Consider the following 144,179-nt stretch of genomic DNA (forward strand, 5'->3'; position numbering starts at 1 on the left):
TGCCGGGTTCTCAAAATACTATTTATTGATTTATATAGCTCTGTTTCTAACAATCCAAACAATACAATAACTGCAAATATACAGCGAGTATAATAAGTATTGAACGTTTCACCAATGTTCTACATAAATATGTTTTGAATGGTGCTATTGACATGAAATTCTCACCAGATTTCAGTAAAAACCTCATCCAATCTACACAGGCAAAGAAATGAAACCATAAATGTCCATAAATGAAATCATGTGTAATAATGAAGATGACACAGGGAAAAAGTATTGAACAAGCTTCCTGAAATGTATTTAATACTTCATACAAAAGCCTTTGGTGGTGATGACAGCTTTAAGACGCCTCCCGTATGGAGAAACTAGTCGCATGCATTGCTCAGGAGTGATTTTGGCCAATTCTTCTACACAAGCACTCTTCAAATCCTGAAGGTTCGGTGGGCTCCTTCTATGAATTTTGAACTTTAGTTCCTTCTATAAATTATGCAATTTTTACCAAATGTGGCAATACACCATATGTGGTTGTACACTAGAGCTTGAGCACACGGCAGGGATCGGATGAGTAGAAGCGCCACTTGGGTTTTAGAATGCAGATTCTGTTTGAATAGATTGAGGGTGCCATTAGCCGAGCCCCTGAGGTGTAAGATCAGCAGAAACCCCCACAAGTGACCCCATATTGGAAACTTTACTGCTTAAGGAATTCATCAAGGGGTGTAGTGAGTATTTTGAACCTACAGATGCCTCACAGAATATTATAACATTGGAATGTGGAAATTTCACATTTTAGTTGTTAAAATGTAATTTTTTTTTATTAGCTACAAATGTGTCAGTTACATGAGGGTTAGTAGGTGAAACTGGACCCCAAAATTTATTCTGCAATTTCTCCCGAATATGGTGATGCTCTATATGTTGTCAGAAACTACTGTTTAGCCTCACGTCATGGCTGAGAAGGAAGGAGCGCTATTTGGATTTGAACCACAGATTTTGCTAGAACAATTTTCGGGAAACATTTGCAGAGCCGTTAAGGTGCCAGAACAGCAGAAAACCTCCAAAAGAGACCCCATTGCAGAATTTGGACCTCTCAATGAATTCATCTACGGCTCAAGTGACTATTTTGTAACATCCACGCCATAGTTTTTTGGGGGGAGAATTGCAACTATGCCAGCTCAGTGCCCACACATTGTGCCCAGTTGGTGTTTCTGGGGAAAACCCGTAAAATGTTAAGTGCGCTCTTCCCGCTACAATAATGCCAAAAATGTAGCCTCTTACTGTAGTTTAGGCACAGTGGGGCTCAGAATGAGGGGGTATTTGGGAGCGTATATTTCACTGTATTTTATTTGAGGGGTGGGAGCCATGTTGCTTTTCCAGAGTCTTTCTTCTACCAGTAACATGGGAACCCTCTACATTTCCAGTGACAGATGGCAGATCTGAGTGGGGGCAGGTTTTGTGCAGGAAAAGTTAGGGTTTTTTTGGTAACATTTTGGAGTACAAAATATTTTTTGATCACTTTCAGTATGGTGGGATCACATTCTTGTGTTCTACGCTGAGCATTTATAACACGGTTTCTGAGTAAATCTCACAAAAATGCGATTCAAACGAAATCCCCAGAGGAACCATCCATCATAATGAGGCAGATGGAGACACTTTGGACTCTGTTTGCCGTCTATTCCGGTGGTATCCATCTTTTTTGGCGTGCACAAAACTGTGGTCGCCCACACTTGTGCGCTAAAAAGATGCATAAAATAATGTGACACCACTGTAACAGACACCAGAGTCCAAAGTGCCTCCATCTGCCTCTTTATAGTGAGTGGTTCCATTGGGAGTTTTGTCTGAATCGTGTTTTGTCTGAATCGCGTTTTCTCTGATTTACATAGAAACTCCAATGTAAGCGCTCAACAGAGAGTGCAGGATAAATGTGAATCGAGCCATATTCCAATTTTTGGGATGTAGAATGAACAAATAGACAGTAGTACAAGAACAGTTTTTATTTTTATTTTTGCGCTGCTCATCGTGCGGTATAAATTAATCTACGGGTCAGTGCAATTACAGCGATACCAGATTTATATAGTTTTTTATGTTTTGCTGCTGTCACGCAGTAAAAATGATTGTTTATAAAAAAAATTTTTTTTTTTGTCGCCATATTGTGAGAGCTATAATTTCTTTATCTTTTGACGAACAGAGCTGTATGAGGGCTTATTTTTCACAACGAGTTGAAGATTTTTTTGGTACCATTTTGGTTTACATAACAATTTTTGATTGCTTTTTACTAAGATTTTTCAGACACAAAATGAATAAAAAACAGCAATTCAGCTATTGTTTTTATACTGGACATTCTTTTGCACCGTTCACCATGCGGTAAAAGTGATAAGACTGATTTATTCTTCTGGTCTGTATGACTGTATGATTACAGTGATATCTAATTCATATGACCCCCTGATTCATTTGCTGTTTTGGGGTAACTTTGTTTCTCCTATTTTCCCTTGTCCATCTCTTCTTAAGGGTATTATATAGACCTGTTTACCTATCAAAATATATTTGTTTAATTCACCTTATGGACATCTATGGCATACAGTATATGTTCCATATGCATTTCATGTCCCTTTTGATCAGGGATATTCACTGAGTATACATATTTTTGTACTGTTTGTACCTTTCTCTACGTGACCCCAGGTGTTCATGTCACTTATATTGATTGTCTATCATTATTGCTAGGGGATATTTTTAGCACACTTTTTATTGCTATATTTTTTAATAATTTGTGGAATATTTATCATCCCCCATACATTTTCTGGTACACCAGTGCACTTATTTTGCACATATTCATTGTTAGTGCTTATGGCATTTATGTTCAATATTATTGCTGTTATTATTGTAACAGGTTAACCCTTTTTATTATTCACTTTTTTATGTATCTCTTAGTACACTAGTGCACTTGCTCCGCACTTATTCACCCACAGTGCTTATGGTATTATGTCTAACATCATTGCTGTCATTAGTAATAGGTTATTTCATCCATCCTCTCTCTTGTAGCTTCTAATTCCATCTGAGTTATATACCAGGTTCAAGCGTTTATTAGGATTACTATGTATTATGTATTACCTTTTCCACCTCCTTTACACACGATGTGATATGAGTCCTGTCCAATAGCGATCCGGGCTCCCCCATCTTTTGTACACCTAGCGGTATTTGCTAGCCGCACACTTTACTTACTTCCTTTCCTTGGGCTTGTGTGCATGCGCATTCATGGCACTCAGTGGCTTCCGGCCTTGCGCACTCGGAACAGTGTGCATGCCGCGTATGCGTTCCAAGCGCACAATCCTGAAGTCACCTTTTACATCTATGAGTTACTGAGGAATGCTTCATGTGCCGCCTTCCACCCATGGCAATAATTGGATATAAGGCTAAAAACTTTGATTAATGGCTGTATATATAAGGAACACTGTCCCCTCCCTAGTTAACGCCCCTTGGAAGATGCACTGGCGAAACGGCGTTGTCGGGGGTGCATACACATGTAGATCTGACTACTAACAGTAAGTTCTAAGTGACAACTCCTTTCAAATCAGTACTACCGGGATTCAAAGCCTCCAAGCATTGCACTGTGCACTTTACGACGGGCTAGTCCCTATAATCTGTGTTTTATTTGATTCATGTATACTGTTTTATGCCAATAGACTTCTCCATGGAAAACCTTGATTTATTAGGCTTCTTTTCTCCAGCACAATGCACCTTAGACGTGGGGTTATATATCTGCGTGGTTTAATTAGTGATCACCTGGAGTCATAGCTTATTTTCAAATAGCATTAGGCTCATCTGTATGTGGATTGGTTAACGGTTTCCCTTCCCTGCTATGTTTATATGTTGTTTTATTGATTTTAGCATTATCAAATTAATAGAATAGAGTGTGTTCTTAAACCACTGGTAAAGATTACACCCAGCTACATTCAGGACACAACAGACCTACTGAATAAACTAGCAGCAATAGGTCCTCTACCAGAAGGATCCATCCTGGCCACCATGGATGAGGAATCTTTGTATTCTAACATCCCACATCAGGCCTGCAAAATCTTCATAGAAAATACAGGAATTGTTGCTGATTCTGTGGTCAAACTTACAGAATTCATCCTCACCCACAATTACATTGAATTTGATAACAACATATATCTACAGGAAACTGGTACAGCGATGGGACGTAAAATGGATCCACAGTGCGCAAATCTTTTCATGGCCAAGCTTGAAAGTGACTTTTTGTCCTCATGCCCCATCAGGCCTCTGGCCTACTATCGTTTCATTGACGATATTTTAATCATCTGGACGGGGTCTGAGCAACAGCTGAAGACGTTCCATGAACACTTTAATCGATTTCATCCCACCATCAACCTAACACTCAACTACTCCTGTACTGAAATTAACTTTTTGGACACCATCATCAAGCTACAGAACAATGAAATAGAGACATCCTTGTACAGGAAACCAATCGACCGTCCTACATACCTTAAATTGTTTACAGACAAGCCGTCAGATACAATCGGATATGTTCCAACCCTATGGATAGAGACAAACACCTTCTTGGTCTCAGACCTTTTTGAATCAGGGCTACCATCCAAGAACAATTGAGAACCAGATTACAAGAGCCACCAGAATACCAAGGAATCACCTCCTACATTACAAAACCAAACAAGAAAGCAACCGGGTGCCTCTAGTAGTCATCTACAATTCAAATCTGGAGGCGCTAAGTAGAGCTACACGGAAACTACAACCCTTACTACAAAAAGATGCCCGATTACAATCCATATTTCCAGACCCCCCACTTCTGTGATTCAGGCAGCCCCCAAATCTAAGAAGCATCATTGTCAGAAGCTTTCTGTCATCTCCTCCAGCTACACGTACCTTTCCTTGCAACCAGAAAAAATGTAAAACCTGTCCGTTTATAATGACCACAGACAAGATGATGATACCCAACTCACATCAGGACTATAAGATCCCAGGTACGTTCAGCTGTATCACATCTAACGTAGTGTACTTAATTATATGTACCAAATGTCCAGCTGGGGGTCTTTATGTAGGGGAGACAGGGCAAAAACTTAGGACAAGAATGAATCATCATCGCCACACAATAAAAGAAAAAAGAATAGATCTACCTGTAGCCAAGCATTTTTGTTCCCCTTATCATAGCATAAAAGACATGAAATTACTGGTATTAAAAGGTCATTTCAAATCTCAAAGAGAAAGAAGAATCTCAGAATATAAACTAATGGTGACCTTTAACACTTTCAGAGCAGGAATGAATGTGTCGCATGGATTTATGTCATTTTACATCAACTAAGGATTGTGACCTTCAGACTTGTGAGGCCATCATAACACTAGACCTAGTCACAGGACAATAAAACCTTCACACTCCTTATCTATTAACTGCTAAAATATTTATAGCCAGAACTGTTTATCTCTCCCATAATAACTATGCTTTCCGTCACCTGTCGCATCTATTGCATTATTTCTGTGTCTTATTGTGAATAAATATGTGACTCTTCAGATTTTGTGGTATACCAGCCTGATGAAGAGACCTGAGTAGTCTCAAAAGCTTGCAATTTGTTACTATCTTTTCAGTTAGCCATTAAAAGGAATCAACCACTGAAGACTCTCAAATCAAAGCATTATCAAATAAATTTCTGATGTTTTATTTCTGCGCATATTTCTATTCTGTGTCTATAATTTGATTTTAATATTGCAGCTGTGGGATTATATTTATTGTTGAAGTGGTATGCAGTGACTTACCTGGGACACTTGTGTTAATTGCTATATTCTAACTGAGACAAAACCGTGTATGAATAAAGGATATTTATTACACACAAGTCTACAGTTCATATACTACTAATGACCACACTAACACAGTGCACACTAATAACAATAGCAGACAGTACTAATATACGATTAATTCCCAATTACCTAATTATACTTCCCACCCACTTGAGCTAAAAACATACATACATTAATACTAATATCCCACCCGTCTATCACTACACTATCCCTATGGAGAAAAAGGGGTTACAAGCAGTGATCAGTAGACACTCAGCCAGATATCATCATCATGGTGCCCATCGAGTTTTACCTGAAGTGTCTTTTGTAGAGATGAGCGTTGTTTTACTCGAACTGTTCGCCAATCTCAAATTCGAGCTGTTTTGGGCGGTGTTCGAGCCGTTCGGCGAACACGAACGATTTGAGAAAAATTCGGCTGTTCGAGGTTATGTTCGATAACTGTTCGTGCACCAAAATCATAACTGGATTTTTTCTCAGTAATGATGAAAATTAATGTTAATACGCAGTTTGAGTGTACAGCGGGGGGGGGAGGGGCAGGGGATGGATCTCTGCAGGAATAATGAAGATCTCCATCTTTTTTTCTCTTTCCCGCATTTGCAGTGGGGAGGTGCAATCTGTCAGCCTATCAGCAGCGCACACACGGAGCGAAGTGCTTTTTTCACACAAGCAAGGGCATGTGTCATTGGCAGTGTATGTCACATGTCCTTGCCCTATAAGACCAAGCCATTTTCCCCGTCGCCACCATTTTCTCACTGCTGCAGCTGCGTGTTAGACGGCACCGCTGTTGCTGTGTGCGCTATACCTTGTTAATTTCAAGCCAATTTTCGCACAAATCTGCAGATAGCTTGGGAGTAGGGAATAGTTGTGATTGTGTGGCACCCCAGGGGTCTGGTTTCCACAGTAACGGCAATGTTATGTCTGAGAGCAGGTGGGAGGTCTCTTGGTCAGGAATCCTATGCATGCCACACCTCCTGCCCAGTCCTGGGAGGGGAAGAACTTCCCCTATATAAACCTGGGGCTGAGGCAGGGTTAGAGAGTTGAGAGGGAGAGTTCAGCCAGGAGGGCTGACAGGGAGCTGTGGCTCCGGCTGGGCCCAGCTCCTGGGCCATGCCAGAAGTAGAGAAGAGAAGCAGCATAGGAAAAAACAACAGGAGCTCTGTGGGAGCAGTGTTACAAAGAGTCAGGGGCTGGCAGCTGCAGAGCTCGCCCTGACTGAGAAGATTTCTTACCGGACCCGGAGTCCGAGGCTGTGGGGACTAACTCCTACCCAGCAGCAGAATCCGTCAGGCAGGGGATTTCAGGTCCTCTGGCCAAGAAACCCGAAGGCACGGTCACACGCATGGGACCAGCACCGCCGTCGTGGAGCGGAAGCTACTAGAAGGCCCCGAGTCACCGGCCATACGGGTGAGCACCACACGGTACACTCAGGGACGTGGGCTACTTATACTCGCTTCTAGCAAGGTAGCCAGAAGAGTATCGTTAGTTTGGGAGGCCTACAACTCCGCCTGGCCAGGGGAGATCCCATCTGCTCAAGGACTGACCAGGCCCCAACCGCTAGCCAGTACTCCGGGAGGGTCTATCTTTGTCACCAGTAAAGACCCTGAACTACACCGCATCGTCTCTGAGTGGTTCCTGCTACCCCCATCATCCACGTCGGCTGCCCTGAGGCCATACCCCTCCCGTTGGGTGTTATACCATCCCCGCTGCACCATCCTTCCACCGGCCTCAGCGGTCTGCCCTGCAGCGGCAGCTCCAAAGCTGCATTCAACGGGTGGCGTAGTCATCCAACATCTACTGCTAATAGACTCGCCACTTAGTTTGACTCCCTGGGCACGGACCGGGTCACCGCCACGAGACTACTACCCCCATCTGATCCGGCTCCGGGTAAGCTCCCGCGTGCGCAACGCAGCGCGACACAGGCCCAGGGGCGCGTCAATTGCAGTCCTTTTAAGGACTAGGTTACAGCATTTCCTACGACTTTTATCAGGCTGGTCTGTGCTCTTAAATAGATAGATTGTGGGAGTAAAGACTAATTGTAATTGGAGTCCTTTTCAGGACTAGGTTACATCAGTTCCTATCAGTTTTTGCCAGGCAGGTCTGTGCCAGTGCTGTGCAAGTTTTTTTCACAGCATTTGGCTGAATCTAGCAAAGCTAATCCTTTTTGGCCTATTGCAGAGTGTGTTAGTCAGTGGAGTAGCCTATCTGTGTTGCAAGATATACCACCTGTGTATAGAATACCAATTTTTTTACTGCACCTAGTGAAGTAAAATCTTTTGGGCATAGCATCATTCTATTAGTCCATCTATACTGACCTCCATCAGGTTGCAAATTGAATATAATTTTTTTCTGCATCTACCTCTGAAAAAATATTTGGGCTTCTAGCAGTGTGTGGGACTTGTTCTATTAGTCCATCTATACTGACCTCCATCAGGTTGCAAACTGAATATATTTTTTTTCTGCATCTACCTCTGAAAAAATATTGGGCTTCTAGCTGTGTGTGGGACGTGTTCTATTAATCCATCTATACAGACCTCCATCAGGTTGCAAACTGAATATAATTTTTTTCTGCATCTACCTCTGAAAAAATATTTGGGCTTCTAGCAGTGTGTGGGACTTGTTCTATTAGTCCATCTATACTGACCTCCATCAGGTTGCAAACTGAATATATTTTTTTTCTGCATCTACCTCTGAAAAAATATTGGGCTTCTAGCTGTGTGTGGGACTTGTTCTATTAATGCATCTATACAGACCTCCATCAGGTTGCAAACTGAATATAATTTTTTTCTGCATCTACCTCTGAAAAAATATTTGGGCTTCTAGCTGTGTGTGGGACTTGTTCTATTAGTCCATCTATACTGACCTCCATCAGGTTGCAAATTAAAAATAATTTTTATCTACATCTACCTCTGAAAAAATATTTGGGCTTCTAGCTGTGTGTGGGACTTGTTCTATTAGTCCATCTATACTGACCTCCATCAGGTTGCAAATTAAAAATAATTTTTATCTGCATCCAGCTCTGAAAAAATATTTGGCCTTCTAGCAGTGTGTGGGACTTTCTCTATTAGTCCATCTATACTGACCTCCATCAGGCTGCAAATTAAAAATAATTTTTTGTCTGCATCTAGCTCTGAAAAAATATTTGGCCTTCTAGCAGTGTGTGGGACTTTCTCTATTAGTCCATCTATACTGACCTCCATCAGGTTGCAAACTGAATATATATTTTTTCTGCATCTACCTCTGAAAAAATATTGGGCTTCTAGCTGTGTGTGGGACTTGTTGTATTAATCCATCTATACAGACCTCCATCAGGTTGCAAACTGAATATAATTTTTTTCTGCATCTACCTCTGAAAAAATACTTGGGCTTCTAGCTGTGTGTGGGACTTGTTCTATTAGTACATCTATACTGACCTCCATCAGGTTGCAAACTGAAAATAATTTTTTGTCTGCATCTAGCTCTGAAAAAATATTTGGCCTTCTAGCAGTGTGTGGGACTTTCTCTATTAGTCCATCTATACTTACCTCCATCAGGTTGCAAATTAAAAATAATTTTTATCTGCATCCAGCTCTGAAAAAATATTTGGCCTTCTAGCAGTGTGTGGGACTTTCTCTATTAGTCCATCTATACTGACCTCCATCAGGTTGCAAATTAAAGATAATTTTTTGTCTGCATCTAGCTCTGAAAAAATATTTGGCCTTCTAGCAGTGTGTGGGACTTTCTCTATTAGTCCATCTATACTGACCTCCATCAGGTTGCAAACTGAATATATTTTTTTTCTGCATCTACCTCTGAAAAAATATTGGGCTTCTAGCTGTGTGTGGGACTTGGTCTATTAATCCATCTATACAGACCTCCATCAGGTTGCAAACTGAATATAATTTTTTTCTGCATCTACCTCTGAAAAAATATTTGGGCTTCTAGCTGTGTGTGGGACTTGTTCTATTAGTCCATCTATACTGACCTCCATCAGGTTGCAAATTAAAATTAATTTTTATCTGCATCCAGCTCTGAAAAAAATATTTGGCCTTCTAGCAGTGTGTGGGACTTTCTCTATTAGTCCATCTATACTGACCTCCATCAGGTTGCAAATTAAAAATAATTTTTATCTGCATCTACCTCTGAAAAAATATTTGGGCTTCTAGCTGTGTGTGGGACTTGTTCTATTAGTCCATCTATACTGACCTCCATCAGGTTGCAAACTGAATATAATTTTTTTCTGCATCTAGCTCTGAAAAAATATTTGGCCTTCTAGCAGTGTGTGGGACTTTCTCTACTAGTCCATCTATACTGACCTCCATCAGGTTGCAAATTAAAAATAATTTTTATCTGCATCCAGCTCTGAAAAAATATTTGGCCTTCTAGCAGTGTGTGGGACTTTCTCTATTAGTCCATCTATACTGACCTCCATCAGGTTGCAAATTAAAAATAATTTTTTGTCTTCATCTAGCTCTGAAAAAATATTTGGCCTTCTAGCAGTGTGTGGGACTTTCTCTATTAGTCCATCTATACTGACCTCCATCAGGTTGCAAACTGAATATATTTTTTTTCTGCATCTACCTCTGAAAAAATATTTGGGCTTCTAGCTGTGTGTGGGACTTTCTCTATTAGTCCATCTATACTGACCTCCATCAGGTTGCAAATTGAATATTATTTTTTTCTGCATCTAACCCAGCCAATAGTTTTGGCCTAATACCACAGTTTGGCCACTCAGCTCTGCTCGGTTCCCATCCATTGTTTTTTTGTGCAAACAACTCCAGAGTTGTGAATTAGTTAACCACCAAAATGAGTGGAAAAAGGCCTGCTGCTGGTGGAAAGGGGAATAGGCGTGTTGGGAAGGGGAAAAAAGGTTGTGTCCGTGGGGTAAGTGTTAAAGCAACAGTAACATCTGCAGAAGAAAGACCATCTTCCAGCCAAACTAAAATGTCTACTTCTTTTAGCGGACAATGTGATAAGATCCCTTTCTTACGGCCACGCCAATCGCTACAAATTCCAGATGAGGCACAAAAACAGCAGGTGCTTCAACGGATATCAAGTGCTCCTTTAAGTGGGCTCTCCTCCACATCAACTTCAACATCACAAATACTCCAGTCCTCAAAGGTGTCACCCCAATCGCACTTGCTTCCTCACAGCTCCCAAATCTCCAGCTGCCCGTCTGAGTATGAGGTAGAACAGATGGTTGAGTCTGCAGAGCTGTTTACTCATACTATAGCCTGGGAATCAGAGGTCGACTCCAGCGCTTCTGTGAATCCAGACGAGGAAATGATCTGCACTGATGCCCAGAATCTTTATGAATCGGATCCAGGACCAGACGCAGAAGGTTCTGACCATAATGTAGACCCTCATTCCCAAACTGTAACTCCTGTTGGTGGAGACAATGAGGAAGACGATGATGAGACTCAAATACCTGATTGGAGCGACAACTTTAGTTTTTTGTCAGGGCAGGAACAGGTTGGCTCTGAGGACGACGGGTGTGATAACGCACAGGGTGATGATGATGAGGTTGGAGATCCCACTTACTGTCAACCCACAGTCAACCAAGAGATGAGGTCAGCAGAGGAGGTGGAGGAAGATGCTAGTGATGACGAGGTCAGGTTGCGCCTTCCTGGACAGAGACGTAGTACTGGAAGCACGTCAACAACTGCATCCTCAAACACAACTCTGCCTCTCACCACAAGTCGTGGTGGCTCTTCAGGTCGCATGGGTGCTAAGCCTTGCATAGCCTGGGCATTTTTTCAGATCGATAAAGATGACCCAACTCGTGTTATCTGTAACATTTGTCAGCAAAAGCTAAGTAGAGGCCAAAAAATACATAGTTTGAGTACTTCATGCATGAACCGGCACATGGACATGAAGCATAAGTTGCAGTGGGAAGCTCAGTGTGCTACAATGCGGCCTAGCCGGCCGGGCCAACCACCGTCTGCCATATCTTGTGCATCCGCGGCCTCTTCATCCTCTGTGACTGGGGGGACAGCAGTCACACCTGTTTTGGGGCGCAGACCTGCCACCTCTTTACCCGCAACAGCCAGCGTGATTGGCAGGTCATCATTTTCTTTGGAGGTGGTAACACCAGCTGGTGTTGAGCGCTGTCCGACATCGATAGCACCACCTTTGGATCAAGGTAACCTAACATGTCCGCCTGCATCTTCCTCACAGACCGGCAGTTTGCCGGGGACACCCTTATCAACCCCGTCTAAGCACAATAGCCAGCCCTCGGTCCCTCAGATGTGGACAAGTAAAAGACCATTTCCTCCTAGCCATGAGAAAGCTAAGAGGTTGAATTTCACCATCTGCAAGCTCTTGGCTACAGAAATGCTGCCTTTCCGCCTGGTGGACACAGAGGATTTTCGAGACCTTATGTCTGTCGCAGTGCCCCAGTACCAGATGCCCAGTCGGCACTACTTCTCAAAGAAAGGTGTGCCTGCGCTCCACCAGCATGTCGCACACAACATCACCGCTTCTTTGAGAAACTCTGTGTGTGACAGGGTGCATTTCACCACAGACACTTGGACGAGTAGGCATGGACAGGGGTGTTACATGTCGCTGACTGGGCACTGGGTAACTATGGTGACAGCAGGACAAGGGGCTGCTCTCCAAGTCTTGCCGTCCCCACGAGTTGTGCGTCAATCCTCTTTATGTCAAAGTTCCTCCACTGCTTCTGCCTCCTCAACCTCCTCTCGGTCTTCCACCTGCACCCAAAGCCTGTCTGGTCATGCCACAAGCTTTCTAACTGCGCAGAAGGGATCCTGCACACCTCCTTACTATGCTGGCAGTAGGGCTCAACGTCATCAGGCGGTTTTTACTTTGAAATGTCTGGGAAATGTGAGTCACACAGCTGAGGAGTTGTGGTCAGCTCTGGAGAACCAATTTCATGAATGGTTGTCTCCACTGGACCTGAAACCAGGGAAGGCCGTGTGCGACAATGCTGCAAACCTGGGTGCGGCCCTTCGCCGGGGCAATGTCACACACGTGCCTTGTATGGCTCACGTGTTGAACCTGGTTGTCCAGCAATTTTTAGCCCACTATCCCAGACTAGATGGCCTTCTGCAGAGGGCACGGTCGCTGTGTGCTCACTTCCGCCGTTCGCATCCCGCAGCTCAGCGACTTACATCTCTACAGAAGTCGTTGGGCCTGCCACTTCACCGGCTAAAATGCGATGTGCCTACCCGGTGGAATTCAACTCTGCACATGTTGCAGCGACTGTGGCAGCACCGACAAGCCCTGGTGCAATACGTTCTGACGTATAGCCTGGGCCAACGAGATTCAGAGGTGGGGCAAATCACGCTGGAGGAGTGGTCTCAGATCAGGGACCTATGCACCCTTCTGCACAGTTTTGAAATGGCGACGAAGATGTTTAGTGCTGACGATGCCATTATCAGCATGACTATTACGGTGATTTACATGCTGGAGCACATGTTAAACAGAATTCGGAGTCAGGTGGTGGCACAAGAGGAGGTGGAGGAAGTAGAGGAGGAGGAGTTGTATGCGGAAGCTCTAACATCTGCAAGGTCCAGACGGTCGGCAGCACCAAGGCGGCAGGCATGTGAGGGTGGGGGAGATGGTTTTACCAGGGCGCATGGTAGCAGCCAAACTAGTGAGGAAGGTGCAGGAGCCCAGGAAGAAGTGGAGGACGAACTGATGGAAGACTCATCAGATGAGGGAGACCTTGATCACATTTCTGTTGTGCGAGGTTGGGGGGAGAGGACAGAGGAAGGAAGCATGATTGTTACTTCGCCACCAACACAACAGGGACTTGGTGCTCCTGGATGCGCAACACACATGAGTGCCTTCTTGCTGCACTACCTGCAACATGACCCTCGAATTGTGAGAATTAGAAATAATCCTGACTACTGGGTTGCCACACTGTTAGATCCCCGGTACAAAAGTAAATTTGCAGAAATTATTCCTGCCATAGAAAGGGATGCACGCATGCAGGAGTATCAGCAGAGACTGTTGCAGAATCTTACATGTGCTTTTCCACAAAACACCAGTGGTGCACGTAGTGAATCTCACAGTTCCAACTTGCCAACCGTGGGAGCGTCAAGTGTTCAGCACTCAAACCGTAACAGAACCACAGTATCTGCTGGTAACATCAATTTTGCGGAATCATTTCACCACTTTTTTAGCCCATCCTTTGCAAGGCCACAGGAGACAAGAAGTCTGACACATAGTCAACGCCTAGAGACGATGGTACAGGAGTATCTCCAAGTAAACATTGAAGCCATGACTGTGTCACTGGACCCTTGCTCTTTTTGGGCTTCCAATCTGGATAAATGGCCGGAGCTAGCCACTTACGCCTTGGAGATCTTGTCATGCCCCGCAGCCAGCGTTCTGTCTGAACGTGTGTTCAGCGCTGCTGGTGGTGTGCTGACAGATAAGCGCACGCGGCTCTCCACTGATAATGTAGACAGACTCACGTTCATAAAGATGAACAAATCATGGATCCGAAACGACTTTTCTACCCCTGTGTCATCCTGGGGAGAGTAAAAGCTTGATGATTGGTTAAAATCACCCTACCAACCGTTTTAAGCTTTCAAATTACTAATCATGTTTATCTGTATCTTGACTGGAAAATAATTTGGGCTTTGCAGCAGTGTGCAGCACTGATCCTATTAGCCCATCTATACTAAAGCTTCACCAGATTTAAAATTAATAATCATGTTTATCTGTATCTTGACTGGAAAATAATTTAGGCTTTGTAGCAGTGTGCAGCACTGATCCTATTAGGCCATCTATACTAAGCTCCACCAGATTTAAAATTAATAATAATTTTTAGCTGCATCTAGCCCGGAAAATAATTTTGGGGCTCCGAGATGCGCAAGACACATAAGTGCCTTCTTGCTGCACTACCTGCAGCATGACCCTCATATTGTCAGAATTCAAAGTAATCATGACTACTGGGTTGCCACACTCTTAGATCCCCCAAACTTTTCGATCAACCTTTTCATTTTAATAAAGACCAAAAAAATGGTCATTTTTGAAATTATAAGCATTAGCAGGTTATTAGAAACTGAAATCAAACAGTTTTCAACTCAAAACTTTATTCTAGGTGATGTTACATTTTCACATAGGACTAGAGATGAACGTTGTTCTACTCGAACTGTTCGCCAATCTCAAATTCGAGCTGTTTTGGGCGGTGTTCGAGCCGTTCGGCGAACACGAACAATTTGAGAAAAATTCGGCTGTTCGAGGTTATGTTCGATAACTGTTCGTGCACCAAAATTATAACTGGATTTTTTCTCAGTAATGATGAAAATTAATGTTAATACGCAGTTTGAGTGTACAGCGGGGTGGGGGGAGGGGCAGGGGATGGATCTCTGCAGGAACAATGAAGATCTCCATTTTTTTTTTCTCTTTCCCGCATTTGCAGTGGGGAGGTGCAATCTGTCAGCCTATCAGCAGCGCACACACGGAGCGAAGTGCTTTTTTTCACACAAGCAAGGGCATGTGTCATTGGCAGTGTATGTCACATGTCCTTGCCCTATAAGACCAAGCCATTTTCCCCGTCGCCACCATTTTCTCACTGCTGCAGCTGCGTGTTAGACGGCACCGCTGTTGCTGTGTGCGCTATACCTTGTTAATTTCAAGCCAATTTTCGCACAAATCTACAGATAGCTTGGGAGTAGGGAATAGTTGTGATTGCAGTCCTTTTAAGGACTAGGTTACAGCATTTCCTATGACTTTTATCAGGCAGGTCTGTGCTCTTAAATAGATAGGTTGTGGGAGTAAAGACTAATTGTAATTGGAGTCCTTTTCAGGACTAGGTTACATCAGTTCCTATCAGTTTTTGCCAGGCAGGTCTGTGCCAGTGCTGTGCAAGTTTTTTTCACAGCATTTGGCTGAATCTAGCAAAGCTAATCCTTTTTGGCCTATTGCAGAGTGTGTTAGTCAGTGGAGTAGCCTATCTGTGTTGCAAGATATACCACCTGTGTATAGAATACCAATTTTTTTACTGCACCTAGTGAAGTAAAATCTTTTGGGCATAGCATCATTCTATTAGTCCATCTATACTGACCTCCATCAGGTTGCAAATTGAATATAATTTTTTTCTGCATCTAGCTCTGAAAAAATATTGGGCTTCTAGCTGTGTGTGGGACTTGTTGTATTAGTCCATCTATACTGACCTCCATCAGGTTGCAAACTGAATATATTTTTTTCTGCATCTACCTCTGAAAAAATATTGGGCTTCTAGCTGTGTGTGGGACTTGTTCTATTAATCCATCTATACAGACCTCCATCAGGTTGCAAACTGAATATATTTTTTTCTGCATCGACCTCTGAAAAAATATTGGGCTTCTAGCTGTGTGTGGAACTTGTTGTATTAGTCCATCTATACTGACCTCCATCAGGTTGCAAATTAAAAATAATTTTTATCTGCATCTACAGTACCTCTGAAAAAATATTTGGGCTTCTAGCTGTGTGTGGGACTTGTTCTATTAGTCCATCTATACTGACCTCCATCAGGTTGCAAATTGAATATAATTTTTATCTGCATCTAGCTCTGAAAAAATATTTGGCCTTCTAGCAGTGTGTGGAACTTTCTCTATTAGTCCATCTATACTGACCTCCATCAGGTTGCAAATTAAAAATAATTTTTATCTGCATATACCTCTGAAAAAATATTTGGGCTTCTAGCTGTGTGTGGGACTTGTTCTATTAATCCATCTATACAGACCTCCATCAGGCTGCAAACTGAATATATTTTTTTCTGCATCTACCTCTGAAAAAATATGTGGCCTTCTAGCAGTGTGTGGGACTTTCTCTATTAGTCCATCTATACTGACCTCCATCAGGTTGCAAATTCAAAATAATTTTTTGTCTGCATCTAGCTCTGAAAAAATATTGGGCTTCTAGCTGTGTGTGGGACTTGTTGTATTAGTCCATCTATACTGACCTCCATTAGGTTGCAAACTGAATATATTTTTTTCTGCATCTACCTCTGAAAAAATATTGGGCTTCTAGCTGTGTGTGGGACTTGTTCTATTAATCCATCTATACTGACCTCCATCAGGTTGCAAACTGAATATATTTTTTTCTGCATCTACCTCTGAAAAAACATTGGGCTTCTAGCAGTGTGTGGGACTTTCTCTATTAGTCCATCTATACTGACCTCCATCAGGTTGCAAATTCAAAATAATTTTTTGTCTGCATCTAGCTCTGAAAAAATATTGGGCTTCTAGCTGTGTGTGGGACTTGTTGTATTAGTCCATCTATACTGACCTCCATCAGGTTGCAAATTGAATATAATTTTTATCTGCATCTAGCTCTGAAAAAATATTTGGCCTTCTAGCAGTGTGTGGGACTTTCTCTATTAGTCCATCTATACTGACCTCCATCAGGTTGCAAATTGAATATAATTTTTATCTGCATCTAGCTCTGAAAAAATATTTGGCCTTCTAGCAGTGTGTGGGACTTTCTGTATTAGTCCATCTATAGTGACCTCCATCAGGTTGCAAATTAAAAATAATTTTTATCTGCATCTACCTCTGAAAAAATATTTGGGCTTCTAGCAGTGTGTGGGACTCATTGTATTAGGCCATCTATACCAAGCTCCACCAGCTTTGAAATTAATAATAATTTTTAGCTGCATCTAGCCCTGAAAATAATTTTTCCCAATAGTGGTAGCAATAGAAATATGGGGCGCGCGCCTGGCTAACAAAAATATACGCTTCATAACACAAAACACCAGCCTAGCGCACTGCATTAATAAGATGGCATCATCGTCTCTCCCAGTGCTAGGCCTACTACGCAGGCTAGTATTCCTGTGCCTAAAACACAATGTATGGGTCCGCGCTAGCCACTATGCTGAGGGGTATAAAGCTGCTGCTAACGCTTTATAACAATTCAATTGGCAGATTCTCACAGAGCTCTTCCACAACGCCCACCCATCGGGCAACAGTTGCCCACCCTCCCTATGGGATCTAGTGGCGAATAGTTGATGCCATTAATCAGAGCGTCAGTTGCCCCGTCAACGTGGCAAGCATACGGTAAGGCATGGGAAGAGTGGACACGACTAGTAGCAGGCAGACGGGTTGACCAATGTGAACAAGCCAGATCACAAGTCACCATAGAATTTCTCCACCAGCTAATGATGAGGGGCATATCAGGGGCGTCAGCGCAGCGGTGTCTGACCGGAGTAGCATTTCACTTCCAACTACTGAATTGGGGAGATGTGACAAAGATTCATCATCAGACAACCCATAAAAGGGTGGAAAAGGAGTCAGCCAAGTCAGGAATGTAGACGTCCCGTCCCGTGTCACTAAAACTGATTTCTCACATCTTATCCCTAACACCATTAACATGACACTCACAATTTGAAGCAACACTAATGTCTACTGCATTTGTGATCGCCTTCTTCGGGGCGCTATGTATAAGCGAATTAGTCCCTCAATCCAAAATTACCACCAGTGGACGCTTATTACACCAGGAAGTAGTCATAGCCAATAATGCAATACGTGTACGCATACACCAATCGAAAACGGTTCCAGCGGGCAGGGGTACTTGGGTACTTCTACAACCCACATACGGTACACTGAGTCGGGTAACAATAGTAAAAACATATCTAACCATCAGATCACAAAGTAATTTCTTCGTATCACACATTGATGGAACGCCATTATCAAGATACCTGTTCCAAGCTATATTTAATAAATGCATAACATCGGCAGGGAACCACCCCAAAGATTACGGGACACACTCATTCCGCATAGGTGCGGCCACGGTAGCAGAAAGAGCAGGACTGTCAGAAACGGAAGTTCAGAGGATAGGGAGATGGCGATCCACGTGTTTGGCGAGATACATAAGACCGGACTTGTTATCCTAACGTGGTTTGTTTCTTTTACAGGTGACGCTAAGCCAACAGTGTGAGTGATAGGCCACTCGTATATATATTGGGCACAAAAAAGGGCGAAAGTCCACCCAGGCGGGAGGAAATTAGAGTTTCATAACACATATTTCAACTGGAGAGGTATTAGAGGCCTGCTATGGCCACAGGTACTAATGGAGGTAATCAAGGTAGGGAGAGAGGCAAGAGGTCCGGTCATCTTAGTTATACAGGCCGGGGGAAACAACCTAGGTCATCACAAGAGCACATAACTAATGGCAATAATGAAACTAGACACTGAGCGCTTCAGAGAATTTTTCACAAAATTAGCTATAGTATGGTCAGAGATTGTGCCGATAGCGGTATGGCAAGGTGCGCGAGACATCACGGCCATCGAATGGACAAGGCGGGTAATAAATATTCGGATGGCAAAATTTAGAAGAGACAGAGGCGTTGTAGTGATACGACACCGACAACTGGAAGGAGATAAAGCAGGCCTCATACGGCCCGACGGTGTTCACTTAATAGATATTGGACTGGACATATTCCTGTCAGGACTCCAGGACGGAGTGGAACAAGCGTTAAGAGTGATGGGTGGGGGTCAGAGTCCTGCATACGAGTACGCTGGATCCTCCGTGGCCTGGAAATAGAAAGGACATGTTGGAGAGTTACACTTGTTGGCCAACTTGCCGGAGTGGGGACCCAGGGCATGCTGCAACAAGCTGAATTATTTTAGAAATAAAATGCCTTTCTAATGGAATGAGTATAAAGAGTTAATAAAGCTGTGACCGATCCTCACCCATCCAGTTGTAAGAGTTACATTATTGGGTTGTCCATGAAAGGGGGGCGGTAGGGGGGCTGAGCATCTGGGTTTGGTTGGGGGTCCCCACAGTCTGCCTAGGCTAGATTAATTTAAAAATTCTTATTAGATACACAGGCGGTGCAGCTTGCTTCGCAGCTGGGCTAATACGCCCAAAGTATTGCCTAGGCTAGATGCAGTTAAAAATTCTACGCTAACTAGCAGACACTGAAGATTTGGAGCAGACCTCTGAGTAAACAGCTCTTCAGACTCAACCATCTGTGTTACCCCAAGCCATAGTGTATGTAGTTTCTTACAGTTAAAAGGGGGGGGGTGCGACCCAACCCACCTGGAATTGACGATGCCAACGTCACGTAAGACACAGCAAGGGGACTCCCAAAATTGTGGCACAGACACCACTTAACACTAGAACGCATACCTGTGGCCTTGCAGGCCCGCCCAGTTAATTGTTTTCTATTTTCTGCAAGATTGCTTTAGTTAGAATTTTGAAACTCTAGGTATTCTTCATGTATATAGTTGTTTGTCATTTGAGTTTGAGTTATTCCATGTTATTTGCACACGGGCCTAAAGGGCCCCAGGTATGTGAAAGTGTAGATTTTTATGGTCATGCGTTCTAGGGTTAAGTGGCATCAATTGCCCCACTGTTGCTTAAAACGGTTGGTGAGGTGATTTTACCAAATCCCCAAGCTTTTAGTCTCCCAAGGATGACACAGGGGTAGAAATGTCCTTGCGAATCCATGATTTGATCATCTTTATGAACGTGAGTCTGTCTACATTCTCAGTGGACAGCCGCATGCGCTTATCTGTCAGCACACCACCAGCAGCGCTGAACACACGTTCAGAGAGAACGCTGGCTGCATGGCATGACAAGATCTCCAAGGCGTGAGTGGCGAGCTCCGGCGATTTTTCAAGACTGGAATACCAAAATGAGCAAGGGTCCAGTGACACAGTCATGGCTTCGATGTTCACTTGGAGATTCTCCTGTACCATCCTCTCTAGGCATTGACTATGTGTCAGACTTCTTGTCTCCTGTGGCCTTGCAAAGGATGGTCTAAAAAAGTGGTGAAACGATTCCACAAAATTGCTGTTACCAGCAGATACTGTGTTACTGTTACTGTTTGAGTGATGAAGACTCGACAGTCCCACCGTTGGCAAGTTAGAACTGTGAGATTCACTACGTGCACCACTGGTGTTTTGTGGAAAAGCACATGTAAGATTCTGCAACAGATACTCCTGCATTCGTCAATACCTTTTTATGGCAGGAATTATTTCGGCAAATATACTTTTGTACCGGGGATCTAAGAGTGTGGCAACCCAGTAGTCGGGATTACTTCGAATTCTGACAATCCGGGGGTCATGTTGCAGGTAGTGCAGCAAGAAGGCACTCATGTGTCTTGCGCATCCAGAAGGACCAAGTCCTTGTTGTGTTGGTAGCGAGGTAAGAATCATGCTTCCTTCCTCTGCCCTCTCCCTCCAACCTCGCACAACAGAAATGTGATCAAGGTCTCCCTCATCTGATGAGTCTTCCATGCCCATTGCCAGTTCGTCCTCCACTTCTTCCTCGGCTCCTGCACCTTCCTCAACAGTTTGGCTGCTACCATGCGCCCTGGTTAATCCCTCTCCCCCACCCTCCCATGCCTGCCGCCTTGGTGCTGCCAACCGTCTGGACCTTGGAGATGTTATCCCTTCCGCATACGACTCCTCCTCTACTTCCTCCACCTCCTCTTGTCCCACCACCTGACTCCGAATTCTGTTTAACATGTGCTCCAGCATGTAAATCACCGTAATAGTCATGCTGATAATGGCATCGTCAGCACTAAACATCTTCGTCGCCATTTCAAGACTGTGCAGAAGGGTGCATAGGTCCCTGATCTGAGACCACTCCTCCAGCGTGATTTGCCCCACCTCTGGATCTCGTTGGCCCAGGCTATACGTCAGAACGTATTGCACCAGGGCTTGTCGGTGCTGCCACAGTCGCTGCAACATGTGCAGAGTTGAATTCCACCGTGTCGGCACATCACATTTCAGCCGGTGAACTGGCAGGCCCAACGACTTCTGTAGAGATGTAAGTCGTTGAACTGCGGGATGCGAACGGCGGAAGTGAGCACACAGCGACCGTGCACTCTGCAGAAGGCCATCTAGTCCGGGATAGTGGGCTAAAAATTGCTGGACAACCAGGTTCAACACGTGAGCCATACAAGGCACGTGTGTGACATTGCCCCGGCGAAGTGCCGCACCCAGGTTTGCAGCATTGTCGCACATGGCCTTCCCTGGTTGCAGGTCCAGTGGAGACAACCTTTCATGAAATTGGGTCTCCAGAGCTGACCAAAACTCCTCAGCTGTGTGACTCACATTTCCCAGACATTTCAAAGTAAACACTGATGCGTTGAGCCCTGCTGCCAGCATAGTAAGGAGGTGTGCAGGATTCCTTCTGCGCAGTTAGAAAGCAGGTGGCATTACCAGACAGGCTTTGGGTGCAGGTGGAGGACCGAGAGGAGGTTGAGGAGGCAGAAGCAGTGGAGGAAGTTCGAGATAAAGAGGATTAACACACAACTCGTGGGGACGGTAAGACTTGGACAGCAGCCCCTTGTCCTGCTGTCACCATAGTTACCCAGTGCCCAGTCAGCGACATGTAACGCCCCTGTCCATGCCTTCTCGTCCAAGTGTCTGTGGTGAAGTGCACCCTGTCACACACAGAGTTTCTCAAAGAAGCGGTGATGTTGTGTGCGACATGCTAGTGGAGCGCAGGCACACCTTTCTTTGAGAAGTAGTGCCGACTGGGCATCTGGTACTGGGGCACTGTGACGGACATAAGGTCTTGAAAATCCTCTGTGTCCTCCAGGTGGAAAGGCAGCATTTCTGTAGCCAAGAGCTTGCAGATGGTGAAATTCAACCTCTTAGCTTTCTCATGGCTAGGAGGAAATGGTCTTTTACTTTTCCACATCTGAGGGACCGAGGGCTGGCTGTTGTGCTTAGACGGTGTTGAGTAGGGTGTCCCCGGCAACTGCCGGTCTGTGAGGAAGATGCAGGCGGACATGTTAGGTTGCCTTGATCCAAAGGTGGTGCTCTCGATGTCGGAGAGCGCTCATCACTAGCAGGTGTTTCCACTTCCCAATGAACTGACGACCTGCCAATCACACTGGCTGTTGCGGGTAAAGAGGTGGCAGGTCTGCGTCCAAAAACATGTGTGACTGCTGTCCCCCCAGTCACAGAGGATGAAGAGGCTGCGGATACACAAGATGGGGCAGACGGTGGTTGGCCCAGCCGGCTAGGCCGCATTGTAGCACAGTGAGCTTCCCACTGCAACTTATGCTTCATATTCATGTGACGGTACATGCATGAAGTACTCAAACTATGTATTTTTTGGCCTCTACTTAGCTTTTGCTGACAAATATTACAGATAACACGAGTTGGGTCATCCTTATCGATCTGAATAAATGCCCAGGCTATGCAAGGCTTAGAGCCCATGTGACCTGAAGAGCCACTACGACTTGTGGTCAGAGGCAGAGTTGTGGTTGAGGATGCAGTTGTTGACGTGCTTCCAGTACTCCGTCTCTGTTCAGGAAGGCGCAACCTAACCTCGTCGTCAATAGCATCTGTGATGCCCCGCTGCGCTTGGTATCACAGATCCTACAAGAGTGCATTGATGGAATCCTCCACAAGAGGCCCCCATAAACATTCACACATCTCCACCTTCCACCTCAGACCAGCAGAGGGAGCCCGTTAGGGATATAAATAGGGAAGGTGGAGCTAGGCAGTTCAGTTCCTCTGAAGAGTTCCTGCAGTAGAGAAGCCTAAGAGAGGTCAGTCTGCAGTGGAGTTCAGTCTAGTCTAGAGAACGCAGTTAATAGTTCAGCAGTGGAGCACGAGGCTCCTGCTTGCTAGATTCAGGGAGCCCAGATAGAGCTTAAGGTGTGCCGGTGCCGTAAGATCAGTGAAGTACGGCAAGCTGCCGTTAGTGTGTATAGCCTAGTGAGGGCCCGAGTAGGCCGAAGGCGAGTGGCGAGTTAGTACATAAGGGGCAGAGGAGCTTAACCAGCTCACCCCGAAGCATTTACCGGACACAGGATCCGAGCTTACCGGTACCTCTATGACCCAGTAAGGCATAACCGGAATCCCTGGAGAACTACAAGTCCCAGGATCGCTAAGGTGCTGATATGTAACAGAGCCAGGAGACGCTTAGGCCCCGCATACTGGGAGCGTGAACTCCAAGAGAAGGCCCTACCACAAGGTCAGCCAGCGCAGGACAGAGACAAAGTTAGGCCTAGCTCCAGGCAGGTCAGAAACTTACTACGCAGAGGCAAGAAACAGGAGGCCCTACACCCGCTCATTGGGGAGGATCCTGATATGCACCCTTCACCCTACAGTGCTCCGGGATGTGCCTGAATTTCCACCAGTAAAAGGTACTGAAGTGACTACCGTGTCCGTTCCCGTTCTTGCTCTGACCCAGCTGGGTCTTGCCTGTCCTGCATTCCCCCTGCATACGCTGCCCTGAGACCTAGCTCCACCTGTGGGGAGCTATACCATCGAGCTGCCTTATCACCGGCCTCAGTGGACTGCTGCAGCGCTGGTGCTTGTCACCAGATACCACAGGTGGCGTCATGAACTCTTATAAAATTAACAATTATCCACCCTTTTAAAGAGAGACCCCAGGGTACGGGCCAGGGAGCCGACCACCGCGACATCCCCAAGGCCAGGCAAATGCCCGGGTACCGAGTCATCCCCATCCCCAGGGCTAGTCACATCCTCCTCCACCTCCTCTGCTGACCTTATCGACTGTCTGACTGTGGGTTGACAGTAAGTGGGATCTCCAACCTCGTCATCATCACCCTGTGTGTTATCACACCCGTCGCCCTCAGAGCCAACCTCTTCCTGCCCTGACCGAAAAGTCAAGTTGTCGCTCCAATCAGGTATTTGAGTCTCATCATCGTCTTCATCATTGTCTCCACCAACAGGAGTTACAGTTTGGGAACAAGGGTCTACATTATGCTCAGAACCTTCTTCATCTGGTCCTGGATCCAACTTATAAAGATTCTGGGCATCGGATCAGATCATTTCCTCATCTGGATTAACAGAAGCTCTGGAGCAGACCTCCGTTTCCCAGGCTATAGTATGAGTAAACAGCTGGGCAGACTCAGCCATCTGTGTTACCCCATACTCAGACTGGCAGCTGGAGACTTGGGAGCTGTGAGGAAGCAAGTGCGATTGGGGTGACACCTCTGAGGACTGGAGTATTTGTGATGTTGAAATTGAGGTGATGGAGAGCCCACTTGAAGGAGCACTTGATATCCGTTGAAGCACCTGCTGTTTTTGTGCCTCATCTAGAATTTGTAGCGATGGGCGTGTCCGTAAGAATGGGATCGTATCACATTGTCCACGAAAAGAAGTCGACATCTTGGTTTGGCTGGAAGATGGTCTTTCTTCTGCAGATGTTACTTCCCCCCCCACCGTGGGGGGCCTCGACCCACCGGCGGACAGGCACCAGTATTGGGATAGGGGGGCTGGCCATCAGGGTCCACCGCGGCTCTGGCACAAACCCGGCGACACAGAGGTGGCACAGTCAGGAACGGACTGGCCGTGTCGGCTTCTCACTTTTTGGATTTTAGAAGGGCATGACATGCCTATATCTGTGTCTCCCCCTCCTTTTACTCCTCCACCTCTTTTCTTTTCGCATGACTATATGTACTTGTCACTTTTCCATGTGTTAGTTGTGTCTTCTGAGCAGTTTGTCAGCTTTTGGACACCTTTGAAGGTGTTTTCTATGTGTTTCTATGTGTTTTTGTTTGCCTGCCATTGGTTTTAACGGTGTTCGAAGGTGTTCGACGAACAGTTCGACGAACAGTTCGGCGAACACACGGGTGTTCGACGAACCGAACCGAACTCGAACACTACGGGGGTGGCTCAACACTACATAGGACCCCTTGTTCGAAAGGAGCTTCTGAACTCTCTTGTCCATTGAATTTGTCAGGTTTTGGATGGTTTCTGCTTCAATTGTTTTGCATGAGGACAGAATACCCTCCCAGAGCTGTTGCTTAGATGTGAACTGCCTCCCGCCATCATAGACACTCCTTTTGATGATGCTCCAGAGGTTCTGAATGGGGTAGAGGTCAGGGGAGCATGGGGGTCACACCATAAGTTTGTCCCCTTTTATGCCCATATCAGCCAGAGATGCAGATGTTTTATGTGCAGCATGAGATGGTGCATTATCATGCAAAAAAATGATCTTGCTGTGAAATACATGGTTCTTCTTCTTGAACCATGGCAGGAAGTGCTGTTTGAGAAAATCCACATACATTATGGAGTTCATCTTTAGCGCCTTCAGGGATCCTAAAGGGGCCGACAATCTCTCTCCCCATGATTCCAGCCCAAAACATTACTCCACCTCCTCCTTGTTGGCGCTGTAGCCGTGTTTGCGTGGGGTGTCCATCAACCAGCCATCCTCCACTCCATCCATCTGGACCATCGAGTGCTGCACGGCACTCATCCGTGAACAAAACAGTTTTGAAATCAGTCTTCATGTAATGTTTGGCCCACTGGAGCCGTTTCTGCTTGTGTGAAGTGGATAGAGGAGGTCGACAGGATGGCATATGCACAGCTGCAAACCTCTGAAGGACCCTGCATCTTGTTGTTCGGGGGACGTTGGAGGCACCAGCAGCTTCTAAAACTTGTCTGCTGCTATGACAAGGCTTTTTTGCCGCTGCTCTTTTAACCTGACGTAATTGCCTGTAGGAAAGAGTCCTCAATTTGCCCTTATCAGCACGCACGCGTGTGTACTGTGAATCAGCTACATACTTCTTGATTGCCAAGACACTTCATCCTGATCATCGCACAATGTTGATTGTAGTCATGCCTTGACCTAAACACTCCACAATTTGTTGCTTCTCAGCAGCCGACACATCCTTTTTCTTTCCCATTTTGGCAGAAAATGTAGGCTGCTTAATAATGTGAGACAGCCTTCTTAAGTAGTCTTGCCTTTCATTGGACACACCTGCCAAACTAATTAGCACAGGTGTCTGCAATTGCTTACAGTGATATAAAGAGCCCTGACACACATCACCATCAATGAGTTTAACTGACAAACAAACAAATTCTTCCCTTATCACTCCTAAACACTTTTTCCATAATAATTTGGAACACAGTGTACATGTGCTTTTCCACAAAACACCAGTGGTTCACGTAGTGAATCTTACAGTTCTAACTTGCCAACCATGGTGGGGATGGAGTTGTTCAATAAAGGGCCCAAAATTAAGATAACGTAGATGGGAGAGGTCTCTATGAATAGGAATTCCTAAGTATTTGATACCCTGTGAGGGCCAGGCAAAGGGAAAGTTGGACTGGATGGAATCCTATATGGATTTGGGGAGGGAGACATCGAGGGCCTCAGACTTCGCTGCATTGATTTTAAACTTTGACCATGTAACAAAGTGATCTATTTCAGACATAACAGCATGGATGGATATATGTGATTGAGTGATATATACTAGTACATCATCAGTAAATAGAGAGCACTTGTACTCGGTGCCTCCCACCTCAATCCACCTAATATTGGGGTTATGGCGAATTGATGAGAGCAGGTGCTCCGTCACTAGGATGTATAAGAGAGGGGACAGAGGACATCCCTGCCTTGTCCCATTGGTGATTGTGAAAGGTGATGAAAATGTTCTGATGCACCCCCTGGGCCTTGGGACACCCGGAGCCGGACCCTTTTTGGTGGATGCTGGTGGTTGTAGTCTTCGTGGCGGCGACCCGGTTCCGTGGCTCAGGGTGGTCAAACCAGTGGCGGAACTATTTATGTGGTTTTGATGTTTAAATGTCCGACTACGCCACCCGTGGATTGCGGTCAGAGTGAACCGCCGCTGCAGGGCAGACCGCTGAGGCTGGTGTTGTGGGTGCAGCAGAGCGTAGCATACCTCCCCACGGGAGGAGTATAGCCTCAGGGCAGTGTATGCGGAGGATGGGGGTGATGGTGCAGGGCAGCAGCAGTAATGACATGGAGTCAGTGATGCAGTCCAGGGCCTTTACTCACAGTTCTTATTATCCAGACCACGTCTGCAGGCAACGGCTGCCCACGTCGTACTGTGCTCACCAGATGAGGGGTTCAGACAACTCCCAGATAACTTTGGAGCGCTTCACAGGACCCCCTTTGTGTGTCCTTTGTCTGGCCTTTCTTACCAACCCTTCTGTCCGGCTGCCTCGCCTCGGGCCTCCTCTTGGTAAACTTGGCGCCAGTTTCCCTGACCCTATGTGCTGCCCTCCTAGCGGGTGTAGCAAGGGGCTGCGCCACATAAAATGTCACAGCCTCCGTATTCTAGCTGAGGGTCGTTTCCTGCCTCCACTAGTTTCGGGGACCGGTCTCCCCCTTTGGCCTGACCCCTCCATGCAGGTGGATTCGGGCGTGCGGTGGCGACTCGCCCGTCCGCACCCCTGGGATCCCTTCGTTCCTCGTTCCTGGAGCCTTCTCCGCTCCTCTTCCTTCCTTCTCCCTCTTCCAGGCCTGGGCCTCTGTTACTAGGCCCGCCTCCGGAGCAGAGCTCATGCAGAGCCCCTGCTCCCTGCCACTTCTGCTCAGACTTCTCTGCACTGAACTAAGATGGTGCCCACCTTTTATACTCCCTTCTCAATGCACCCAGGAACTGCTTCCTCCCTGCTCCTGCACTACAGGGTTCCCCTTCCTCAGTGTTCCCTCCCCCCACTCCAGCCAGGGACAGGGACTGTCGTGCCCATCTCAGGGGCATATTGGTCGCCCTGCCCCACGGCAATGTGGTGTAATGCATGCAGGTGTCGGGTCCTGATCCACACTCCATCCTTACCTGAGAGTGAGATATCACACATCTGGGTGAGGTGCAATACCTCTGTAGCAACCGAGCCCTCAGGGTGCTACAGTTCCTTTTATCTTCAGCCTAGGTGACGTATTGCGATACAGGGCCGTGATTTTGGCTACAAAAGGGTCCCCTAGACCCCTACCCCAAGCTTTTTAAGAGAATCATATATGGCGTGCCAGGAGACTCTATGGAATGCTTTCTCAGCATCCAACGAGAGTATCTAATTACAAATTTTTAACTGCATCTAGCCCAGGAAATACTTTGTGCCTAGTAGCAGTGTCTGCTAGTCAGCGGATTATCCCGGCTGTTAAGCAAGCTACACCACCTGTAGTTTGGACACTTAATTTTTTCAAAGGAAATGCTTCAGGACCACGGGATACTCAGTGAAGAGCATCAGGAGGCACCCCAAGGCATAGGGGCTGGGACTGGCAGTAGGATGCCTTGCGGTGGACAGCCGAGCTCGATCTTATAAAAGCTTTTTAACTGCAGCAGCTTTAGTGGACGCTACTGGAGCTGGAATTACGCGGCTGCTGGCATGAGACTTGCCCTCCAATAGATCCTTGTAAATGGATTTAAAGTGTATTCATTCAAATTAGAGAGACAAATTAAATTAAAAAGCTTAAAGCTGCCTCCACCACAGGGGGGCTCGCTCGACCCACCAGCGGACAGGCACCAGTATTGGGAGAGGGGGGCTGGCCGTCAGGGTTCACCGCGGCTCTGGCACAAACCTGGCGACACGGAGGTGGCACGGGCAGGAGCGGACTGAACGTGTCGGCTTCTCACTTTTTGGATTTTAGAAGGGCATGACATGCCTATATCTGTGTCTCCCCCTCCTTTTACTCCTCCACCTCTTTTCTTTTCTCATGGCTATATGTACTTGTCACTTTTCCATGTGTTAGTTGTGTCTTCTGAGCAGTTTGTCAGCTTTTGGACACCTTTGAAGGTGTTTTCTATGTGTTTCTATGTGTTTTTGTTTGCCTGCCATTGGTTTTAATGGTGTTCGAAGGTGTTCGACGAACAGTTCGACGAACAGTTCGGCGAACACACGGGTGTTCGACGAACCGAACCGAACTCGAACACTACGGGGGTGGCTCAACACTAGTCTTTTGCGATGTCTTTGTGTTCGTTTTTTTGCGGCGGTTTCACTGCGAAATCAGTTTATATATAAAATAGTAGCGGCTTCCAAGCAGAAGCTTCTAGAAGAAAAGACCAATCGCTTCTTTTAGCCGCTTCAAAGCTTTTGAAACCTGAAGAAGTTAAAAGAAGTGACAACAGAATGATCATATGCACAGCAAGTCCTTTTAACTTTTCAGTACATATGTTCATTCTTTTTGACGTTTGTACAGCTTTTTTTTTTTTAGAATAGACATTTATCATCAATCCACCTGCTCTGAGCACAATGTTATGGAGTTCCCAGTATGCAAACCATGCAAATAAGGTGAATGACACAGAATCAATATAATTGGTATAACATTTTTTAATGTAATCATATATATATATATATATATATATATATATATATATATATAAATAAGGTCATGTGACCTAAACGTTGGCCCATTGCACACAGACGTTTGCTGATGATTGTTGTAATAAACTTCTAACTTTCGGCTTATATTGGAGAGCCTGGTTTCCTCTCTATCTACTTTCCAGAGCATCTTCAAAATCCCCTCACAGAAAAGAGAGAAGGGGGTTCATCCGAAAATCGTCATGTGCAGGAGCAGTTTCTTCTTCAGCGTCTCAATAATATCACAGAAAGAAGACCGCTATTTCATTGATCCTCATCTGAGAACTCAGTACTGGTACGATGTTTCCCAAAGCTGATGGTAAACTAAAGAAAAGACAGAACAGAAGTAAAGGTGAATTATTTTTTTTTAGCATCTGAAATGAATGCAGATGTAATCTATATGTTCTCTCTTACCTGGGCTGACGTACAAGATGGACTCTTCTAGTGTCACTGCCAAACTCTTAACTTCTTCCTTGAACATTTAAGATGTTCCACTGAATTTTAGAAGGAAGCAGTGTTTGCGACACAGGGGGCACCGAAGGTTGGAGTTGAGCCAGGTAGAGATGCAACCCTGATGGAAACAATGATTGCATGGTAGCACTGTGACTTCCTCTCCGGTCTCATAATCCGTCATGCAGATGACACACGACTCCTCCTGAGATGTTACAGCTCTTGTTGGGAGGTTCCTAATTTGCTGAGCTCGCCAAGTCTGCTGCCTTTCCTGCAGATTATATTGTGCAGGTGGTGATGGTGGCCGCATCTGTGGCGGAGGCGTCATCACTCCCATTCCCTGCTGCTGAAAGATGATGTTGAACAGACGGTTTGCCTGCAGTAATTGTACAGGAGATCCACTTGCAGCTGGAGACTCCCTGAGTCTGCGGCTGGGCAGAACGGGAAATGGCCGTCTGAATTCAAACTCAGTGGCGGTGTCTGAGGATCCACTGTCATCCCTTCTGCTCTCTGATGTTTCTCTGGAGGGCTCTGCAGGGACGGGTCTAAGCGGAGAGCGGCTTCTTTCCCTGCTCTCTTGTCCTCTTTGCCGGAGAGGAGTTCTGGCTTCTCTGCCTCTCGCAGTGACAGCAGTGACGTCTGTTCTGTGTCCACCAGTAGTAATTGGTCTTCTCTGATCCCTTTGAGAAGATCTCAATTGATGGACAATCATAGCTTGACCTATAAAGAAATAAAATGTACTATAAATATGCAAATGTTTATAAAAATACACTTTCGAGCCAAACGGAGTGAACCTGCTGTTGCTTTGGGGTTTAGGGAGAGGAGAAAAAATTGATTAATGTTTGGGCTAAATAAACCTGCTCAGTGGATCCCCTCTCTACAGACATCACAGAGCAGGGGTGGAACCAGACTGCGACTAACACAGCCCCCAAGGACTATGAATGGGAAGGTGGAGGATGCACTGAGTGTACTGAAACCGCTTACCCCAGGGAAATATCCTCCCTGAAAAGATCCTATAAGGTGGGAATATTCTCTCACTTACCCTGATTTTCAGGTCGGTTCATCCAAGTCTCGTTGTCAGCAATAAGCTGATGCAGCTCCCTGGAAGTCATGGTTCAGTTTCCCAGGGCTGAGATGGTAGAGTGATAGAAAATGAGAACTAAGTTCTCTGATGGCACGGATGTTATGGTGCCAAAATATCAATAAGAAGCTGTAGAAGTAAAGCACTAGATGTATGAAACAAACTAGCTCGCACTTCCAAAACCAAGGTAGAGTCTCAGCGAAAACTTCAACTCTGAAAATGGCGCTGATGTCACCGAGTGCATAGATTGTATAACCTCACAGCATTCTATGTCACTGTGACATCACATGTGAGACCAACAACGCGCTGTCATGATGGTCGACTGTCCAATCTGTTATATACATATTATAAAATGTTATATTATTATATATTATAATACACATTGTAAAAAAATATTATATTATATTATTATTAACCATCTAACACTCTTAAGGTGTGTATATGTGTCTAAAGCATAGGAGATATATATATACATCTTATGAATATCAGATGCCTTGGAATAATAATCTCATACTTACCTTTCAGACCCCCAATACTGCTGCTGTCAGTTTCCCCCGCTAACCTCCTGGCTTCTCCTTCCCGCAGGGGCCATTGGGTGACCACTGCAGCTAATCAGTTAATACATATTTCCCATTCATATGTTTCATGTTGATGTAAAATAAACACTTTTAGAAAAGAAAACAGATAAATAAGATTTTCAAAATACGGCATGTACTAAGGTGGATACTCATGGTATGATATGCAGAGAGAGGAATACTGGGAGGACACAGAACATGTTAGTCCACCTGCTTAACCCTCAGGATAATTCTTATCAGGTCATAGAGGGGTGTACATAGAAATCCACAGACCCCATAGCAAAGATCTGAAATGGGACCTCTTATTGGCCCCTGGCTGCCATTAAGTAACCCAGTGGTGGTCACAGAGATCCCCTGTCTAACTGCTTAGATACCATAGTTGCTGGTCACTATGGAAGCTAAGGGGTTAAACTGATGTAATCAGAGCTAGCTTGAATTGCAGCAATTACAAATGGCTGTCTGCTGTGTAAAACAGCCGGCACCCACTGGATATGGAGTGGGCTGAGCATGTGAGTTTGCCCCTTATACACCATCATAACTTATGCTGTATATATACGATATAAACAGGGGATGGGGCTATTCGGCACTAGGCTCCTCCTGTTCATGGGCTCCATAGCGGTCATGTGGCCTGCCAAAATTGGCTGTATGCTACTGAGGTCATACATATAATATGTAAAAAAAAAATCATACAAGGTAAAAAATTGAAATTCATATCAGAAATAGTCCAGTTCTTTAGTGCCCATTCACATTAAAGGAAAATCATCTGAATTGATTGAATTTTGTGGGACAGGTCCATAATCCTCCCATGGAAAGCACATGCATGCTCGACTGAATCAGGCATACATGAGTATAGGAGCAGTGAGGGAGAGAAGAGAGGAAGGGAGAAGACGGTGATTTTTGAGTATTTTAATCTGCCTCCATCACATAGATATTTAGGATGGATTAGGGAATCGTTAGCTTGGAGCGCTTCTTTCTCCAATAAGTTTTATTGATTTTTATAAACAAAGAAAAATATACAAACAATGAACAGAGAACGCAAAAGTGTAGACAAATTATAGATGAAAGTTACCATAAAAGTGAGTGATGAAAACATCCAGCATGTGAAAAAGTGGAAATAATAGGAGTGGTACAGATGCGGAGACGGTTGGGACTGCTTGCCTCCCATGTAGACAGATTTTGATAAGGCATATGGGGCTCTATTACCCTAATCAAGATCTCAAGTAGGGGAATGACACCTTTGCTCTCACCCAGGTTCACCTGTCATGCCAGGTGTTGGTGCAAAACAGAGGGAAAAGGGAAAGGGAGCCCAGACACTAGGCAAAGGGGGAAGTGGAGACCTCATGGTCTGGTCTAGCGTCACCCTGTCTCAACTACCGTCCCTATAATGCCTCTTCAGCAATCGCCGCACGCGTGCCTTGCCCTACTTTCCCTGGCGTATGGCTATGGCTAGGGATGGAAGGAGATGAGCATTAGTCAACCTCCACTAAATACTATAGACAACAAGGGAAGACAAAACAGGGGGAAATTACTTAGCTTTAGATGACTCCAAATATGCACACGGCCTCAAACTCCAGAGAGGACTAAGAACTGCTCCTGCTTAGCCTCACAAGTAGAAATGAATATAGCCAGCGACTTCCTCTCAGACACACCAGGTATATATACACCCAGGCCAGAGAGATAATTAGCAAGAGAGAGGTAGCCGCTCGGTTCTAAAGACAGCCTCTTATTTAAGAAGCTGTCTGCAATGCCAAACGTAGAGATCTCCTGCAACCCACTGCAGGGCGACTGTCTGTCACCTCTGACACAGCCGTGACATCACCAGAGGGAAACAGTTGATAACATAATTGAGAGAATAGAGGAACAGGAGGTAGGATTGATGTATTCAGACTGAAGAGTCCACCTGGCGAAACCAAATTTAGCAAAAACATTTTCAAACTGCATCCATCTGTGAGATTAATTTGATAAGGATTGGATTACTGCTATGCAAGAGCTAGGTGTGAGAACCTGTCCAGTTCAGATTTATGTGAATGATAAGAATGGTAGAAATGTTTCTTAAAGGGAACTTTCACCCCCTGTGACATTTGAGACCTCTAATATGGGCATACAGGTTATAGAAAAATAAATCTATACATACCTGTATGGCCCATAGTAGAGTTCTGAATGCAGAGAAATGTAGTTTTATAAAATCTGTTTTCACATGCTTGGCGTCCCCCGGAAGGCAAGAAATCCCCGCCTATATCTTTAGTTAGCCCAGAAATCCCCGCCTATCTGCTTATTTAGCATGTTTCCCCATCCCCTGCGCATCACAGGGCCCTGTGACGTGCACTGGTGTAACTCATTTCCCGCGCATGCGCAATGCGACGCTCTCATCAGGAGCATTTTGTTTCTCCCGGCCCCGTTTGTCTCTGCCCTATTCCATAGTGTTCTAAATATGGACACACAGACCAAATACTAATGTCACACTGATGCAAAATGCTGATGACACTGGAACTATTATTGTCCACTTAAACGTTTAAACATGGACTTGTGAATGAAAAATATCAGATAATATAGCTGAGAGTTTCTCATTAATCATATACCAAGAGATCTGTCCTTTTCACTTCCTAGAAATCAGGTACTGGTTTTCTCCAGGCTAAGGCATCTGTGTTGGTTAGTGATGAGCGAGCATACTCGCAAGTACTTGGTACTCGCCTGAGCATCTCAGTACTCGAGATGCTCGAAGCTCGCCGAGTACTTCCGGGATGCTCGGGCGGATGCTGGGGTCCCCTCTCTGCATGTTTGGCGCTCTTTAGAGCGCCATTCAACATGCAGGAATTGTCTGCCCCACACTGCAATGCTGCAGCCATGTTAGTTGTGGCATTACACTGATTGGCTGGCCGCATAGCCTCATCAGGTCTATACCAGACCTAGCGCCGCCGTGCTGATCAGTCTACTCTGCAATCAGACAGTGTAGGGAGAGGTGCTGCTGAGCTAGGGAGAGATTTGGTTGTTTATTAGTTAGTGTAGGTATTCCACAAGATTCTCTACACATATTCATCTGAACTAACAGTCCTTCTGAGGACTAATCCAGCTGCAGAGATACCAGTGCTAGACAGGCAGGCAGGGTATATAGCAGACTGCAGTGCATATAGCAAGAGGATCCATTTCAGTTCTGTCTGCTGGTGCTTTTACAGATATTATATTTGTAGAAATAGCCCCACGTATCAGGGGCCAGGAATATTTTTTTTTATCTTTATCTGATTGTTTGCTTAAGGCTGTGTGCCCACGATGCGTTTTTTATGTGTTTCCGCAGGGCAAAAATGCTGCAGAAATGCTTAAAAAACGCATGGTAGAAGGCCTGCCATGTTCCCTAATGATAATCTGCATGTGCTTTGCACATGCTGCGGAAATTTCTGCTGCGGGTTATCATTGCGGAAAAAAACGCAGCACTACCAATTATTTTGCGGAAGCGCTGCGTTTTCGCTGCCATTGACTGGCATTGGAACCCTTGGATTCCGCATCACTGGATCTGTACATGCGGAATCCAAGCGTTTCAAAGTGCGGATGGTACCCGGGTCTGGATGAGAGGAGACTCTCATCCGGACCCGGGTACCATAGAAACTGTAAAAAAAAGAATAAAATCAAAAATAAATATGATACTTACCTTCTTATGGCCCCTGGTGTGCTTGTCTTCGCTTGCCGGCAGATCGCGGTGGACGGAAGGACCTGCACTGACGTCATTTAGTCTTGTGACGGCAGGTCCTTCAGTCTACCGCGAGCTGCCGGCAAGCCAGGACGGAGCGAATAAAGACTGCGCTGGCCATCAGAAGGTAAGTATATATATATTTTTTTCTTTTTTACCATTCTTTAAGGTCACACTATATAAATCCATGACGTTTGCTTGGATTTATATAGTGTGACCAAGTTGTCAAGCACTTTCCAAGTGATGCTAAAATCGCTTGGAAAGCGCTTGTCAACCCACATGCTGAAATGCATGTGAAGAACGCTTCACATCCGCTTGTCCCTGGCAGGAAAAACGCATGTACAATCCGCATGCGTTTTTTCTGCCAGGGAGATGCAGAAATGCTCAGGAAAAAATCCGGAGCATTTCTGCATCATAGGCACATAGCCTAAAAACCAATCCAGAGAACACCGTTTTTCTGCGCCATTTGCTTGTTGGCACTGCAGAATACAGCCAGGTCCTTTCCATATTACAGCGCTAAAAATCCAGCTATTGAAAACTGTGGTTTGTCTGTCACATGGATCACATATAATTGCCCTCAACAAAGCAGTTACTGGGAAAGCCCACCTAACCACGGACACGTGGACAAGTGCTTGTGGGCAGGGATGATACAGCTCTCTGACGGCACACTGGGTTAACATAGTGGAAGCCGGGACCCAGTCGGACCTTGGGACGGAACACATCCTGCCGATGCCGAGGATTGCGGGCCCTAGATCAATCAGGGTTGCCCCCACAGTCTACAGCTCCTGCACCTCATCTTCCTCAGCCTCCTCCTCCTCTTCAGCCTCCATCTCCGAAATGACCACATCAGTCACAAGCTGGAAGCACTGCAGCACTGCCTCAGCCAAGCGGCAACAGGCTGTGCTGAAGCTAATATGCTAAGGTGACAAACGTGGAATGAACTGGCTCTCTACACCTTGGAGGTCCTGGCCTGCCCTGCCGCTAGCGTTTTGTCAGGGCTGGATTGGGCCAGACTTCTCAACACCACTGAATGATAGCAGTGTAACATAAACTCAAATCCAGTTTCTTTTTTGTGAGGTGTATTCCTATGCACCTTTTCACACCCAGACATGGGTATATGCATCCTGATTTTGGCTATTTGCTCTTGTCCTCCTCCTTCTCCTCATCCTCATCCTCCACCACCATATCACCTGGGTGACGTGGTCTGTGATGCAACACCCACATATTTTTTTAAAGGGTGTTTATGATGCCTGTAAAAAAATTTTTTTTATACAGTATGTTCATGTATACCCCCAGGGGTAAATGTTTGTCAGCCCATACACTTAGTGCATGGGCGTTACATGTATAGGAGACCCGCTCCTTTCTAATGGTAAACATTTTTTTATGAGGTCCTCCTCCACGTCTTTTCCAAGGTGCATTGGAATGCCTCCCAATTTTTGGCAACCCTTGCATTCATTGCATAGGTCAACACTATGGGAGACCCACTTCCTAATAATGGGAACATTTTTTCATGAGGCCCTCTACGTCATTTCCAAGGGGCATTGGAGTGCCTCCAAATTTTTGGCAGCCCTTGCATTCACTGCATAGGCCAACACTATGGGAGTCCCACTTACTAATAATGGGAACATTGTTTTCAGGAAGCCATCTGACCTCCACCTCTCTTGTACGGGGCATTGGAGTGCCTCCAAATTGTTGGCATCCCTTGCATTCACTTCATAGGCAAACACAATAGGAGACCCACTTCTTAATAATGGGAACATTTTTTTTCAGGAGGCCCTCCTCTACGTCTCTTCCAAGGGGCATTGGAGTAGGTCCAAATTTTTGGCAGCCCTTGCATTTACTGCATACGCAATAACAGTATAGGAGACCCACTCTTTAGTAATGGGAACAACAAAGCATAGCCAGCCGCTGGCCCTTTAAGAATAGTAAAGGCCGCCTGATGGCCCTATAAAAATAGGCTTTGTGACTTTCAGAGTCCCTCCTTTATAAATGAAGCAGGATGTGTCTGATCATTTCTCACACACCACATGGCCAGATAAGGTTGTAAAATGTTAAAATGACATTGCCTGGTGAAAGCATTTGTCACGGTTGAAAGCAATGCAAAAGTGCAAAAATGCATCAAAAACGCTACGTGTGAACATAGCCCAAGGTGTGGAGGAGTATTTTTGTTTTTGGTTATGTATTTTGCCTTATATACAAGTCATTACCCTGGAAAGGATGTTCCTTTACATATTTCCCAGGAAAATCCATTTTGGTTTCATTTTTGTATGTTTTATTGTGAGTCCGTAAAAGTGGCGTAATACCTCTGACAACATTGTTCACAGCAGTGACCTGGGAGTCAGAAATGCTTCCAGGGGTCTTCCCCATGCTGTTCCCATGTCATTTGAGCACTGTTCCCATCGATTTGGGCAATTTTTAAGCCCTGTGCAGACCGCCGGGGGGGAGCCACCTGAATAATGATTGAGATTCTCGTAGACTTACAGTACATTGGTCTCGTTGCTCGGGTCGAGCACCCGAGTATTCCACTGTGCTCGACCCGAGCAACGAGCACCCGAGCATTTTAGTGCTCGCCCATCACTAGTGTTGATGTGTTGATGGGCATGGGGGACATGGGAGACATAACTGGACAGCTGTCTAAGGTGTATAGGCACAAGGCAGTTTAGGAGTTAAGGATAAAGATGTTACAAGATATTACATGAAATGTTACATTTTTTGCTGATCACTAATGGTTCACATAAACCTAAAATCTTCAGTCTTAACTTTTTCTTAAGACATTATTGTAAAGTCTATGAGAAGATATGATGGGTTCAAAGAACTTCTGGAATTTTAACAAATGCAGAAGACAATTTTTGAGATGGGGATGGATAAATAAATAACATATCACCAATTATAAGAAGAGATCCTACTTTTTGGGGGTCGTGTTTTACTATAATCAATTGTCTATTCCATCTGGAATGGAAGTTGTGCCTTGATTTTGTCAGAGATAATCTGGGGAGGCAAAACCATGGGGGGTCACACAAACCTCCACTTTTGGTACCCTGACTGCTGTTAGGTGCTGTGATGAAATCCTTGGAGCCATTGTCAGACAATACACCGGTGCAGTGGCCCTGGGTTTCTCCTGGTACAAGACAATATCCATCCTCATGTGATCAGACTGTGGAGTCAGTTTCTGGATGAGGAAGACATTTATGCCTTTGACTGGCCCTCATGTTTCCCAGAGCTGAATCCTTTTGAGATCCGGTGGTTTGTTCTGTATCAGGCATCCAACAAAGTCAAGTAACATTACAAACTATGCAGGAGCTCACCGATGCCCTGATAACCCAGTATACCGCCCGTTGTCTCATCAGGAGCATGCCCAGACATTGTCAGGAGTGCTACAGACACGTGGGGTCATACTTTTATTTTTCACGTCACTGTAAATACTTCTATTCCATCCTTTGTTATTACTCTGTACGTCAAAAGATATCATAAGCAGAGAATGGGAAGATAAACAGCAAAACAAATAATTATTAAAACAAATCCAATGGAAATATTTATTTTTTATTTATTTAATTTTTAGTTCTTCAAACTCGAATTGTCTTCTTTCTTTTCTCACTTTATACAGAGAAGTTTTGCTACAAGAAGCAGACGTTCCACGGGTAAGTCCTTACTGATACAACGCTGTTACAATGCCTTATACCAATGTTCCCAGCCGGCAGCTCTCTGCTGGCGTCAGAACTGCAACTCCTAGAATGGCATAAATAGCCATAGATTGGGCAAAACTGCCCGACACATCCACTGGTAAAACTCCAGAATAGTAATTTACAGGACTGACCGGAATGAAACAATGATACTGATAGATGATGATGAATGGGTGAAGCTGCAGAAGAGACGATGTAGGACGGGGCGTTGCTTTGCCCGCTGTCAAGTTCTTCAAAAGTTGAACCATTTCGTCTCCAGATATGTTACTCCAGTTCCTGTAGTCCTTGACTGGGGTAACACTTCTGAAGGGGCACACGTACACGCACACCACTCATCAGATATGCCAAGTTCATTAAGTGTTGTGCGCCTCTTAATGAAAAGCATTCATGAATAAGATTTGCCGATTTATTTAAGACTGGGGCCTGAAAAAGCACTCACAAAATGATTAAAATCATTTTCCTAGTCATTTCTATTGATAGAATATTTATGCGCCAAAAGTGGCATAATTCTTGATGAATTTGCCCGTCAGGCTTCCACAAGCACAGTAGTGCCTTAGTTTTGCAACTTTTGGTGGATCCAGCCAGGAGTGGAGTAAAAATGCTAAAATTCGCAACATTTTTGTGCTACTTTGAATTGCGACCAAAATTTTGCAGCGTTTCAAAGTGTTGAACACTAGAAAACTGTTGAAAACAACTTGATGAGTCGGGCCCTATATCTCCAGCAGTGGCAGTAAATAAATGGAGCAATGAATGGAGTAATGAAGCTTGTGCAAGACTATATCCCTCCATTCAAATGGAAGAGAAAAAAACACAGAGGCGCTCTATGTGTGAACCAGCTTGGAGGTCCAGAAATCCAGCGTTCTGGAATTGCTCACCTGGGATACTTGTGCTAACCATGTGTGAAGCCCAGCTGTGCTTGGTATCACAAATCCTAGAAGGGTGTATTGATGGATTCCTTCTCAAGAGGCCCCCATAACCATTCACACATCTCCACCTTCCACCTCAGACCACGAGAGGGAGCCCGCTAGCGATATAAAAGGGAAGGTGGAGCTAGGCAGCAGTTAGTTGGAGTCAGAGTCTAGTTCAATCTGGTTTAGCCGTGACTCCAGTACAGCCTGAGAGGAGTTACCTCAGAGGACAAAAGCCTGTTCCAGCTCCTGCAATTGCTAGCCTGCAGTGGAGCTTATCCAGATCAAGACTCCATGTAGCTCAGAGAGGTGAGCTTCAGGTGTGCCAGCGCCATAAGATCGGTGAAGCGCGGCAAGCTGCCATTAGTGTGAGTAGCCTAGAGAGGGCCCGAGTAGGCCGAAAGAGAGTAGAGAGTTAGTTCATAGGGGGCAGAGGAGCTTAACTAGCTCACCCCGAAGAAGCAGTTACCGGACACCGGGTCCGAAGCTTACCGGGATCTCCATGACCCAGAAAGATAAACCGGAATCCCTGGAGAACTACAAGTCCCATGCTGATTCGTACCAGAGCCAGGAGACCCATAGGCCCCGTAGGTCGGGAGCGTGCACTCCAAGAGAAGGCCCTACCACAAGGACAGCCAGCGCAGGACAGAGACAAAGTTAGGCCTTGCTCCAGGCAGGTCAGAAACTTACTACGCAGAGTCAAGAAGCAGGAGGCCCAAAACCCGCTCATTGGGGAGGATCCGGACATACACCCTTCACCCTACAGTGCTCCGGGGAGTGCCTGAATTTCCATCAGTAAAAGGTACTGAAGTGACTATTGTGTCCGTCCCTGTTCTTGCTCCGACTCGGCTGAGTCTCCTTGTCCTGCATACCCCGTCCGTACCCTGCTCTGAGGCCTAGCTCCACCTGTGGGGAGCCATACCATCCAGCTGCCTTATCACTGGCCTCAGTGGACTGCGCAGCGCTGGTGAATATTATCAGAAACCATAGGTGGCGTCACGAACTTTTATAAACTTGATATCTATCAACGCCTTTTTAAAGAGAGACCCCAGAATACGGGCCCGGAAGCCGACCACCGCGACCTCCTTAAGGCTAAAGGCCCGGGTAACCGAGTCATCCCCCATGCCCTGGGCTAGTCACATGCACAACACTGCATGAAATGTGAACTGAAAACACTCAAAGCTGCGGCACCGCCCTCCTGTCCCAATTGCCAGAGAAGGAAGCAAAGGATAATCCAGGAAGGAGGAAGAAATGCAGTTTCTCCAGGCGCTGCCACAAAGGATGACGAGCCAGATGGTAAGTAAGATTTTTCTATTGTTTTGTAATGGTAACAAGACTACACATTTCTGGGATGATTCAATTCAAATGGGACACTCTAGAGCCCCATGTTTTAAACTGTGGAGGTCCCAGTGTGGGATACCCAGTGGTCAGCAAGTATTTACTTTTTCGGTGAAAGGTGATAACTTGCAACCTTTGTAGCATATCTTTAAATGATTATTCTCATTTCTTCTTCAGAAGCGCGCTGCTCCCCTGTCTTCCTACTTTCTGCTCGGCAGGGCAAAGTGCGCTCCAGACTGACTGACATTTTGGAGAAGCATCATAGATGCGCAATTGGCCCAAACTTAGTTCCCATGCCGCTATATGAAGCATCGGAGGATCACAGAAGTACTCAAGCTGGTTGGATTCACTCATCTGGCCAACTTCAGAGCAGCACTTGTAAGCTCTACAGCAAAGAGCTTGTAACTGTTGCGCTTCTCGCCTTGGAGAATGACCACCGAAATTAAATGGAAAAGACAGAAAATCATCTTTCCAGGTAATGCACTAATGTATGTTTTTCTTTATATTAAGCCATGTTTCCACATATTCAATATAATAAAATCTCATTCTCCCTCTATGAATGTTCATGTGCAGGAAAAAAACTGAGTAAAACTCTCTTCTTTATTAATTCTGGCATCTTTTTGACTTGCTACATATGAAAATAGTAGAAGATAAATATATAAGACTAATGCAGAAGACGACAGTCCAATGGGAACAGATATTGTGCCTTTATAGAAACAAATGTGGGGCCTTTGCAGTTGTCACCAAATTGATGCAATGTATCCTTATTAATAAAACAAAGATGTCTCTGCCGGGTTCTCAAAATACTATTTATTGATTTATATAGCTCTGTTTCTAACAATCCAAGCAATACAATAACTGCAAATATACAGCGAGTGAAATAAGTATTGAATGTTTCACCAATGTTCTACATAAATATGTTTTGAATGGTGCTATTGACATGAAATTCTCGCCAGATTTCAGTAAAAACCCATCCAATCCACACAGGCAAAGAAATGAAACCATAAATGTCCATAAATGAAATCATGTGTAATAATGAAGATGACACAGGGAAAAAGTATTGAACAAGCTTCCTGAAATGTATTTAATACTTCATACAAAAGCCTTTGGTGGTGATGACAGCTTTAAGACGCCTCCCGTATGGAGAAACTAGTCGCATGCATTGCTCAGGAGTGATTTTGGCCAATTCTTCTACACAAGCACTCTTCAAATCCTGAAGGTTCGGTGGGCTCCTTCTATGAATTTTGAACTTTAGTTCCTTCTATAAATTATGCAATTTTTACCAAATGTGGCAATACACCATATGTGGTTGTACACTAGAGTTTGAGCACACGGCAGGGATCAGTTGAGTAGAAGCGCCACTTGGGTTTTAGAATGCAGATTCTGTTTGAATAGATTGAGGGTGCCATTAGCCGAGCCCCTGAGGTGTCAGATCAGCAGAAACCCCCACAAGTGACCCCATATTGGAAACTTTACTGCTTAAGGAATTCATCAAGGGGTGTAGTGAGTATTTTGAACCTACAGATGCCTCACAGAATATTATAACATTGGAATGTGGAAATTTCACATTTTAGTTGTTAAAATGTAATTTTTTTTTATTAGCTACAAATGTGTCAGTTACATGAGGGTTAGTAGGTGAAACTGGACCCCAAAATTTATTCTGCAATTTCTCCCGAATATGGTGATGCTCTATATGTTGTCAGAAACTACTGTTTAGCCTCACGTCATGGCTGAGAAGGAAGGAGCGCTATTTGGATTTGAACCACAGATTTTGCTAGAACAATTTTCGGGCAACATTTGCAGAGCCGTTAAGGTGCCAGAACAGCAGAAAACCTCCAAAAGAGACCCCATTGCAGAATTTGGACCTCTCAATGAATTCATCTACGGCTCAAGTGACTATTTTGTAACATCCACGCCATAGTTTTTTGGGGGGAGAATTGCAACTATGCCAGCTCAGTGCCCACACATTGTGCCCAGTTGGTGTTTCTGGGGAAAACCCGTAAAATGTTAAGTGCGCTCTTCCCGCTACAATAATGCCAAAAATGTAGCCTCCTACTGTAGTTTAGGCACAGTGGGGCTCAGAATGAGGGGGTATTTGGGAGCGTATATTTCACTGTATTTTATTTGAGGGGTGGGAGCCATGTTGCTTTTCCAGAGTCTTTCTTCTACCAGTAACATGGGAACCCTCTACATTTCCAGTGACAGATGGCAGATCTGAGTGGGGGCAGGTTTTGTGCAGGAAAAGTTAGGGTTTTTTTGGTAACATTTTGGAGTACAAAATATTTTTTGATCACTTTCAGTATGGTGGGATCACATTCTTGTGTTCTACGCTGAGCATTTATAACACGGTTTCTGAGTAAATCTCACAAAAATGCGATTCAAACGAAATCCCCAGAGGAACCATCCATCATAATGAGGCAGATGGAGACACTTTGGACTCTGTTTGCCGTCTATTCCGGTGGTATCCATCTTTTTTGGCGTGCACAAAACTGTGGTCGCCCACACTTGTGCGCTAAAAAGATGCATAAAATAATGTGACACCACTGTAACAGACACCAGAGTCCAAAGTGCCTCCATCTGCCTCTTTATAGTGAGTGGTTCCATTGGGAGTTTTGTCTGAATCGTGTTTTGTCTGAATCGCGTTTTCTCTGATTTACATAGAAACTCCAATGTAAGCGCTCAACAGAGAGTGCAGGATAAATGTGAATCGAGCCATATTCCAATTTTTGGGATGTAGAATGAACAAATAGACAGTAGTACAAGAACAGTTTTTATTTTTATTTTTGCGCTGCTCATCGTGCGGTATAAATTAATCTACGGGTCAGTGCAATTACAGCGATACCAGATTTATATAGTTTTTTATGTTTTGCTGCTGTCACGCAGTAAAAATGATTGTTTATAAAAAAAATTTTTTTTTTTGTCGCCATATTGTGAGAGCTATAAATTCTTTATCTTTTGACGAACAGAGCTGTATGAGGGCTTATTTTTCACAACGAGTTGAAGATTTTTTTGGTACCATTTTGGTTTACATAACAATTTTTGATTGCTTTTTACTAAGATTTTTCAGACACAGAATGAATAAAAAACATCAATTCAGCTATTGTTTTTATACTGGACATTCTTTTGCACCGTTCACCATGCGGTAAAAGTGATAACACTGATTTATTCTTCTGGCCTGTATGACTGTATGATTACAGTGATATCAGATTCATATGACCCCCTGATTCATTTGCTGTTTTGGGGTAACTTTGTTTCTCCTATTATCCTTTGTCCATCTCTTCTTAAGGGTATTATATAGACCTGTTTACCTATCAAAATATATTTGTTTAATTCACCTTATGGACATCTATGGCATACAGTATATGTTCCATATGCATTTCATGTCCCTTTTGATCAGGGATATTCACTGAGTATACATATTTTTGTACTGTTTGTACCTTTCTCTACGTGACCCCAGGTGTTCATGTCACTTATATTGATTGTCTATCATTATTGCTGGGGGATATTTTAGCACACTTTTTATTGCTATATTTTTTAATAATTTGTGGAATATTTATTATCCCCCACACATTTTTTGGTACACCAGTGCACTTATTTTGCACGTATTCTTTGTTAGTGCTTATGGCATTTATGTTCAATATTATTGCTGTTATTATTGTAACAGGTTAACCCTTTTTATTTTTCACTTTTTTATGTATCTCTTAGTACACTAGTGCACTTGCTCCGCACTTATTCACCCACAGTGCTTATGGTATTATGTCTAACATCATTGCTGTCATTAGTAATAGGTTATTTCATCCATCCTCTCTCTTGTAGCTTCTAATTCCATCTGACTTATATACCAGGTTCAAGCGTTTATTAGGATTACTATGTATTATGTATTACGTTTTCCACCTCCTTTACACACGATGTGATATGAGTCCTGTCCAATAGCGATCCGGGCTCGCCCATTTTTTGTACACCTAGCGGTATTTGCTAGCCGCACACTTTACTTACTTCCTTTCCTTGGGCTTGTGCGCATGCGCATTCATGGCACTCAGTGTCTTCCGGCCTTGCGCACTCAGAACAGTGTGCATGCCACGTGTGCGTTCCAAGCGCACAATCCTGAAGTCACCTTTTACATCTATGAGTTACTGAGGAATGCTTCATGTGCCGCCTTCCACCCATGGCAATAATTGGATATAAGGCTAAAAACTTTGATTAATGGCTGTATATATAAGGAACACTGTCCCCTCCCTAGTTAACGCCCCTTGGAAGATGCACTGGCGAAACGGCGTTTTCGGGGGTGCATACACATGTAGATCTGACTACTAACAGTAAGTTCTAAGTGACAACTCCTTTCAAATCAGTACTACCGGGATTCAAAGCCTCCAAGCATTGCACTGTGCACTTTACGACGGGCTAGTCCCTATAATCTGTGTTTTATTTGATTCATGTTTACTGTTTTATGCCAATAGACTTCTCCATGGAAAACCTTGATTTATTAGGTTTCTTTTCTCCAGCACAATGCACCTTAGACGTGGGGTTATATATCTGCATGGTTTAATTAGTGATCACCTGGAGCCATAGCTTATTTTCAAATAGCATTAGGCTCATCTGTATGTGGATTGGTTAACGGTTTCCCTTCCCTGCTATGTTTATATGTTGTTTTATTGATTTTAGCATTATCAAATTAATAGAATAGAGTGTGTTCTTAAACCACTGGTAAAGATTACACCCAGCTACATTCAGGACACAACAGACCTACTGAATAAACTAGCAGCAATAGGTCCTCTACCAGAAGGAGCCATCCTGGCCACCATGGATGAGGAATCTTTGTATTCTAACATCCCACATCAGGCCTGCAAAATCTTCATAGAAAATACAGGAATTGTTGCTGATTCTGTGGTCAAACTTACAGAATTCATCCTCACCCACAATTACATTGAATTTGATAACAACATATATCTACAGGAAACTGGTACAGCGATGGGAAGTAAAATGGATCCACAGTACGCAAATCTTTTCATGGCCAAGCTTGAAAGTGACTTTTTGTCCTCATGCCCCATCAGGCCTCTGGCCTACTATCGTTTCATTGACGATATTTTAATCATCTGGACGGGGTCTGAGCAACAGCTGAAGACGTTCCATGAACACTTTAATCGATTTCATCCCACCATCAACCTAACACTCAACTACTCCTGTACTGAAATTAACTTTTTGGACACCATCATCAAGCTACAGAACAATGAAATAGAGACATCTTTGTACAGGAAACCAATTGACCGTCCTACATACCTTAAATTGTTTACAGACAAGCCGTCAGATACAATCGGATATGTTCCAACCCTATGGATAGAGACAAACACCTTCTTGGTCTCAGACCTTTTTTAATCAGGGCTACCATCCAAGAACAATTGAGAACCAGATTACAAGAGCCACCAGAATACCAAGGAATCACCTCCTACATTACAAAACCAAACAAGAAAGCAACCGGGTGCCTCTAGTAGTCATCAACAATTCAAATCTGGAGGCGCTAAGTAGAGCTACACGGAAACTACAACCCTTACTACAAAAAGATGCCCGATTACAATCCATATTTCCAGACCCCCCACTTCTGTGATTCAGGCAGCCCCCAAATCTAAGAAGCATCATTGTCAGAAGCTTTCTGTCATCTCCTCCAGCTACAGGTACCTTTCCTTGCAACCAGAAAAAATGTAAAACCTATCCGTTTATAATGACCACAGACAAGATGATGATACCCAACTCACATCAGGACTATAAGATCCCAGGTACGTTCAGCTGTATCACATCTAACGTAGTGTACTTAATTATATGTACCAAATGTCCAGCTGGGGGTCTTTATGTAGGGAAGACAGGGCAAAAACTTAGGACAAGAATGAATCCTCATCGCCACACAATAAAAGAAAAAAGAATAGATCTACCTGTAGCCAAGCATTTTTGTTCCCCTTATCATAGCATAAAAGACATGAAATTACTGGTATTAAAAGGTCATTTCAAATCTCAAAGAGAAAGAAGAATCTCAGAATATAAACTAATGGTGACCTTTAACACTTTCAGAGCAGGAATGAATGTGTCGCATGGATTTATGTCATTTTACATCAACTAAGGATTGTGACCCTCAGACTTGTGAGGCCATCATAACACTAGACCTAGTCACAGGACAATAAAACCTTCACACTCCTTATCTATTAACTGCTAAAATATTTATAGCCAGAACTGTTTATCTCTCCCATAATAACTATGCTTTCCGTCACCTGTCGCATCTATTGCATTATTTCTGTGTCTTATTGTGAATAAATATGTGACTCTTCAGATTTTGTGGTATACTAGCCTGATGAAGAGACCTGAGTAGTCTCAAAAGCTTGCAATTTGTTACTATCTTTTCAGTTAGCCATTAAAAGGAATCAACCACTGAAGACTCTCAAATCAAAGCATTATCAAATAAATTTCTGATGTTTTATTTCTGCGCATATTTCTATTCTGTGTCTATAATTTGATTTTAATATTGCAGCTGTGGGATTATATTTATTGTTGAAGTGGTATGCAGTGACTTACCTGGGACACTTGTGTTAATTGCTATATTCTAACTGAGACAAAACCGTGTATGAATAAAGGATATTTATTACACACAAGTCTACAGTTAATATACTACTAATCACCACACTGACACAGTGCACACTAATAACAATAGCAGACAGTACTAATATACGATTAATTCCCAATTACCTAATTATACTTCCCACCCACTTGAGCTAAAAACATACATAGATTAATACTTATATCCCACCCGTCTATCACTACACTATCCCTATGGAGAAAAAGGGGTTACAAGCAGTGATCAGTAGACACTCAGCCAGATATCATCATCATGGTGTCCATCGAGTTTTACCTGAAGTGTCTTTTGTAGAGATGAGCGTTGTTTTACTCGAACTGTTCGCCAATCTCAAATTCGAGCTGTTTTGGGCGGTGTTCGAGCCGTTCGGCAAACACGAACGATTTGAGAAAAATTCGGCTGTTCGAGGTTATGTTCGATAACTGTTCGTGCACCAAAATCATAACTGGATTTTTTCTCAGTAATGATGAAAATTAATGTTAATACGCAGTTTGAGTGTACAGCGGGGTGGGGGGAGGGGCAGGGGATGGATCTCTGCAGGAATAATGAAGATCTCCATCTTTTTTTCTCTTTCCCGCATTTACAGTGGGGAGGTGCAATCTGTCAGCCTATCAGCAGCGCACACACGGAGCAAAGTGCTTTTTTCACACAAGCAAGGGCATGTGTCATTGGCAGTGTATGTCACATGTCCTTGCCCTATAAGACCAAGCCATTTTCCCCGTCGCCACCATTTTCTCACTGCTGCAGCTGCGTGTTAGACGGCACCGCTGTTGCTGTGTGCGCTATACCTTGTTAATTTCAAGCCAATTTTCGCACAAATCTACAGATAGCTTGGGAGTAGGGAATAGTTGTGATTGCAGTCCTTTTAAGGACTAGGTTACAGCATTTCCTACGACTTTTATCAGGCTGGTCTGTGCTCTTAAATAGATAGATTGTGGGAGTAAAGACTAATTGTAATTGCAGTCCTTTTCAGGACTAGGTTACATCAGTTCCTATCAGTTTTTGCCAGGCAGGTCTGTGCCAGTGCTGTGCAAGTTTTTTTCACAGCATTTGGCTGAATCTAGCAAAGCTAATCCTTTTTGGCCTATTGCAGAGTGTGTTAGTCAGTGGAGTAGCCTATCTGTGTTGCAAGATATACCACCTGTGTATAGAATACCAATTTTTTTACTGCACCTAGTGAAGTAAAATCTTTTGGACATAGCATCATTCTATTAGTCCATCTATACTGACCTCCATCAGGTTGCAAATTGAATATAATTTTTTTCTGCATCTAGCTCTGAAAAAATATTGGGCTTCTAGCTGTGTGTGGGACTTGTTGTATTAGTCCATCTATACTGACCTCCATCAGGTTGCAAACTGAATATATTTTTTTCTGCATCTACCTCTGAAAAAATATTGGGCTTCTAGCTGTGTGTGGGACTTGTTCTATTAATCCATCTATACAGACCTCCATCAGGTTGCAAACTGAATATATTTTTTTCTGCATCTACCTCTGAAAAAATATTGGGCTTCTAGCTGTGTGTGGGACTTGTTGTATTAGTCCATCTATACTGACCTCCATCAGGTTGCAAATTAAAAATAATTTTTATCTGCATCTACAGTACCTCTGAAAAAATATTTGGGCTTCTAGCTGTGTGTGGGACTTGTTCTATTAGTCCATCTATACTGACCTCCATCAGGTTGCAAATTGAATATAATTTTTATCTGCATCTAGCTCTGAAAAAATATTTGGCCTTCTAGCAGTGTGTGGAACTTTCTCTATTAGTCCATCTATACTGACCTCCATCAGGTTGCAAATTAAAAATAATTTTTATCTGCATATACCTCTGAAAAAATATTTGGGCTTCTAGCTGTGTGTGGGACTTGTTCTATTAATTCATCTATACAGACCTCCATCAGGTTGCAAACTGAATATATTTTTTTCTGCATCTACCTCTGAAAAAATATGTAGCCTTCTAGCAGTGTGTGGGACTTTCTCTATTAGTCCATCTATACTGACCTCCATCAGGTTGCAAATTCAAAATAATTTTTTGTCTGCATCTAGCTCTGAAAAAATATTGGGCTTCTAGCTGTGTGTGGGACTTGTTGTATTAGTCCATCTATACTGACCTCCATCAAGTTGCAAACTGAATATATTTTTTTCTGCATCTACCTCTGAAAAAATATTGGGCTTCTAGCTGTGTGTGGGACTTGTTCTATTAATCCATCTAAACTGACCTCCATCAGGTTGCAAACTGAATATATTTTTTTCTTCATCTACCTCTGAAAAAATATTGGGCTTCTAGCAGTGTGTGGGACTTTCTCTATTAGTCCATCTATACTGACCTCCATCAGGTTGCAAATTCAAAATAATTTTTTGTCTGCATCTAGCTCTGAAAAAATATTGGGCTTCTAGCTGTGTGTGGGACTTGTTGTATTAGTCCATCTATACTGACCTCCATCAGGTTTCAAATTAAAAATAATTTTTATCTGCATCTACAGTACCTCTGAAAAAATATTGGGCTTCTAGCTGTGTGTGGGACTTGTTGTATTAGTCCATCTATACTGACCTCCATCAGGTTGCAAATTGAATATAATTTTTATCTGCATCTAGCTCTGAAAAAATATTTGGCCTTCTAGCAGTGTGTGGGACTTTCTCTATTAGTCCATCTATACTGACCTCCATCAGGTTGCAAATTAAAAATAATTTTTATCTGCATCTACCTCTGAAAAAATATTTGGGCTTCTAGCAGTGTGTGGGACTCATTGTATTAGGCCATCTATACCAAGCTCCACCAGCTTTGAAATTAATAATAATTTTTAGCTGCATCTAGCCCTGAAAATAATTTTTCCCAATAGTGGTAGCAATAGAAATATGGGGCGCGCGCCTGGCTAACAAAAATATACGCTTCAAAACACAAAACACCAGCCTAGCGCACTGCATTAATAAGATGGCATCATCGTCTCTCCCAGTGCTAGGCCTACTACGCAGGCTAGTATTCCTGTGCCTAAAACACAATGTATGGGTCCGCGCTAGCCACTATGCTGAGGGGTATAAAGCTGTTGCTAACGCTTTATAACAATTCAATTGGCAGATTTTCACAGAGCTCTTCCACAACGCCCACCCATCGGGCAACAGTTGCCCACCCTCCCTATGGGATCTAGTGGCGAATAGTTGATGCCATTAATCAGAGCGTCAGTTGCCCCGTCAACGTGGCAAGCATACGGTAAGGCATGGGAAGAGTGGACACGACTAGTAGCAGGCAGACGGGTTGACCAATGTGAACAAGCCAGATCACAAGTCACCATAGAATTTCTCCACCAGCTAATGATGAGGGGCATATCAGGGGCGTCAGCGCAGCGGTGTCTGACCGGAGTAGCATTTCACTTCCAACTACTGAATTGGGGAGATGTGACAAAGATTCATCATCAGACAACCCATAAAAGGGTGGAAAAGGGGTCAGCCAAGTCAGGAATGTAGACGTCCCGTCCCGTGTCACTAAAACTGATTTCTCACATCTTATCCCTAACACCATTAACATGACACTCACAATTTGAAGCAACACTAATGTCTACTGCATTTGTGATCGCCTTCTTCGGGGCGCTATGTATAAGCGAATTAGTCCCTCAATCCAAAATTACCACCAGTGGACGCTTATTACACCAGGAAGTAGTCATAGCCAATAATGCAATACGTGTACGCATACACCAATCGAAAACGGTTCCAGCGGGCAGGGGTACTTGGGTACTTCTACAACCCACAAACGGTACACTGAGTCGGGTAACAATAGTAAAAACATATCTAACCATCAGATCACAAAGTAATTTCTTCGTATCACACATTGATGGAACGCCATTATCAAGATACCTGTTCCAAGCTATATTTAATAAATGCATAACATCGGCAGGGAACCACCCCAAAGATTACGGGACACACTCATTCCGCATAGGTGCGGCCACGGAAGCAGCAAGAGCAGGAATGTCAGAAACGGAAGTTCAGAGGATAGGGAGATGGCGATCCATGTGTTTGGCGAGATACATAAGACCGGACTTGTTATCCTAACGTGGTTTGTTTCTTTTACAGGTGACGCTAAGCCAACAGTGTGAGTGATAGGCCACTCGTATATATATTGGGCACAAAAAAGGGCGAAAGTCCGCCCAGGCGGGAGGAAATTAGAGTTTCATAACACATATTTCAACTGGAGAGGTATTAGAGGCCTGCTATGGCCACAGGTACTAATGGAGGTAATCAAGGTAGGGAGAGAGGCAAGAGGTCCGGTCATCTTAGTTATACAGGCCGGGGGAAACAACCTAGGTCATCACAAGAGCGCATAACTAATGGCAATAATGAAACTAGACACTGAGCGCTTCAGAGAATTTTTCACAAAATTAGCTATAGTATGGTCAGAGATTGTGCCGATAGCGGTATGGCAAGGTGCGCGAGACATCACGGCCATCGAATGGACAAGGCGGGTAATAAATATTCGGATGGCAAAATTTAGAAGAGACAGAGGCGGTGTAGTGATACGACACCGACAACTGGAAGGAGATAAAGCAGGCCTCATACAGCCCGACGGTGTTTACTTAATAGATATTGGACTGGACATATTCCTGTCAGGACTCCAGGACGGAGTGGAACAAGCGTTAAGAGTGATGGGTGGGGGTCAGAGTCCTGCATACGAGTACGCTGGATCCTCCGTGGCCTGGATATAGAAAGGACATGTTGGAGAGTTACACTTGTTGGCCAACTTGCCGGAGTGGGGACCCAGGGCATGCTGCAACAAGCTGAATTATTTTAGAAATAAAATGCCTTTCTAATGGAATGAGCATAAAGAGTTAATAAAGCTGTGACCGATCCTCACCCATCCAGTTGTAAGAGTTACATTATTGGGTTGTCCATGAAAGGGGGGCGGTAGGGGGGCTGAGCATCTGGGTTTGGTTGGGGGTCCCCACAGTCTGCCTAGGCTAGATTAATTTAAAAATTCTTATTAGATACACAGGCGGTGCAGCTTGCTTCGCAGCTGGGCTACTACGCCCAAAGTATTGCCTAGGCTAGATGCAGTTAAAAATTCTACGCTGACTAGCAGACACTGAAGATTTGGAGCAGACCTCTGAGTAAACAGCTCTTCAGACTCAACCATCTGTGTTACCCCAAGCCATAGTGTATGTAGTTTCTTACCGTTAAAAGGGGGGGGGTGCGACCCAACCCACCTGGAATTTACGATGCCAACGTCACGTAAGACACAGCAAGGGGACTCCCAAAATTGTGGCACAGACACCACTTAACCCTAGAACGCATACCTGTGGCCTTGCAGGCCCGCCCAGTTAATTGTTTTCTATTTTCTGCAAGATTGCTTTAGTTAGAATTTTGAAACTCTAGGTATTCTTCATGTATATAGTTGTTTGTCATTTGAGTTTGAGTTATTCCATATTATTTGCACACGGGCCTAAAGGGCCCCAGGTATGTGAAAGTGTAGATTTTTATGGTCATGCGTTCTAGGGTTAAGTGGCATCAATTGCCCCACTGTTGCTTAAAACGGTTGGTGAGGTGATTTTACCAAATCCCCAAGCTTTTAGTCTCCCAAGGATGACACAGGGGTAGAAATGTCCTTGCGAATCCATGATTTGATCATCTTTATGAACGTGAGTCTGTCTACATTCTCAGTGGACAGCCGCGTGCGCTTATCTGTCAGCACACCACCAGCAGCGCTGAACACACGTTCAGAGAGAACGCTGGCTGCATGGCATGACAAGATCTCCAAGGCGTGAGTGCCGAGCTCCGGCGATTTTTCAAGATTGGAATACCAAAATGAGCAAGGGTCCAGTGACACAGTCATGGCTTCGATGTTCACTTGGAGATTCTCCTGTACCATCCTCTCTAGGCATTGACTATGTGTCAGACTTCTTGTCTCCTGTGGCCTTGCAAAGGATGGTCTAAAAAAGTGGTGAAACGATTCCACAAAATTGCTGTTACCAGCAGATACTGTGTTACTGTTACTGTTTGAGTGATGAAGACTCGACAGTCCCACCGTTGGCAAGTTAGAACTGTGAGATTCACTACGTGCACCACTGGTGTTTTGTGGAAAAGCACATGTAAGATTCTGCAACAGATACTCCTGCATTCGTCAATACCTTTTTATGGCAGGAATTATTTCGGCAAATATACTTTTGTACCGGGGATCTAAGAGTGTGGCAACCCAGTAGTCGGGATTACTTCGAATTCTGACAATCCGGGGGTCATGTTGCAGGTAGTGCAGCAAGAAGGCACTCATGTGTCTTGCGCATCCAGAAGGACCAAGTCCTTGTTGTGTTGGTAGCGAGGTAAGAATCATGCTTCCTTCCTCTGCCCTCTCCCTCCAACCTCGCACAACAGAAATGTGATCAAGGTCTCCCTCATCTGATGAGTCTTCCATGCCCATTGCCAGTTCGTCCTCCACTTCTTCCTCGGCTCCTGCACCTTCCTCAACAGTTTGGCTGCTACCATGCGCCCTGGTTAATCCTTCTCCCCCACCCTCCCATGCCTGCCGCCTTGGTGCTGCCAACCGTCTGGACCTTGGAGATGTTATCCCTTCCGCATACGACTCCTCCTCTACTTCCTCCACCTCCTCTTGTCCCACCACCTGACTCCGAATTCTGTTTAACATGTGCTCCAGCATGTAAATCACCGTAATAGTCATGCTGATAATGGCATCGTCAGCACTAAACGTCTTCGTCGCCATTTCAAGACTGTGCAGAAGGGTGCATAGGTCCCTGATCTGAGACCACTCCTCCAGCGTGATTTGCCCCACCTCTGGATCTCGTTGGCCCAGGCTATACGTCAGAACGTATTGCACCAGGGCTTGTCGGTGCTGCCACAGTCGCTGCAACATGTGCAGAGTTGAATTCCACCGTGTCGGCACATCACATTTCAGCCGGTGAACTGGCAGGCCCAACGACTTCTGTAGAGATGTAAGTCGTTGAACTGCGGGATGCGAACGGCGGAAGTGAGCACACAGCGACCGTGCACTCTGCAGAAGGCCATCTAGTCCGGGATAGTGGGCTAAAAATTGCTGGACAACCAGGTTCAACACGTGAGCCATACAAGGCACGTGTGTGACATTGCCCCGGCGAAGTGCCGCACCCAGGTTTGCAGCATTGTCGCACATGGCCTTCCCTGGTTGCAGGTCCAGTGGAGACAACCTTTCATGAAACTGGGTCTCCAGAGCTGACCAAAACTCCTCAGCTGTGTGACTCACATTTCCCAGACATTTCAAAGTAAACACTGATGCATTGAGCCCTGCTGCCAGCATAGTAAGGAGGTGTGCAGGATTCCTTCTGCGCAGTTAGAAAGCAGGTGGCATTACCAGACAGGCTTTGGGTGCAGGTGGAGGACCGAGAGGAGGTTGAGGAGGCAGAAGCAGTGGAGGAAGTTCGAGATAAAGAGGATTAACACACAACTCGTGGGGACGGTAAGACTTGGACAGCAGCCCCTTGTCCTGCTGTCACCATAGTTACCCAGTGCCCAGTCAGCGACATGTAACGCCCCTGTCCATGCCTTCTCGTCCAAGTGTCTGTGGTGAAGTGCACCCTGTCACACACAGAGTTTCTCAAAGAAGCGGTGATGTTGTGTGCGACATGCTAGTGGAGCGCAGGCACACCTTTCTTTGAGAAGTAGTGCCGACTGGGCATCTGGTACTGGGGCACTGTGACGGACATAAGGTCTTGAAAATCCTCTGTGTCCTCCAGGTGGAAAGGCAGCATTTCTGTAGCCAAGAGCTTGCAGATGGTGAAATTCAACCTCTTAGCTTTCTCATGGCTAGGAGGAAATGGTCTTTTACTTTTCCACATCTGAGGGACCGAGGGCTGGCTGTTGTGCTTAGACGGTGTTGAGTAGGGTGTCCCCGGCAACTGCCGGTCTGTGAGGAAGTTGCAGGCGGACATGTTAGGTTGCCTTGATCCAAAGGTGGTGCTCTCGATGTCGGAGAGCGCTCATCACTAGCAGGTGTTTCCACTTCCCAATGAACTGACGACCTGCCAATCACACTGGCTGTTGCGGGTAAAGAGGTGGCAGGTCTGCATCCAAAAACATGTGTGACTGCTGTCCCCCCAGTCACAGAGGATGAAGAGGCTGCGGATGCACAAGATGGGGCAGACGGTGGTTGGCCCAGCCGGCTAGGCCGCATTGTAGCACAGTGAGCTTCCCACTGCAACTTATGCTTCATATTCATGTGACGGTACATGCATGAAGTACTCAAACTATGTATTTTTTGGCCTCTACTTAGCTTTTGCTGACAAATATTACAGATAACACGAGTTGGGTCATCCTTATCGATCTGAATAAATGCCCAGGCTATGCAAGGCTTAGAGCCCATGTGACCTGAAGAGCCACTACGACTTGTGGTCAGAGGCAGAGTTGTGGTTGAGGATGCAGTTGTTGACGTGCTTCCAGTACTCCGTCTCTGTTCAGGAAGGCGCAACCTAACCTCGTCATCAATAGCATCTGTGATGCCCCGCTGCGCTTGGTATCACAGATCCTACAAGAGTGCATTGATGGAATCCTCCACAAGAGGCCCCCATAAACATTCACACATCTCCACCTTCCACCTCAGACCAGCAGAGGGAGCCCGTTAGGGATATAAATATGGAAGGTGGAGCTAGGCAGTTCAGTTCCTCTGAAGAGTTCCTGCAGTAGAGAAGCCTAAGAGAGGTCAGTCTGCAGTGGAGCTCAGTCTAGTCTAGAGAACGCAGTTAATAGTTCAGCAGTGGAGCACGAGGCTCCTGCTTGCTAGATTCAGGGAGCCCAGATAGAGCTTAAGGTGTGCCGGTGCCGTAAGATCAGTGAAGCACGGCAAGCTGCCGTTAGTGTGTATAGCCTAGTGAGGGCCCGAGTAGGCCGAAGGCGAGTGGCGAGTTAGTACATAAGGGGCAGAGGAGCTTAACCAGCTCACCCCGAAGCATTTACCGGACACAGGATCCGAGCTTACCGGTACCTCTATGACCCAGTAAGGCATAACCGGAATCCCTGGAGAACTACAAGTCCCAGGATCGCTAAGGTGCTGATATGTAACAGAGCCAGGAGACGCTTAGGCCCCGCATACTGGGAGCGTGAACTCCAAGAGAAGGCCCTACCACAAGGTCAGCCAGCGCAGGACAGAGACAAAGTTAGGCCTAGCTCCAGGCATGTCAGAAACTTACTACGCAGAGGCAAGAAACAGGAGGCCCTACACCCGCTCATTGGGGAGGATCCTGATATGCACCCTTCACCCTACAGTGCTCCGGGATGTGCCTGAATTTCCACCAGTAAAAGGTACTGAAGTGACTACCGTGTCCGTTCCCGTTCTTGCTCTGACCCAGCTGGGTCTCGCCTGTCCTGCATTCCCCCTGCATACGCTGCCCTGAGACCTAGCTCCACCTGTGGGGAGCTATACCATCGAGCTGCCTTATCACCGGCCTCAGTGGACTGCTGCAGCGCTGGTGCTTGTCACCAGATACCACAGGTGGCGTCATGAATGCTTATAAAATTAACAATTATCCACCCTTTTAAAGAGAGACCCCAGGGTACGGGCCAGGGAGCCGACCATCGCGACATCCCCAAGGCCAGGCAAATGCCCGGGTACCGAGTCATCCCCATCCCCAGGGCTAGTCACATCCTCCTCCACCTCCTCTGCTGACCTTATCGACTGTCTGACTGTGGGTTGACAGTAAGTGGGATCTCCAACCTCGTCATCATCACCCTGTGTGTTATCACACCCGTCGCCCTCAGAGCCAACCTCTTCCTGCCCTGACCGAAAAGTCAAGTTGTCGCTCCAATCAGGTATTTGAGTCTCATCATCGTCTTCATCATTGTCTCCACCAACAGGAGTTACAGTTTGGGAACAAGGGTCTACATTATGCTCAGAACCTTCTTCATCTGGTCCTGGATCCAACTTATAAAGATTCTGGGCATCGGATCAGATCATTTCCTCATCTGGATTAACAGAAGCTCTGGAGCAGACCTCCGTTTCCCAGGCTATAGTATGAGTAAAGAGCTGGGCAGACTCAGCCATCTGTGTTACCCCATACTCAGACTGGCAGCTGGAGACTTGGGAGCTGTGAGGAAGCAAGTGCGATTGGGGTGACACCTCTAAGGACTGGAGTATTTGTGATGTTGAAATTGAGGTGATGGAGAGCCCACTTGAAGGAGCACTTGATATCCGTTGAAGCACCTGCTGTTTTTGTGCCTCATCTAGAATTTGTAGCGATGGGCGTGTCTGTAAGAATGGGATCGTATCACATTGTCCACGAAAAGAAGTCGACATCTTAGTTTGGCTGGAAGATGGTCTTTCTTCTGCAGATGTTACTCCCCCCACGACCCACCGGCGGACAGGCACCTGTATTGGGATAGGGGGGCTGGCCGTCAGGGTCCACCGCGGCTCTGGCACAAACCCGGCGACACAGAGGTGGCACAGGCAGGAACGGACTGGCCGTGTCGGCTTCTCACTTTTTGGATTTTAGAAGGGCATGACATGCCTATATCTGTGTCTCCCCCTCCTTTTACTCCTCCACCTCTTTTCTTTTCGCATGACTATATGTACTTGTCACTTTTCCATGTGTTAGTTGTGTCTTCTGAGCAGTTTGTCAGCTTTTGGACACCTTTGAAGGTGTTTTCTATGTGTTTCTATGTGTTTTTGTTTGCCTGCCATTGGTTTTAACGGTGTTCGAAGGTGTTCGACGAACAGTTCGACGAACAGTTCGGCGAACACACGGGTGTTCGACGAACCGAACCGAACTCGAACACTACGGGGGTGGCTCAACACTACATAGGACCCCTTGTTCGAAAGGAGCTTCTGAACTCTCTAGTCCATTGAATTTGTCAGGTTTTGGATGGTTTCTGCTTCAATTGTTTTGCATGAGGACAGAATACCCTCCCAGAGCTGTTGCTTAGATGTGAACTGCCTCCCGCCATCATAGACATGCCTTTTGATGATGCTCCAGAGGTTCTGAATGGGGTAGAGGTCAGGGGAGCATGGGGGTCACACCATAAGTTTGTCCCCTTTTATGCCCATATCAGCCAGAGATGCAGATGTTTTATGTGCAGCATGAGATGGTGCATTATCATGCAAAAAAATGATCTTGCTGTGAAATACATGGTTCTTCTTCTTGAACCATGGCAGGAAGTGCTGTTTGAGAAAATCCACATACATTATGGAGTTCATCTTTAGCGCCTTCAGGGATCCTAAAGGGGCCGACAATCTCTCTCCCCATGATTCCAGCCCAAAACATTACTCCACCTCCTCCTTGTTGGCGCTGTAGCCGTGTTTGCGTGGGGTGTCCATCAACCAGCCATCCTCCACTCCATCCATCTGGACCATCGAGTGCTGCACGGCACTCATCCGTGAACAAAACAGTTTTGAAATCAGTCTTCATGTAATGTTTGGCCCACTGGAGCCGTTTCTGCTTGTGTGAAGTGGATAGAGGAGGTCGACAGGATGGCATATGCACAGCTGCAAACCTCTGAAGGACCCTGCATCTTGTTGTTCGGGGGGCGTTGGAGGCACCAGCAGCTTCTAAAACTTGTCTGCTGCTATGACAAGGCTTTTTTGCCGCTGCTCTTTTAACCTGACGTAATTGCCTGTAGGAAAGAGTCCTCAATTTGCCCTTATCAGCACGCACGCGTGTGTACTGTGAATCAGCTACATACTTCTTGATTGCCAAGACACTTCATCCTGATCATCGCACAATGTTGATTGTAGTCATGCCTTGACCTAAACACTCCACAATTTGTTGCTTCTCAGCAGCCGACACATCCTTTTTCTTTCCCATTTTGGCAGAAAATGTAGGCTGCTTAATAATGTGAGACAGCCTTCTTAAGTAGTCTTGCCTTTCATTGGACACACCTGCCAAACTAATTAGCACAGGTGTCTGCAATTGCTTACAGTGATATAAAGAGCCCTGACACACATCACCATCAATGAGTTTAACTGACAAACAAACAAATTCTTCCCTTATCACTCCTAAACACTTTTTGCATAATAATTTGGAACACAGTGTACATGTGCTTTTCCACAAAACACCAGTGGTTCACGTAGTGAATCTTACAGTTCTAACTTGCCAACCGTGGTCTGTATGGAGTTGTTCAATAAAGGGCCCAAAATTAAGATAACATAGATGGGAGAGGTCTCTATGAATAGGAATTCCTAAGTATTTGATACCCTGTGAGGGCCAGGCAAAGGGAAAGTTGGACTGGATGGAATCCTATATGGATTTGGGGAGGGAGACATCGAGGGCCTCAGACTTCGCTGCATTGATTTTAAAATTTGACCATGTAACAAAGTGATCTATTTCAGCCATAACAGCATGGATGGATATATGTGATTGAGTGATATATACTAGTACATCATCAGCAAATAGAGAGCACTTGTACTCGGTGCCTCCCACCTCAATCCACCTAATATTGGGGTTATGGCGAATTGATGAGAGCAGGTGCTCCGTCACTAGGATGTATAAGAGAGGGGACAGAGGACATCCCTGCCTTGTCCCATTGGTGATTGTGAAAGGTGATGAAAATGTTCTGATGCACCCCCTGGGCCTTGGGACACCCGGAGCCGGACCCTTTTTGGTGGATGCTGGTGGTTGTAGTCTTCGTGGCGGTGACCCGGTTCCGTGGCTCAGGGTGGTCAAACCAGTGGCGGAACTATTTATGTGGTTTTGATGTTTAAATGTCCGACTACGCCAGAGTGAACCGCCGCTGCAGGGCAGACCGCTGAGGCTGGTGTTGTGGGTGCAGCAGAGCGTAGCATAACTCCCCACGGGAGGAGTATAGCCTCAGGGCAGTGTATGCGGAGGATGGGGGTGATGGTGCAGGGCAGCAGCAGTAATGACACGGAGTCAGTGATGCAGTCCAGGGCCTTTACTCACAGTTCTTATTATCCAGACCACGTCTGCAGGTAACGGCTGCCCACGTCGTACTGTGCTCACCAGGTGAGGGGCTCAGACAACTCCCAGATAACTTTGGAGCGCTTCACAGGACCCCCTTTGTGTGTCCTTTGTCTGGCCTTTCTTACCAACCCTTCTGTCCGGCTGCCTCGGGCCTCCTCTTGGTAAACTTGGCGCCAGTTTCCCTGACCCTATGTGCTGCCCTCCTAGCGGGTGTAGCGAGGGGCTGCGCCACATAAAATGTCACAGCCTCCGGATTCTAGCTGAGGGTCGTTTCCTGCCTCCACTAGTTTCGGGGACCGGTCTCCCCCTTTGGCCTGACCCCTCCATGCAGGTGGATTCGGGCGTGCGGTGGCGACTCGCCCGTCCGCACCCCTGGGATCCCTTCGCTCCTCGTTCCTGGAGCCTTCTCCGCTCCTCTTCCTTCCTTCTCCCTCTTCCAGGCCTGGGCCTCTGTTACTAGGCCCGCCTCCGGAGCAGAGCTCATGCAGAGCCCCTGCTCCCTGCCACTTCTGCTCAGACTTCTCTGCACTGAACTAACATGGTGCCCACCTTTTATACTCCCTTCTCAATGCACCCAGGAACTGCTTCCTCCCTGCTCCTGCACTACAGGGTTCCCCTTCCTCAGTGTTCCCTCCCCCCACTCCAGCCAGGGACAGGGACTGTCGTGCCCATCTCAGGGGCATATTGGTCGCCCTGCCCCACGGCAATGTGGTGTAATGCATGCAGGTGTCGGGTCCTGATCCACACTCCATCCTTACCTGAGAGTGAGATATCACACCTCTGGGTGAGGTGCAATACCTCTGTAGCAACCGAGCCCTCAGGGTGCTACAGTTCCATTTATCTTCAGCCTAGGTGACGTATTGCGATACAGGGCCGTGATTTTGGCTATAAAAGGGTCCCCTAGACCCCTACCCCAAGCTTTTTAAGAGAATCATATATGGCGTGCCAGGAGACTCTATGGAATGCTTTCTCAGCATCCAACGAGAGTATCTAATTACAAATTTTTAACTGCATCTAGCCCAGGAAATACTTTGTGCCTAGTAGCAGTGTCTGCTAGTCAGCGGATTATCCCGGCTGTTAAGCAAGCTACACCACCTGTAGTTTGGACACTTAATTTTTTCAAAGGAAATGCTTCGGGACCACGGGATACTCAGTGAAGAGCATCAGGAGGCACCCCAAGGCATAGGGGCTGGGACTGGCAGTAGGATGCCTTGTGGTGGACAGCCGAGCTCGATCTTATAAAAGCTTTTTAACTGCAGCAGCTTTAGTGGACGCTACTGGAGCTGGAATTACGCGGCTGCTGGCATGAGACTTGCCCTCCAATAGATCCTTGTAAATGGATTTAAAGTGTATTCATTCAAATTAGAGAGACAATTTAAATTAAAAAGCTTAGAGCTGCCTCCACCACAGGGGGGCTCGCTCGACCCACCAGCGGACAGGCACCAGTATTGGGAGAGGGGGGCTGGCCGTCAGGGTTCACCGCGGCTCTGGCACAAACCCGGCGACACGGAGGTGGCACGGGCAGGAGCGGACTGAACGTGTCGGCTTCTCACTTTTTGGATTTTAGAAGGGCATGACATGCCTATATCTGTGTCTCCCCCTCCTTTTACTCCTCCACCTCTTTTCTTTTCTCATGACTATATGTACTTGTCACTTTTCCATGTGTTAGTTGTGTCTTCTGAGCAGCTTGTCAGCTTTTGGACACCTTTGAAGGTGTTTTCTATGTGTTTCTATGTGTTTTTGTTTGCCTGCCATTGGTTTTAACGGTGTTCGAAGGTGTTCGACGAACAGTTCGACGAACAGTTCGGCGAACACACGGGTGTTCGACGAACCGAACCGAACTCGAACACTACGGGGGTGGCTCAACACTAGTCTTTTGCGATGTCTTTGTGTTCGTTTTTTTGCGGCGGTTTCACTGCGAAATCAGTTTATATATAAAATAGTAGCGGCTTCCAAGCAGAAGCTTCTAGAAGAAAAGACCAATCGCTTCTTTTAGCCGCTTCAAAGCTTTTGAAACCTGAAGAAGTTAAAAGAAGTGACAACAGACGGATCATATGCACAGCAAGTCCTTTTAACTTTTCAGTACATATGTTCATTCTTTTTGACGTTTGTACAGCTTTTTTTTTTTTAGAATAGACATTTATCATCAATCCACCTGCTCTGAGCACAATGTTATGGAGTTCCCAGTATGCAAACCATGCAAATAAGGTGAATGACACAGAATCAATATAATTGGTATAACATTTTTTAATGTAATCATATATATATATATATATATATATATATATATATATATAAGGTCATGTGACCTAAACGTTGGCCCATTGCACACAGACGTTTGCTGATGATTGTTGTAATAAACTTCTAACTTTCGGCTTATATTGGAGAGCCTGGTTTCCTCTCTATCTCTACTTTCCAGAGCGTCCTCAAAATCCCCTCACAGAAAAGAGAGAAGGGGGTTCATCCGAAAATCGTCATGTGCAGGAGCAGTTTCTTCTTCAGCGTCTCAATAATATCACAGAAAGAAGACCGCTATTTCATTGATCATCATCTGAGAACTCAGTACTGGTCCGATGTTTCCCAAAGCTGATGGTAAACTAAAGAAAAGACAGAACAGAAGTAAAGGTGAATTATTTTTTTTAGCATTTGAAATGAATGCAGATGTAATCTATATGTTCTCTCTTACCTGGGCTGACGTACAAGATGGACTCTTCTAGTGTCACTGCCAAACTCTTAACTTCTTCCTTGAACATTTAAGATGTTCCACTGAATTTTAGAAGGAAGCAGTGTTTGCGACACAGGGGGCACCGAAGGTTGGAGTTGAGCCAGGTAGAGATGCAACCCTGATGGAAACAATGATTGCATGGTAGCACTGTGACTTCCTCTCCGGTCTCATAATCCGTCATGCAGATGACACACGACTCCTCCTGAGATGTTACAGCTCTTGTTGGGAGGTTCCTAATTTGCTGAGCTCGCCAAGTCTGCTGCCTTTCCTGCAGATTATATTGTGCAGGTGGTGATGGTGGCCGCATCTGTGGCGGAGGCGTCATCACTCCCATTCCCTGCTGCTGAAAGATGATGTTGAACAGACGGTTTGCCTGCAGTAATTGTACAGGAGATCCACTTGCAGCTGGAGACTCCCTGAGTCTGCGGCTGGGCAGAACGGGAAATGGCCGTCTGAATTCAAACTCAGTGACGGTGTCTGAGGATCCACTGTCATCCCTTCTGCTCTCTGATGTTTCTCTGGAGGGCTCTGCAGGGACTGGTCTAAGCGGAGAGCGGCTTCTTTCCCTGCTCTCTTGTCCTCTTTGCCTTAGAGGAGTTCTGGCTTCTCTGCCTCTCGCAGTGACAGCAGTGGCGTCTGTTCTGTGTCCACCAGTAGTAATTGGTCTTCTCTGATCCCTTTGAGAAGATCTCAATTGATGGACAATCATAGCTTGACCTATAAAGAAATACAATTTACTATAAATATGCAAATGTTTATAAAAATACACTTTCGAGCCAAACGGAGTGAACCTGCTGTTGCTTTGGGGTTTAGGGAGAGGAGAAAAAATTTATTAATGTTTGGGCTAAATAAACCTGCTCAGTGGATCCCCTCTCTACAGACATCACAGAGCAGGGGTGGAACCAGACTGCGACTAACACAGCCCCCAAGGACTATGAATGGGAAGGTGGAGGATGCACTGAGTGTACTGAAACCGCTTACCCCAGGGAAATCTCCTCCCAGAAAAGATCCTATAAGGTGGGAATATTCTCTCACTTACCCTGATTTTCAGGTCGGTTCATCCAAGTCTCGTTGTCAGCAATAAGCTGATGCAGCTCCCTGGAAGTCATGGTTCAGTTTCCCGGGGCTGAGATGGTAGAGTGATAGAAAATGAGAACTAAGTTCTCTGATGGCACGGATGTTATGGTGCCAAAATATCAATAAGAAGCTGTAGAAGTAAAGCACTAGATGTATGAAACAAACTAGCTCGCACTTCCAAAACCAAGGTAGAGTCTCAGCGAAAACTTCAACTCTGAAAATGGCGCTGATGTCACCGAGTGCATAGATTGTATAACCTCACAGCATTCTATGTCACTGTGACATCACATGTGAGACCAACAACGCGCTGTCATGATGGCTGACTGTCCAATCTGTTATATACATATTATAAAATGTTATATTATTATATATTATAATACACGTTGTGAAAAAATATTATATTATATTATTATTAACCATCTAACACTCTTAAGGTGTGTATATGTGTCTAAAGCATAGGATATATATATATACATCTTATGTATATCAGATGCCTTGGAATAATAATCCTATACTCACCTTTCAGACCCCCAGTACTGCTGCTGTCAGTGTCCCCGCCGACCTCCTGACTTCTCCTTCCCGCAGGGGCCATTGGGTGACCACTGCAGCTAATCAGTTAATACATATTTCCCATTCATATGTTTAATGTGATGTAAAATGAACACTTTTAGAAAAGAAAACAGATAAATAAGATTTTCAAAATACGATATGTACTAAGGTGGATACTCATGGTATGATATGCAGAGAGAGGAATACTGGGAGGACACAGAACATGTTAGTCCACCTGCTTAACCCTCAGGATAATTCTTATCAGGTCATATAGGGGTGTACATAGAAATCCACAGACCCCATAGCAAAGATCCGAAATGGGACCTCTTAATGGCCCCTGGCTGCCATTAAGTAACCCAGTGGTGGTCACAGAGACCCCCTGTCTAACTGCTTAGATACCATAGTTGCTGGTCACTATGGAATCTAAGGGGTTAAACTGATGTAATCAGAGCTAACTTGAATTGCAGCAATTACAAGTGGCTGTCTGCTGTGTAAAACAGCCGGCACCCACTGGATATGGAGTGGGCTGAGCATGTGAGTTTGCCCCTTATAAACCATCATAACTTATGCTGTATATATACGATATAAGCAGGGGATGGGGCTATTCGGCACTAGGCTCCTCCTGTTCATGGGCTCCATAGCGGTCATGTGGCCTGCCAAAATTGGCTGTATGCTACTGAGGTCATACATATAATATGGAAAAAAAAAATCATACAAGGTAAAAAATTGAAATTCATATCAGAAATAGTCCAGTTCTTTAGTGCCCATTCACATTAAAGGAAAATCATCTGAATTGATTGAATTTTGTAGGACAGGTCCATAATCCTCCCATGAAAAGCACATGCATGCTCGGCTGAATCGGGTATACATGAGTATAGGAGCAGTGAGGGAGAGAAGAGAGGAAGGGAGAAGACGGTGATTGGTGAGTATCTTAATCTGCCTACATCACATAGATATTTAGGATGGATTAGGGAAACGTTAGCTTGGAGCGCTTCTTTCTCCAATAAGTTTTATTGATTTTTATAAACAAAGAAAACTATACAAACAATGAACAGAGAACGCAAAAGTGTAGACAAATTATAGATGAAAGTTACCATAAAAGTAAGTGATGAAAATGTTCAGCATGTGAAAAAGTGGAAATAATAGGAGGGGTAGAGATGCGGAGAAGGTTGGGACTGCTTGTTTCTCATGTAGACAGATTTTGATAAGGCATATGGGGCTCTATTACCCTAATTGAGATCTCAAGTAGGGGAATGACACCTTTGCTCTCACCCAGGTTCACCTGTCATGCCAGGTGTTGGTGCAAAACAGAGGGAAAAGGGAAAGGGAGCCCAGACACTAGGGAAAGGGGGAAGTGGAGACCTCATAGTCTGGTCTAGCGTCACCCTGTCTCAACTACCATCCCTATAATGCCTCTTCAGCAATCGCCGCACGCGTGCCTTGCCCTACTTTCCCTGGCGTATGGCTATGGCTAGGGATGGAAGGAGATGAGCATTAGTTAACCTCCACTAAACACTATAGACAACAAGGGAAGACAAAACAGGGGGAAATTGCTTAGCTTTAGATGACTCCAAATATGCACATGGCCTCAAACTCCAGAGAGGACAAATAACTGCTCCTGCTAAGCCTCACAAGTAGAAATGAATATAGCCAGCGACTCCCTCTCAGACACACCAGGTATATATACACCCAGGCCAGAGAGATAATTAGCAAGAGAGAGGTAGCCACTCGGTTCTAAAGACAGCCTCTTATTTAAGAAGCTGTCTGCAATGCCAAATGTAGAGATCTCCTGTAACCCACTGCAGGGCGACTCTCTGTCACCTCTGACACACCCGTGACATCACCAGAGGGAAACAGTTGATAACATAATTGGGAGAATAGGGGAACAGGAGGTAGGATTGATGTATTCAGACTGAAGAGTCCACCTGGCGAAACCAAATTTAGCAAAAACATTTTCAAACTGCATCCATCTGTGAGATTAATTTGATAAGGATTGGATTACTGCTACGCAAGAGCTAGGTGTGAGAACCTGTCCAGTTCAGATTTATGTGAATGATAAAAATGGTAGAAATGTTTCTTAAAGGGAACTGTCACCCCCCTGCGAGATTTGAGATCTCTAATATGGGCATACAGGTTATAGAAAAATAAATCTATACATACCTGTATGGCCCATAGTAGAGTTCTGAATGCAGAGAAATGTAGTTTTATAAAATCTGTTTTCACATGCTTGGCGTCCCCCGGAAGGCAAGAAATCCCCACCTATATCTTTAGTTAGCCCAGAAATCCCCGCCTATCTGCTTATTTAGCATGTTCCCCCATCCCCTGCGCGTCACAGGGCCCTGTGACGTGCACTGGTGTAACTCATTTCCCGCGCATGCGCAATGCGACGCTCACATCAGGAGCATTTTGTTTCTCCCGGCCCCGTTTGTCTCTGCACTATTCCATAGTGTTCTAAATATGGACACACAGACCAAATACTGATGTCACACTGATCCAAAATGCTGATGACACTGGAACCATTATTGTCCACTTAAACGTTTAAACATGGACTTGTGAATGAAAAATATCAGATAATATAGCTGAGAGTTTCTCATTAATCATATACCAAGAAATCTGTCCTTTTCACTTCCTAGAAATCAGGTACTGGTTTTCTCCAGGCTAAGGCATCTGTGTTGGTTAGTGATGAGCGAGCATACTCGCAAGTACTCGGTACTCGCCTGAGCATCTCAGTACTCGAGATGCTCGAAGCTCGCCGAGTACTTCCGGGATGCTCGGGCGGATGCTGGGGTCCCCTCCCTGCATGTTTGCCGCTGTTTAGAGCGCCATTCAACATGCAGGAATTGTCTGCCACACACTGCAATGCTGCAGCCATGTTAGTTGTGGCATTACAGTGATTGGCTGGCCGCACAGCCTCATCAGGTCTATACCAGACCTAGCGCCGCCGTGCTCATCAGTCTACTCTGCAATCAGACAGTGTAGGGAGAGGTGCTGCTGAGCTAGGGAGAGATTTGGTTGTTTATTAGTTAGTGTAGGTATTCCACAAGATTCTCTACACATATTCATCTCAACTAACAGTCCTTCTGAGGACTAATCCAGCTGGAGAGATACCAGTGCTAGGCAGGCAGGCAGGGTATATAGCAGACTGCAGTGCATATAGCAAGAGGGTCCATTTCAGTTCTGTCTGCTGGTGCTTTTACAGATATTATATTTGTAGAAATAGCCCCACGTATCAGGGGCCAGGAATATTTTTTTTTATTTTTATCTGATTGTTTGCTTAAGGCTGTGTGCCCACGATGCGTTTTTTAAGTGTTTCCGCAGGGCAAAAATGCTGCAGAAATGCTTAAAAAACGCATGGTAGAAGGCCTGCCATGTTGCCTAATGATAATCTGCATGTGCTTTGCACATGCGGCGGAAATTTCCGCTGCGGATTATCATGGCGGAAAAAAACGCAGCACTACCAATTATTTTGCGGAAGCTCTGCATTTTCGCTGCCATTGACTTGCATTGGAACACTTGGATTCCGCATCACTGGATCTGTACATGCGGAATCCAAGCGTTTCAATGTGCGGATGGTACCCGGGTCTGGATGAGAGGAGACTCTCCTCCGGACCCGGGTACCATAGAAACTGTAAAAAAAAGAATAAAATAAAAAATAAATATGATACTTACCTTCTGATGGCCCCCGGTGTGCTTGTCTTCGCTTGCCGGCAGATCGCGGTGGACGGAAGGACCTGCGCTGACGTCATTTAGTCATGTGACGGCAGGTCCTTCAGTGTACCGCGAGCTGCCGGCAAGCCAGGACGGAACGAATAAAGACTGCGCGGGCCATCAGAAGGTAAGCATATATTTATTTTTTAATTTTTTACCATTCTTTAAGGTCACACTATATAAATCCATGACGTTTGCCTGGATTTATATAGTGTGACCAAGTTGTCAAGCACTTTCCAAGTGATGCTAAAATCGCTTGGAAAGCGCTTGTCTACCCACATGCGGAAATGCATGTGAAGAACGCTTCACATCCGGTTGTCCCTGGCAGGAAAAACGCATGCACAATCCGCATGCTTTTTTTCTGCCAGGGAGCTGCAGAAATGCTCAGGAAAAAATCCAGAGCATTTCTGCATCATGGGCACATAGCCTAAAAACCATGCCAGAGAACACAGTTTTTCTTCGCCATTTGCTTGTTGGCACTGCATAATACAGCCAGGTCCTTTCCATATTACAGCGCTAAAAATCCATCTATTGAAAACTGTGGTTTGCCCGTCACACGGATCACATATAATTGCCCTCAACAATGCAGTTACTGGGAAAGTCCACGTAACCACGGACACGTGGACAAGTGCTTGTGGGCAGGGACGATACATCTCTCTGACGGCACACTGGGTTAACATTGTGGAAGTTGGAACCCAGTCGGACCTTGGGACGGAACACATCCTGCCGATTCTGAGGATTGCGGGCCCTAGGTCAATCGGGGTTGCCCCCACAGTCTACAGCTCCTGCACCTCATCTTCCTCAGCCTCCTCCTCCTCTTCAGCCTCCATCTCCGAAATAACCACATCAGTCACAAGCTGGAAGCACTGCAGCACTGCCTCAGCCAAGCGGCAACAGGCTGTGCTGAAGCTAATATGCTTAGGTGACAAACCGCACAATGCTGAAGAGTTGTGGACAGCTCTGAAAGAACAGGCAGATCTGTGGCTGACACCGCTGAACCTACAGCCAGGCATGATCGTGTGTAACAATGGCAGGAACCTGGTGGCGGCTCTGAGGCGAGGCGAGCTCACACATATACCATGCCTCGCCCATGTGCTTAACCTCGTGGTTCAGCGGTTTCTCAAAACCTACCCGGAGTTGCCTCATCTGCTTGTCAAAGTACCCCGCCTGTGTGCCCATTTTAGAAAGTGAGCTACAGCTTCCGCCGCCCTAGCCATGCTTCAGCATCATTTGCTGGTGTGTGATGTCCCCACGCATTGGAATTTTACACTGCAGATGTTGGGAAGGATTTGTGAGCAGAAGGGGGCAGTTGTTGACTACCACCATCAACAAGGCCATCGGTATTCAGTTCAGACTCCACACATAAGAAATCAGGAGTGGACATGGATGTCAGACATATGTACCATCCTCCAAAACTTTGAGGACACCTCCAAGATGGTGAGTGGTGATGATGCCATAATAAGCGTCACAATCCCGCTTCTCTGTCTTCTGAAACGCTCACTGCTAACAATCAAAGAGGATGCATTGCAGGAGGAGCACGATGAGATGGAGCAAGAAACCATACAGAGTGATTCCTCACAGCCCAGCCTCATTTCATCCCAACGTGGATTGGGTGACAATGAGGAAGAGGAGGAGGAGGAGGAAGAACAGGAGCTAGTTTCATGCACTATAGACGGTGCTACCTGCACAAATGTCATACCATATGTTCAGCATGGATGGCCTGAGAACAGGGAGGAGGAGGAGGAGAGAATGGTCAGTTGTCCTCTTGGTGAGGACACGGAAGTCTTGCCTGTTAGCAGCCTGGCTCGCATGGCTGAGTTTATGTTACGCTGCCTTTCCCGTGACCCTTGCGTTCTCAAAATTTTGGGAGACAGTCATTACTGGTTGATGACACTTCTAGACCCACACTACAAGGAGAACTTTCTATCTCTTATTCCTGAGGCGGACAGGTCTACAAAGATGGGGCAGTACCAAAAAGCCCTTGTTACGGAACTATTAAAAAAATTCCCATCTGAAAACGCTGGTGGCAGAGGTCACAGTTCGTTGGACAACCAAGGAGTACAGGCAAGAGGGACACAAATCCAATCCAGCAGAGGCAGGGGAACACTGTCAAAGTTCTGGGAGAGTTTTCTTAGCCCCTCCCATCGCACAGGCCCTGAGGCACGGGGTACTCTCACAAGGAGTGCAAAGTTTGGGAAGATGCTGAGGGAGTACCTTGCCGACCATACCAACATCCTCCGTGATTCCTCTGTGCCTTATAATTATTGGGTATCCAAGCTAGAGACGTGGAATGAACTGTCTCTCTACACCTTGGAGGTCCTGGCCTGCCCTGCCGCTAGCGTTTTGCCAGGGCTGGATTGGGCCAGACTTGTCAACACCACTGAATGATAGCAGTGTAACATAAACTCAAATCCAGTTTCTTTTTTGTGAAGTGTATTCCCATGCACCTTTTCACACCCACACATGGGTATATGTTTCCTGATTTTGGCTATTTGCTCTTGTCCTCCTCCTTCTCCTCATCCTCATCCTCCACCACCATATCACCAGGGTGACATGGTCTGTGATGCAACACCCACATATTTTTTTTAAAGGGTGTTTATGATGCCAGTAAAAAAAAAATTTTATACAGTATGTTCATGTATACCCCCAGGGGTAAATGTTTGTCAGCCCATCCACTTAGTGCATGGGCGTTACAAGTATAGGAGACCCGCTCCTTTCTAATGGTAAACATTTTTTTATGAGGTCCTCCTCCACGTCTTTTCCAAGGTGCATTGGAATGCCTCCCAATTTTTGGCAACACTATAGGAGACCCACTTCCCAATAATGGGAACATTTTTTTCATGAGGTCCTTTGTCTCTTCCAAGGTGCTTTGGAGTGACTCCCAATTTTTGGCAGGCCTTGCATTCACTACATAGGCCAACACTATGGGAGACCCACTTCCCAATAATGGGAACATTTTTTCATGAGGTCCTTTGTCTCTTCCAAGGGGCTTTGGAGTGCCTCCCAATTTTTGGCAGGCCTTGCATTCACTACATAGGCCAACTCTATGGGAGACCCACTTCCCAATAATGGGAACATTTTTTCATGAGTGACCTGGGAGTCAGAAATGCTTCCAGGGGTCTTCCCCATGCTGTTCCCATGTCATTTGAGCTCTGTTCCCATTGATTTGGGCAATTTTTAAGCCCTGTGCAGACCGCCGGGGGGAGCCGCCTGAAAAATGATCGAGTTTCCCATAGACTTACATTGGGCTCGTTGCTCGGGTCGAGCACCTGAGTATTCCACTGTGCTCGACCCGAGCAACGAGCACCCGAGCATTTTAGTGCCCGCCCAACACTAGTGTTGATGTGTTGATGGGCATGGGGGACATGGGAGACATAAATGGACTACTATCTAAGGTGTATAGGCACAAGGCAGTTTAGGAGTTAAGGTTAAAGATGTTACAAGATATTACATGAAATGTTACATTTTTTGCTGATCACTAATGGTTCACATGAACCTAAAATCTTCAGTCTTAACTTTTTCTTAAGGCATTATTGTAAAGTCTATGAGAAGATATGATGGGTTCAAAGAACTTCTGGAATTTTAACAAATGCAGAAGACAATTTTTGAGATGGGGATGAATAAATAAATAACACATCACCAATTATAAGAAGAGATCCTACTTTTTGGGGGTCGTGTTTTACTATAATCAATTGTCTATTGCATCTGGAATGGAAGTTGTGCCTTGATTTTGTCAGAGATAATCTGGGGAGGCAAACCATGGGGGGTCACACAAACCTCCACTTTTGGTACCCTGACTGCTGTTAGGTGCTGTGATTAAATCCTTGGAGCCATTGTCAGACAATACACCGGTGCAGTGGCCCTGGGTTTCTCCTGGTACAGGACAATATCCATCCTCATGTGATCAGACTGTGGAGACAGTTTCTGGATGAGGAAGACATTTATGCCTTTGACTGGCCCTCATGTTTCCCAGAGCTGAATCCTTTTGAGAACCGGTGGTTTGTTCTGTATCAGGCATCCAACAAAGTCAAGTAACATTACAAACTATGCAGGAGCTCACCAATGCCCTGATAACCCAGAATACCGCCCGTTGTCTCATCAGGAGCATGCCCAGACATTGTCAGGAGTGCTACAGACACGTGGGGTCATACTTTTATTTTTCACGTCACTGTAAATACTTCTATACCATCCTTTGTTATTACTCTGTACGTCAAAAGATATCATAAGCAGAGAATGGGAAGATAAACAGCAAAACAAATAATTATTAAAACAAATCCAATGGAAATATTTATTTTTTATTTATTTAATTTTTAGTTCTTCAAACTCGAATTGTCTTCTTTCTTTTCTCACTTTATACAGAGAAGTTTTGCTACAAGAAGCAGACGTTCCACGGGTAAGTCCTTACTGATACAACGCTGTTACAATGCCTTATACCAATGTTCCCAGCCGGCAGCTCTCTGCTGGCGTCAGAACTGCAACTCCTAGAATGGCATAAATAGCCATAGATTGGGCAAAACTGGCCGACACATCCACTGGTAAAACTCCAGAATAGTAATTTACAGGACTGACCGGAATGAAACAAGGATACTGATAGATGATGATGAATGGGTGAAGCTGCAGAAGAGATGATGTAGGACGGGGCGTTGCTCTGCCCGCTGTCAAGTTCTTCAAAAGTTGAACCATTTCGCCTCCAGATATGTTACTCCAGTTCCTGTAGTCCTTGACTGGAGTAACACTTCTGAAGGGGCACACGTACACGCACACCACTCATCAGATATGCCAAGTTCATTAAGTGTTGTGCGCCTCTTAATGAAAAGCATTCATGAATAAGATTTGCCGATTTCTTTAAGACTGGGGCCTGAAAAAGCACTCACAAAATGATTAAAATCATTTTCCTAGTCATTTCTATGGATAGAATATTTATGCACCTAAAGTGGCATAATTCTTGATGAATTTGCCCGTCAGGCTTCCACAAGCACAGTAGTGCCTTAGTTTTGCAACTTTTGGTGGATCCAGCCAGGAGTGGAGTAAAAATGCTAAAATTCGCAACATTTTTGTGCTACTTTGAATTTTGCAGCGTTTCAAAGTGTTGAACACTAGAAAACTGTTGAAAACAACTTGATGAGTCGGGCCCTATATCTCCAGCAGTGGCAGTAAATAAATGGAGCAATGAATGGAGTAATGAAGCTTGTGCAAGACTATATCCCTCCATTCAAATGGAAGAGAAAAAAACACAGAGGCGCTCTATGTGTGAACCAGCTTGAAGGTCCAGAAATCCAGCGTTCTGGAATTGCTCACCTGGGATACTTGTGCTGACCATGCACAACACTGCATGAAATGTGAACTGAAAACACTCAAAGCTGCAGCACCGACCTCCTGTCCCAATTGCCAGAGAAGGAAGCAAAGGATAATCCAGGAAGGAGGAAGAAATGCAGTTTCTCCAGGCGCTGCCACAAAGGATGACGAGCCAGATGGTAAGTAAGATTTTTCTATTGTTTTGTAATGGTAACAAGACTACACATTTCTGGGATGATTCAATTCAAATGGGACACTCTAGAGCCCCATGTTTTAAACTGTGGAGGTCCCAGTGTGGGATACCCAGTGGTCAGCAAGTATTTACTTTTTGGGTCGAAAGGTGATAACTTGCAACCTTTGTAGCATATTTTTAAATGATTATTCTCATTTCTTCTTCAGAAGCGCGCTGCTCCCCTGTCTTCCTACTTTCTGCTCGGCAGGGCAAAGTGCGCTCCGGACTGACTGACATTTTGGAGAAGCATCATAGATGCGCAATTGGCCCAAACTTAGTTCCCATGCCGCTATATGAAGCATCGGAGGATCACAGAAGTACTCAAGCTGGTTGGATTCACTCATCTGGCCAACTTCAGAGCAGCACTTGTAAGCTCTACAGCAAAGAGCTTGCAACTGTTGCGCTTCTCGCCTTGGAGAATGACCACCGAAATGAAATGGAAAAGACAGAAAATCATCTTACCAGGTAATGCACTAATGTATGTTTTTCTTTATATTGAGCCATGTTTCCACATATTCAATATAATAAAATCTCATTCTCCCTCTATGAATGTTCATGTGCAGGAAAAAAACTGAGTAAAACTCTCTTCTTTATTAATTCCGGCATCTTTTTGACTTGCTACATATGAAAATAGTAGAAGGTAAATATATAAGTGACGCGCCCCTGGGCCTGCTATGTCGCGCAGCGTCTCGCGCACGGGGGCTTACCCGGAACCGGATCAGATGAGGGTTGTAGTCTCCGAGTGGCGGGGACCCGGTCCGTGCCCAGGGAGTCAAACTCCGTGTGTGGCAGTCTTGATAGGTGTTATTTGAGTGTCGACTACGCCACCCGTTGATTTGCAGCTATGGAGCTGCCGCTGCAGGGCAGACCGCTGAGGCCAGTGTAGAATTGTGCAGCGTGATAGTATAACCCCCAACGGGAGGGGTATGGCCTCAGGGCAGCCGACGTGGAAGATGGGGGTAGCAGGAACCACTCAGAGACGGTGCGGTGTAATTCAGGGTCTTTACTGGTAACAACGATAGACCCTCCCGGAGTACTTGCTAGCGAACGGGGCCTGGTCAGTCCTTGAGCAGATGGGATCTCCCCTGGCCAGGCGGAGTTGTAGGCCTCCCAAACTGACTGTACTCTTCTGGCTACCTTGCTAGAAGCGGATATAAGTAGCCCACGTCCCTGAGTGTGCCGTGTGGTGCTCACCCGTATGGCCGGTGACTCGGGGCCTTCTAATGGCTTCCGCTCCACGATGGCGGTGCTGGTCCCACGCGTGTGACCTTGCCTTCGGGTTTCTGGGCCTGAGGACCTGAAATCCCCTGCCGGTCGGCTTCTGCTGCTGGGTAACAGTTAGTCCCCACAGCCTCGAACGCTGGGTCCGGTAAGAAAGCTTCTCAGTCAGGGCGAGCTCTGCAGCTGCTAGCCCCTGACTCGTAGTAGTATTGCTCCCACTGAGCTTCTGCTGTTTCTTCCTATGACTGTTTCTCGTCTCTACTCTCCTTGACTCCTAACCCTGCCTCAGCCCCGGGTTTATATAGGGGAAGTTCTTCCCCTCCCAAGACTGGGCAGGAGGTGTGGCATGCACAGGATCCCTGACCAAAGGACCTCCCACCTGCTCTCAGACATAACATTACATTACTGTGGAAACCAGACCCCTGGGGTGCCACATTCCCCCCTAGTGAAATTTAGTACTCCGGGACTAAACATATTTTTTTGTAAAACATAACAAGTAAAAACAGAAACAGTACAATAAAGAAAACACATAAAGATGGTTACGGCGTGTCCGCAACCGGGTGCAGTCTTTGAAGGAAACAAAGGTGTCCATTTCACCAAAACAGGGAGACGTAACCAGGTAGGGGTCTGTCCTGCCCCGAGTCCTTAACAGTCTTTTAGTCCATCCTGGGTTACGCTCCACTAACTGTACAAAGGATTCCGGGTAAATCCACCAAGGACTCCTATAAATTACTAGAAACACATAATTATTTACAGGATATGGCCGCTCTCAGTCCGCCAGTGGGGATAAGGATTGGCTGCTCACAGTCCTCAGCCTGGTAAGGGATAGGGACACACGGGGAACAATTCACTAATCCCAACGGGGACCATATTTTAATTAGCAGCAGTCCTTGTACCCTAACGGGTAACTATGTACAGCTCTTTATTCACGCTACTTCCCTTCAGTAGCTATGTCCTCTTTGTGCTCCCTCCTGAGGGTAGTCCTCAGACCCGTCCAGGTCCTCTTGGCTTTCCTCGTATTGGTAGTACTGCAGCTCCTCCTCGGTTAGCTGGGTTAGTATCTCTGCGACAGTCCTCCTCCCAGGTGGCCAGGACTTTACCTCCCTTTGGGCTGCCCCGGTTAATTGGGCCACCAGGATGCTCACGTTTTGCTCCTCTGTGAGGGGGTACACCTGGAAGAGGCTATCCAGCTTTTCTCTAAAGTCATGCAGGGTATGTGACTCCCCTGAGTACTGGGGTAGCCAGGCTGCCCCCGGGATATAGGGCATGGTGAAAGGCATGACCGCAACAGCGGTGGCGCTGGCGGGGGTTGAAGCGGTGAAGCTCTCCTCCGTATCCGACATCCTTCTCCCCCCTAGTGGACCGTGGCCTACCTTGCGATGATCCTCTTCCGTAGGCCGCGGCTCCGCAGTGGATCGTCAGGGTTGAGGACCTTCCGTCGCGCTCCTGTGACGTCGGCGTCTGCTGGGCTCCTTCCAGGACCTTACGCAACGTCCGGACGTGAGGCGGGGCTTCAGTTCTCGCGCGCTTTCGGAGTCCACGCCCCTCTTCTTCCCGCAATGCGTCTTCAAGATGGCGTCCAACGGCGGGAAAACTCCACGGATGGCGGGAAGAAGGCAGAAGATGGTGCCGGATGGCGGGAAAACTTCGCGGATGGCGGGAAGAAGACAGAAGATGGCGCCGGATGGCGGGAATCTTCACCACTGGTAAGTTTGAACAGTCTTTTTCAGGCAGGCAGTACCCGGTGGTTGCGGGCACGAAATCCTGCCGACTACGCCAAAAGTTGACGCACCCCTGGGCCTGTGTCACGCAGCGTTGCGCACGCGGGAGCTTACCCGGAGCCGGATCTGTTGAGGGTTGTAGTCTCGTGGCGGTGACCCGGTCCGTGCCCAGGGAGTCAGACTAAGTGGCACTGTATCAGCGGTAGATGTAGGACGACTACGCCACCCGTTGAATGCAGCTATGGAGCTGCCGCTGCAGGGCAGACCGCTGAGGCCGGTGGTATGATAGTGCAGCGTGATAGTATAACCCCCAACGGGAGGGGTATGGCCTCAGGGCAGCCGACGTGGAAGATGGGGGTAGCAGGAACCACTCAGAGACGGTGCGGTGTAATTCAGGGTCTTTACTGGTAACGATAGACCCTCCCGGAGTACTTGCTAGCGAACGGGGCCTGGTCAGTCCTTGAGCAGATGGGATCTCCCCTGGCCAGGCGGAGTTGTAGGCCTCCCAAACTGACTGTACTCTTCTGGCTACCTTGCTAGAAGCGGATATAAGTAGCCCACGTCCCTGAGTGTGCCGTGTGGTGCTCACCCGTATGGCCGGTGACTCGGGGCCTTCTAATGGCTTCCGCTCCACGATGGCGGTGCTGGTCCCACGCGTGTGACCTTGCCTTTGGGTTTCTGGGCCTGAGGACCTGAAATCCCCTGCCGGTCGGCTTCTGCTGCTGGGTAAGAGTTAGTCCCCACAGCCTCGAATGCCGGGTCCGGTAAGAAAGCTTCTCAGTCAGGGCGAGCTCTGCAGCTGCCAGCCCCTGACTCGTAGTAGTATTGCTCCCACTGAGCTTCTGCTGTTTCTTCCTATGACTGTTTCTCGTCTCTACTCTCCTTGACTCCTAACCCTGCCTCAGCCCCGGGTTTATATAGGGGAAGTTCTTCCCCTCCCAAGACTGGGCAGGAGGTGTGGCATGCACAGGATCCCTGACCAAAGGACCTCCCACCTGCTCTCAGACATAACATTACATTACTGTGGAAACCAGACCCCTGGGGTGCCACATAAGACTAATGCAGAAGACGACAGTCCAATGGGAACAGATATTGTGCCTTTATAGAAACAAATGTGGGGCCTTTGCAGTTGTCACCAAATTGATGCAATGTATCCTTATTAATAAAACAAAGATGTCTCTGCCGGGTTCTCAAAATACTATTTATTGACTTATATAGCTCTGTTTCTAACAATCCAAGCAATACAATAACTGCAAATATACAGCAAGTGAAATAAGTATTGAACGTTTCACCAATGCTCTACATAAATATGTTTTGAATGGTGCTATTGACATGAAATTCTCACCAGATTTCAGTAAAAACCCATCCAATCCACACAGGCAAAGAAATGAAACCATAAATGTCCATAAATGAAATCATGTGTAATAATGAAGATGACACAGGGAAAAAGTATTGAACAAGCTTCCTGAAATGTATTTAATACTTTATACAAAAGCCTTTGGTGGTGATGACAGCTTTAAGACGCCTCCCGTATGGAGAAACTAGTCGCATACATTGCTCAGGAGTGATTTTGGCCAATTCTTCTACACAAACACTCTTCAAATCCTGAAGGTTCGGTGGGCTCCTTCTATGAATTTTAAACTTTAGCTCCTTCTATAAATTATGCAATTTTTACCAAATGTGGCAATACACCATATGTGGTTGTACACTAGAGTTTGAGCACACGGCAGGGATCGGATGAGTAGAAGCGCAACTTGGGTTTTAGAATGCAGATTCTGTTTGAATAGATTGAGGGTGCCATTAGCCGAGCCCCTGAGGTGTCAGATCAGCAGAAACCCCCACAAGTGACCCCATATTGGAAACTTTACTGCTTAAGGAATTCATCAAGGGGTGTAGTGAGTATTTTGAACCTACAGATGCCTCACAGAATATTATAACATTGGAATGTCGAAATTTCACATTTTAGTTGTTAAAATTTAATTTTTTTTTATTAGCTACAAATGTGTCAGTTCCATGAGGGTTAGTAGGTGAAATTGGACCCCAAAATTTATTCTGCAATTTCTTCCGAATATGGTGATGCTCTATATGTTGTCAGAAACTACTGTTTAGCCTCACGTCATGGCTGAGAAGGAAGGAGCGCTATTTGGATTTGAACCACAGATTTTGCTACAATAATTTTCGGGCAACATTTGCAGAGCCGTTAAGGTGCCAGAACAGCAGAAAACCTCCACAAGTGACCCCATTGCAGAATTTGGACCTCTCAATGAATTCATCTACGGCTCAAGTGACTATTTTGTAACATCCACGCCATAGTTTTTTGGGGGGAGAATTGCAAATATGCCAGCTCAGTGCCCACACATTGTGCCCAGTTTGTGTTTCTGGGGAAAACCCGTAAAATGTTAAGTGCACTCTTCCCGCTACAATAATGCCAAAAATGTAGGCACAGTGGGGCTCAGAAGGAGGCGGTATTTTGGAGCGTATATTTCACTGTATTTTATTTGAGGGGTGGGAGCCATGTTGCTTTTCCAGAGTCTTTGTTCTACTAGTAACATGGGAACCCTCTACATTTGCAGTGACAGATGGCAGATCTGAGTGGGGGCTGGTTTTGTGTGGGAAAAGTTAGGGTTTTTTTGGTAACATTTTGGAGTACAAAATATTTTTTGATCACTTTCAGTATGGTGGGCTCACATTCTTGTGTTCTACACTGAGCATTTATAACAGGGTTTCAGAGTAAATCTCACAAAAATGCAATTCAAACGAAATCCCCAGAGGAACCATCCATCATAATGAGGCAGATGGAGACACTTTGGACTCTGTTTGCCGTGTATTCCGGTGGTATCCATCTTTTTTGGCGTGCACAAAACTGTGGTCGCCCACACTTGTGCGCTAAAAAGATGCATAAAATAATGTGACACCACTGTAACAGACACCAGAGTCCAAAGTGCCTCCATCTGCCTCTTTATAGTGAGTGGTTCCATTGGGAGTTTTGTCTGAATCGTGTCTTGTCTGAATTGCGTTTTCTCTGATTTACATAGAAATTCCAATGTAAGAGCTCAACAGAGAGCGCAGGATAAATGTGAATCGAGCCATATTCCAATTTTTGGGATGTAGAATGAACAAATAGACAGTAGTACAAGAACAGTTTTTATTTTTATTTTTGCGCCGCTCATCGTGCGGTATAAATTAATCTACGGGTCAGTGCAATTACAGCGATACCAGATTTATATAGTTTTTTATGTTTTGCTGCTGTCATGCAGTAAAAATGATTGTTTATAAAAAAATAGTTGTTTTTTTGTCGCCATATTGTGAGAGCTATAATTTCTTTATCTTTTGACGAACAGAGCTGTATGAGGGCTTATTTTTCACAACGAGTTGAAGATTTTTTTGGTACCATTTTGGTTTACATAACAATTTTTGATTGCTTTTTACTAAGATTTTTCAGACACAGAATGAATAAAAAACAGCAATTCAGCTATTGTTTTTATACTGGACATTCTTTTGCACGGTTCACCATGCGGTAAAAGTGATAAGACTGATTTATTCTTCTGGTCTGTATGACTGTATGATTACAGTGATATCAGATTCATATGACCCCCTGATTCATTTGCTGTTTTGGGGTAACTTTGTTTCTCCTATTATCCTTTGTCCATCTCTTCTTAAGGGTATTATATAGACCTGTTTACCTATCAAAATATATTTGTTTAATTCACCTTATGGACATCTATGGCATGCAGTATATGTTCCATATGCATTTCATGTCCCTTTTGATCAGGGATATTCACTCAGTATACATATTTTTGTACTGTTTGTACCTTTCTCTACGTGACCCCAGGTGTTCATGTCACTTATATTGATTGTCTATCATTATTGCTTGGGGATATTTTAGCACACTTTTTATTATTATATTTTTTAATAATTTGTGGAATATTTATTATCCCCCACACATTTTTTGGTACACCAGTGCACTTATTTTGCACGTATTCATTGTTAGTGCTTATGACATTTATGTTCAATATTATTGCTATTATTATTGTAACAGGTTAACCCTTTTTATTATTCACTTTTTTATGTATCTCTTAGTACACTAGTGCACTTGCTCCGCACTTATTCACCCACAGTGCTTATGGTATTATGTCTAACATCATTGCTGTCATTAGTAATAGGTTATTTCATCCATCCTCTCTCTTGTAGCTTCTAATTCCATCTGACTTATATACCAGGTTCAGGCATTTATTAGGATTACTATGTATTATGTATTACCTTTTCCACCTGCTTTACACACGATGTGATATGAGTCCTGTCCAATAGCGATCCGGGCTCCCCCGTCTTTTGTACACCTAGCGGTATTTTCTTGCCGCACACTTTACTTACTTCCTTTCCTTGGGCTTGTGTGCATGCGCATTCATGGCACTCAGTGTCTTCCGGCCTTGCGCACTCGGAACAGTGTGCGTGCCACGTATGCGTTCCAAGCGCACAATCCTGAAGTCACCATTTACATCTATGAGTTACTGAGGAACGCTTCATGTGCCGCCTTCCACCCATGGCAATAATTGGATATAAGGCTAAAAACTTTGATTAATGGCTGTATATATAAGGAACACTGTCCCCTCCCTAGTTAACGCCCCTTGGAAGAAGCACTGGCGAAACGGCGTTGTCGGGGGTGCATCCACATGTAGATCTGCCTACTAACAGTAAGTTCTAAGTGACAACTCCTTTCAAATCAGTACTACCGGGATTCAAAGCCTCCAAGCATTGCACTGTGCACTTTACGACGGGCTAGTCCCTATAATCTGTGTTTTATTTGATTCATGTTTACTGTTTTATGCCAATAGACTTCTCCATGGAAAACCTTGATTTATTAGGTTTCTTTTCTCCAGCACAATGCACCTTAGACGTGGGGTTATATATCTGCATGGTTTAATTAGTGATCACATGGAGTCATAACTTATTTTCAAATAGCATTAGGCTCATCTGTATGTGGATTGGTTAACAGTTTCCCTTCCCTGCTATGTTTATATGTTGTTTTATTGATTTTAGCATTATCAAATTAATAGAATAGAGTGTGTTCTTAAACCACTGGTAAAGATTACACCCAGCTACATTCAGGACACAACAGACCTACTGAATAAACTAGCAGCAATAGGTCCTCTACCAGAAGGATCCATCCTGGCCACCATGGATGAGGAATCTTTGTATTCTAACATCCCACATCAGGCCTGCAAAATCTTCATAGAAAATACAGGAATTGTTGCTGATTCTGTGGTCAAACTTACAGAATTCATCCTCACCCACAATTACATTGAATTTGATAACAACATATATCTACAGGAAACTGGTACAACGATGGGAAGTAAAATGGATCCACAGTACGCAAATCTTTTCATGGCCAAGTTTGAAAGTGACTTTTTGTCCTCATGCCCCATCAGGCCTCTGGCCTACTATCGTTTCATTGACGATATTTTAATCATCTGGACGGGGTCTGAGCAACAGCTGAAGACTTTCCATGAACACTTTAATCGATTTCATCCCACCATCAACCTAACACTCAACTGCTCCTGTACTGAAATTAACTTTTTGGACACCATCATCAAGCTACAGAACAATGAAATAGAGACATCCTTGTACAGGAAACCAATCGACCGTCCTACATACCTTAAATTGTTTACAGACAAGCCGTCAGATACAATCGGATATGTTCCAACCCTATGGATAGAGACAAACACCTTCTTGGTCTCAGACCTTTTTGAATCAGGGCTACCATCCAAGAACAATTGAGAACCAGATTACAAGAGCCACCAGAATACCAAGGAATCACCTCCTACATTACAAAACCAAACAAGAAAGCAACCGGGTGCCTCTAGTAGTCATCAACAATTCAAATCTGGAGGCGCTAAGGAGAGCTACACGGAAACTACAACCCTTACTACAAAAAGATGCCCGATTACAATCCATATTTCCAGACCCCCCACTTCTGTGATTCAGGCAGCCCCCAAATCTAAGAAGCATCATTGTCAGAAGCTTTCTGTCATCTCCTCCAGCTACAGGTACCTTTCCTTGCAAACAGAAAAAATGTAAAACCTGTCCGTTTATAATGACCACAGACAAGATGATGATACCCAACTCACATCAGGACTATAAGATCCCAGGTACGTTCAGCTGTATCACATCTAACGTAGTGTACTTAATTATATGTACCAAATGTCCAGCTGGGGGTCTTTATGTAGGGAAGACAGGGCAAAAACTTAGGACAAGAATGAATCATCATCGCCACACAATAAAAGAAAAAAGAATAGATCTACCTGTAGCCAAGCATTTTTGTTCCCCTTATCATAGCATAAAAGACATGAAATTACTAGTATTAAAAGGTCATTTCAAATCTCAAAGAGAAAGAAAAATCTCAGAATATAAGCTAATGGTGACCTTTAACACTTTCAGAGCAGGAATGAATGTGTCGCATGGATTTATGTCATTTTACATCAACTAAGGAATGTGCCCCTCAGACTTGTGAGGCCATCATAACACTGGACCTAGTCACAGGACAATAAAACCTTCACACTCCTTATCTATTAACTGCTAAAATATTTATAGCCAGAACTGTTTATCTCTCCCATAATAACTCTGCTTTCCGTCACCTGTCGCATCTATTGCATTATTTCTGTGTCTTATTGTGAATAAATATGTGACTCTTCAGATTTTGTGGTATACTAGCCTGATGAAGAGACCTGAGTAGTCTCAAAAGCTTGCAATTTGTTACTATCTTTTCAGTTAGCCATTAAAAGGAATCAACCACTGAAGACTCTCAAATCAAAGCATTATCAAATACATTTCTGATGTTTTATTTCTGCGCATATTTCTATTCTGTGTCTATAATTTGATTTTAATATTGCAGCTGTGGGATTATATTTATTGTTGAAGTGGTATGCAGTGACTTACCTGGGACACTTGTGTTAATTGCTATATTCTAACTGAGACAAAACCGTGTATGAATAAAGGATATTTATTACACACAAGTCTACAGTTCATATACTACTAATCACCACACTAACACAGTGCACACTAATAACAATAGCACAAAGTACTAATATACGATTAATTCCCAATTACCTAATTATACTTCCCACCCACTTGAGCTAAAAACATACATAGATTAATACTTATATCCCACCCGTCTATCACTACACTATCCCTATGGAGAAAAAGGGGTTACAAGCAGTGATCAGTAGACCCTCAGCCAGGGTGTCCATCGAGTTTTACCTGAAGTGTCTTTTGCGATGTCTTTGTGTTTGTTTTTTTGCGGCGGTTTCACTGCAAAATCAGTTTATATATAAAATAGTGGCGACTTCCAAGCAGAAGCTTCTAGAAGAAAAGACCAATCGCTTCTTTTAGCCGCTTCACAGCTTTTGAAGCCTGAAGAAGTTAAAAGAAGTGACAACAGACGGATCATATGCACAGCAAGTCCTTTTGACATTTCAGTACATATGTTCATTCTTTTTGACGTTTGTACAGCTTTTTTTTTTTTAGAATAGACATTTATCATCAATCCACCTGCTCTGAGCACAATGTTATGGAGTTCCCAGTATGCAAACCATGCAAATAAGGTGAAAGACACGGAATCAGTATAATTGGTATAACATTTTTTAATGTAATCATATATATATATATATATAACATTGGCCCATTGCACACAGACGTTTGCTGATGATTGTTGTAATAAACTTCTAACTTTCGGCTTATATTGGAGAGCCTGGTTTCCTCTCTATCTACTTTCCAGAGCATCTTCAAAATCTCCTCACAGAAAAGAGAGAAGGGGGTTCATCCGAAAATCGTCATGTGCAGGAGCAGTTTCTTCTTCAGCGTCTCAATAATATCACAGAAAGAAGACCGCTATTTCATTGATCATCATCTGAGAACTCAGTACTGGTACGATGTTTCCCAAAGCTGATGGTAAACTAAAGAAAAGACAGAACAGAAGTAAAGGTGAATTATTTTTTTTACCAATTGTAATGAATGCAGATGTAATCTATATGTTCTCTCTTACCTGGGCTGACGTACAAGATGGACTCTTCTAGTGTCACTGCCAAACTCTTAACTTCTTCCATGAAGATTTAAGATGTTCCACTGAATTTTAGAAGGAAGCAGTGTTTGCGACACAGGGGGCACCGAAGGTTGGAGTTGAGCCAGGTAGAGATGCAACCCTGATGGAAACAATGATTGCATGGTAGCACTGTGACTTCCTCTCCGGTCTCATAATCCGTCATGCAGATGACACACGACTCCTCCTGAGATGTTACAGCTCTTGTTGGGAGGTTCCTAATTTGCTGAGCTCGCCAAGTCTGCTGCCTTTCCTGCAGATTATATTGTGCAGGTGGTGATGGTGGCCGCATCTGTGGCGGAGGCGTCATCACTCCCATTCCCTGCTGCTGAAAGATGATGTTGAACAGACGGTTTGCCTGCAGTAATTGTACAGGAGATCCACTTGCAGCTGGAGACTCCCTGAGTCTGCGGCTGGGCAGAACGGGAAATGGCCGTCTGAATTCAAACTCAGTGGCGGTGTCTGAGGATCCACTGTCATCCCTTCTGCTCTCTGATGTTTCTCTGGAGGGCTCTGCAGGGACTGGTCTAAGCAGAGAGCGGCTTCTTTCCCTGCTCTCTTGTCCTCTTTGCCGGAGAGGAGTTCTGGCTTCTCTGCGTCTCGCAGTGACAGCAGTGGCGTCTGTTCTGTGTCCACCAGTAGTAATTGGTCTTCTCTGATCCCTTTGAGAAGATCTCAATTGATGGACAATCATAGCCTGACCTATAAAGAAGCAAAATGTACTATAAATATGCAAAAGTTTATAAAAAACACTTTTGAACCAAAGAGAAATAACCTGCTGTTGCTTTGGGGTTTAGGGAGAGGAGAAAAAATTGATTAATGTTTGGGCTAAATAAACCTGCTCAGTGGATCCCCTCTCTACAGACATCACAGAGCAGGGGTGGAACCAGACTGTGACTAACACAGCCCCCAAGGACTATGAATGGGAAGGTGGAGGATGCACTGAGTGTACAGAAACCGCTTACCCCAGGGAAATCTCCTCCCAGAAAAGATCCTATAAGGTGGGAATAATCTCTCACTTACACTGATTTTCTGGTCGGCTCATCCAAGTCTCGTTGTCAGCAATAAGCTGATGCAGCTCCCTGGAAGTCATGGTTCAGTTTCCCGGGGCTAAGATGGTAGAGTGATAGAAAATGAGAACTAAGTTCTCTGATGGCACGGATGTTATGGTGCCAAAATATCAATAAGAAGCTGTAGAAGTAAAGCACTAGATGTATGAAACAAACTAGCTCGCACTTCCAAAACCAAGGTAGAGTCTCAGCGAAAACTTCAACTCTGAAAATGGCGCTGATGTCACCGAGTGCAGAGATTGTATAACCTCACAGCATTCTATGTCACTGTGACATCACATGTGAGACCAACAACGCGCTGTCATGATGGCTGACTGTCCAATCTGTTATATACATATTATAAAATGTTATATTATTATATATTATAATAGACATTGTGAAAAAAATATTATATTATATTATTATTAACCATCTAACACTCTTAAGGTGTGTATATGTGTCTAAAGCATAGGAGATATATATATACATCTTATGAATATCAGATGCCTTGGAATAATAATCTCATACTTACCTTTCAGACCCCCAGTACTGCTGCAGTCAGTGTCCCCGCCGACCTCTTGGCTTCTCCTTCCCGCAGGGGCCATTGTGTGACCACTGCAGCTAATCAGTTAATAGAAATTTTCCATACTTATGTTTCATGTTGATGTAAAATAAACACTTTTAGAAAAGAAAACAGATAAATAAGTTTTTCAAAATACGGCATGTACTAAGGTGGATACTCATGGTATGATATGCAGAGAGAGGAATACTGGGAGGGCACAGAACATGTTAGTCCACCTGCTTAACCCTCAGGATAATTCTTATCAGGTCATAGAGGGGTGTACATAGAAATCCACAGACCCCATAGCAAAGATCCGAAATGGGACCTCTTATTGGCCCCTGGCGGCCATTAAGCAACCCAGTGGTGGTCACAGAGACCCCCTGTCTAGCTGCTTAGTTACCATAATTGCTGGTCACTATGGAAGCTAAGGGGTTAAACAGCTGCAATCAGAGCTAGCTTGAATTGCAGCAATTACGAGTGGCTGTCTGCTGTGTAAAACAGCCCGCACCCACTGGGTATGGAGTGGGCTGAGCATGTGAGTTTGCCCCTTATAAGCCATCATAACTTATAATTAGTGTTGAGCCACCCCCGTAGTGTTCGGGTTCACTTCAGTTCGTCGAACACCGTTAAAACCAATGGCAGGCAAACAAAAACACATAGAAACACATAGAAAACACCTTCAAAGGTGTCCAAAAGCTGACAAACTGCTCAGAAGACGCTCTCTTTAAAAAAGCCGGCTGGCAATTCAGCAGCGGCATACACCGGTACCCGACAATTTAGACAAGAAGGAATAGAGCCTCACACATAGATTAGATAGATAGAAACATGTCAATCACATATATATGAAGTACAGTGACAGTGTTGCTTACTGTACTTGTCATTTAGTGTAAAGGATTTATTTAAAAAAATAATAGTGTTTTCATGCACCGTCTCTTTAAAAAAGCCGGCCGGCAATTCAGCATCTGTACCCGACAATTTAGAACAGAAAGATAGAGCATCACACATAGATTAGATAGATAGAAACATGTCAGTCACATATATAAGAAGTACAGTGACAGTGTTGATTACTGTACTTGTCATTTAGTGTTAAAATAAAGGATTTATTTAAAAAAAAATTGGCGTGGGGGTCCCCATAATTTTAGGCTCTAGCGGAGGTTAAGCAGACGGCTGGGGCAGATGTTTGAAGCCTGGGAAGGGAGTAATACCCATGGAGCTTCCCAGGCCACTAATATCAGCCCCCAGCTGAATACCTAGCCTTTACTAGCTATTTAAATGGGGGACCCCCCCAAAAAAAATGATGTGGGGTCCCCCCTATTTTAATAGCTAGCAAAGGCTAGGCAGACAGCTGGGGGCTGATATTAATAGCCCAGGAAGGGTGCCATGAATATTGGCCCCCTCCCAGGCTAGAAACACCAGCCGTCAGCCGCCCCAGAAATGGCGCATCCATAGGATGCGCCAACTCTGGCACTTAGCCTCGCTCTTCCACGCTGCCCTGGTGCGGTGGCAGGGGGTAATAGGGCTGGGGTTGATGTCAGCTTATAATGCCAGCTGACATCAAGCCTAGGTTAGTAATGGAGAGGCGTCTATAAGACACCTCCATTACTAACCCCATAGTCAAAGTTAAAAAAAAAACCACAAACACCCAGAATAAAGTCCTTTAATTGAAATAAACACACAATTCTTTATTGTTCTAAATTAAACTCTACTTACCATCACGCCCATTCCAGCTGAAGCCAACGATCTCCTGCAATAAAAGAAAAATAATAAAGCAACCTCATCCTTACCTTTCCATGGTTCCCACGACAGCTTCAGCTCTGCTACATCGAGATGACAGGCTGGAGTGCAGCAGAACGCTGCCATCCAGCCTGTCATCCCGCAGACACTGAGAAGTGCAGGAATGCTTCCGCTCCTCAGTGTCTCTCTGTGACGGCATCCAGATGAGCCGAGGTCATGTCCAATGAACTCAGCTCACCTCATGCACGTCACTGACAGCGTGGGAAAATTCTCCGCGCCAAGACCACGACCAATCACCGATTTGGGCGCCACATTTAAATATCGGCCGCGACCAATCAGCACAGCGTTGTTTAAATGTGGATCCAAGATCGGTGATTGGTCGCGGCCGATATTTAAATTTGGCGCACAAATCTGTGATTGGTCGCGGGCAGCGTCCGCGACCAATCAGCACAGTAGTGTTTAACTTTGGTGGCAAGATCAGTGATTGGTCGCGGTCAAGACGGCGACCAATCACCGATTTGTGCAGCACATTTAAATAGCGGCCGCGACCAATTGGATGTCAGCGCCGCTCCCCGGTCCTCCCTTAACACTCTAGCCGCATGGATGTCAGCGGCGCTGCCTGTGCAGATTCTTCCGCTGCGAAAACCCGGGACATGAGCGGGCGCTCGCAGCAGAAGTATCCCGACCCGCAGCGCCGCTCCCCGGTCCTCCCTTCACACCCTAGCCGCTGATGTCCCCACAGTATCCGCATGGTGTTACAAAGGTCCGGACATTTGTGTTAAAAATCGCTGATTGGTCGCTGGCGCTGCCCGCGACCAATCACCGATTTGGGCGCCAAATTTAAATATCAGCCGCGACCCATCACCGATTTGGGCGCCAAATTTAAATATCCTCCGCGACCAATCACCCATCTTGGCTCCACATTTAAACACCGCTGTACTGATTGGTCGCGGACGCTATTTAAATGTGGCGCCAAAATCGTGATTGGTCGCGCCCAGCGTCGGCGACCAATCAGCACAGCGGTGTTTAAATGTGGAGCCAAGATTGGTGATTGGTTGCGGCCGATATTTAAATTTGGCGCCCAAATCGGTAATTGGTCGCGGGCAGCGCCAGCGACCAATCAGCGATTTTTAAATCAAATGTCCGGATCTTTGTAACACCATGCGGATACTGTGGGGACATCAGCGGCTGGGGTGTCAAGGGAGGACCGGGGAGCGGCGCTGCGGGTCGGGATACTTCTGCTGCGAGCAGTCGCTCATCTCCCGGCTTCTCGCAACGGAAGTATCCGACCAGGCAGCGGCGCTCCCCGGTCCTCACCAATACGATTAGCTGATTGGTCGCGCTCTCCGCACGCGACCAATCAGTGATCTTGGCGCTAAAGTTAAAAACCGCTCTGCTGATTGGTCGCGGACGCTGCCCGCGACCAATCACCGATTTGGGCGCCACATTTAAATAGCGGCCGCGACCAATCAGCGAGCTTGGCGCCAAATTTAAACAACGCTCTGCTGATTGGTCGCGGATGCCAGACGCGTCCAATCAGTGAGATTGGCGCCAAATTTAAACAACGCTCTGCTGATTGGTCGCGGATTCCAACCGCGACCAATCAGCGAGATTGGCGCCGGCATCCGCGACTAATCAGCATTATTGGCGCCAAATTTAAACCCTGCTCGGCTGATTGATCGCGGTCGCCGTCCGCGACCAATCAATAGTATTGGCGCCAAATTTAAACCCTGCTCGGCTGATTGGTCACAGTTGCCGGCCGCGACCAATCAGCAGTATTGGCGCCAAATTTAAACCCCGCTCTGCTGATTGGTCACAGTTGACTTCCGCGACCAATCAGCGATTTTGACGCCAAATTTAAACACCGCTCTGCTGATTGGTCGCGGCCGGCGATTGCGACCAATCAGCATTATTGGCGCCAAATTTAAACCCCGCTCTGCTGATTGGTCGCGACCGCCGGCCGCGACTAATCAACATTGTTGCCGCCAAATTTAAACACCGCTCTGCTGAATGGTCGAGGTCGTGACCAATCACCATTATTGGCGCCAAATTTAAACACCGCTTTGCTGATTGGTCGCGACCACAACCTATCAGCATTATTGGCGCAAAATTTAAACCCCGCTCTGCTGATTAGTCGCGACCACCGGCCGTGACCAATCAGTGATATAGTCGCCAAATTTCAACACCGCTTTGCTGATTGGTCGCGGTTGCTGGCCACGACCAGTCAGCGATTTTGGCGCCAAATTTAAACACTGATTTAAATAATTAAAAAAAAAAATACATGGGGCTTCGCCCTATTTTTGTGTCCAGCCAGGTACAACTAGGCAGCTGGGGGCTGGAATCTGCAGCGCAGGGAGGCCCAAGCTTTCTGGGTCCCCCCAGCTGCAAATTGCAGTCTGCAGCCACCCCGGAAAATGGCGCGTTCATAGAAGCGCCATCTTCTGGCGCTGTACCCAACTCATCCAGGGCCCTGGTGCGGTGGCTCACTGGGTAATAAAGGGGTTAGGGCCAGCTTGGCATTATCAGCTGGCCCTAAGCCCGAAATTCATGGGGTCACGCCAATATTAGACATGACCACTATGAATTTCTAGTAAAGTATTTAAAAAAAACACAACAATCAGAAAAAAGTCCTTTAATTGAAATAAACACACAATTCTTTATTGTTCTAAATTAAACCATACTTACCGTCACGCCCATTCCAGCTGAAGCCAACGATCTCCTGCAATAAAAGTAAAATAATAAAGCAACCTCATCCTTACCTTTCCATGGTTCCCAGACAGCTTCAGCTCTGCTACATCGAGATGACAGGCTGGACCGCAGCAGAACGCTGCCATCCAGCCTGTCATCCCGCAGACACTGAGAAGCACAGGCATGCTTGCGCTCCTCAGTGTCTCGCTGTGACGGCATCCAGATGAGCCGAGGTCATGTCCAATGAACTCAGCTCACCTCATGTACGTCACTGACAGCGTGGAAGAATTCTCCTGCACTCACCGCTTCAGCGTGAGAATTCTCCCACGCTGTCAGTGACGTACATGAGGTCAGCTGAGTTCAATGGACATGAATGAGCTCACCTCATGCACGTCACTGACAGCGTGGGAAAATTCTCCTGCACTCAGCGCTTCAGCGTGAGAATTTTCCCACGCTGTCAGTGACGTGCATGAGGTGAGCTCATTCATGTCCAATGAACTCGGCTCACCTCATGCACTTCACTGACAGCGTGGGAAAATTCTCACGCTGAAGCGCTGAGTGCAGGAGAATTCTCCCACACTGTCAGTGACGTGCATGAGGTGAGCCGAGTTCATTGTCGGCTCATCTTTATGCCGTCACAGCGAGACACTGAGGAGCACAAGCATGCCTGCGCTTCTCAGTGTATGCGGGATGACAGGCTGGGTGGCAGCGTTCTGCTGCGGTCCAGCCTGTCATCTCGATGTAGCGGAGCTGAAGCTGTCCTGGGAACCATGGAAAGGTAAGGATGAGGTTGCTTTATTATTTTACTTTTATTGCAGGAGATCGTTGGCTTCAGCTGGAATGGGCGTGGTGGTAAGTATGGTTTAATTTAGAACAATAAAGGATTGTGTCTTTATTTCAATTAAAGGACTTTATTCTGGGTGTTTGTGTTTTCTTTTAACTTTGACTATGGGGTTAGTAATGGGGGTGTCTTATAGACGCCTCTCCATTACTAACCTGGGCTTGATGTCAGCTGGCATTATAAGCTGACATCAACCCCAGCCCTATTACCCCACTGCCACCGCTACAGGGCAGTGGGAAGAGCGAGGCTAAGTGCCAGAATTGGCGCATCCTATGGATGCGCCATTTCTGGGGCGGCTGACGGCTGGTGTTTCTAGCCTGGGAGGGGGCCAATATTCATGGCACCCTTCCTGGGCTATTAATATCAGCCCCCATCTGTCTGCCTAGCCTTTGCTAGCTATTAAAATAGGGGGGACCCCACGTCATTTTTTTTGGGGGGTCCCCCATTTTAATAGCTAGTAAAGGCTAGGTATTCCGCTGGGGGCTGATATTAGTAGCCTGGGAAGCTCCATGGGTGTTACCACCTTCCCAGGCTTCAAACATCTGCCCCAGCCGTCTGCTTAACCTCCGCTAGAGACTAAAATTACGGGGAACCCCACGCCAATTTTTTTTTAAATAAATCCTTTATTTTAACACTAAATGACAAGTACAGTAATCAACACTGTCACTGTACTTCATATATATGTGACTGACATGTTTCTATCTATCTAATCTATGTGTGAAGCTCTATTCTGTCTGTTATAAATTGTCGGGTACAGATGCTGAATTGCCGGCCGGCTTTTTTAAAGAGACAGTGCATGAAAACACTATTATTTTTTTTTGATAAATCCTTTACACTAAATGACAAGTACAGTAAGCAACACTGTCACTGTACTTCATATATATGTGGCTGACATGTTTCTATCTATCTAATCTATGTGTGAAGCTCTATTCTTTCGGTTCTAAATTGTCGGGTACCGGTGTATGCCGCTGATGAATTGCCGGCTTTTCATGTTTCACTGTTGGCACTGTTCCCATCGATTTGGGCAATCACTGTAATGCCACAACCACCATGGCTGTGGCATTACAGTGAGTGGCAGACAATCCCTGCATGATTGGTGCTCTAAATAGCGCCAGACATGCAGGACAAGCTTTTGGTGCACGAACAGTTATCGAACATAACCTCGAACAGCCGAATTTTTTGCAAATCGTTCGGGTTCGTCGAACAACTCGAACACCGCCCAAAACAGCTCGAATTTGAGATTGGCGAACAGTTCTAGTCGAACACCGCTCATCTCTACTTATAATGTACATATACGGTATAAGCATTCGGCACTAGGCTCCTCCTGTTCATGGGCCCCATAGCGGTCATGTGGTCCAGCTCTTTAGTGCCCATTCACATTAAAGGAAAATCATCTGAATTGACTGAATTTTGTGGGACAGGCCCATTATCCTCCCATGGAAAGCACATGCATGCTCGGCTGAATCAGGCATACATGAGTATAGGAGCAGTGAGGGAGAGAAGAGAGGAAGGGAGAAGACGGTGATTGGTGAGTATTTTAATCTGCCTCCATCACATAGATATTTAGGATGGATTAGGGAAACGTTATCTTGGGGCGCTTCTTTCTCCAATAAGTTTTTATTGATTTTTATAAACAAAGAAAAATATTCAAACAATGAACAGAAAATGTATAGACAAATTATAGATGAAAGTTACCATAAAAGTGAGTGATGAAAACATCCAGCATGTGAAAAAGTGGAAATAATAGGAGGGGTAGAGATGCGGAGAAGATAGGGATAGGACATTACAGCATAATAATAGGGACCACTAGGGGGGGGGACCACAGGGACCAGTCCTGATGAACCATGACTCTTGAATGGATATTGGTAGTGAGAACACTTTCATGGTGAAAATGGGAATTCAGTATCTTATAGAAGGTTTACAAAACTTTTTCAGACGTATCCTCAATAAAGAGGTAATGGTGGAAGGGTGAAAGAGGGGAAGGAAGAGATAGGTGCATGAGAGGGAGTCAGATCATATACAAGAGGTAGGATTTGTTAAAGTAGAGGTGGTGTGGAAAATGAAGTGTGGTTGCCATAGTGTGCCCAATGTGACGATGTCTCAAATTTGCAATAAGTTTATTGTCAAATCTCATCGGACATTTATTCACATTAGTGTACACCCCTATAAGACTATACATTAATAAGGAAAAGAGGAGAGGAGGGGAATAAAGTTTGTGAATAAAATGTAACTTTTATTGTTTTGTATAAAATATGATTATATATTAAAGTATCATACACCCAGATAAGGGTATATTTTTGATCACTGCTGTATAAATGTTATGGTATACCGTATTTTTCGGACCATAAGACTCACTTTTTTCCCCCCAAATTTGGGAGGAAAATGGGGGGTGCGTCTTATGGTCCGAACACAACTTACCGGTGGTGGTGGAGCGGGATCGCAGGGCAGCGGCGGTAGAAGAGGTGAGGCGGGCCGGTATTTGGCTGGGGGCTGGGCCTGGCCGGGTACCGGGGCTGGTGTATTTCTGTGAGCGAAGTTTGCAGAGCAGAGTGAGCGGCTTCCGGTGGCCGCGGCCATGTTCCTGAAGCTGTGCTCTACAGTAAAATGGCCACACCCCAGGTACCAGGCCACCAGCACCCCAGGTACTAGGCACCAGTCCACCAGCACCCCAGGTACCAGGCCACCAGCACCCTGGCCCCCAGCACCAGGCACCAGCACCAGGCCCCCAGCAACCCAGATACCAGGGCACCAGGCCCCCAGGTACCAGGGAACCAAGCCCCCAGCGCCAGGCCCCCAGCCACCAGGTACCAGCATGCCTCCACTTCCGCTGGCTTCCTGAACGACCCTGCCTTCTGTGACTCCAGCTCCACCGCCCCCCCAGGTAAGATACCTATTCAGACTATAAGATGGACCCCATCTTATAAAAAAAAAAATTTTTTTCCTATTTTCCACCCTAAAATTTGGGGTGCGTCTTATGGCCCGGTGCGTCTTATAGTCCGAAAAATACGGTAAATAAAACAGCTGTGACCCAATAAACTCACGGTTGTTGTGACAAGATGTAAATAAATAAATCAATGTAAATTGTCATTTGTACATTGGCAAAATTGGCAATCTTGTATTGATCACAAGCGGAAAGGTCACCATATAATTTTTAAGGTTTATTGCCATTTAGTTTATAAAATGAAATGTCAGCAAAAGATTATAGAAAAGCGATGACGGCATGAAGAGATATTTCTATATCTGTGGAGTAGATACAGTTATATGAAAAAGTTTGGGCACCCCTATTAATCTTAAGCTTAATGTTTTATAAAAATTGGTGTTTTTGCAACAGCTATTTCAGTTTGATATATGTAATAACTGTTGGACACAGTAATGTTTCTGCCTTGAAATGAGGTTTATTGTACTAACAGAAAATGTGCAATCTGCATTCAAACAAAATTTGACAGGTGCATAAGTATGGGCTCCTCACCAGAAAAGTGACATTAATATTTAGTAGATCCTCCTTTTGCAAAAATAACAGCCTCTAGTCGCTTCCTGTAGCTTTTAATGAGTTCCTGGATCCTGGATGAAGATATTTTTGACCATTCCTCTTTACAAAACAATTCAGGTTCAGTAAAGTTTGATGGTCGCCGAGCATGGACAGCCCTCTTCAAATGATCCCACAGATGTTCAATGATATTCAGGTCTGGGGACTGGGATGGCCATTCCAGAACATTGTAATTATTCCTCTGCATGAATGCATGAGTAGATTTGGAGCAGTGTTTTGGATCATTGTCTTGCTGAAAGATCCATCCCCTGCGTATCTTCAACTTTATCACTGATTCTTGAACATTATTGTCAAGAATCTGCTGATACTGAGTGGAATCCATGCGTCCCTCAACTTTAACAAGATTCCCGGTGCCGGCATTGGCCACACAGCCCCAAAGCATGATGGAACCTCCACCAAATTTTACTGTGGGTAGCAAGTGTTTTTCTTGGAATGCTGTGTTTTTTTGCCGCCATGCATAACGCCTTTTTGTATGACCAAACAACTCAATCTTGGTTTCATCAGTCCACAGGACCTTCTTCCAAAAAGAAATTGGCTTCTCCAAATGTGCTTTTGCATACCTCAGCCGACTCTGTTTGTGGCGTGCTTGCAGAAACAGCTTCTTTCGCATCACTCTCCCATACAGCTTCTCCTTGTGCAAAGTATAGTTGACCGATGCACAGTGACACCATCTGCAGCAAGTTGATGCTGCAGCTCTCTGGAGGTGGTCTGACGATTGTCCTTGACTGATCTCACCATTCTTCTTCTCTGCCTTTCTGATGCTTTTCTTGGCCTGCCACTTCTGGCCTTAACAAGAACTGTCCCTGTGTTCTTCTATTTCCTTACTATGTTCCTCACAGTGGAAACTGACAGGTTAAATCTCTGAGACAGCTTTTTGTATCCTTCCCCTGAACAACTATGTTGAATAATCTTTGTTTTCAGATCATTTGACAGTTGTTTTGAGGAGCCCATGATGCCACTCTTCAGAGGAGATTCAAACAGGAGAACAACTTGCAAGTGGCCACTTTAAGTAGCTTTTCTCATGATTGCATACACCTGGCTATGAAGTTCAAAACTCAATGAGGTTACAAAACCCAAAAAAGTGCTTTAGTAAGTCAGTAAAAAGTAGGTAGGAGTATTTAAAACAAGAAAATGATAAGGGTGCCCATACTTATGCACCTGTCAAATTTTGTTTGAATCCAGATTGCACATTTTCTGTTAGTACAATAAACCTCATTTCAAGGCAGAAACATTACTGTGTCCAACAGTTATTACATATATCAAACTGAAATAGCTGTTGCAAAAACACCAATTTTAAGAAAACATTAAGCTTAAGATTAATAGGGGTGCCCAAACTTTTTCATATAACTATAATTAAGTCATCAGCTAACATGTTTTAAAGTTACCAACGCTAAGACCAGAAATGTCTGAATTGGGACGAACGGACTCTGCCAGGTGCTCCATAATTAACGCAAAAATTATTGGGGTTGACCTGGCTGGTTCCATTCGAGCTTTTCAAGTTGGATGATAAGGAACTGGAAGAAAGAACCATGGCGTTGGGGTTGGAATATAGGGACGTTATAAACGATTTGATAAAGCCAGTTAAACCAAATTTGATGAGTACTTTGTCTAAGTAGCCCAGTAAACCGTATCAAAGGCCTTTTCGGCATTAGGGATAGGAATACTGCCTTTATCATGGGGGTCTGCTGCATCCTGTTAGTGCATTGGTATTCTGACCTGGTGTTGGTAAGGCTGTTTCTTTTTCTGTGATAGAACATGATGTAACCATTTAGTGAACAATTTAGAAAAAAATATTCAGATCCCAGTTTAGAAAGGCTATTGGCCTAAAGTTCCCAGGGGTGACTAGAGGGTTACCTGGTTTCTCTGATGCTGCTAGTAGAGGTAGCTTTTCCTCTGCAGCATCGAAAGAGTGCACGGAGGCTGGAGCTGGTGTAATCCAGTAATATGGCCAGCTTCAGAGCAGCGCTCACAAGCTCTATAGCAGATCTTGCCTAGGTGGCTAGTACTTTGGGCAATGAGCTGTAAACTATAGAATTAAAAATCCCAATAATAAAGTTGCATGTTTGAATAAGTACTTTACAATTTTATGAGGGAGTCCCGTTAAATAGAGAAGTGGGTTGCTTCTTGGTATGACCGGACAATACTCATTAGTTAAAAGATGGCTCAACCCGCAAATTATATCTATTATATTGGGGGACTCCTGGCTTTAACGTAACAGGCTAAGTCAGGGGATAAAAGGATCAGATGGTTGGAATATAATTGCCCAATACTTTAGTTCTGTGGGAAGATAACCCGCTGCCACATGATTCTGCAGGGACTTACTCTACTCAAGTCATGAAGAGCACAGGAACTCACGGCCTAGCCAAATGTTCCTGCTTTTGGGGGTGTCAGGATCAGTGTGTTAAGCCAACAGTTATCTAAGGTGCATGGAAGGAGTCAGTAATATCGGGGATTGTTAAGCTTTAAGTATAGATAGAATTCCTCCTTAATGACCGCTGTATAATAATTTAACTGTTGCCTCTTTATGGTAGCGCATTTGAAAAATATGTGCTGCAAAATGATAGCACACAAGCTGCTATTAACAGTGCTGGGCATAAAGCCCAATAGAATTGGTCTCCGATCAGTTAACCCCGTAGATGACTATGTGTGGGCTAATAGTTTGCCTGTCAGTGTAAAGTATTCTGAAGCATTATAGAAGCGATCAAATGATCACCTCCCGTTTGCACGACATTAAGCTACAAGCTAGACGACCAGCTTTGGATGGTCCATTGAACTCACTACGCCGCTCTTAAAGGCTTCTTGATGCAGAGCAAAACTGCACTAGAGGCTGGAATGGAGACCTATTCTCTTCAACAATGAGTCTCGCTTTTGTCGTAGACACAATGATAGCTGTAGATTTGTCTGGAAACCATGTGGGTGATGGCATGAAGATGTCCTACTGTCACGAGTGTGTCAGGGTTGACTAACAGTCTTGCGGTGTCCAACGGTAGAAGGTTACTGCGTTTGGCTTTACTAACGTCTCCATGATCTTTTTACTATACCTTTCTCTTTAGGACCCAGCAGTGACCCTCACCTTGCTTGGGGATTATACCTTTCCCTTTAGGACCCTTCTTTATCCTCACCTTTCTGCTGTTAGTCAGCATTTCCTTTTTGTTTCCTCAAATACACTCAGATTCTCAGAGTGTTGCTGGTGATAGCATGTTATACCTATTCAGGCTTTGGATTCTAGTGGTCGACTAGAATTACCTTGGAGTTTCTTCATGGATTGTTGCCATGCTTTCTCCTGTGTCATCTTGGAGCTAAGTGTATTCCCGTGTTAGTATCCCCTGTGTGTTCTTTAGTCTTTAGTGGGGCCGACTTAGTGCTCATCCCTCCCGCTCCCTTCCTAGGGCCTAGCCTTAGGGTCTGCTAGGGCTAGGTATCCTGCTCGGCGAACCTATTTAGGGTCGATAGGGCAGTTAGGGTTTGTCATTAGTTCTGTTTAGGGGTCTCCACTCTCCCCTTCCCTAGATTTAGGGCTTCTTTCCCTTTCCCGTCATTATACGCTGGGTTCTCCCCATTCCCAGCGTGACACCTATTACTGGGAATATGGTGTGCGGTGGGATAATGTATGATAGGTGGACCATTCTAGACTTCACTCCAGATGCACTAACATTTCATCATTATATCGATTTGGTGGTGGAACCAGTGATACGACCATTTCTCCAAAGTGTGCAAGTGGCCGATTTTCAACACAACAATGCAAGGCCATATATTGCTCAAGCTATTGGAAGCAGCCTGCCTGGCCTCAACATGCTATAATGGCCTGCAGCATTTCCAGACTTGTTTCCCTTCGAACACATCTGGGATATAATTGTCAGCAGTTGCAATAAGAGCTGTCAGTAGTCGATCCTACAATTTCCATAATTCCATAACTTTTCCTTCTTGATGTTGCATTTTCAGTTTTGAGAAGTGCAACAGTGAGTATTTATAAGTGCGTATGTAGTATATAGTGTAGACAATAGTGTGTATTTATAAGTGTGTATGTAGTATATAGTGTAGACAATAGTGTGTATTTATAAGTGTGTATGTAGAATATAGTGTAGACAACAGTGTGTATTTATAAGTGTGTATGTAGTATATAGTGTAGACAATAGTGTGTATTTATAAGTGTGTATGTAGAATATAGTGTAGACAATAGTGTGTATTTATAAGTGTGTATGTAGTATATAGTGTAGACAATAGTGTGTATTTATAAGTGTGTATGTAGTATATAGTGTAGATAATAGTGTGTATTTATAAGTGTGTATGTAGAATATAGTGTAGACAGTAGTGTGGATTTATAAGTGTGTATGTAGTATATAGTGTAGACAATAGTGAGTATTTGTAAGTGTGTATGTAGTATATAGTGTAAACAATAGTGTGTATATATAAGTGTTTATGTAGTATATAGTGTAGACAATAGTGTGTATTTATAAGTGTGTATGTAGTATATAGTGTAGATAATAGTGTGTATTTATAAGTGTGTATGTAGTATATATTGTACACAATAGTGTGTACATGTAAGTGTGTATGTAGTATATAGTGTATACAATAGTGTGTGTATATAAGTGTGTATGTAGTATATAGTGTAGACAATAGTGTGTGTATATAAGTGTGTATGTAGTATATAGTGTACACAATAGTGTGTGTATATAAGTGTGTATGTAGTATATAGTGTACACAATAGTGAGTATATATGTGCGTATGTGGTATATAGTGTACACAATAGTGTGTAAATATAAGTGTGTATGCAGTATATTGTGTAGACAATAGTGTGTGTATATAAGTGTGCATGTAATATATATTGTTCATAATAGTGTGTACAGTCATAAAAAGTAAACATAAGTCCATCAAGATCAATATAACCTAAGACGTTGATCCAGCGGAAGACGAAAACCCCAAGAGGCAGATGCTAATTGCCCCATATTATGGAGAAAATTCCTTCCTGACTCAACATACAGCAACCAGTCGTGTCGAAAGGTTTTGAGAATGACACAAATTTAGCTTTTCACAAAGTGCTGTTTCAGTGAGTTTTTTTTTTATTTTTTAGTCAGATGTTTCAATTATCAGCATTTCATAAGTTTTTATTTTTTATTGACAAAAACATCAAGTTTATGCGAAAACTCAATAGTTAGTGTTGTCCCTTATTTTTCAAAACTTCTGTCCTTCACCCTGGCAGCTGGATAAAAGCTTGTGGGCCAAATCCTGACTGATGGCCCATTCTTGTCTAATCAGTGCTCAGAGTTTATCACATTTTCTGTGTTTTTGTTTGTCCTCCCGCTTTTTGAGTATTCACCACAGGTTCTCAATGAGATTGAGATCTGGAGTGTTTCCTAGCCATGGACCCAAAATTGTACTGTTTTGTTCACCAAACCTCTTAGTTATCACTTTGGCCTTGTGACATGGTCTCCATCATGCTGGAAAAATCGTTGTTCACCAAATTGCTCTTGGGTTATTGGGAGAAATTGCTCTTGGAGGATGTTTAGATCCCATTCTTTATTTATAGCAGTGCTCTCAGGCAAAATTGTGAGTAAGCCCACTCCCTTAGGTGAAAGGCAATTCCACACATGAATGGTCTCAGGATGTTTTTCAATTGGCATAACACAGAACGTATGGTAACATTCAACCCCTTTTCTTCACCAAACAATCATTCTTCTGGATGTCCCAAACAGTCTGAAGGGGACTTCATCAAAGAAAATAACTTTACTCCAGTCTTATGTAGTGCAATTCCTGTACTTCCTGCAGAATGTCAGTCATACTGGATGCTTTATTTTTTACACCGTGGATTCTTTGCTGCCCTTATTGACACCAGGCCTACCTCTAAAATGCTTCACCTCACTGTACGTATAGAAGCACTGACAGCTGACTGCTACCTTTCCTGAGCAAGCTCTGCACTAGTGTTAAACCAATCTCATAGCTGAATCCTCTTTAGGAAGGAGTCCTGGCACTTGCTGGAAAATTTTCAATGCCGTGAAGCCTTTCTCTCAGCTGAGGAACCTCTGTCTTTGAAGTTTTTGACGAATGTTCTTGATAAGTGATTGATTTTCAGTTTTGAGAAGTGTAACAGTGAGTATTTATAAGTGTGTATGTAGTATATAGTGTAGACAATAGTGTGAATTTATAAGTGTGTATGTAGTATAAAGTGTAGACAATAGTGTGTACATATAAATGTGTATGTAGTATATAATTTTACGATAAGCATGTCCTTGCCTGTAAAGCCGTTCTAATACAAAGGAATGATGACTGCACCTATTTCCTTGGAGGTAACCATGGTTTACAGAAAAAGACAATGATTTCAAGCACCAGCACCATGTGTTGCGGCTGTCTAACAGCCATGAGACATGCAGCCGCGGAGACGCAAACATATTTGACGAGCACGCCGAGAATACTTGGTCAGTTCTCGAGACGTTCGCGCATCTCTAGTCGCTATAGTTGTGTTTGTCTGTTGAGAATTATATCTATTGATAACTTAGTTTTAAGCATTTCTTCTTTGATTGTCTTTCATGCATTATTATATACCATGTATGGAATTATGGAGGACTTACTACTAGATGTATTGGAGTATTGTGGGATCTCTTCACAAACCACTTAGTGCAACTAAGTCCCAGGACTTACTAATAACTCGCTGTCAGGGTATGTGCACATGGCAACTTTTAGACATCGGCATATCTGCATAGTTTAAGCTGTAGGAAAATACTTGAGGAAAACTCTGGTGATGTTTTCCCTGAAACGTCTTTTGTGACATCACAAAATACATTAAAAACATATACAGAAGTGTTCAAAATAATAGCAGTCCAATATGACTAACCAGATTAATCACTGTTTTTTATATAAATTATATTACCACATGTCAAACAATTTACCAGTTGGTGCAGTAGATTCTAAGAAAACCACTAGACTCCGCATTCATAATCTGTATGTTTTTGAGTCTGTGCATTTGAATAATTAATTGAAAGGGGGGTTTGTTCAAAATAATAGCAGTGTGGAGTTCAATTAGTGAAGTCAATCATTCTGTGAAGAAACAGGTGTGAATCAGATGGCCCTTATTTAAGGGTGAAGCCAGCACATGTTGTACATGCATTTCTCCTTGAAAGCCTGAGAAATATGGGTCGTTCGAGACATTGTTCAGAAGAACAGTGTGCTTTGATTAAAAAGTTGATTGGAAAGGGTAAAACTTATAAAGAAGTGCAGACAATGATCAGCTGTTCAGCTAAAATGCTTTAAAATGGAACACAAAACCAGAGAGACGTGGAAGAAAACGGAAGACTACTATTCAAATGGATTAAAGAATAGCCAGAATGGCAAAGGTTCAGCCAATGATCAGCTCCAGGATGATCAAAAACAGTCTCAAGTTACCTGAGAATACTGTGACAGTTAGAAGATGCCTGTGTGAAGCTAATCTCTTAGCAAGAAGTCCCCGCAAAGTCCCACTGTTAAAAAGCGGGTACAATTTGCCAAAGAACACATCAACTGGCCTAAAGAGAAACACTTTGTGGACTGCTGAATGTAAAATTGTTCTTTTGGGGTCCAAGGGCCGCAGACAGTTCGTTAGACGACCCCCAAACTCGGCATTCAAGCCACAGTACACTCTGAAGACATTGAAACATGGTGGTGCAAGCATCATGATATGGGCACGTTTCTCTTTCTATGGTGTCAGACCTACAGTACAGACCAAAAGTTTGGATGCACCTTATCATTTAAATATTTTTCTGCATTTTCATAACTATGAAAATTGTACATTCACACTGAAGGCATCAAAACTATGAATTAACACATGTGGAATTATATACTTTACAAAAAAGTATGAAACAACTGATAATATGACTTATATTATAGGTTCTTCAAGGTAGCCACTTTTTGCTTTGATGACTGCTTTGCACACTCTTGGCATTCTCTTGATGAGCTTCAAGAGGTAGTCACCGGAAATGGTCTTGCAACAATCTTGAAGAAGTTCCCAGAGATTCTTAGCACTTGTTGGCCCTTTTGCCTTCACTCTGCGGTCCAGCTCACCCCAAACCATCTCGATTGGTGTAACGGGTCTGGGAGGTGGAACCTCTGAGCAACTATACAAGGGGGCAGTCCTTGTAAGGAAGCGGGTGGCTCCCAGGGAAGGCGGGCAGGTAGTCATGGCTAGTGACGGGGACAGTCTCTGGGTAGAGGGGCAGGAGGTCACGGCAAGTGACGGGGACAGTCTCTGGGTAGAAGGGCAGGAGGTCACGGCAAGTGATGGGAACAGTCTCTTGACAGGCGGGTGGTCACGGCAAGTGACGGCAGAGCCTCCAGGTAGGCTAGCAGGCAGGTAGCAGATGGACGCTCCCAGGTGAGCGGGCAAGAGTCTCTGGACAGGCAGGTGGTCACGGCTCCGTGACGGCAGAGCCTCCAGGTAGGCTAGCAGGCAGGTAGCAGGTGAGCGCTCCCAGGTGAGCGGGCAAGAGTCTCTGGACAGGCAGGTGGTCACAGCACGTGACGGCGGAGCCTCCAGGTAGGCTAACAGGCAGGTAGCAGGTGAGCGCTCCCAGGTGAGCGGGCAAGAGTCTCTGGATAGGCAGGTGGTCACAGCACGTGACGGCGGAGCCTCCAGGTAGGCTAGCAGACAGGTAGTAGGTGAGCGCTCCCAGGTGAGCGGGCAGACTGATCCATAGACAGACTGGCAGGGCTGGTAGGCAGACTGTCGGACCGCAGATAGATAAGTAACAGGCAGGAATCTGGCAGGTGACTGGCAGGTGACTGGCAGGTAACTGGCAGGTAACTGGTAACGGGACCTGAGGGCTGAAGCAGAGTTGAAAGGCTTTGCAACAACATTGCTCGGGCACCTCCATTTTGGAGGAGGTGCCTTACATATGGTGAGGTCCTCCGGCCATTGGCCGGGGACTCCTTAGGACGGCGCGCGCGGTCCCTTTAAGAGAGGGGGAGCGCGCGCGTGCGCGCCCTAAGCACAGAGGACGGGAAGCAGCGCGCGCTGCCAGCAGAGCGGGAGGAAGCCGCCGGGCACGGAGCGGAGAGGTGAGGGGAACGGCGTCCCTGCCTAGCAGGAGGCAGGGACGCCGACGCTACAATTGGGTTCAGGTCTGGTGACTGTGGAGGTCAGGTCATCTGGCGTAGCACCCCATCACTCTCCTTCTTGGTCAAATAGCCCTTACACAGCCTGGAGGTGTGTTTGGGGTCATTTTCCTGTTGAAAAATAAATGATTTTCCAACTACACGCAAACCGTAGCATGTCGCTGCAAGATGCTGTGGTAGCCATGCTAGTTCAGTATGCCTTCAATTTTGAATAAATCCCCAACAGTGTTACCAGAAAAGCACCCCCACACCATCACACCTCCTCCTCCATGTTTCACCGTGGGAACCAGGCATGTAGAGTTCATCCGTTCACCTTTTCTGCGTCGCACAAAGACACGGTGGTTGGAACCAAAGATCTCAAATTTGGACTCATCAGACCAAAGCACAGATTTCCACTGGTCTAATGTCTATTCCTTGTGTTCTTTAGCCCAAACAAATCTCTTCTGCTTGTTGCCTGTCCTTAGCAGTGGTTTCCTAGCAGCTATTTTACCATAAAGGCCTGCTGCACAAATTCTCCTCTTAACAGTTGTTGAAGAGATGTGTCTGCTGCTAGAACTCTGTGTGGCATTGACCTGGTCTCTAATCTGAGCTGCTGTTAACCTGCGATTTCTGAGGCTGGTGACTCGGATAAACTTATCCTCAGAAGCAGAGGTGACTCTTGGTCTTCCTTTCCTGGGGCGGTCCTCATGTGAGCCAGTTTCTTTGTAGCGCTTGATGGTTTTTGCAACTGCACTTGGGGACACTTTCAAAGTTTGCCCAATTTTTTGGACTGACTGACCTTCATTTCTTAAAGTAATGATGGCCACTCGTTTTTCTTTACTTAGCTGCTTTTTTCTTGCCATAATACAAATTCTAACAGTCTATTCAGTAGGACTATCAGCTGTGCATCCACCAGACTTCTGCACAACACAACTGATGGTCCCAACCCCATTTACAAGGCAAGAAATCCCACTTATTAAACCTGACAGGGCACTCCTGTTTTACCGCATAACAGGGATCATGGACCAGTTGGCATATATTAAAATTATTGATGAGCGAGCATGCTCGCTACTGCTCGGTACTCACCCGAGCATCTCACTGCTCGAGATGTCGGAGCTCGCCCAGTATTTCCGGGATTGCACGGCAGGAGCTCGGGTCCCCTCCCTGCATGTTTGGCGCTCTTTAGAGAGCCAATGAACATGCAGGGATTGTCTGCCACACACTGTAATGCTGGTCCTGTTGGTTGTGGCATTACAGTGATTGGCTGGCCGCACAGCGTCATCAAGTCTATATCAGACCTGCTCGTCACAGTCTACTCCAGAATCAGGCAGTGTAGGGAAAGGTGCTGCTGAGCTAGGGAGAGATTTGCTTGTTTCTTAGTTAGTGTAGGTATACCACCATATATTATACACATATCCATCTCAACTAACAGTCCTTCTGAGGACTAATCCAGCTGCATAGATATCAGTGCTAGGCAGGCAGGCAGTGTATGTGGCAGACTGCAGTGCATATAGCAAGAGAGTCCATTCCAGTTCTGTCTGCTGCTGGTGCTTTTACAGATATTTCTAGAAAAAGTCCCAGGTATCAGGGGCCAGGAATATTTTTTTTTTTTTATCTTAATCCTCATTATTTGTTTAAAAAGCAATCCAGAGAACACCGTTTTTCTGCTCCATTTGCCTGTTGGCACTGCAGAATACAGCCAGATCCTTTCCAAATTACAGAGCTAAAAATCCATCTATTTAAAACTGTGGTTTGTCCGTCACATGGATCATATATAAGTGCGCTCAAAATTCTGCCATTTCTGGCCTCCATTTAAATTTTGTTGCAGTGTGTTAGTGAAGTTATTGACACCAGTTCGCTGTTAAAAATAGTTACCTACAGGCCAGCTATTTAAAACTGTGGTTTGTCTGTCACACGGATCACATATAAGTGCGCTCAAAATTCTGCCATTTCTGGCCTCCATTTAAATTTTGTTGCAGTGTGTTAGCGAAGTTATTGACACCAGTTCATTGTTAAAAATAGTTACCTACAGGCCAGCTATTTAAAACTATGGTTTTCCGTCACACGTATCACATATCACTGCGGTTCAATTCCAGCCATTTGTAGTGAACGTGGAAAATATTGTCCTCCATTTAAAATGGGCAAGGCGCATGGCAAGGGACGGGGAAGTGGACGTGATGATGATGATGGTGCATGCAGAGGACGAGGCCGTGAGCTAGCTGAAATTGTGCCACAACAAACACCCACATCTTCTCGCTCGACATTCCTGTCCCAATTAATAGGGGACCGCAGAACACCACTATTGAACACAGAGCAGTGTGAAAAGGTTATTGATTGGATAGCAGATAATGCTTCCAGTCACTTAGCCACCACCATCACCCTGTCTTCCACACGGTCAAGTCTCAGTAGCCGTGAGTCTGGACTGCATATTCCTTACCCTGATCCTCTTCCTCCCACCATGCCGAATGCCTGGAGACAACTGATCCCACACTTGGACACTCCAAACAGCTGTTCACTTTTCCATTTATAGATTTGGGCCTCTCGCCTGGTCCACTTGAAGTGGGGCAAAAGGAGATCGCATGTAGCGATGCCCAAATATTTGAGCAGCCAAGGTCACACGAAAGCGGGGGTGGGAAGAAAGAGGAGGACCAGGGTGCGGAAGTGGAAGATGAGTTGGTGGATGATATAGTAACTGACCCAACGTGGCCGGGGGACATACAGAGTGAGGACAGCAGCACACAGGGGGAGGGAGGCACAACAGGGGGAGGGAGGCACACAGCAGGGGAAGGGAGCACACAGGGGGAGGGAGGCACAACAGGCAGGAAGAAGCAGTGTGGTGGCCGCAGACAGAAGGGGGGCAACCATTCTCCGTAACACCAACACGACGGAAGTTGCCAGTACAACTGTTAGGTCTTCCCGAGTCTGGTTGTTTTTTAAAGACTCTGCCGATAACCCCAAAAAGGCCATTTGCACCACCTGCCAGGCCAGCATCAACAGGGGGAGCAAAACTACCAGCCTGACCACCACCATCATGATCAGGCAAACTGCAGCAAAGCACCCGACTTTGTGGGCTGAGCCCCAGGGTCCAGGAACTGTGTCTGTGGGTGGCACCACTGCTTCTTCCACTGTTGTGCATGCAAGCCAATCCCCTGTCCAATGCGCATGCGAAGATGCCTCCTGCCCTGCACCTGTCGTTGCACTCTCAACTAGCACCATCAGCAAGCATGTCCACGTCCTTGTCCCAGCGCAGTGTTCAGTTATCCCTAACCCAGTCCTTGGAACGCAAGCGCAAATACAAAGACACAGTCATTGCCACACAGGCCAAACTACTAAATTCTCACATTTCGCGACTGCTTACGCTCGAAATGTTGCCTTTTTGGCTCGTGGAGACGGAAACATTACGCAACCTGATGGCGGCGGCCGTCCCTCGGTACTCGGTCCCCAGCCGCCACTATTTCTCCCGGTGTGCAGTCACCGCATTACACTAGCACGTGTCCCACAACATTAGCCGTGGCCTCAACAATGCAGTTACTGGGAAAGTCCACCTAAACACGGACACGTGAACAAGTGCTTGTGGACAGGGATGGTACATCTCGCTGACGACACACCTGGGTTAACATAGTGGAAGCCGGGAACCAGTCGGACTTTGGAACGGAACACATCCTCCTTTCGCCAAGGATTGTGAGCCCTAGGTCAATGAGGGTTGCCCCCACAGTCTACCGTTCCTGCACCTCATCCTCCTCCTCTTCAGCCTCCATCTCCGAAATGACCACATCAGTCACAAGCTGGGAGCACTGCAGCACTGCCTCAGCCAAGCGGCAACAGGCTGTGCTGAAGCTAATATCCTTAGGTGACAAACCGCACAATGCTGAAGAGTTATGGACAGCTCTGAAATAGCAAGCAGATCTGTGGCTGACACCGCTGAACCTACAGCCATGCATGGTCATGTGTGACAATGGCTGGAACCTGGTGGCGGCTCTGAGGTGAGGCGAGCTCACAAATGTACTATGCCTGGCCCATGTCCTTAACCTCGTGGTTCAGCTGTTTCTCAAAACCTACTCGGAGCTGCCGGATCTGCTTGTCAAAGTACGCCGCCTGTGTACCCATGTTAGAAAGTCACCTACAGCTTCCTCCGCCCTTGCTGTGTTTCAGCAGAGTTTGCAGCTTCCGGCTCACCGAATGGTGTGTGATGTCCCAACGCATTGGAACTCTACATTGCAGATGTTGGGAAGGATCTGTGAGCAGACGAGGAAAGTTGTTGACTACCAGCATAAACAAAGCCATCGGTATTCAGTTCAGACTCCACACATAAGACCTCAGGAGTGGACATGGATGTCAGACATGTGTACCATCCTCCAAAACTTTGAGGACTCCACCAAGATGGTGAGCGACGATGACGCCATAATTAGCATCATCATCCCGCTTCTCTGTCTTCTGAAACGCTCTGCTCACAATCAAAGAGGATGCATTGCAGGCGCAGCATGATGAGATGGAGCAAGGAACCATACAGGGTGATTACACACAGCTCAGCCTCATCTCATCCCAACGTGGATTGGGTGACAATGAGGAAGAGGAGGAGGAAGAACAGGAGCTAGTGTCATGCGCTATAGACGGTACTACACTGTGTTCCAAATTATTATGCAAATAATATTTCCTCAGATTTTCCCAAATTACCTATATGAATTGCAGTCATTCTAATTTTCCAGTCAAATAACTATTAGAGTACAATTGAAAGGTTTTTGTACAAACTGCCTATGATAACAGTATATTTAAAAAAAAATAAAAAAACTCAAACTGCACTCAAAATGCATGTTCCAAATTATTATGCACAGCAGAGTTTTCAACCTTTTCATTTTAATAAAGAACAAAAAAATGGTCATTTTTGAAATTATAAGCATTAGCAGGTTATCACAAACTGAAATCAAACAGTTTTCAACTCAAAACTTTATTCTAGGTGATGTTACATTTGCACATAGGACCCCTTGTTCGAAAGGAGCTTCTGAACTCTCTCGTCCATTGAATTTGTCAGGTTTTGGATGGTTTCTGCTTCAATTGTTTTGCATGAGGACAGAATACCCTCCCAGAGCTGTTGCTTAGATGTGAACTGCCTCCCGCCATCATAGACACTCCTTTTGATGATGCTCCAGAGGTCCTCAATGGGGTTGAGGTCAGGGGAGCATGGGTGCCACACCATAAGTTTGTCCCCTTTTATGCCCATAGCAGCCAGAGATGCAGATGTGTTATGTGCAGCATGAGACGGGGCATTATCATGCATGAAAATGATCTTGCTGCAGAATGCACGGTTCTTCTTCTTGAACCATGGAAGGAAGTGCTGTTTGAGAAACTCAACATACATTATGGAGCTCATCTTTACCCCTTCAGGGATCCTAAAAGGGCCGACAATCTCTCTCCCCATGATTCCAGCCCAAAACATTACTCCACCTCCTCCTTGTTAGCGCCGTAGCCGTGTTTGCATGGGGTGTCCATCAACCAGCCATCCTCCACTCCATCCATCTGGACCATCGAGATCATTTTATGCAAAATTTTGGGCGATAGTCATTACTGGTTGGTGACACTTCTAGACCCACGCTACAAGGAGAACTTTCTATCTCTTATTCCCGAAGCAAACAGGTCTACTAAAACGGGGCAGTACCAGAAGGCCCTTGTTGAGGAATTATTAAAAAAATTTCCATCTAAAAACGCTGGTGGCAGAGGTCACAGTTCATTGGACAACCAAGGAGTACAGGTGAGAGAGACATAACTCCAATCCAGCAGAGGCAGGGGAACATTGTCAAAGTTCTGGGAGAGTTTTCTCAGACCCTCCCATCTTACAGGCCCTGAGGCGCGGGTTACTCTCACAAGGAGCGCAAAGTTTGGGAAGATGCTGAGGGAGTACCTTGCCGACCGTACCAACGTCCTCTATGATTCCTCTGTGCCTTATAATTATTGGGTATCCAAGCTGGACGCGTGACATGAACGGGCTGTCTACGCCTTGGAGGTCCTGGCCTGCCCTGCTGCTAGCGTTTTGTCAGAGCGGGCTTTTAGTGCCGCTAGTGGAATTATAACTGATAAGCGCATCCGCCTGTCAACTGAAAATGCTGACAGGCTGACTCTTATAAAAATGAACAAGGGCTGGATTGGGCCAGACTTCTCAACACCACCGAATGATAGCAGCATAACATAAACTCAAATCCAGTGGTTTTTTTTGGAAGGTCTATTCCCATGCACCTCTTCACACCCACACATGGGTATACGCTTACTGATTTTGTCTATTTGCTCTCCTTCTCCTCATCCTCCATCACCATATCATTCACCACCATATCTACCATATTACCTCCTCTACATGTCTTGCAAAGGGCATTGGAGTTCCTCCAAATTTTTGGCAGCTTTTGCATTCACTGCATAGGCAAACACTATGGAAGAGCCACTTCCTAATAATGGGAACATTTTTTCATGAGGCCCTCTACGTCTCTTCCAAGGGGCATTGGAGTGCCTCCAAATTTTTGGCAGCCGTTGTCCTTACTGCATACCCTATAACTGTATAGCACAACCGCTCCTTTGTAATGGGAACATGTCCTTACTGTGGCCCTGCTCTATGTGTCTTTAAATTGGTAGTGGGGATTTTCCTAAGTTTTGTCAGGCCTTCCAGTCACAGCATCGGCATTACCACTATAGGAGACACGCTCCTTTATAATGGGAACATTTTTTTTACTGAGACCCTCCTCTATGTCTCTTCAAAGGGGTATTGGGTTACGTGCGTCCAAATGTTTGTCAGCCCTTGCGGTCACTGCATATGCAATAATAGTATAAGAGACCCACTCGTTAATAATGGGAAAAACAAAGCATAGCCGGCTGATGGCTCTCTAACAAAAGCGAGGACCGACTGCTGGCCCTTTAAGAATAGTAAGGACCGCCTGTTGCCCCTATAAAAATAGGCTTTGTGACTTTCAGAGTCCCTCCATCATAAATGAAACAGGATGTGTCTGATGATGTGTCACATACCACATGGCCAGTTAAGGTTGGAAAATGTTAAAATGACATTTCCCAGTGAATGCATTTGTCTTGGTTGAAAGCAAAAGTGCAAAAACGCATCAAAAACGCTATGTGTGAACATAGCCCAAGGTGTGGAGGAGCATTTTTGTTTTTGGTTATTTATTTTGCCTATATACAAGTCTTTACCCTGCAAAGGATGTTCTTTAACATTTTTCCCAGTAAAATCAATTTTGGTTTTGTTTTTGTATGTTTTATTGTGAGTCCATAAAAGTGGCGTAATACTCTGACAACATTGTTCACAGCAGTGACCTGGGAGTCAGAAATGCTTCCAGGGGTCTTCTCCATGCTGTTCCCATGTCATTTGAGCACTGTTCCCATCGATTTCTACAATTTCTAGTCCCTCTGCAGACCGCCGGGGGGGCCGCTGGAAAAATGCTCGAGTTTCCCATAGACTTACATTGGGCTCGTTGCTCGGGTCGAGCACACGAGCATTCCAATTTGCTCGATCCGAGCAATGAGCACCCGAGAATTTTAGTGCTCGCCCATCACTAATTAAAATGTTTGAAGAGATCATGTTGCCTTACGCTGAAGAGGATATGGTCTCGAAATGGATGTTTCAACAAGACAACGACCCTAAACACACCAGTAAACGAGCAAAATCTTGGTTCCAGTCCAACAAAATTGAGGTTATGGAGTGGCCAGCCCAATCCCCGGATCTTAATCTGATAGAACACTTGTGGGGAGACATCAAAAATGCAGTTTCTGAGGCAAAGCCAACAAATGCCGAAAAATTGTGGGATGTAGTCAAAGTATCCTGGGCTGCTATAACAGTTGACAGGTGCCGGAAGTTGGTTGATTCTAAGTAACATAGATGTGAAGCAGTTCTAAAAAACTGTGGGTATACAACTAAATATTAGGTTAGTGATTCACAGGAATGTTAAATCCTCAAAAAAAAAGAGTACATATTGTACGTATTGTGCGTTTGTAAAGACAAATGTAGACACTGCTATTTTTAGAACAGCCCAATGTTCATTTTTTGTTATTAAAAAGTACTGTAAATGAGTAAAGTACTGTATTTTTTGGACTATAAGACGCACTGGACCATAAGATGCACCTAGGTTTTAGAGGAGGAAAATAGAAAAAAAATGTAAGCAAAAAATGTGGTCATGATGCACTGTTATGTGGGAGGGGGTCTGCTGCTGATACTGGTACTGGGTTAATGTCCCCCACTTCTGTTAATATCCTCGATCATGGTATGACCCCTCCTTCCTGGTATACTTGGCCCTCATCCCCATCCTGGTATACATGGCCCTCATCCCCATCCTGGTATGCGTGGCCCTCATCCCCATCCTGGTATGCCTGGCACCCCAAGCCCGCATCCTGGTATGCATGGCACCCCTTGATCCCCCATCCTGGCATGCATGACACCCGTTGATCCCCCATCCTGGCATTCATGGCATTCCCTAATCCCCCATCCTGGTATGCATGGCACCTCTTGATCCCCCACCCTGGTATGAATGGCACCACTTGATCTCCCATCCTGGCATGCATGGCACCCCTTGATCCCCCATCCTGGTATGCATGGTACCCCTTGCTCCTGGTATGCGTGGCACCCCTTGATCCTGGTATGCATGGCACCCCTTGATCCTGGTATACTTGGCATCCCTTGATCCTGGTATGCATGGCACCCCTTGATCCTGGTATGCATGGTACCCATTTATCCCCCATCAAGGTATACATGGCACCCCTTGATCCTGATATGCATGGCACCCCTATTCCTGGTTGTTGGTATATGCAACAGTTGTGGACTTCTTTGTTTGTGTTGAGGAGGACTTTATGCTGATTTGACAGTAGATGGCGATGTTGTTTCCTTGTTTACTGCATTGTAAAAAAGAAAAATGTCTCTCTTGTATTTTCTGTTTTGCAATTACTTCCTGATGCAGTATTGAGTGACTGTGCGTTTTTTCCTTTACCTCATGTTCTGAGAAGTAAAAGCTTGTTATCCCACGTAATCTGCTCTGTGAAGTTTCTACCGCAACTGTGGGGATCCAGAAGCTATGCAACAGGTTATGGGCTCAGGTACCGAGGACCCCAGACACCCAGGACACCGTAACTCTCAGCAAGACCCTGGTGAATGCAGAAGAATTCTTCAGTACAATTCTCTTCAAACAAGTAAGACAAGTTAAAGATGACAAGTAGCACAGAGCTAAAACTCACAGTAGCTAAGCTGAATAATGAGAATTATCAGTTATGGAAGTTCAAAGTAGAAATGTTATTGTCTAAAGATGATTTATGGGAAGGAATCACTACAGATAGACCTGATGAGGATAATCAGACATGGGATAAGAAAAATAGACAAGCAAGAGCTACCATCAGCCTGTTAGTGGATGATGCTCAATTAATCCACATAAGGGATGAAGATACAGCAAAGGGAATGTGGGAAGCACTAAGAAAGCTACATGAAAGACCCAGCTTAAATCACAAGTTATTTCTGCTAAGAAAGCTTTACAGTATGAGACTAAGTGCAGACAATGACATGCAGAAGCATATATTCTCTATTATGGAAGTGATATCACAGCTGAGATCAATTGGTGAAGATATTAAGGAAAGCCATGTAGCAGCAATATTATTGTGCAGTTTACTGGATTCATATACTGCTTTGATAAATGCACTAGAGACAAGACCTGAAACAGACATTACATTAGAGTTTGTGAAGACCAGACTCATAGATGCATATCAAAGAAGGAAAGAACAAACAAATGATTCTTCTACTGAAAAAGATAATGGAAATGCTCTTAAAGCTACAGAATCTAAAATACCCTATAATAAAGAGACAAGAGAATGTTTCAGATGTAAGAAAAAAGGACATTTAAAGAAAGACTGTACTATATGGAAAGCAGAACAACAGAAATTACACCATAAAGAGAATACACAGAAGGTGAAAAACACAATTTCTGATTCATGTGAAAATAATTGGAATGGCATATTTAAAGTGACTGATAAAAAATCATCGTTGGGTTGGTTTATTGACTCAGGAGCAACAAGTCACATGACAAGTAATAAAAAATTCTTTACTAAACTTAATTTAAATAAGAAGGAAGCCATTTATCTTGCAGATGGAAGCAAAATAACTGCAGAAGGTGTTGAACAAGGAATGCTAAACTGTTCTAACAAGTTTGGGCATGATTCAAAAATACTTGTACAGGATGTGTTACATGTTCCAGGATAAGAAGGAGGATTGTTATCTGTAAAACGTTTAACAGCTAAAGGACTTACTGTAAAATTCAAAGATGATGAGTGTACAATCCTAGCATGAAACAAGGTAATAACCAATGTGTAGGCAGATGAACAATTATATCATCTAGACACATTAACCCTCCGTCACATACAATATCGGTTCTAACGAGTTCACATACAATGTGACTGTCAGGCGCAGGCTAGAAAAATACCTATAATATCTAATGTTTGCAATTTCAGTGCTCTAAAAGTGATCAGTGACCTTCATAGGGATGTAATAAAAGAGACTACACATAATCAGGTACAAAAAAAAACCATTTACTTAACATAAAACTAATAACACCGAAATACAAACATTTCAAAACTCCCGCCAAATAGTCCCCAGTTCGACTCTGTCAAAAAACTCTACAAAGAAAATTTATGGAAACAAACTTAATTTTAAGGTACATTAAGTACTATTAAACACATATTCAATCAGAATTAGATCATAGAATCATAGAATCATAGAATGGTAGAGTTGGAAGGGACCTCCTGGGTCATCTGGTCCAACCCCCTGCTCAAAGCAGGATTCACTAGATCATCTCAGACAGATGTCTGTCCAGCCTCTGTTTGAAGACGTCCATTGAAGGGGAACTCACCACCTCTCGTGGCAGCCTGTTCCACTCATTAATCACCCTAACTGTCAAAAAGTTTTTTCTAATATCTAATCTGTGTCTCCTCCCATTTAGTTTCATCCCATTGCTTCTAGTCTTTCCTTGTGCAAATGAGAATAAAGATGATCCTTCTACAATGTGACAGCCCTTGACATATTTGTAGACAGCTATTAAGTCTCCTCTCAGTCTTCTTTTTTGCAAGCTAAACATTCCCAAATCCTGCAACCGTTCCTCATAGGACATGGTTTGCAGACCAGTCACCATTCTGGTCGCTCTTCTCTGAACTTGCTCCAGTTTGTCTATGTCTTTTTTAAAATGTGGTGCCCAAAACTGTACACAGTATTCCAGATGAGGTCTGACCAAAGAGGAGTAAAGACCGATAATGACTTCACGTGATCTAGACTGTATGCTTCTGTTAATACATCCCAGAATTGTATTTGCCTTTTTTGCTGCTGCATCACACTGTTGACTCATGTTCAGTCTATGATCTATTAGTATACCTAAGTCTTTTTCACATGTACTGTTGCTTAGCTCTATTCCTCCCATTCTGTATATGCTTTTTTCATTTTTATTGCCCAGATGTAGTACTTTGCATTTTTCCCTGTTAAAAACCATTCTGTTGGTTGCTGCCCACTGCTCCAGTTTATTTAGGTCTTTTTGAATCCTCTCTCTCTCTTCTCTAGTATTAGCTATCCCTCCTAGCTTTGTGTCATCAGCAAATTTAATCAGTTTACCCTCAATTCCTTCATCTAAATCATTGATAAAGATGTTGAACAATACAGGTCCCAGGACGGAGCCCTGTGGTACCCCACTTGAGACATTCATCCAGCTGGATGTGAAGCCATTTACAACCACCCTTTGAGTCCGATCACTAAGCCAGTTATGAATCCACCTAACAGTTGCCTGGTCCATTGCATACTTGGTCATTTTTTCAATAAGGATGATGTGAGATACTTTGTCAAATGCTTTGCTGAAGTCAAGATATACTATATCTACAGCATTTCCCTGATCCACCCAGTCAGTGATTCTGTCATAGAAGGAAATTAAGTTAGTCTGACATGACTTGTTAGTTACAAACCCATGCTGACTCTGGTTAATCACTTCATTCTTATCCATGTACTTACATACATGTTGTTTAATAATTTGTTCAAAGATCTTTCCTGGTATAGAAGTCAGACTCACCGGCCTATAGTTCCCTGGGTCCACCTTCTTCCCCTTTTTGAAGATAGGAACAACATTTGCTCTTCTCCAGTCTTCTGGGACTTCTCCTGTTCTCCAAGAATTTTCAAAGATTATGGAGAGTGGTTCTAAAATTTCTTCTACAATCTCCTTCAGTACTCTGGGGTGTAATTCATCTGGACCTGGAGACTTGAACTCATTTATGTTAGCTAAATATTCCCTCACAATCTTTCTGTTTACTGATAACTTGGATTCCTCTATTCCTTTAAAAGGACAGTGAAGATCAGTTGATGTTACATTTTCTTTCTGAGAGGAAACAGATGCAAAATAGGAATTAAAAAGTTCGGCCTTCTCAACATCCTCTCTTACCATTTCTCCATTTTCATCCTGTAAAAATCCTATAGCATCTTTGACTTTTCTTTTACTTTTGACATACCCCCAAAATCCTTTTTTTATTGCTTTTGACATCTCTTGCAAGCCTTAATTCATTGTCAGCTTTAGCTAACCTGATACGTGCCCTGCAGGATCTGCAGACTGCATTATAATCTTCTTTAGATATGCCTCCATCTTTCCATTTAATAAACATTTCTTTCTTTCTTTTTAGCATGTGTTTAAGTTCTGTGTTCATCCATCCTGGTTTCCTTAAATGCTTCCCATTCTTCCTACTTTTCGGGATTGTTAACGATTGTGCTTTGAGAATCTCATTTTTAAAAATTTCCCATCCTTCCTGGACATTTTTGTCCTTAAGGACATCCAGCCATTGGATCCCTCCTATTCCTGAAGTTTCCCCAGAAAAATTACACTTGCAGAGCAAAGAGCAAGAATTACACATCATTTTTGCATGTGTCAGGCAGATTGCATTATGACATTTGTGACATTCATAATTAGAAAGCCTTCTGATTCCGCTTTCTGTGGTGCAGGTGGTGCATCTCCTTCTTTTGGGAGGTGGTGCAGGTGGTGAATTTTCACTATCATCTTCTGGGCGGAATCTTTTGAGCTGAACTTGAAGGCGAGAGGGGATACCGATTGTTTTCATACTTCTCCTGCGTAGCTCTCCAAGCACTAGTTCATGGGCCAATTTTTTCAGATAGAATCGTCTACGGAGTGGTTCAAGCTTGTTTTCAAGGTAAATGACTTGTGAATTTATACCACCCAAATTCAACATAGCAAAAAATATGACCATTGGCCAGCGTTTGGTGTTTCTGCTGATGTTGAAAGTTGAGCACATCTGATCAGCTGTATCAACACCCCCTTTGGTTGCATTATAAAATGTAATTATCTCCGGGTTTTTTTGTGGCTCAGTCCCAGGATCGATGGCATCATCATCATGAAGTGTTGATAGAAGAAGTACAATTTTTTTTGCTTGTGGTACATAGGAAACCAAAACCTTTCCATTATGGAATGCAAACATACTGCTCTACTGTTGTCTCCCTTTCACACTTACAAACTGTGTAGGCAATTCTTTTTTATTTTTTCTTACAGTTCCGACATATGAAAGCTTCTGCATTTTCAGATAATCAATCAGATCACAATTTGAAAACCAATTGTCAGCTGTTATATTGCGACCCGATCCAAATAAGGGCTCAGCCAGTCTTTTTACAACATCACTGGGTTTGTTGCTGACACAGTAAGGACCTTCTGGTTGTTTTCCTGCATAAACTTCCAGGTTGTAAGTGTAGGTCTTACTGGCATCAACAAGGGCATACATTTTTATTCCATATTTGTTAGGCTTTGATGGAATATATTGACGAAAGGCACATTTACCACGAAAACCAGGGAGCATTTCGTCACTAGTGAGATTCTCCCCAGGGCAATTGCTTTTTTTACAATTTTCAACAAATTTTTGGAATATATCACGAATTGGAGCAAGTCGGTCATGTGTTTTACGTTCGGTTCGGGTAGTTCTGTCGTCAAACCGAAGGCAACGAATTAGAAGCTTGAATCTGTTTATGGACATAACAAGGCCAAATTTTTCAACTCCATCCCCATCTTTACTCCAAAGTTCCTCCAAACATTGTCTATTTGCCCTATAAGCTCCTGCAAGGTATAATAATCCAAAAAAAGCACGCAGTTCTATTTCATCTGTGGCCTTGATGGTTCTGTTGCAGATGAACTTGTCCTTTATAATGTCTATATATTGGTTGGTATATGTGACAATAGAGTCCAGAATGTCATCTGTGAATAAACTATTCCAGCATTCAACTGCAGTTTTTGCATTACTTGCAGTTCCTATAACTGCAGGAAGGTGAGTAATAATGTTTTGAGGTTCCCTACGTTTTTTCTGGAGTGGCTTCTTGTTCCATTGTTTTTTTTTATCTTTTCCCATATAATAAGATTCTACATCTTCATCCTCATCACTGTCACCATCTTGCTCTGTTTCAGAATCCACTTCACATGCTTCCACCTCATCATGAGAATCAATCTCACTTTCCTCTCCTAAATCCTCATTCAGTGTGGGGTCTGCATCATCTAACAGCATGTTTGTTACTTCCTCAACATCAAGGTTTTTTGATAAATTGTACATTTTCCTCTCCATTTCAGCAGATAATCTGAAGCAAGAGAAGGAATATGTGTTAGGGAACTGCTATATATGCCTGAGCAGCACACTTTCTTTTTTAATCTGCCTTATTTCTATGAAATATCCTCACACTTTGTGCTATACATTCATGAAACAAACTAAATAAACAATTGTGATGAATAAAAACATAAAATACCAACCTTATTGAGTGTGACGTGTTCACATACAATGAGCCTGAGAGATTAGCGCAGTTATATCTGTCCTCCTGAAGCTCTGCAATCCAACTGTGGTATGAGGTTTCACAGAGCTGCTAGAGACAGGAGACTACCTGGAGGGAGGGGATTTCCTCACAATCTGGTGAGGAAGGAGAAATGAAAGTAAAAGAGATGTGCCTGTCAGGCCTATTGTATGTGACGGAGGGTTAAAGGAATAGATGCAGTTGTGTACACATGACCACAAGAATTGTATTCACATGTGGCATAGACGTCTAGGGCACAGATATCCTGAAAGTATAATGGAGCTACAAAGGAAAGAATTGACAAAGGATTTATTGATATCTGTCTGCTCAATTACCGTAAGATGTGAATGTTATATAAAATCAAAAGCCACAAGGATATCTATTTCTAAAGAAAGTGAAACGAAAAGTACAAGACCACTTGATTTGGTGCATACTAACATATGTGGACCCATGAAAGTGACTACATCAGGAGGCAATAGATATATGGTGACTTTTATAGATGACTACTCAAGATACACAGTCACATACTTGAGCAAGAACAAAAGCGAAGTTTTCAATAAACTAGTAGACTACGTGACAAAGTCGAATAACGAATTTCAGAGGAAGCCAGTTGTCATTAGAAGTGATAATGGAGGTGAATTCACAGGACACCAAATAGAAAACTACTTAAGAAAAAATGGAGTAGCAGAAAGGAAAAACAGAACTCTGACTGAAATGATAAGGTGTATGCTGACAGATTCCAAATTATCAGAGAAATATTGTGGTGAAGCAGCAATGACAGCTACATTTCTACAGAACCAACTTTTCTAGAAAACTGAAAAAAAACCATATGAACTGTGGCAAGGTATGAAGCCAAGAGTAAATCATTTAAGAGTTTTTGGTTGTAAAGTTTTTGTATTCATTCCAACAGAAAAACGTTCCAAACTTCAAAATAGGTCCATGGAAGGAATATTTGTTAGATATAGTGAAAATTGCAAAGGCTATAGAATCCTAGATCCCAAAACAGACAGAGTTATGGTGAGTAACAGTGTGACATTCATTGAGGATTTAAATGAAGACACTATGATTTCACTGGAAACAAAAAATGAGAAAAACAGCATTGATATAGCTGAAGGAATATCTGATGAAAAAGAAGCTGAAATTAATAAAAAACAGAATACTGAAAGTGAAGAGAAACAACTACAAACAGACACAGAACAGAGATGTTCAATAAGAGAAAACAAAGGAAAACCACCATTACGCCTTTTATATAAGGCAAGTACAAGTAAAATTTATGAGCCTACCCCTTGGGAAGACATATCTCGACTTCCTGAAGAAGAAGCCAATAAATGGATAGAGGTAACAGAAATAGAAATAAAATCCATGCATGACTCAAAAACATGGACACTAACAGAATTACCAGAAGGAAGAAAAGCTATAGGATGTAAATGGGTTTTTAAAGTAAAGTACCAAACAGATGGCACAGCTGAACGATATCGAGCAAGACTCGTAGCTAAAGGTTATTCTCAAAAATATTGAGAAGACTATGATGGAACATTTGCTCCAGTTGTCAAACATACTACAATAAGAACTTTGTTTGCAGTTGCAGGAATGAAACAAGTGGAACTGAAACATCTGGATGTAAAGACAGCATTTTTGAATGGAAGTTTAACAGAAGATATTTACATGAAACAACCTCCAGGATTGAAAGATGAAAGTAACCCAAACATGGATTGCAAATCACAGAAAAGTGTATACGGTTTAAAACAAGCTGCTGAGGCGTGGAATGATAAAATCATGGAGGAGCTCACAAATGAAAAATTTAAAAGAAGCAAAGCTGATCCTTGCCTGTACACAAAAAGACTAATGGAGAGATGGATCTATGTACTCATATATGTTGATGACATTTTAGTTTGTTTTGAAAAATAAAGGGATAAAGAGGACATACTAAAAATCCTGAATCAACATTTCGAGATCAAAGACTTGGGAAATGTGAAACAGTACTTAGGAATACAGATAGAAAGAGAAGAAGATGGAAGTTTCCTACTTAATCACAATCACATGATTCAAGACATAACCGAAACATTTGGATTGAAGGATGCGAAAACAGAAAAGTTTCCAATGGAAACTAATTATCTTAAAGAGATGAGTAGTGAGAAAAATGTGTTACCAAATAATGAAGAGTACAGAATGGCGATAGGAAAATTACTGTATCTAGCGACTGTTACAAACCAGACATTGCAGCAGCAGTAGGAATTCTGAGTAGAAAAGTGTCCAAGCCAAATAAAGCGTATTGGAATGCTGTAAAGAGAGTAATACGTTATTTGAAAGGAACCAGCAACGTTAAACTGAAACTGCCTACAAGTGATAAATGCATTTTAACTGGATACGTTGATGCAGATTGGGCTGCAGATCCAACTGACAGAAAATGTACCAGTGGCTATCTTTTCTTTCTCTCAGGTGGACCAATTAGTTGGACTAGTAAAAAACAATCAATAGTAACGCTGTCAACAACAGAAGCAGAATATGTTGCAGCTGAACATGCGAGTCAAGAAGTTCTATGGTTAAGACAATTGATAACAGACATAGGACAAGCACAGTTGGAACCAACAAAAATAAATGAGGACAATCAGGGATGTCTTGTTCTTGCTCAGATGGATAGAGTTAACCCAAAAACCAAGCACATTGATGTGAAGTATCATTTCTTGAGGGACCATCAGGAACAAGGAATCCTGAAATTAGAATATTGTCCAACTGAAGATATGACAGCAGACATTTTCACAAAGGCATTGAATGCTGAAAAACATCAGAGACTAATGAAGAAATTGGGTTTGACTGAATAAGTCCTTACTGTTGAGTAGAGATGAGCGGTGTTCGACTTTGGCCTATTGCAGAGTGTGTTAGTCAGTGGAGTAGCCTATCTGTGTTGCAAGCTACACCACCTGTGTATAAAATACCAATTTTTTTACTGCACCTAGTGAAGTAAAACCTTTTGGGCATAGCATCATTCTATTAGTCCATCTATACTGACCTCCATAAGGTTGCAAATTGAATATAATTTTTTTCTGCATCTAGCTCTGAAAAAATATTTGGGCTTCTAGCAGTGTGTGGGACTTGTTCTATTAGTCCATCTATACTGACCTCCATCAGGTTGCAAATTCAATATAATTTTTTTCTGCATCTAGCTCTGAAAAAATATTTGGGCTTCTAGCAGTGTGTGGGACTTGGTCTATTAGTCCATCTATACTGACCTCCATCAGGTTGCAAATTGAATATAATTTTTTTCTGCATCTAGCGCTGAAAAAATATTTGGGCTTCTAGCAGTGTGTGGGACTTGGTCTATTAGTCCATCTATACTGACCTCCATCAGGTTGCAAATTGAATATAATTTTTTTCTGCATCTAGCGCTGAAAAAATATTTGGGCTTCTAGCAGTGTGTGGGACTTGGTCTATTAGTCCATCTATACTGACCTCCATCAGGTTGCAAATTGAATATATTTTTTTTCTGCATCTACCTCTGAAAAAATATTTGGCCTTCTAGCTGTGTGTGGGACTTGGTCTATTAGTCCATCTATACTGACCTCCATCAGGTTGCAAATTAAAAATATTTTTTATCTGCATCTAGCTCTGAAAAAATATTTGGGCTTCTAGCAGTGTGTGGGACTTGGTCTATTAGTCCATCTATACTGACCTCCATCAGGTTGCAAATTGAATATAATTTTTTTCTGCATCTAACCCAGCCAATAGTTTTGGCCTAATACCACAGTTTGGCCACTCAGCTCTGCTTGGTACCCATCCATTGTTTTTTTGTGCAAACACTCCAGAGTTGTGAATTAGTTAACCACCAAAATGAGTGGAAAAAGGCCTGCTGCTGGTGGAAAGGGGAATAGGCGTGTTGGGAAGGTGAAAAAAGGTTGTGTCCGTGGGGTAGATGTTAAAGCAACAGTAACATCTGCAGAAGAAAGACCATCTTCCAGCCAAACTAAAATGTCTACTTCTTTTAGCGGACAATGTGATAAGATCCCTTTCTTACGGCCACGCCAATCGCTACAAATTCCAGATGAGGCACAAAAACAGCGGGTGCTTCAACGGATATCAAGTGCTCCTTTAAGTGGGCTCTCCTCCACATCAACTTCAACATCACAAATACTCCAGTCCTCAGAGGTGTCACCCCAATCGCACTTGCTTCCTCACAGCTCCCAAATCTCCAGCTGCCCGACTGAGTATGAGGTAGAACAGATGGTTGAGTCTGCAGAGCTGTTTACTCATACTATAGCCTGGGAATCAGAGGTCGACTCCAGCGCTTCTGTGAATCCAGACGAGGAAATGATCTGCACTGATACCCAGAATCTTTATGAGTCGGATCCAGGACCAGACGCTGAAGGTTCTGACCATAATGTAGACCCTCATTCCCAAACTGTAACTCCTGTTGGTGGAGACAATGAGGAAGACGATGATGAGACTCAAATACCTGATTGGAGCGACAACTTTAGTTTTTTGTCAGGGCAGGAACAGGTTGGCTCTGAGGACGACGGATGTGATAACGCACAGGGTGATGATGATGAGGTTGGAGATCCCACTTACTGTCAACCCACAGTCAGCCAAGAGATGAGGTCAGCAGAGGAGGTGGAGGAGAATGCTAGTGACGATGAGGTATGGTTGCGCCTTCCTGGACAGAGACGTAGTACTGGAAGCACGTCAACAACTGCATCCTCAAACACAACTCTGCCTCTCACCACAAGTCGTGGTGGCTCTTCAGGTCGCATGGGTGCTAAGCCTTGCATAGCCTGGGCATTTTTTCAGATCGATAAAGATGACCCAACTCGTGTTATCTGTAACATTTGTCAGCAAAAGCTAAGTAGAGGCCAAAAAATACATAGTTTGAGTACTTCATGCATGAACCGGCAAATGGACATGAAGCATAAGTTGCAGTGGGAAGCTCACTGTGCTACAATGCGGCCTAGCCGGCCGGGCCAACCACTGTCTGCCACATCTTGTGCATCCGTGGCCTCTTCATCCTCTGTGACTGGGGGGACAGCAGTCACACCTGTTTTGGGACGCAGACCTGCCACCTCTTTACCCGCAACAGCCAGCGTGATTGGCAGGTCATCATTTTCTTTGGAGGTGGTAACACCAGCTGGTGTTGAGCACTGTCCGACATCGATAGCACCACCTTTGGATCAAGGCAACCTAACTTATCCACCTGCATCTTCCTCACAGACCGGCAGTTTGCCGGGGACACCCTTATCAACGCCGTCTAAGCACAACAGCCAGCCCTCGGTCCCTCAGATGTGGACAAGTAAAAGACCATTTACTCCTAGCCATGAGAAAGCTAAGAGGTTGAATTTCACCATCTGCAAGCTCTTGGCTACAGAAATGCTGCCTTTCCGCCTGGTGGACACAGAGGATTTTCGAGACCTTTGTCCGTCGCAGTACCCCAGTACCAGATGCCCAGTCGGCACTACTTCTCAAAGAAAGGTGTGCCTGCGCTCCACCAGCATGTCGCACACAACATCACCGCTTCTTTGAGAAACTCTGTGTGTGACAGGGTGCATTTCACCACAGACACTTGGACGATTAGGCATGGACAGGGGCGTTACATGTCGCTGACTGGGCACTGGGTAACTATGGTGACAGCAGGACAAGGGGCTGCTGTCCAAGTCTTGCCGTCCCCAAGAGTTGTGCGTTAATCCTCTTTATATCAAAGTTCCTCCACTGCTTCTGCCTCCTCAACCTCCTCTCGGTCCTCCACCTGCACCCAAAGCCTGTCTGGTCATGCCACAAGCTTTCTAACTGCGCAGAAGGGACCCTGCACACCTCCTTACTATGCTGGCAGTAGGGCTCAACGTCATCAGGCGGTTTTTACTTTGAAATGTCTGGGAAATGTGAGTCACACAGCTGAGGAGTTGTGGTCAGCTCTGGAGAACCAATTTCATGAATGGTTGTCTCCACTGGACCTGAAACCAGGGAAGGTCATGTGCGACAATGCTGCAAACCTGGGTGCGGCCCTTCGCTGGGGAAATGTCACACACGTGCCTTGTATGGCTCACATGTTGAATTTGGTTGTCCAGCAATTTTTAGCCCACTATCCCGGACTAGATGGCCTTCTGCAGAGGGCACGGTCGCTGTGTGCTCACTTCTGCCGTTCGCATCCCGCAGCTCAGCGACTTACATCTCTACAGAAGTCGTTTGGCCTGCCACTTCACCGGCTAAAATGCGATGTGCCTACCCAGTGGAATTCAACTCTGCACATGTTGCAGCGACTGTGGCAGCACCGACAAGCCCTGATGCAATACGTTCTGACGTATAGCCTGGGCCAACGAGATCCAGAGGTGGGGCAAATCATGCTGGAGGAGTGGTCTCAGATCAGGGACCTATGCACCCTTCTGCACAGTTTTGAAATGGCGACGAAGATGTTTAGTGCTGACGATGCCATTATCAGCATGACTATTCCGGTGATTTACATGCTGGAGCACATGTTAAACAGAATTCGGAGTCAGGTGGTGGCACAAGAGGAGGTGGAGGAAGTAGAGGAGGAGGAGTTGTATGCGGAAAGGCTAACATCTGCAAGGTCCAAACGGTTGGCAGCACCAAGGCGGCAGGCATGTGAGGGTGGGGGAGATGGTTTTACCAGGGCGCATGGTAGCAGCCAAACTAGTGAGGAAGGTGCAGGAGCCCAGGAAGAAGTGGAGGACGAACTGATGGAAGACTCATCAGATGAGGGAGACCTTGATCACATTTCTGTTGTGCGAGGTTGGGGGGAGAGGACAGAGGAAGGAAGCATGATTGTTACCTCGCCACCAACACAACAGGGACTTGGTGCTCCTTGATGCGCAAGACACATGAGTGCCTTCTTGCTGCACTACCTGCAACATGACCCTCGAATTATGAGAATTAGAAATAATCCTGACTACTGGGTTGCCACACTGTTAGATCCCCCACACTCTTCGATCAACCTTTTCATTTTAATAAAGACCAAAAAAATGGTCATTTTTGAAATTATAAGAATTAGCAGGCTATTAGAAACTGAAATCAAACAGTTTTCAACTCAAAACTTTATTCTAGGTGATATTACATTTGCACATAGGACCCCTTGTTCGAAAGGAGCTTCTGAACTCTCTCGTCCATTGAATTTGTCAGGTTTTGGATGGTTTCTGCTTCAATTGTTTTGCATGAGGACAGAATACCCTCCCAGAGCTGTTGCTTAGATGTGAACTGCCTCCCGCCATCATAGGCACTCCTTTTGATGATGCTCCAGAGGTTCTGAATGGGGTAGAGGTCAGGGGAGCATGGGGGTCACACCATAAGTTTGTCCCCTTTTATGCCCATATCAGCCAGAGATGCAGATGTGTTATGTGCAGCATGAGACGGTGCATTATCATGCATGAAAATGATCTTGCTGTGGAATACACGGTTCTTCTTCTTGAACCATGGCAGGAAGTGCTGTTTGAGAAACTCCACATACATTATGGAGTTCATCTTTACCCCTTCAGGGATCCTAAAGGGGCCAACAATCTCTCTCCCCATGATTCCAGACCAAAACATTACTCCACCTCCTCCTTGTTGGTGCTGTAGCCGTGTTTGCGTGGGGTGTCCATCAACCAGCCATCGTCCACTCCATCCATCTGGACCATCGAGCATTGCACGGCACTCATCCGTGAACAAAACAGTTTTGAAATCAGTCTTCATGTATTGTTTGGCCCACTGGAGCCGTTTCTGCTTGTGTGCAGTGGATAGAGGAGGTCGACAGGATGGCGTACGCACAGCTGCAAACCTCTGAAGGACCCTGCATCTTGTTGTTCGGGGGACGTTGGAGGCACCAGCAGCTTCAAAAACTTGTCTGCTGCTATGACAAGGCTTTTTTGCCGCTGCTCTTTTAACCTGACGTAATTGCCTGTAGGAAAGAGTCCTCAATTTGCCCTTATCATCACACACACGTGTGTACTGTGAATCAGCTACATACTTCTTGATTGCCAAGACACTTCATCCTGATCATCGCACAATGTTGATTGTAGTCATGCCTTGACCTAAACACTCCACAATTTGTTGCTTCTCAGCAGCCGACACATCCTTTTTCTTTCCCATTTTGGCAGAAAATCTAGGCTGCTTAATAATGTGGGACAGCCTTCTTAAGTAGTCTTGCCTTTCATTGGACACACCTGCCAAACTAATTAGCACAGGTGTCTGCAATTGCTTACAGTGATATAAAGAGCCCTGACACACATCACCATCAATGAGTTTAACTGACAAACAAACAAATTCTTCCCTTATCACTCCTAAACACTTTTTGCATAATAATTTGGAACACAGTGTACATGTGCTTTTCCACAAAACACCAGTGGTTCACGTAGTGAATCTTACAGTTCTAACTTGCCAACCGTGGTCTGTATGGAGTTGTTCAATAAAGGGCCCAAAATTAAGATAACATAGACGGGAGAGGTCTCTATGAATAGGAATTCCTAAGTATTTGATACCCTGTGAGGGCCAGGCAAAGGGAAAGTTGGACTGGATGGAATCCTGTATGGATTTGGGGAGGGAGACATCGAGGGCCTCAGACTTCGCTGCATTGATTTTAAAATTTGACCAGGTAACAAAGTGATCTATTTCAGCCATAACAGCAGGGATGGATATATGAGATTGAGTGATATATACTAGGACATCATCAGCAAATAGAGAGCACTTGTACTCGGTGCCTCCCACCTCAATCCACCTAATATTGGGGTTATGGCGAATTGATGAGAGCAGGTTCTCCGTCATTAGGATGTATAAGAGAGGGGACAGAGGACATCCCTGCCTTGTCCCATTGGTGATTATGAAAGGTGATGAAAATGTTCTGACGCGCCCCCTGGGCCTTGGGACACCCGGAGCCGGACCCTTTTTGGTGGATGCTGATGGTTGTAGTCTCCGTGGCGGCGACACGGTTCCGTGGCTCAGGGCGGTCAAACCAGTGGCGGAACTATTTATGTGGTTTTGATGTTTAAACGTCCGACTACGCCACCCGTGGATTGCGGTCAGAATGAACCGCCGCTGCAGGGCAGACCGCTGAGGCTGGTGTTGTGGGTGCAGCAGAGCGTAGCATAACTCCCCACGGTAGAAGTATAGCCTCAGGGCAGTGTATGCGGAGGATGGGGGTGATGGTGCAGGGCAGCAGCAGTAACGACACGGAGACAGTGATGCAGTCCAGGGCCTTTTCTCACAGTTCTTATTATCCAGACCACTTCTGCAGGTAACAGCTGCCCACGTCGTACTGTGCTCACCAGGTGAGGGGCTCAGACAACTCCCAGATAACTTTGGAGCGCTTCACAGGACCCCCTTTGTGTGTCCTTTGTCTGGCCTTCCTTACCAACCCTTCTGTCCGGCTGCCTCGGGCCTCCTCTTGGTAAACTTGGCGCCAGTTTCCCTGACCCTATGTGGTGCCTTCCTAGCAGGTGTAGCGAGGGGCTGCGCCACATAAAATGTCACAGCCTCCGGTTTCCAGCTGAGGGTCGTTTCCCGCCTCCACTAGTTTCGGGGACCGGTCTCCCCCTTTGGCCTGACCCCTCCACGCAAGTGGATTCGGGCGTGCGGTGGTGACTCGCCCGTCCGCACCCCTGGGATCCCTTCGTTCCTCATTCCTGGAGCCTTCTCCGCTCCTTTTCCTTCCTTCTCCCTCTTCCAGGCCTGGGCCTCTGTTACTAGGCCTGCCTCCGGAGCAGAGCTCATGCAGAGCCCCTGCTCCCTGTCACTTCTGCTCAGACTTCTCTGCACTGAACTAAGATGGTGCCCACCTTTTATACTTTCTTCTCAATGCACCCAGGAACTGCTTCCTCCCTGCTCCTGCACTACAGGGTTCCCCTTCCTCAGTGTTCCCTCCCCCCACTCCAGGCAGGGACAGGGACTGTCGTGTCCATCTCAGGGGCATATTGGTCGCCCTGCCCCACGGCAATGTGGTGTAATGCATGCAGGTGTCGGGTCCTGATCCACACTCCATCCTTACCTGAGAGTGAGATATCACACCTCTGGGTGAGGTGCAATACCTCTGTAGCAACCGAGCCCTCAGGGTGCTACAGTTCCATTTATCTTCAGCCTAGGTGACGTATTGCGATACAGGGCCGTGATTTTGGCTATAAAAGGGTCCCCTAGACCCCTACCCCAAGCTTTTTAAGAGAATAATATATGGCGTGCCAGGAGACTCTATGGAATGCTTTCTCAGCATCCAACGAGAGTATCTAATTACAAATTTTTAACTGCATCTAGCCCAGGAAATACTTTGTGCCTAGTAGCAGTGTCTGCTAGTCAGCGGATTATCCCGGCTGTTAAGCAAGCTACACAACCTGTAGTTTGGACACTTAATTTTTTCAAAGGAAATGCTTCGGGACCACGGGATACTCAGTGAAGAGCATCAGGAGGCACCCCAAGGCATGGGGGCTGGGACTGGCGGTAGGATGCCTTGCGGTGGACAGCCGAGCTCGATCCTTATAAAAGCTTTTTAACTGCAGCAGCTTTAGTGGACGCTACTGAAGCTGGAATTATGCGGCTGCTGGCATGAGACTTGCCCTCCAATAGATCCTTGTAAATGGATTTAAAGTGTATTCATTCAAATTAGAGAGACAATTTAAATTAAAAAGCTTAGAGCTGCCTCCACCACAGGGGGGGGTCGCTCGACCCACCAGCGGACAGGCACCAGTATTGGGAGAGGGGGGCTGGCCGTCAGGGTCCACCGCGGCTCTGGCACAAACCCGGCGACACGGAGGTGGCACTGGCAGGAACGGACTGGCCGTGTCGGCTTCTCACTTTTTGGATTTTAGAAGGGCATGACATGCCTATATCTGTGTCTCCCCCTCCTTTTACTCCTCCACCTCTTTTCTTTTCGCATGACTATATGTACTTGTCACTTTTCCATGTGTTAGTTATGTCTTCTGAGCAGTTTGTCAGCTTTTGGACACCTTTGAAGGTGTTTTCTATGTGTTTCTATGTGTTTTTGTTTGCCTGCCATTGGTTTTAACGGTGTTCGAAGGTGTTCGACGAACAGTTCGACGAACAGTTCGGCGAACATGTAGCGCCCCGAGGGTTCGGCTTCTACAGGGGTATTGCACCTCTGACAGAGGTGTGATATCCCACTCCCAGGTAAGGATGGAGTATGGACCAGGGCTCAGTTAGCTGCATACAGCACACACACCCCATTTCCGAGGGACAGCTCAACGGTGCTCCCACTAGACAGAAGTGCAGGCACGACCGACTATGTCCCTGTCTGGAGTGGGGAGGGGGGTGGAGCACCCAGTGCTGTAGGGGCTGATAGGGGTTGGTTCCTGAGCGTAGGTAGGAGCCCATTGGTTGCTGGTCACCTGGGCTCATGGTCAGAGGGAGGTATAAAAGGTGGGCACCATCTTAGATCTAGGTTCTGTCCAGAGAGGAGAAGACAGGGAGTAGAGGCTCTGTAGGAGCTCTACTCCAGGAGGGCCTAGTGAGAGGCCGAGGAGGAGGTGAAAGGGAGCTCTCTCCAAGAGAAAGGAACAGAAAAGGAGAAGAAGAGACTGAGAAACAGAAGGGCTCAGGAACAAGAAGGTGGAAGGGACCCTAAGAACCCACGAGAATACAGGGTGAAGGGTCAGGCAGATTAAGGGTGCCGGATCCCAAGTTGGTGGAGGAGAAACTACCCTCAGCCAATGACCGGACGTCGTGATCATTTATTGGTGCGACACCTCATCAAACCTGCTAGGAAGGCACCATATAGGACAGTGGAGGACGGGGCCCACGTTTAACCGCACAAGTCCGCGGCAGCTGGACAAAAGTGGGTCACTGGTGAGGCAGGCCAGAGGAAGGATTGAAGGGAGTCCTGAGCCATACTCCTGAGCTGCCTGGGAGTTGACCGAGCCCCTCACCTGGTGGACGCAGCACGGCTCGGGCAGTCATTCCCTGCAGAAGTGACTTGGATATTAACCATGAGTAAAGACCCTGGACTGCAGTATGTTGTCTGTGTGCTTTTTCGCTCCTCCGGCACTACCAGTACTGGGACTCTCACCACCATCACTCCCACCATCCACTACACTGCCCTGGGGCCGCACTCTTCCCGTGGGGAGTCACATCATCCCAGCTGCATACATCATCAGCCCCAGCGGTCTGCCCTGCAGCGGCGGTTCCTAATAACCGCAATCCACGGGTGGCGTAGTCGGACATCACCTAAAACATCTAAAAGACTGCCACTGGTCTGACCACCCTGAGCCACGGGACCGGGTCACCACTACTACCCCCATCGTCTCCTTATTGCCCGGTTCCGAGTGCCCCACGGCCCAGGGGGCGAGTCAACCACACGGGTGTTCGACGAACCGAACTCGAACACTACGGGGGTGGCTCAATACTACTGTTGAGAAAGGGTGTTGGTATATGCAACAGTTGTGGACTTCTTTGTGTGAAGGAGGACTTTATGCTGATCTGACAGTAGATGGCAATGTTGTGTACAGTTTCCTTGTTTACTGTATTGTAAAAAAGAAAAAAGTCTCTTTTGTATTTTCTGTTTTGCACTTACTTCCTGATGTAGTATTGAGTGACTGTGCGTTATTTCCTTTACCTCATGTTCTGAGAAGTAAAAGCTTGTTATCCCATGTAATCTGCTCTGTGAAGTTTCTACCACAACGGTGGGGATCCAGAACCTGTGCAACACTGGTATGCATGGAACCCCTTGATTCTGGTATGCTTAGCACCCCCTGATACCTATCACGCTGCCCACAAAAAAAATAAACAATCATACTCAACTCCTCTCTCCTCCAGCGCTGCGCCCCACTCTGCTGCCGACACTCTCACTGTGTGAGCTGCGCATGGCGTCCCTACCATGCGCCCTCACACAGTGAGGTGCTGTGCCGGAATAGTCACTGCTCCCCACACCGGGACTGTGTGTGCGTGGGGAGCAGTGACCATTCACTCTCTTCAATAGCGTGCACACTGTAGCCACAGCGCTACTAAAGACCATGAATATTCACTACAACCCATGGGAGTGGGTTGTAGCCAATATTCATGGACTTTTATAGCGGGCAAACAGACCGCTGGCCGCAGCAGGAGCCGCGCTGCGGCTACAGTGTGCGCGCTATTAAGGAAAATGAATATTCATTACTTTCCACGCCCATGGGCGTGGGGAGCAGGGAATGTTCATTTTCTTTAGCAGTGGGCACACCAGTACATATGTATATATGGTCGGACTATAAGATGCACCCCCCCACACTTTCCTCCAAAATTTTGGAGGAAAAAAAGTGCATCTTATAGTCTGAAAAATACGGTAGTTAAAATGTTATACATTTCTCTACATGTTTCGAATTAGGAAACATTGTGCAATGTTCCCAATGCATGGAAATAAAAATTACTGTAAAGATTTTGTACTTAACTCATGTTTTTGAACGAACTGCTATTATTTTGAACACTACTGTATAAAAAAATATATACAAAATAGTGGTGGCTTCCAAGCGGAAGCTGCTAGAAGAAAAGACCAATCACTTCTTTTAGCGACTTCACAGCTTTTAAAGCCAGAAGCAGTTAAAAGAAGTGCCAACAGACGGATCATGCTGTAATCTTAATTACGTCATCGCTCGTCACTACAGCTGCGTTCTCATGCTACTGGCAGTGTGTTCTGGCTGTCGTGCTGAGCGGTCACATTACTAATGTCATCTGGATGTAGCAGTCGGGGATCGTCGTGTAAATAAATAAAAGAAAAAAATGGCGTGGTCTCTTCTATTCTTGATAACTAGCGCAGGTAAAGCTGACAGCTGCGGGCTAGAACAATAGAAAAATAGAGTGCTTCCACACCATTTTTTAAAATTATTTAAATAAATAAATTTAATAAACTGTGTGGGGTCCCACTTTTTGACAACCAGCCAAGCTAAACCAGACAGCTGTGGGCTGATATTCTCAGACTGGGAAGCAGCCATGGATATTAGCCCTCCCCAGCCTAAAAATAGCAGCCTGCAGCTGCCCCATTAGATGCGCCAATTCTGAAGTTTTGCCCGGCTCTTCCCACTTGCCATAGGCGGTAGCAATTGGGGTAATATTATTGGGGTTGATGTCAGCTTTGTAATGTCAGCTGACATCAAGCCAAATGGTTATTAATGGAGAGGCGTCTATCAGACGCCGCCATAACTAGACCTGTAAGTTTAAGTTAAAAAACACACACAGAGTAAAGTCCTTTATTTATTTAGAAAGGATGGGATCAGCAAGCAATATAGGCCAGGATTTCTCCAGACATTGACACAACAAGTTTGTTTGTCCATGGTACTGTGTGATAAATCTAATACAATTGTTTGATAGTTATATTTGGTCTGGTGGAATACAGTGCTTCATGTCTTGCTCTATTAAAAGCTTTTTTGATGAAACAACGGCTGTATCCTCTATTTAGGAATCTAGATTTAAGCTCCAATACATAACGTTCTAAGTCTGCCTTGTCTGAACAGATTCTACATAGATGCAGAATTTGGCCAATAGGAATGGACCGAACCATGGCTGGGAGATGTGAACGTGAACGTGACAAATTTCGTGGCTCTGTGAATTAGTGTATGCTATATTTTTGACCGCTTCCTTACTGATAGATCTAAGGTATTGTGTGTAATTATGTTGCTGACCTCACGAGCACTCGCCTGGGCGAATCCGATGATCGAGTCTCGTGATCCATGGTTAAATAATTTGGATGATTTCTTAGCCGCTATGGCATTAATGTTTGATGACCCTAACCGCCATGCAACCGCTGAGTCTGCTTTACTATCTTTACGCCAGGCTAAACGTTCTGTTATTGAATATGTTACTGAATTTAGGAGATTAGCGGTAGATACCAATTGGGACAGTTATGCACAATTACCTATTTTTAAGAGAGGTCTGTCTAGTATTGTAAAAGATGAATTGGCCCGCTCTGAGTCACCACAAGAGTTAGAAATGTTTATACAGCATTGTGTACGCATAGACATACGCCTTACTGAACGTAGGCAGGAGAAATTGGCTGTATTTAATCGTATGTATAACTTTTTCCTTCCTCCCAAAGAGCCTGCAGGTAAAACATCTCGGGAGGTAGAAGAAGCGCCCATGCAAATTGATTCTGTGCAGAGGCGTGAGAATAATGAGCGCCGGGAGCACCGCCTGCGAGAGAGGCTATGTTTCTACTGCGGTCAATCTGACCACTTTCTAATCAACTGTCCAAAGATGCCTAACAAAGTGTTAGGAGCGGTAGGAGAGTATGATAACACTGATGATGAATCTGACATCTCTGAATGTAGCCTGCCATTAAATGCTGTATTCCATTCTCTCTCTATGACTACACCTCACAAGGAGTTGAAGGAAAAGAACTCTCACTGTTCACTCCCTATTAAGATCCTGTGTTCAGGGCAGTGGATTTCCAGTGCAGCTATGATTGACTGGTGCAGGGGGCAACTTTATGGACATTACATTTGCCCAAAAACATGGTATTGAGATACAGCGAAGAGCCTCTCCAATTACCATGGAAACAGTGGATGGGTCACCTTTAATCTCCGGGCCTGTGGATCAGGAGACTGTACCTCTTAAGATTTTGTTGGAGCCTAATCATCAGGAGCAACTTTCTTTCTTGTTAATTTCTTCTCCTCATTTCCCTGTGATTTTAGGCATCCCTTGGTTGCGTTCTCAGAACCCGACTATCAACTGGGAGACCAAGGAGATTATTTTTCCGACTAGGAGCAACCCAGCGATAACTGAAGCTGTCCCTGAGTCCACTGATACAAAAGCTACTGTACAGGTATTCACTTTACCTTCAGCGTATAAAGCATTCTCTGACATCTGTGACAAGAAGAAAGCAGATCAGCTTCCTCCACATAGGCATTATGACTGTCCCATTGAGCTGCTTCCTGCGGCAGCTATTCCTTTTAGCAACGTATATCCTTTAGCAGCACCTGAACTTCAAGCCTTGAAGGAGTGTATTGATGAAAATCTGGCCAAAGGCTTTATACGTCCTTCTTCCTCACCAGCAGGGGTGCCTATATTTTTTGTAGAAAAGAAGGATGGAACCCTAAGACCCTGTATTGACTATCGGGAACTCAATAAGGTAACCATACGGAATCGTTATCCTTTGCCTTTGATTCCAGAATTATTGGAAAGAGTCTGCCATGCCAAGGTGTTCTCTAAATTAGATCTTCATGGGGCTTATAATTTGGTGCGTATTCGTTCCGGTGATGAATGGAAGACAGCATTCAGATGCCGGTATGGACACTTTGAATATATGGTGATGCCCTTCGGGCTTTGTAACGCCGCTGCGACATTTCAACATCTGGCTAATGACATTTTTAGAGATTTATTGGATCAGTTTGTGGTGATTTATTTGGACGATATTTAAATTTTTTCTGACTCTCTACAAGAACATGAAGAACATGTCAAAACTGTTTTGAAACGTCTGAAAGAGAACCATCTGTATATTAAGCCGGAGAAGTGTGAGTTCCATCGTTCTGAAATACAGTTTTTAGGTTATGTCATCTCTCCTCAGGGGCTGAACATGGAATCTGGTAAGATTCAGGCAATCCTTGACTGGCCAGTACCCAGGAACGTTAAAGAGGTCCAACGTTTTATTGGTTTTGCAAATTTCTATAGACGTTTTATTAGAAATTTTTCTGACATTGTCCGTCCCATTACTTCCTTGACAAAGAAGGAAAAGCCCTTTAAGTGGTCATCACAGGCTCAAGAGGCTTTTGATCGATTTAAGGTTTGTTTCACCTCAGGACTGCTGTTGATCCACCGAGACCCAGCACTTCCTTTCATTGTGGAGGTGGACGCTTCTGATAATGCTTTAGGGGCCATTCTCTCCCAAAGCCCTGAGAGAAGAGTCTGCTACACCCTTGTGCTTTCTTTTCCCGTAGACTTACTTCAGCTGAGAAAAACTACGATGTGGGAGAAAAGGAACTGCTAGCTATTATTGTAGCTTTCAAAGAATGGAGGCATCATCTGCAAGGAGCCACACAACAGATCGTAGTGCTGACTGACCATCGCAATTTGGAGTTTCTCAGATCCGCTAGATGTCTTTCTCCTCATCAGGCTCGTTGCAACCTATTTTTAAATCAATTTAATTTTGTTATTTCGTACCGTGCAGGTTCTCATAATGGGAAGGCTGATGCTTTATCCCGAATCCATGCTGCGGATTCCGTACCTGGAGCCCGTCCAAGACCATTCTATCCGATGCCAACTTCATCGGAGTTATCCACGATCAGGACTTGTGGACGGAGTTCAAGGAGGCCTATGATGGTGATGTATTTCTGGCCAATCCACCTAATGATATTAATCTTGTCCTTAAGGGTGGCATGTGGTTCAGGGATCGACGTATCTACGTCCCTGAGGCCGGTCGTCTGCAGATCCTCAAGTTGGTCCATGACTCCAAGGTGGCTGGTCACAGGGGGGTACAGAAGACACAAGAGTTCCTAAGCCGATTTTTCTGGTGGCCGACTTGCCTGAAGGATACTAAGGACTATGTTCTCTCTTGCGAGGTATGTGCTCGTTATAAGACTCCTCGTATGTCACCTACGGGTCTTCTTCAACCATTACCTGTTCCGTCCCGCCCATGGGGGTCTATCTCAATGGACTTCATTGTGGAGCTGCCTACATCAGGTGGCATGAATACGATCCTGGTGGTAGTGGATCGCCTGAATAAAGCTGCTCATTTTGTTCCTTGCCCCGGTCTTCCCTCAGCTAAGAATACAGTGAACTTGGTTATACAGAATGTTTTTTGGCTGCATGGGGTCCCGGATGAAATCATCTCTGACCATGGAGTGCAGTTTACCTCAAGATTCTGGAAGGAGTTTTGCTCTGCACTCAATATTAATGTCTGTCTTTCTTCCGCTTATCACCCCCAGACGAACGGTCAAACAGAGCGTACCAACCAGACCTTGGAACAATATCTACGATGCTATGTCAGCCATCTTCAGGATGATTGGTTGAAGTTACTTCCATTAGCTAAATTCTCATATAACAATTCTCAGAGTGCCTCCACTAAGTTCACACCTTTCTTTGCCAATCTGGGTTACCATCCGAGTATCTTACCTAGGTCTCCGATTAATGCTCCGGTTCCAGCTGTAGAGGAGAGGCTGACTGCGATGAGGCAAGATCTGGAGGTTCTGAAGGAATCTTTGACCTCAGCTCAGGAACGTTACAAGAAATCGGCTGATAGATTTCGTAAACCCGCACCCATGTTCAAGGCAGGAGATTCCGTGTGGTTATCCACTAAAAATCTGAAGTTGAACGTTCCTTCACAGAAACTTGGACAGAAATTCATCGGCCCTTTCAAGATCAACGGTATTGTGAGCTCTGTGGCCTGCCGTCTGAAGTTGGCTAGGACTATGAAGGTACACCCAGTTTTCCATGTTTCTTTACTAAAGTCTGTATCTCCTAATACCTTCCAGGGACGTGTTGTGCCACCTCTCCAGCCTGTGGTGATTGATGGGCAGGAACAATTTGTGGTGGAAGAGATTATTGATTCTAGGTTTCGCAGGAATCGGCTCCAATATCTGATAAGATGGCAAGGGTATCCCCCTGAAGAAGACTCTTGGGAACCTGTGGAAAACATCAATGCTCAACAGAAGATTTCTCATTTCCATCAGAGATTTCCTGAGAAACCGGGTCCAGGATCGTCCTGAGGCCGCTTCTAAGGAGGGAGTAATGTCAGGACTGCAAATATTTTTAATTACATCTTGGCCCTTTTTGCCCTCTTTCAAGATGGTGTCTTTTGTCTTATGTGCCCCTTGTCTTCCTGCTTTATAACTCCACCCCAGCCTCTAATCAGTGCTAGAGTATTCTGCCTGTGATCTGCTCCTTGTGGTTCCCTAGTTTCCTGCTCTGCCCTGCAGACTTGTTTGGATCTTCTGTTACTTGCTCTCAGAGACTCTGCTGCATTCAGTTGTTACCAGTATTCCTCCTTCTCCTGGCTGCTCCTGCTGCTACCTCTGAGCCTCAGTCTTCACCTGCATTCTGCTAACAAGTAAGCTGGTTTCTGCTCTGACTCACCTGCTTTAGATAGCTGCAGAGCACGGGACTGTGCTGCACTATCAGGGACTTCCTACCCAGGCCTCCCTGGATTATCTAAATATTGTATGGACTTCCTTGCATGGACTTGATAAGGACTTCCTTGTTTTCTAGCATCCTCTAGTGTGAATTGTGCTTTACAGATTGCTTTGCTGATTACATTTAGAGCACGGGACTGTGCTGCATTATCTGGGACTTCCTACCCAGGCCTCCCTGGATTATATAATATATATTGTTTGGACTTGATAAAGACTTCCTTGTTTTCTAGCATCCTCTAGTGTGAACAGTGCTTTACAAACTGCTCTGCTAATTGCATTTTCCCCTGAGTGTTTTTGGACTTGTGTTTTCGTCTGCACTTGTTTGAAACACCGTGTGTTTATAATATACACTTTGACACCTATAAGTTGTTCTGTTGTATCTTTGTTCCACGCAAAAAGACTCCTGTGGTATCCATTATAATTATTACAGTTTCCTCTGGGACAGAGCTAGTTCCAGTCTGTGAGGATCCAGTCTGTAGAAGGAAGCCTGTTGAGAGGAGCTCCTGCAGTAGACATCCTGCAGTGGAGCACAGTCCAGACTCATTGAGCTCAGGTAGTGAGCCCAAGGCGTGCCGACGCCATAAGAGTGGTGAAGAGTAGCGAGGCCTACTGCCAGTGTGAAGCCTAGTGAGGGCCCGGAGCAGGCCGAAGGCAAGTGGAGTAAGCGAGCTACATAGGGGGCAGAGGAGCTTAACCAGCTCACCCCACAAGCATTTAGCGGACACCGGGTCTGTGTCTGCAAGGATCTCTAGGACCAGCAGAAACAACTGGGATCCCTGGCGAACTACATGTCCCAGGAATACCAAAAGCTGACCGTAATACCAGGGTCAGGAGTCACTGAGGCCCAAGAAACCAGGGAGTGTGAACTCCAACAGAAGGCCCTACCACCAGGTCAGCAGGTGCAAGACAGAGACCAAGTTAGGCCTAGCTTAAGGCAAGTCATAAACTTACTAGGAAAAGGCAAGAAACAGGAGGCCCCACACCCGCTCACTGGGGAGAGTCCTGAAATGCACCATTCACCCTACAGTACCCCGAATCGTGCCTGAAAACACCACAAGTAAAGGTACTGAAGTGAACTGTCGTGTGTGTGTGCCTATTCTTCCTTTGACCCGGCTGGGTCCCTTCTGTCCTGCATCCCTTCTCCTACACTGCCCTGAGGCCCCGCTCCACCTGTGGGGAGCAGAACCAACTAAGCTGTCGGACCACCGGCCTCAGAGGACTGTAGCAGCGCTGGTGAGTCTCACCAGACACCACAGGTGGAGTCATGAACTTTCCCCTTTTCCCATACACCTTTCCCCCAATTCCTTGCTTTTTTTTAAGAGTGACCCCAGGGTACTGCCCCGGGAGCCGTCCACCGCGGTATCCCGCCAAACTAACAGCAAGGCCCGGGCGCCGAGTCCCCATCCCTTGGGCACGTCACAAATGTTCATCACAATTTTCAGATTTATATTTTTAAAATAATTAGAAAACCATGTGTCATTTCCTTTACACTTCATAAATACGTGCTATTTTATGTTGGTATATCACATATAATCCCAATCAAATACATTTAAGTTTGTGGTTGAAATATGAAAAAATGTGGAAAGGTTTGACTAGCCCAGGGGATGGGGATGACTCGGTACCCCTGCCTTTGCCTGGCCTTGGGGATGTCGCGGTGGTCGGCTCCTGGGCCCGTACCCTGGGGTCACTCTTTAAAAGGGTGGATATTTGTTTATTTTATAAAAGTTTGTGACGCCACCTGTGGTTTCTGGTGAGAATCACCAGCACTGCGGCAGCCCACGGAGGCCGGTGATAAGGCAGCTCGATGGTATAGCTCCCCACAGGTGGAGCTTGGCCTCAGGGCAGCGTACGGAGAGGGGGATGCAGGACAGGCGAGACCCCGCCGGGTCAGAGCAAGAACGGGGACGGACATGAGTCACTTCAGTACCTTTTACTGATGGAAAATCAGGCACATCCCGGAGCACTGTAGGGTGAAGGGTGCATATCAGGATCCTCCCCAATGAGCAGGTGTAGGGCCTCCTGTTTCTTGCCTCTGCGTAGTAAGTTTTTGACCTGCCTGGAGCTAGGCTTAACTTTGTCTCTGTCCTGCGCTGGCTGACCTTGTGGTAGAGCCTTTTCTCGGAGTACATGCTCCTCAGCTTGCGGGGCCTATGTGTCTCCTGGCTCTGTTACGTATCAGCACTTTAGCGATCCTGGGACTTGTAGTTCTCCAGGGATTCCAGTTATACCTTACTGGGTCGTAGAGATCCCGGCAAGCTTCGGACCTGGTGTCCGGTAAATTATTCGGGGTGAGCTAGGTAAGCTCCTCTGCCCCCTATGTGCTAACTCTCCACTCGCCTTCGGCCTACTCGGGCCCTCACTAGGCTATTCACACTAACGGCAGCTTGCCGCGCTTCACCGATCTTATGGTGCCGGCACACCTAAAGCTCACTATTCTGAGCTGCAACTGAGTACTCAGGACTCTGCTCCACTGCAGACTGACCTCTCTCAGGATTCTCTTACTGCAGGAACTCTCTCAACAGACTGACTGAGCTCGACTCTGTATTCAGATGTGTACTAGCTGAACTCTCCAGAGGAACTGAACTGCCTGGCTCCACCTTCCCTATTTATATCCCTAACGGGCTCCCCCTGCTGGTCTGAGGTGGAAGGTGGAGATGTGTGAATGTTTATGGGGGCCTCTTGTGGAGGAATCCATCAATGCACTCTTCTAGGATCTGTGATACCAAGCGCAGCTGGGCGTCACAGGTTCACTGGGTATGAATACTTTTTCAAGGCACTGTATATCGGTGACCAGATGTTTTGGGTGACACACAGAATAGCATTGTGGGGTGCATTTGGTTCTCCAGGTCACAGGTTGTGTTCATCTCATTTAAAAAGATGATAATCATTAGATGATACTAGTCGGTAGAAAGGAACTAGTTGGTAATTGGCAACACATCAACACATTTATTATATCATTAATTGCAGTGGAGGAGTATGGTTTGGGATGTAAACCCCTAGAAAAAAAACTGATGTCAGATCAGGCAAATTAGAATATATTTGTCATTCGCATCAGTGATTTCTATGAATGGATGAGATTGCTTAACCAAGACTGTGGCGACTGTGATGCCTCTGGCTAATGATCAATGTGGAATGATATGACCACCCAAATCAGTGTTTTCTTAGTAGGAGACTGTCCCTAGGTATGGGTGTCTCTTAGAGACCTAATAAATTGACAACTTGGCTTTGCAGATACAGTTGAAACCAGAAGTTTACATACAGTACACTATATAAAAAGACACATATGCAGGTTTTTCTCAATATCTGACATGAAATCAGAATAAACGTTTCCCGTTTTAGATCAATTAGGATTACCAAAAGTTTTAATATTTGCCAAATGTCAGAATAATGAGAGAGAAAGAATGTTTTAAGGCATTTTTATTACTTACTACAAAGTCAAAAGTTTACATACACTAAGATTACAATGCCTTTAAACAATTCTGGATTGCCCATATGGTGATGTCATGTGTTTGGAAGATTCTGATTTTTTTGGCAACATCTGAGTTAATCAGAGACACGTATGTGTCTTCTTTTCTCATGATGCCATTTATTTTGTGAAGTGCACCAATCCCTCCTGCAGCAAAACAACCCTACAACATGATGCTGCCACCCTGATGTTTTACAGTTGGGATGGTGTTCTTATTTAGAAGGTGTTCATAACAGTTTACACTTTCAACATGTCAAATAATTGTGATCACCTAGGTCTGCTGCCTCTTGAATCTGATGAAGGAGAACAGCAGTAACCATTTCATACCAAAACGCCTGGGTCAGTCCGTTCTGTATATTGCCCTGGATTGTGTTTTTAAAGGTGCCATTTGTATGGCACCGGTAATTCCACTAGTGGAGAACCAAAATGCTGCAAAGGTCACTGATATAAAAATGTTACATTCTGGTCTGAAACTGCCCCAACTGCAACCTCTTTCATCAGGCGTCACCACTCTTACACTGTGGATGGCACTGTTGACGCAAGTGTAGTGCATGCATCCAAGCATATTAGTGAGGCTGGGGCTGGTGGTGATGTCCAGCTGAAGAGTCTGTGGACCCGGTTCATCAAAGCTAAGCTAAGAGGCTAGCGCCAAGAGTGTTTGTGAGAGCCCTTTTAAAAGTTGCAAAAACTCCATGAACCGTCCCCTGTAACAACTTTTTCTAACTTTGGAAAACCAGAATTGGTTACCTCCATATAATAAAATGTTGAATTCACAGTTTCACTGCCAGTCAAGAGCTCATGTACTATGGTATCTAATTAATACTTTTGAGATATGCTCTGGCATTTTTAAACAGGAGCTGAAAAGGAGCTTACTGTTTTCATATTTTAGCAAAAAATTTTTTTTTCTAAAAACTACTTTAATCATGCCTTAGACTAAGTCCACTGCCCACAGCCCTGCTCACTGCAGATGTCCTCCTCAGCCCCTCAGCTTCCTACCTCTTCTCCTTGCCCACACCCCAGCTCACCGCAGCTGTCCTCCTCAGCACCTCAGCTTCCTACCTCTTCTCCTTGCCCACAGCCCTGCTCACCGCATCTGTCCTCCTCAGCCCCTCAGCTTCCTACCTCTTCTCCTTGCCCACAGCCCTGCTCACCTCATCTGTCCTCCTCAGCCCCTCAGCTTCCTATACCTTCCCCTTGCCCACAGACCTGCTCACCGCAGCTGTCCTCCTCAGCTTCCTACCTCTTCTCCTTGCCCACAGCCCTGCTCACCGCAGCTGTCCTCCTCAGCCCCTCAGCTTCCTACCTCTTCTCCTTGCCCACACCCCTGCTCACCGCAACTGTCCTCCTCAGCTTCCAATCTCTTCTCCTTGCCCACACCCCTGCTCACCGCAGCTGTCTTCCTCAGCCCCTCAGCTTCCTACCTCTTCTCCTTGCCCACAGCCCTGCTCACCGCAGCTGTCCTCCTCAGCCCCTCAGCTTCCTATTCCTTCCCCTTGCCCACAGACCTGCTCACCGCAGCTGTCCTCCTCAGCTTCCTACCTCTTCTCCTTGCCCACAGCCCTGCTCACCGCAGCTGTCCTCCTCAGCCCCTCAGCTTCCTACCTCTTCGCCTTGCCAACACCCCTGCTCACCGCAGCTGTCCTCCTCAGCCCCTCAGCTACCTACCTCTTCTCCTTGCCAACACCCCTGCTCACCACAGCTGTCCTCCTCAGCCCCTCAAATTCCTACCTCTTCTCCTTTTTTTTTTTTGCATTCTTATTCTTTTTTTTTAACTAACTTGGTCACACTATATAAAATCCATGCC

The sequence above is a fragment of the Phyllobates terribilis genome, unplaced genomic scaffold (assembly GCF_046119375.1).
Source record: "Phyllobates terribilis strain yellow unplaced genomic scaffold, ASM4611937v1 Scaffold_27__1_contigs__length_16484149, whole genome shotgun sequence".
Lineage (NCBI taxonomy): Eukaryota > Metazoa > Chordata > Amphibia > Anura > Dendrobatidae > Phyllobates > Phyllobates terribilis.